This window comes from Miscanthus floridulus, chromosome 5 (genome assembly GCF_019320115.1).
Source record: "Miscanthus floridulus cultivar M001 chromosome 5, ASM1932011v1, whole genome shotgun sequence".
NCBI classification, from domain to species: Eukaryota; Viridiplantae; Streptophyta; class Magnoliopsida; order Poales; family Poaceae; genus Miscanthus; species Miscanthus floridulus.
The window spans coordinates 133,513,345-133,627,117 of NC_089584.1; the positions used below are offsets into that span (position 1 = coordinate 133,513,345).

The window sequence follows — 113,773 nt, forward strand, 5'->3', positions numbered from 1 at the left end:
CATCATTGGTGATGGTCCTTCGATTCACATCATGGGCCACGGCATGTGCGCTTCATCTATCTCCCGCTTTTGGGCTCTCAGCTGCTCCACCCCTATGTGAGGTGGGGCCATTGTCCCCCCTTCAGTCCTATCGTCGAGGTTGGCTATCGAGGTAGCCTCATCCGCGGAGACGCTTTTGATGTGTCCCTCGAGGGTACCCGCCATGAAACACTCCCGGGAGGGTGATGGCTCCCCCTATTGGAGTCAGAGCCAGAGTCTGACCCTGGCCCCTCCACGAGGAGGCCATGGAGGGATTCCGTGATGCTTTTGATCATCCCGACAAACTCGTTTTTCATGAGGGACGGGATCATGCGCTGTGCATCAAGTTAGCTTACGGTCGCCATGGCATTGCGGAGACCGAATAGAAGCGTCGTCGGGGCACCCCGTGTGGAGTGTTCTAGGGAGAGGGTGAGGTGGCGCGGGTCCTTCCTGGACGGCTAGGGTCCAAGTGAGATGCCAGGCTGGTGCTCAAGCCTCCCATAGTTGAAGTCGATGGAGGGGAGAGATTGGATGGCGACGTAGGCCAACGCCAACTCTCCTACCACTGTGACGATGAAGTCCAGGTCACCGAAACACACGTGTGCGCCTAGGACCCGGCTGATTGTGTGGCTAGCCATCCAAAGCCTGATTTGGAACGCACAAAGGCCCTACCTGGGGCGCCAACTATCGGTGTTTTGAACAAACACCGGCTAGTGAATTTATAATTGTTGCGTGTTAGGCTCGAATGGTGTACTAAAGGACACAAGGTTTATATTGGTTCGGGCAGAATGTCCCTACGTCTAGTTTGCTACTGCTCGTGTTATTAGTACCGAAAAAGGTTCATAGTAGGGGGTACAAACGGTCGAGAGAGGGACATGTCCCATGTCTCTGATGGAAAGGTTGAAAGGACACCAAGAGCTCGGTTGCCGCTTGGCTGTGTGTTGTGTGTCGAATTGATTCATCGTCTTGCGTATAAAAAACGATCGGTCCCTTTAGTGGGGTGCCCTACCCTCCCTTTTATAGACTAAGGGGTGAGCAGGGGTTACAGATGGGAGAAAGAGAAAAAAACAAAGGTAGAGAAGGTCCTTCGAGGGAGCCGGATCTTTCTTTTCCCCTATGCCTGCCCTGCTAACATGGCAGACCGTGTTAGGGATGGCATGTTCACTGATCCTTATAGGGTCGTGCCCTGGCCTCCTTCAGCAAGTGGGTACGTATCATCCTACACCGGCAGACGGTGCAGCATGCCAGAGAGCCGAGTTGTGACACTTCGAGGAGTAGACGGGGAAGTGACCATGCGTCCGTCACTGTAGATGATGTGAGTTCTGTCTTGGATCATAGTGGTTGTCGTATGCTTGTGTTAGTATCTGTGTCCGAGGGCTGATGGCGGCGCCTACAACACTGTGGGACAAAAGTCGGCGCCTACAACACTGTTCGGGCTCTATCAGGTTAGAAAGGGCCTAAAGCGCCTGTCCCGTTGTATCCTGACAGTACCTTCCTATAGGCATGCAGGGCATGGCCCTCGGTACTGTGGTTGACTCGAATGTCCTGTCGTACCCTGTGCTCGTCTTTATAAAGGAGCAGGGTGCAGTCATCGGGCGAGGCAGAGCCAGCCCTCAGCCATCGGGCGAGGCGGAGCCTACCCTCAAACGTCGGGCGAGGCGGAACCTGCCCTCAGACGTCGGGCGAGGCGGAGCCAGCCCTCAGACGTTGGGCGAGGCAGAGCCTGCCCTCAGACGTCGGGCGAGGCGGAGCCTACCCTCAGACGTCGGGCAAGGCGGAGCCTGCCCTCGGACAACGGGCAAGGCGGAGCTAGCCCTCAGCCGTCGAGCGATGCAGAGTCTTAGCCCTTGGGGGTCGAGCGAGGCGGAACCAATCTTCCATCATTCGGGCAAGAAGTGTAGTAGCGTTCTTGTCTGACCAGAAACGTCAACGTTCGATGGTTATTAATTCCACCTCATTGGGTACCCCGGTATTAGGTCCCCGACAAGGGGTAACGGCTATTTTAGCCCGTGGGGCTATAAATAGAAGTGATGGTCGGCCTTTGGCCGGTAGCTTAGAACACTAGAGCTTTGGTGGCTTATGTGGTGGTGCTTGGGAGCCCTCTAACTCACTCTAGCTTGATAGTGTTCATCCGATTGAGTGAGTGAGCGATTCTAGTGTGATTGCATCGTGAGGTTGCATCGAGTGGCACTAGGTGGTCGTGTTGCAAGCCAGTGATGCTTGTTACTCTTGGAGGTTGCCACCTCCTAGACGGCTTGGTGGTGGTCTCTGTCGAAGCCCGTAAGAAGCTTGTGCGGTGCTCCAGAGAAGAGATTTATGAGGGGCATTATGCTCGCCCCGCGGAAGCCGCGAAGAGCAACTCTAGTAAAGCATCTCAATGAGCTACCCTCACTTTTGGGGTAGATTCTTGCGGTGCCCGACGTACGGGCTTGGCAGGTGATGCCAATTAGCCGCCGACACAACGGGGACTAGCGTGTTGGCAAGCACGTGAACCTCGGGAGAAAAATCATCGTGCCAACTTTGTTCTTCCCGTTGGTTTGCATCATCATTACACAAGCTTGTAATTACTTTCATATATATTGTGCTTGTGTAGTTACTCTTATAATTAGTTTGCTTGTATAGCTCATTAGTTACCTTCTTGCTTGTGTAGCATTGAAGTAGCTCTCTTGCGTGACTAATTTAGTTTGTGTAACCTTGTTAGTCACATTGCTTAGTTTGTGTAGCTAAGTATTTGCGCTCTCTAATTTGGCATTGGTTGCCTTGTTATTGAGCATTGCTAGTGAGCTTAGTTGGCTTTGTGCTTTTGCTTACTAGCATGTGTAGGAGCTTCCCGTTGCTTAAAGTACTAGTGGTATAGGTTTGTGTGACATTGCTTCTAGAATTGGTTAGGTGAGCTCTAGCTAGCCCGGTACCTTAGTTGCTTAATTAGAATCTTTGTAAGGTGCTAGAGAACATAGATAGAGTGGTGTAATCTTGGTTAGACCGATTGATTTAATTTCATAGTTGTTTCGGTTAGCCGACGCGATTAAGTATTAGAAACGACTATTCACCGTCCCTCTAGTCGCCATCTCGACCTTACAGGCTACTGACGCATGCTATGACATCTTTTATTGTAAATCTATCCAAGCATGACCCACTTTATTTAGGCTCCGTTTGGTAGGGCTCCTCTCCAACTTCGGCTCCCGCTCCTCCAGAAGAGTCCTACCAAACGATTTTGTATGAGCCATTTCTCAGTGGTCAAAAACAGTTATGGCTCCTTTGGAAAAGCCCTAGGAAAGAAGACCTCCCAAAATAGGTCCTTTTCCTCTTCTATGATGATGCAGCTTGTAGATCAATTTGGAGTATTGCCACTGAGTCTTTGGATCGTAGTTTGATCCAAGCCATATAAGCCCCATAAAGGTTGAAAGAGTATCGTGACCTGTCAAAGCAACTACTCCTTCCAACTCAAAATAAACACACATAAATATTTTTATCTCTAAATAAATTTATTATAAAAGTACTCTACGGTTCATGTTATAATGTTTATTATACATCATAAATATTATACTTTTTATGTATATATTTGGGTAAACTTGAAACTTTTTTGACTTTTGGATAGACGAGTGCTTCTTCAACCGAGAAACAGGAACGGTCGTTGGTCCCAACCCGAGAAAACGACCACACTCCAAGTATTCGTGGTAACACGGGCCAATCCACCGGCCCGCGGGCTACGGGCACCAAGACAAAGCAAGCCGTTCCTCAGCTTCTGTGTCCCCTAGGACTCAATCCACCGGCCCACGGGCCAGATAGATTCAGACATCAGAGGCAGAGCGCGTTGCTCTATCGCATGGTACGCGCGATACATCGCCGGCTTTTCATCATAAAATTCACCAGAGAAAAAAAAACGTCGTGAGGCTTTCGCAGGCTGCCCCTGATCCTGATCGCACGCAAACAGGCCCACATTCTGGTCTCCGCATGGTTTTTTTAGCCACATTTGACGTTCACGAAGAGACCCTTTTTTTCCTTCTAAAAAAACAAAAACAAAAACAAAAACGAAGATACCTTTTTTTTTCTCTCTTTACCCTGTTTTATTTTTCATTCCTTTTTATATAGTTCCTTTGTTTTCCTTTCCTCCTTCTTTCATATGCTTTTAAATTTATTTTATTTTCCTTTTTCTCTTTATTACCACCAAATTTAAATATCCCATGGTCATGTTCCAATATTTTGCTGTTTTTCTAGTATTTTTGATTTGTCTCGCGCATCATTATTTTTATTAGTGCAAAACATTTTTGTCGTCAAGGTACAATGATTTGTTATTATAATTTAGAACATTTCCTCTTTTAAAGTTTTAATGCTGAGTAAAAAAATTATTCAAGCTTCATATTAAGAATGATCCAAGTTATTGCAAAACATGTATGTTCCATCTTCATAAGACACAATTTCTCGTGAAGTTGGAACATTTTTTCCTGAATTTAAAACATTGTTCCACTCATTAAAAAAATGTCCCAATTTCATGATAAGAATGTTCTAGGTTAAAAATCTTCTTCGAGAAAATTCATCAAATATAAACTCAAGGTCGCTCTTGGTTTAAAGGTTTTGTAAGGAACTCAATGGTGCAATTAGGAATTAGTTTGAATACTCATTCAAAAACTACGATATTTTTAATCCATATATGCAGAAGGAAGGTGAAGGTGGCAGAGGTGATTTCCTTCTCGGCTGATTGGTTGCGTTGACCCATCGCACACGATGCTACCGTTGCTCCTCCTATCGGTTGCCTACATCGGCTGAGAATTGCGTTTCCCTTCAATAGTCTTGAACATGTCACGGGACATTGTGCTTAGTGTATTTTCAATCATTTTTCGCGTCTTGTTTTATGGCGTCATGCTTTTTATCGTACTGATTGAGTTTGATGTTTTGCTTCCGTTGGAAGCAATAGTTGGAAATTAATTTAGATACTCGTTTGAAAACTACTATATTTTTTATCCAAATATGCAGAAGGAATGGGCAATCAAGGATTGCAATATAATAATCATCCTAATTCTGCGACTTGTAATTAATGGTAGTTACCTTGTTCATGCCGAGTATAAATAAAATTAACCACCCGTGTCGGTGTCGCAGACTCACGGTGCAACTTGATTACTTTTGCTGCTCTTGTTAGATTACACGCAGCAGCAAGTGTACGTGCTGATGCTGCTACGCATTATACTACGCCTACGCGATTTTTTACATCACGGGTCGCGCTCAGTACAAAACCACAAGATTTCTTCAGCGCAGCGACAGGTAAACGCGGCGCCGATCGCTCACAAAAAAGAATGACGCAGTGTTGCTTGCTGCGTGAAGGAGGAGGAGGAGCAGCAGCAGCAGCAGCAGCCCGTGCCATGTGTACATCTGTCGTGCAGGAAGGCAGCTACACGTAAGCGGCGAACGTGTCCGAGGTGGCGTGCCGAGAGGACGCCCATTCCGTTCGCGGCAGTTGAGGGGGCGCCGCCGCCGCGCGCGTGTGGGCGTGCGCCGCTGGTGGAGATGCGGCGGCTCGGCGTGGCGAGGGACGCCGGGCTCGTGGACCAGCCCAAGGCGGCGCTGCCGATGAGCCTGTGGTGGATGGTGCCGCAGTACGTGCTGTTCGGGCTCTCGGACGTGTTCGCCATGATCGGCTTGCAGGAGTTCTTCTACGACCAGGTCCCCGACGCGCTGCGCAGCCTCGGGTTGGCCTTCTTCCTCAGCATCTTCGGCGTAGGCCACCTGTTCAGCAGCTTCATCATCTCCGCCATCCACGGAGCCACCAAGAAGAGCGGGGCGAGCTGGTTCTCCAACAACCTCAACCACGCGCACCTCGACTACTTCTACTGGCTGCTCGCCGGGCTCTGCGCCGTGGAGTTGGCCGCGTTCGTCATCGTCTCGCGCGTTTACGTGTATAAGAAGAGGGTGTCTCACAACAATAATGATGCTGTCATGTAGATCAGTAGACGTACTCTATGCTTAGTGCTTACGGTGCTGTGAATGGTGATTGCTGATATATATGATTGAGGTCAAGGTCATGGGGTGTAAACAATGGGTACGCTAAACCTTGGTATGATATATATTTCCACAGTACTAAATAGCATCGGTAGCATCCGCAATAGCGTCTGCTACAGTGTACCGGCCCTCTACCGCTACCACCGCAAGGTAGCGGACCAATGATAGCATGTTGAAACTTAGCTGCCGCTATAGCACTTAGCATCCGCTATTAAAAGCCGCTATTACTGTTGTTAGGCCATTATTAACTATGTGCATGCTTCCATCAAGCATATCGCAGACCAGTGGATCGACGCCGGCGCGGCGAAGTTACGTCGTCTCTTGTGCGAGTAATCGGTTTGTATTTAAGTCTGCTAGGCGGGGAAAAGCTGCATGTATGATCATTTGCCCCACCTAGTGCGCCACATAGTGGCGCGTCGATGTAAAAAACTCAAATTTCTCGATCTTAATACAATGATGCACAAACCTTTTGTGTATTCACGAAAAAAACTATGTGCATGCTTCAAGTGATGATGTGGATGATTCCAACGATAATAGAAATGTTAAGATGGTGATTTGGACCATCATAAAGAATGATGGGATGATTAATAGTACCATTTTCAATTGCTATGAGAATTTAATGATAATTTATATCCACGCGTCTTCTTTATATCTTATTCACTTATACTTCTAATTCATTTATATCTCATATTTTATAATGACAGAGTGGGTAATTAGATATAAATTTAGGCAGTTAATTTAAAGTATTTTTAATGGTAGGATAGATAATTTAGATGTAAATTTAGGGTTATTTTTTAATGTATTTTTTATAATAATAGAGGTGAGTAATTTTTTATAAAGTAGAAACATCACGTGGCTATTATGAACTATATATGGTAATTAGAGTCTATCAAATTAAAGAATAAATGTTTCTGATTGTTGTGAGAGTTACTAAGATTCATCTTTTTTTTGAGGGGGTTCATCTTTTTTTCTTAGCACATTTTGGAAGAATCAACTTGAAAATTTCCTTATGATATCTAATTAGAAATAGCAAGATAAACTTAAAAGGACATGGAACCCACAACTGGAAACGAGACCATGGGCGGACTGAGATTGAGAGCCCATCTACCTTGATATGCATCAAGGGGATTATTGGGCTTTGGCTTAACAATTCGATCAACTAGGCCTGAAAGTTACTATTCTGTTCTATATACTGAAGTTAAAGCGTCTTGATCGCAAAAAACAAAAGAAAAAAAAAAGCGTCTCCGGTAGTCTTTCTTAAACCAACTCTCTCTAAATTCTTATTTAGAGAACTATTCTAATAAAAATCGCTCTCTATATCTTTTGATCTTTATAAATTTCTCTATATCTTGTTTATCATTCTGGAAAGCTAGCTCCACTATCTATCTTTGGGAATAGATCAGAATGTGATATTTGGAGAAATAGTTGAACAAGCTGTTGGAGGATTTTTTTTTTTTTTTACAGAAATCTTATCTCTATCAATAAGAAAGGCTATAAAGAAGCTTTTAGAGCTGCTCTTATGAATACAAGTGTCTTGCAGATACTGTAGATTTGTCCTTTTTGTCATGACATGGTGTGATTACGAAAGATAGTTGACGACATGCTAGGACTTGGGAGATAGGCATCATGCAAAGGATATAGGAACCTCTTTTGCTTTAGAATATTTGTGTTTTTTATGGGACTTTTACTCTAGCATGTCGATGAAGCCTAGAGTCGTATCCCGTAGGGCTGCTGGGAGGGCACTTGAGGATGCGTGGTTGACTAGATGCAAGTGATATCGGTCGGCTTATATTGATATAGCTTGTTGGAAACTGTTCGCTGATTTGTTGTGAGAGAAAAACATTATACCATGACTGATAAAAGTGAAGAGGGCCTTAAAAAATACAAAAATACCGATGAGTTTTTAAGGGAGCTAGATTCTTCACTCCACTTCCTGTCAACTGGCATCCAGTATTCGTACAGGTTCAGGAAGAGGTTAACCTTTCGCTCCTGCGGTGAGTTGCCGTGGAGAAATTAAAGTTGAGAAAGAAATAGTTGGTGTTTGATAAAATTGCATTGGTGGAGTAGTACTGGTCCATTGTCTGTGCATTTTCACTCTTGTGGACATCACGACAAAAGCTTGTAGGTAACACCTTAACAGGATGGGTTGTGAAACGTTCATATCAGACATTCAGACGACGGGTGCTGAAGCCTAACATTTCCAGCACGGCCGGTTTCGTGCACTGGTCGGCAACACTTGCCATCCGTTGTTTTTCTCAAAAAATCCTCCGAAGCAACCCGTTTGGCAAATCAAGGCAACCCAATAAAGATGCGTCTGGCGTATCCGAAATAAATTCTAGGCAGATCACAGCCAACGATCCGTGATCGGACGGCCTCGCTCGAGTGGTCACACCGAAACGCTCGGGTCCCGTGCCTCCTCATGCTCGCTGGCACGGACACGCGTGTGGGACACTCCGAACTCGTGCCGCTCGCACGCGCGGCGGCGCGGGCTCACCAGCGCGCATGGCGCCTGCGGGGGCGCACGAGCGGGCCTGCGGATGGCGCTTGCGGGCTGCGGTAACCACGTTTACGTGACAGTTTAACACGCACAGGCGTTTAGAGGGGAGCGATTCCGGAAAAGCAAAGAAAGCGCAGTCAGCCACCTCGATCGATCTGGCTGTCGATTCTGCCGGCGCCGCGCCTACCTATAAAGCCCTAACCTGCGACGACGACACCATGTGTCATCGGAGCGAGTTCCTCTCCCTCGTGCTGTACCAACCAGCCATGGTCGACACCGTCGCCGGCGCCACCGACTACCGCGGCCAGCCGGCCTCGCGTGCCGCCACCGGGGGCTGGAAACCGTCGGTTTTCGTCATGGGTACGTTCCCATCTCCAGATCTCCTTCGTCTTGCTACGGCGCGTGAGGCGTGACACAGTGGCATCGCTCATACCATCGACATGACCACGACAAGCCGTTTTCATCTTTGCTTGCATGCAGCGATGGAGATCGCGGAGCGGTTCGCGTACAAGGGCGTGGCCGCGAACCTGATCACCTACCTGACGGGGCCGCTGGGGCAGCCGATGGCGCGCGCCGCCGCATCCATCGATGCGTGGAAGGGCGTCTCCCAGATGCTGCCGCTGCCGCTCGCGTGCGTCGCCGACGCCTGGCTCGGCCGGTACCGGGCCATCGTCCTCGCCTCCCTCATCTTCGTCGTGGTCAGTCCCCTGTCTCCCGCACGTCTCCGACCGCTCGCTCTCCTAGCCCAGTCTTGTTCTTCAACCGTGGCCCTGTTTACGCTGCAGAGTATGGGTGCCCTGTCGCTGTCGTCGGCGTTGCCGGCCTTGCGCGGCTGCCACGTGGCCATCTTCTACGTGGCACTGTACCTGGTGGCCCTCGGCGAGGGCGCGCACAAGCCGTGCGCGCAGGCGTTCGCGGCGGACCAGTTCGACGAGAAGGACCCCGAGGAGAGCGTGGCGCGGAGCTCGTTCTTCAACTGGTGGTACTTCGGCATGTGCGCCGGCACCGCTGTCACCACCATGGTCTCCAGTTACGTGCAGGACAACGTCGGATGGGGACTCGGCTTCGGCATCCCCTGTATCGTCATCGTCGCCTCGCTGGTCCTGTTCCTGCTCGGGACAAGGTCGTACCGGTTCTACACCACCACGGAGGCCAGCCCCTTCTCTCGCGTCGGGAAGGCGTTGCTGGCTTTGATCCAGAGCTGGGCGCCCAAGCATCGCACCAGGTATCTCCACTGCTCCGATTGAATATTTGCTGCTGTGCATCTTGTGTGACATGACATGACAGTCCGTGCATTGCTGCAAGCAGAAAATTAAGCGACGGCGACGAGGACAACGCCGTCGCCGTCGAGGAAGTGAAGAGCGTGCTCCGCCTGCTGCCCATATGGGCGTCGTGCATAATCTATGCGATCATCTTCTCCCAGACATCGACGTTCTTCACGAAGCAGGCCGCGACGCTGGACCGCCGGATCGGCGCGAGGTTCAAGGTGCCGCCGGCGGCGCTGCAGACGTTCATCAGCGTCAGCATCGTCATCTTCATCCCGGTGTACGACCGGCTCTTCGTGCCCCTGGCGCGGCGCTACACGGGGCGGCCGACGGGGATCACCATGCTGCAGAGGGTCGGCGCCGGCCTGGCGCTGTCCCTCGTCGCCGTGGCCCTGTCCGCGCTCGTGGAGATGAAGCGGCTCCGAGTCGCGACGGAAGCCGGCCTGGTGAACACCCCGAAGGCGCAGCTCCCCATGACGCTCTGGTGGATGGTCCCGCAGTACGTCCTCATCGGCGTTGCCGACGTGTTCGCCATGATCGGGCTGCAGGAGTTCTTCTACGACCAGGTCCCCGACGCGGTGCGGAGCCTTGGGCTGGCCCTGTTCCTGAGCATCTTCGGGGTCGGCCACCTCCTCAGCAGCTTCCTCATCTCTGTCATTGACAAGACGACAGCGAGGAGCGGGACGAGCTGGTTCTCTAACAACCTCAACCGCGCCCACCTCGACTACTTCTACTGGCTGCTCACTGGGCTCTGCGCCGTGGAGCTCGTCGCCTTTGTGCTCTTCTCTCGAGTGTATGCTTACAAGAGAAAGAGTGGCAATGATGGTGGTGGCAATGGTGATCTCGTGTGATATATGCAGTTTGAGCTGTACTGATCACTTTGAGGGGGGTGCCTGTAGCTGTAGCTGTTTGTAGAGAACCAGCCCTGAAAAAAAAAAACCCGTACGGAGTACGGAGTGGCTACGGCATTCTGGTGTTAACACATACAGTAATTTTCCCCCCTTGGACTGGTTATCTGTTGGTTTAAGATTCCAAAATGGGCTAGTCGAGGCTATATATTCTCAAATGGGCCATTTTATGCGGAATTATTTAGATAAGCACCATAATATAACCTTCTAACCGGCAACTAAGGGGATCTTCAATTGCCAACTCTAAACTAGTTTTAGATGCCATGTGGAGTAGAGAGAGGTCAAAAATCTTTGAACCAGCCGGAAGAGAAGAGCTAATTTTTTTTAGAGAGAATATATAAATAAAAAACATATTTCATATAAAGCATACATTATGAGATGACAATATGACATCTATACTATTGGAGGTGTCCTTGTTGCACGAAATGTGTAGCCTCTGGATCTCTAGATATCATCTTTGGAAAATATCTTTTTAATAGGACCTCAAAAGGTTGTCGCAAGGAGAATATGTGCCAGGGCAGCTACAGTAGCCTCTTAAGAGCTAGCTTATAAGATATTTTATTCAATAAGGAGAGATAATAATAAGCTAGCTCTTAATGAAGAGCTAAGCTCATACACTATCAATGTTTACATATTTTTTTTATACTAGCATGTTAGATTACTCTATTTTTTTTTTATTTTTTTAAGTTCATATGAGCTAGTAAGTTGACTCTATCGTTGAGGATGCCCTTAGCAGGCATGCAACAAAAGAGATACCCTCATACTTTGCTGACCAGCGTAAGGATCAACTGCTTACCCACAGATTGTAAAGGACGATCTTGTGGGTGCAGCAGTGTCAAAGGAGACGCCGTGACAATACAGATCAAGGGATATGTGGCTGCAGCGAGGTCAAAGGAGATGCCGCAAGGCAATCAGATGGTAGCGGGATGCTGCATCAGCCACGCCTGGGACACTAGGCATGTTGACGATCCGAGACGTGAACCGATGGCAGCCTGCAGCTTGATGGGACACTAGCGTTTGTTGGCCAGGCGACGAATCAGGGCAGCCTCTTGATGTCTTGACATGTGAAGACCAAATGTGCAATTCCTTTGATTTTATAGTCAGCTTCAAGGATCAACTAGCAGTTCCCTTCTTCATGAAAGTTTTGATCTCAATGTCTTGGGCCATCTGGATAGTTCGTAATGACTGTATTTTTAAACAGAGATCAATGTCTCTCCAAAGATGCAAAGCAGTTTTCAGAGAAGAGTTTGTCAGAGTTATACCACGTGCAAAAGAACCGAATCGCAACCCCCCCCCCCCCCCCCCCCCCCCCACCACACACACACACACACACCCACATCGATTATGGCTAGAAGCTTTTGCGTAATCATTTTCATTGTTTCCATTTTGTTTCGTGAGATGGTACCTGTAACTTTTCACTTATGTTTAATAAATCCCGGTAGGGGGCTATCCCTCCTATTTTTTCTAAAAAAAAGATCAAGTGTGCATTAAATATACGAGAGACTGTGACTGCTCATTTGATAGAGGTATTTGCATGGCAGAATAAAAAGGGGGCTGCAAACACATCCAATATTTGCGGGGAGATGAAATGCTAAGTCCCACAACACAAAACATTAGTATATACAAATTAATTGGCTTAGTACTAAATCTTAATAGATGAAAAAATCGAAGTATTCAGTGAAGTATCTATAGTAAACCACTCTACATAAGTAGGACAACAACATATATATGGTTACTAGAAAACAACTTAAGTAGGACAACTACACCTTAAAAATAGACTAAAACTATTCCACGATATGGCTCCCTCTGTCAAGAGCGATGATAAACACTTGTGTGGATTTATTAATATCAATACACTTTGCAAAAGAAAATTATTGTCGTAGCAACCTATAACTTTGTGGTTACCAAACTTTATATTGATGGGTATATAATACTTTATATACATACAACGCAAAATTACTTTACAACTTTTCAGGAATACAATCCTGGACTATGTTTGCCAAAAGTTCTGGTCTTAAACTGGAAGGGTGATAACAACTTAATCATATTGTACTTAGTGGGGAAAGTTTTGACTTTTCAAATAGTTTTAAATGCTCCTCTTTTCTCGACCAATCTTGGTGAATCTTAATATTCGAATAAGCTTTAGAAACAACACCAAGATAAACTTTGACATAATGAAGATAAAGGAATGCTTCAGCTCTTATATGCAGTATCTATATTATTTTACTTATAGTTATGTTTAATTATGATAATGTGGACAATTTAACGAAGATTCGGGGATTTCTTTATATTATGTTTCACAATAACATCGGTGGGTAATTTTTAGAAAATAGAATAGATCCTAGTGATGATTAGAGTATAATAGAGTACACTGGTGGCAAGGTTCTCTTCTGAACTTCTTCTAAAGATTTTACAATTTATTTTTTATTTTTAATTTTTCTAGCACGTCTCATAATAATTAATAGGAAGATAATAGAACATGGATTCTAATCACTACAGAAAGTTCCAGGAAAACTGAGTGCAGAGGGAGCACAAACTCACATTGGAAATTATGTCAGGCCGAATGCTCCCACACAGCATTCGAAGAGTTACAGATAATCCAAGCGATTTGAGCAAGATGATAGACCGGCGAATGCTGACGTCTCATTGATTTGAGCAAGATGATAGACTTCCCCGCGACCAGCGAGCCGTGTGGGAGCAGTTCGTCGGCCATGGTTGGCAACAAGGCCAGATAATCTCTTAACTCTTGCAAAATCTTCCCTCCGTATGACTAGAGTAGTTGGGGATCAGGGGCGGATCTACCAATCTCTGTATTTGCAAGTACATGAACATACGAAGAAGACGAGGGCCGTGCGAGGTACCGATGCTGGGCTATTGGGCAGCATCTACGCTTTGCGAGATGAGAGAGGCAGCTAGTAGCTGATGTTTTAAGTTTTGATTTACACCATTTAAAAATGTTAGTTGTAGACTTGAAGAGATATTGTGTTTATAATCTTTCTGCAATAAACATCTTTTATGACTCATTGCTTTTTATTTGACATGATTTTTATAAACATCTTTGATTTACCAAAGAAAGCTTTCAAGATATTTTGCTAAAAAAAGCTTTCAAGATATTTCAGCATAAGCTATTTGCCTGTATAGGTTGTCAGTGTTGTGGCTCATGCATATATGATGCCATTGTCAGGGAAGTTCCTAGCGACGGAAGCTTCTAGAGCCTGGTGGTACTTTCTAGCTAGCAGTACCCTTCCCCCATGGCCAGCACCCAGCGTCTCAAGGATGTTCTGCACGTCTACCTTGACCCCATCGATCCCAGCAGATGCAAGATACGAGTGGAGTTCATTGTAGAAACTGAATACTTTCTCAGGGTTCACAAGGCCTAGTCCATTGGTCGTTATGCTGTCCAAAGCATCGCAGGGCTCGTTTTTCTGAACCCCTGGTGATGACACAGGCTGCTGCATCTTTGATTTGTAGTGCTCCATTCCAGCTACACCTGGCCTGACTCCACCCCAGTATCCAGTAATGGCATGCCATACATACACATACCTGAGTTGTTTGACACAACATGTCAGAGAGATGACTTTCGAATTTTTTTTGTCATCTGTAATAAATGAATAAGAACAACTTATCCAATATAATGGTGTCATACTTTAGCTCATGTTTCCCTTTGATTTCATTGACGATGTGTGCTAGGCCCTTTGCTAGATCATCTTCCCTGTGACCCTCTCTGCCATTTTTCTGAAACTTGTGGTTCTCCTTAATGTGAGTCAACCTGTTTGCAAAGCTAATATACATAATAGGGAAAGTTCAGAATTTGAACTGATTCTCTATATTTTGTACATAAATCAAGTAGTATGACCGGCAAAGTGTACTATGTTTAGACTGCTTGCTTTTTGTTTGACATGATTTTTACATTATTTACGTAAGTTAAAGTTGATCTAATGATTTCAAAATTATCTATTGTTCCCTCATTATAAAGATTTTTTATACATTTCCATTTTCTACTAACTTTCAAAATTTTCTATTGATCGGCCACTGTTGGGGATGGACCCATTTTTGCTGTGGGATTTCCCCTTTACATTTCCATTCTTCGTGCTAGGCCTGAGTTGTTCATGCTAGAGATTAAAGTTCAAGGCTTAAAGGGATTTCTGATTAAGTGGGAGGTGGACATAGGTGCTTTAACCATAGACTTGTTGATGAATGTTTTAGCCAAAGAGGTGCAATGGTCATCTCGCCAGTGTGGCAGATTGTGGTTCTTTGACAAGAATTTGGGAGAAGATGTCAGATTAGTGAATGACAGACAGTTGCTAGATATGTTTTCTATGTATAAGGCTGAGATGTGTTTGCCAGGTCTTCCTAGGTGTATTTGATAATTCAGTATCTACTGCTGATGACTATGCTGAGCTAGAACCTCTGTGTGTTATTCCTCCTGATGATGACCAACCTAGCCAAGTGAATCCACCACAAAAGCCAGAGGCCCCTGAACCCAAAAAACACAATATAGAGGCTCCTGAACCCACAAAAAACATGCCAGAACCTACTGAAGCTACACCAAAGGAGCTAGACTTTGAGCCTGCTAGGGAGCCAGACATGTTTGATAATGAAGAGGAGTACGTGGGCGTTGATGATGAACACATCTATATCTCAGTACCACCTGCACAGCCAACCACAAATGCCACTGCAACACAACCAGTTGATGACAATTCTGATTATATTCCTGCCGAAGGAGGTGTTCCTCTTGAGGCAGGAGTTAATGATGCAGATCCTCAGGAGATAAATGTCCTTCATGATCCAGAAAATCCCAACATTGTGAAAGGTGCCTTATTTCCTGATATCATAGCATTCAGGAAAGCTGTGAGGTACTATGCTGTGATCACTGGATTTGAATTTGCTAATGTGAAGACTGACAAGACCAGGTTCATTGCCAAGTGCAAAGCTGAGGGCTGCCCATGGAGAATACATGCGTCAAGGATTTATGATGGCAAAACAATAGAGGTACAACCTGTGTATTCTTATTTTTCTATTGTAAACTGTTTTTGGTACACTTTTGTAACATGTATTCAATTTTGTTGCAGATTGAAGTATTGCCTGCTGAGCATAACTGTCCTACTACAAAGCTGAGAGAAGGAAAAATGGCAACACAAGACTGGGCACAACTGGTTGTATCATCTGGCTTACGCCATTTTTGACTCAGAGACAGAGGACAATTGGAAATGGTTTATGGAGCAGTTGCATAAAGCTATAGGATCACCTGAAGGCCTAGTGATCTGTACAGATGCTTGTAAAGGTTTAGGAAGTGCAGTGGGAGCAGTGTTCCCGCAAGCTGAGTACAGAGAATGCATGAGGCACTTGTATTCAAATTTCATGAAGCACTATCAGGGAGATGTCTTCACTGATCATTTGTATCCAGCAGCAAGAAGCTACACAGAGGGGCTGTTCAAGTGGCACATGCAAAAGATATTTGATGTTGCACCAGATGCCATAGAATTCCTGGAGCAGCATCACAACAGACTGTGGTACAGATGTGGGTTTTCAGAGAAGAGTAAATGTGACTACTTGACCAACAATGTATCTGAGAGCTTTAATGCTCAGATCAGGCACATGAAAGGACTGCTGCTGCACGAATTGGTTGATGGCCTGAGAGAGCTCATCATGGAGAAGAGGTTTTTGAGGAGGAAGATTGCTAGGGAAATGCGTGATGGTGTACTACCTAATGTCATGAAGGAGTTGAATGCTATCAGCAATAATCTCAAAGTGGTTAAGGTATCAAGTAGCGATGAAGACGTGGCTGAAGTGACACTTCTGGACAACTGGAACAATCAGAGGAGACACACAGTTGATCTCCAACATCATTCATGTTCATGCAGAGAGTGGCAGCTCACAGGCAAGCCCTGCAAGCATGCATTAGCTTGGATACTGTGCAATAGGGGAATGAAAATAGAAGACTATGTACATGAATATTATTCTGTACCAAGATTTAGGGCTGCTTATGAAGGAAGAGTAGAGCCTTTTCCAGACAGAACACAGTGGCCTGTGGTGGATCTTGGGTTCACAATATTTCCACCCTTGCTAGGAAGACCATCAGGCAGACCAATAGTACAGAGAATTAGAGGCTGCCTTGAAGGGAAAGCGAACAAGAAAAAGGTGAAGTGCAAAAGGTGTGGTGACTTCGGTCACTTTGCCAAGACTTGCAAATTTGCTGAGGTTGACTCCGATGGAGAAATTGGGGGCAGATCACAGAACAAGAGGTTAGTGACTCATTCTCAAAGCATTTCTTGTGCATTCTGTACTGAACCTAGTGCTAACCACTATACTATGCAGGAAACGGCAACAAGATGATGACACTGCTGGGCCGTCAGAGGTGAAGAAGAAGACGGCACAAAAGAAGAAAAAGAGTCCCAAAAGGAAGAAGACGCCTAAGAAGAAGAAGACTCCAGTGAAAAAAAGCAACAGAAGGCTGCTGCCGCACCACAGCCTAGAGTTGTCACGAGCTTGTCACAGTTCCTTAATACCCAACTCACTCCTCAAGTCACTGATTCCTAAATCTTAATGTTGAGTGCTTTTGATGGTTGCTGTGTGTAATCAGGCTGTGATTGTGAACCTGTAATCAGGCCGTGCTTTTGAACTAGAAATCAGGCCGTGCTTTTGAATTTTATTAATCAGGCCGTGCTTTGTTCAGTTAAAGTCCTGTGAACTTGTATCCATTTAAAGTCATGTGAACTTTGTATTCAGTTAAAGTCCTGTGAACTTGTAGTCAGTTAAAGTCCAGGCACTAGTCTGTGAACTTGTTATCAACTTATCTGTGTCCTTTTATGGCATATGCTTTGTTCAGTGTGTTCAACTTGTTATCAAATTATCTGTAACCTTTTTATGGCATATGCTTTGTTCAGACGGGTCAGCTGGGCAATCCAATGCAACATACAGGTCAGCTGGACAGCTGGGCACGGTACCGCCCAAGGAGCGGGTGCTGCAGGCAATGCGACGTGCGGCGAAGGTGCTGCGGCGACTGGACAGGGGCAATACGGACCATACTAAACATGTTGCCGTATACGAACGCCTGAAAGCCTACTTAATGGCATGAATCACGTTTCACGGGAATTACAATGGCATATTTACAATATCACGAATTGCAATGGTATATTTCTAAACTCGAAGAGTTACAATGGCAGTGTTCGAATTAACCCTTAAAACAACTAGTTCCAAACTAGGGCACCTACATGTACGCATGGATACGTGGGCGTGTGTATGACACGATTGCGTTTAAGTCATTCTTGGTGGAAGTTTCATTTGAGTTTCATTTACATTTATGCCCCGTTTGGCAGGGCTTCACTTCACTAGTGAAGCCATTTTTTTGGCTTCAGCTCCACGAACAGTTCCACCGGTAGAGCTGAAGCGGTTTTGGTAAACCGTTTGGCAAAATGACTTCCCTGTGAGAGCATGTTTTTAGGGGCCTGGAGGAGGAGCCGGGAGAAGCCACTTTTTTTGGCTCCATCCCACCCCAAATCACTATGAGAGCATGTTTTTAGGGGCTTCACAAATGAAGCTATTTTACTTTACCTCGTTTGGTAGAAAACGGCTTCAAACGGCTCCTGAAGCCGGTGGAGAAGCCCTACCAAACGGGGTAAGCATTTTCAATGAAGTGATAATTTTTTAAGAAAAGAGAGAGGAAATAAGTTTCATCCTCTTGCTTGGTTACAAACTCAAGATGAATCACCGGATTAAATGTCTGAAACAAAATAATGAAACTATATGTTTTATTAGATTCTACGTTCTTAAAAAACGCTACGAGAGTCTTCGCTGAGAACGACTTTACGCGTCCTGACGACCTTGGTTTAATGGTTTGCATAGCTGTGGTCGTCCCCGTCAGTAATAGGTCCCGGACCACGCGTTCGCGAGCGGCAGCACCTGCACAGCTGCACGGTCCCGGTCTCCCGCACCACCAACCGGTGCTGCGACCATTAGTCACGCGACAAAGCCGCGCGCAACAGGCTTGATGTGCTCGGTGCTCCTATCCTGGGATCCTCCGGAGACCGGAGGGCTGATATGATGGAGTCCGGCGGTGGCGAGCTTCTTCCCGGACCAGCGTTGCCCGTCACCTCCAAACCCGGCGGTGGCCGTGGCGGTTGGCGTGCCGCCCTCTTCATCGTCGGTAATCATGCAGATTGCAAGTCGATCGTTCAAATTCCCTAGTTCGTCCGCAGGTTTGCATCACGTTTCACTGTTGCTATTGCTACTACCATGCAGCGGTGGGATTCTTTGAGCGTATTGGGTTCGTCGGCGTGTCGGCCAACTTGATCATGTACCTCACCGGCCCACTTGGCATGTCCACGGCTGCCGCGGCCGCCGGCGTGAACGCGTGGTCTGGGACCGTGAACGTGCTGCCGCTCGTCGGCGCGCTCGTTGCTGACTCGCGACTTGGCCGGTATCGAGCGGTCCTGGCCGCCTGTGTGCTCTATCTTCTGGTCAGTTTGCATTCCAAACTCCAACGTCTTCGCCTTTCTCTTCCTTGCTTCGTGAAGTTGCATTGGTGGACCTTGCAGTTGGGAGTTTTCTTAGATAAAAAGTTGCTTGAGTTGTGTCGGTGGCTGGTTTTAAAACTAATCCGATTACATTTGTTTTCTTTGAAATTAAAATTAGTCGATTCAAATGAAATTTAATTTTGGCTCGGTTTTAGCTTAATTAATTTGAAGTTGAGCCTACTAATAAATAAGAATATATTAATTTTGAAGAAAGTCTAAAAAAATTCAGTTAGCTCATTATCCATTCCTCCTAGCGTTTCACATTGTCATGTGTACTGTAGTGGTTATGAGGTGTATAGTAACAATATAGTAGTATGATCGAAATTTTAAACAGATTTTTATAGATAAATTTTGCAATGATTTTTTCGTGTATATTTGTTAGGAACTGATATTTAACCCAAGGGTAGTTTGAAATTGGCCCTTACAAGGTAATATCAACGTTCTATCTTCGCAGTTGGCAATTTTGGGCACAATAAAGAGGGTCTGCATTATTAAGACGTGAACATTATATATATTGTGGTCCCCTGAAAATAGCATAAACCGTCCTTAATTAATGTTATTTTACGAGGGCGTTGATCTCCTTAAGCCAGAAATCAATAGGAACCTTATAGAGCAACTCAAAGAGTCTTTTATATCCTTCCAAAGTGACAAAAATAGATATTTTGGTTAAAACAATATCATCCAACAACTTCTTTAATTAGACCTCTAATATTATCATCCTCTATTCTGGATTTTTAATTAGTTAAAGATGGAAAGCAAAGCTGTCTCTCTAGAGTGCTCACAGGATGTAAAAAAGCTATTGGAGAGTGAAAAAACATAGAGAGTTATTTTTATTCAAATGACTTTTAAAATGGTGATTCAGAAGATAAGTTTAAGAAAGACTTTTGGAGATGCTCTGAAAGAAACAAAGATCAGGTCCCGCAATCTATCCTCAAACTTTAGAGATCTACATGAAAATAAAAGTATTATTAAAAATGTCACATTTTGGAAATATTTCTTTTCAGTTTATTATACATTTGCTAATTGTTATCATCAAAGTTTAGTTTTTAAATCATACTACAAACATAAAGTCTCACATAAATGCAAAAAAAAAAGAAGAAAAATTCAAGCCCTCTAAAGTAAGGAGAGCTCTCAAATTAGAAGTAAGGATTCTACCAGAGTCTCTCTTATAGGACGAGTGGCCGATGTAGACTCTATCTTTTTTTAAGCAAAAATACTAGCAATTGTTGGAGAAAGGCAAAAATTTGTCGCCCTGCTCTTTTTCCCGACCTGGAATAATCCATGATTTGGTAAGTGGCTTTTAAGGAGCTCTTGGGATGGTCAAGCTCAACACCTCCCCCATTGTAAGGCACACTCGGGTTCCATTCTAGTCTGGGTCACCCGGGTGTCACCGGAGAAAATTCCTCAGTGGGGAGTGGGGACCAAGTGTGTGTGAGTGGTGTATGTAGCTCGGTAGGCACGTTTTCAGATTTCTCAAATAGCTTCACTTGCGTTTGAGAGCAAGGCTAATAATTTAGCGAGCTGTTGGCTCTAAGTCTATGCCATATTACTTAAAGTTAATATTAGCAAAAACACGTGCAGTAAACATGTTGTTGTGTTAGCTATATAGAATATAATAATATTTAATGCTTGTATGTGCATAATATCATCTAGGATCCATATATAGTAAGCTACGACTCTCTAGCCATTTCACCAAACATACAAATACAAACATGATTCCATGTCATCGATACATACCAAAACAAAGAAATATTCTAGAGATTATGTAATAGATTAACTTCAAGTAGTGTATAGATGTGTAGGCAAGAACACATACGTACCCCAAATTCTTATTTGGCGTGCATGTGTCGCTGCCCCAAGCGAGCACTCGCGATGACGTCGGTGAAATCCGAAAGGGGAGGGGGCGGACGTTGGGCGGAACGTGTGGCAGAACCGCTCGAAATAGCATGCTTCCGGAGATGCTCATCTCTCACCAGACACTAAGCACCCCGAAAGTAAACTACATCGGACGGTTCCATCGAGTACACCCTGAGGGAGAACTCGAACAATCCATGTTTTTCACCCATGATCCAATAATGAGAACGAGTTTACATCACTTAGTCCATTTCATACAACAATAGTTCTCGAAAATATATTATTACAATTCCAAGTTCAGAGTGCGGATTTTAAACAGCGAAATTAAAATAATCATCTAGCAATAAGATACAAGAATCCGTCTATGCTCACCAGAAGAATCCTCCACACAACAGTCATTCCTCAAGCTGCACCTGCAATAGGGGTAAATAAACCTTAAGTACACAATGTACTCGTAAGATTTACCCGACTATTGAGAATAATTTACCGACTCCAAAGGATATGATAAGCTTTATGGTTTGCTGGGTTTCCTTTTTATAAAAAAACATTACTAATAGTGAATCCTTATGTATATGTTTTATTAGCAGTCATGATTAGTTCATTAGCTAACCATTCTATGTAAGCACCTGTTCTATTTTCAAGCAAGAGTTGAGCAATCAGATCTATTTCACCACCTTTCATCTTCTAGTTCTTACTACGATGCTAGATCATAGATAAGTTCTACCGTATTACACGGCGATTCATGACCAATGTAGCCCAGCTGGGTACCCCAAAACACATGCCCCACTTGTATCCCAGGTACAAGCAGGACCAACCTGGACTCTCCTGTCAAGGGGTCTAGGTCCCGTTCAAACTTGGACTCCAAGCCCCCACACATGTCCCAGACTCAGTGTGGTGCTTAGACCTCCACCATCTCCGCCTCCAATAAGTCGGTCCAGAAAGAGCCAGAACCCACGATAAGAGAGCAACGAGCCTTTCCTGCTACCATAAACTAGTATGTGCTCAGGATAATAAGTCTATGACCTGACTAGAATCTAATGCAACAGCCGGTCCTTAACCGACATGGACAGGGAAAATAGTGTAACCAAGCTATGCCCCGTTGACAGTGGGACACAACCTCTTACACCACAAATACCCGTATCATATCTCTGCCCAGTCTCCATTTCCTTTCACCATTTTATCAAGAGAGTGATAATAATAATCACCTATTGCGAGTAACGACAGATTACTCATGCTACCGATAGCCTAAGCATAGCAGCTACTTGACCTATCCTAGTAGGACTCATAGGTAGGTTATCTATGCATGTAGTTTCAATATAAATCCTGTAATGTAAATACACATCATATATATATATATCTAGTGATCATTCAAAATAAGGGTTATGCACCGGGGCTTGCCTTGGGTAGGCGCGGTGTCAGCTCAGTCAATCAATGGCGGCTCCGGGACCTTCTCCTACACGAGGATCTCCTCCTCATACTCCTCGATCACCTCCTCGAACTCGTGGTCTCCGATGATCACGATCTCCGCTAACTCGTTCTCTACATACATGCGATGATGATGCAACACTTAGTATTTTAGCAACAACAGCTCCTAAATTAAGAATACACATGGTAAACTACTAAGCTAGCTCTAATGACTAAGATACTAAGCTAACTATCATCTTCATCAAGTAAAGTGTTGAGTTCAACTAACAAACACCTAACTTTATAAATGAAGGATATATCTTTATTTCTACTAATGATTTAATGTATATTTGAAACAAAGAGCGTTTAACTACCCTTATGTTAAGTCTATTCTAAAGCTATAAAAATTACAGTGAGCACATAATAATACCATGAAGCTACTATAAAATTTTCAAAGCTAAAGCTATCATCATTTTGCCACAAAAATTCCTATAATATTTAACCTAATAATATTAAGCACTCTCAAATGATTTAATAGCTCCTGGCATCGACAAGTATATATATGAAGTAAATACACTAACAGATAGAGCACAATTTTAAAAACTTAACAAAATTGGTTTTACAATTTTTGGATACCTACATGATTTTATATGATTTACCAAAGTTCAGCTCAGAAATACAAATAAAAAGCTATTTCTATTCTCCACGAAAAAGGTAAATTGCTTTCGGCTCAATGCGGCCCATAGGCGAGGCGCGGCCCACGCGCGGAGGCGGCCCACGGCGAGGAAGCCCACGCACGCCGGCACTCTTGCAAAAACGCCTCTGGACTATGAGCAAAACAACCAACAATCCACGTTACTATTTTTATAGACAGCGACTTTGCAACGGAACCCTTGGATCTTTCTCCTCTTTTCAACGGTAAGGTCCTTGGCCATCGCTGCGCGCTCCAGCATGGCGAGCGGTGGCACTGGCGCTTACGCCGGCCACATGGGACACCCGCTGACCTGTCTACGAGGTCGACACTCACCTAGGGTTCGACGCAAGACGATGGGCGGCGGTTGCACGAGCCGGGAAGCCATAGAAGGACCTCTCCACGGTGGCGGGCATCCTACGATAATGGTGGCAGCATTTAGGTGAGCCGCAGCAACAACAAGACGGTAGGAGTAGTGGGTGAGCAACGACAACTCACCAGTGACCTTACTGAGAAGCCGGCTCAGCCGGAGATGACCTGAGCGAGGCTGGCCATGTGCACTCTAGTGGTGCAGAGGGAGCCAAGGCTAGCTAGTGGTGTAGAGGAATTGGCGCAGGATGAAGTGGTGGAGGTTGGCCACGGCGCGGGCGGTGACGGGCTTAACAGCATGGCGGCGGGCAAAGCTCCAAAATTGGAGCTCGGCGTGACGCGAGTCAAGGCGGGGTGGGGTCGGCTAGAGAGGGGGCGTGAAGGCAGAGACGCGAGCATGAGGAATTGATGAGAGGTGCTCGCTCTCTGGCTTCACCAAGACACGGCGCGACGGTGGCAGAAAATAGAGGGAGAAAGAGGAAAAGAGAGAGACGGCACGGTAGGTGGGCTTGGCTCGTCCATGCCTTGGTGGGACACGAGCGGCGAGCACGGGAGGCCCATGCGCCGACGCTACGGACAACGTGTGCGCGCATCCAATCGGCATGGCCTGCGCGTCGTAGTGCCATAAATGGCATGGTGACGGCGGCTCGCCCACGTGCACGCGGCAGAGACGACGTGCACAGGGCCGGCAACAGCGCAGAGATGCATCGGACCAGCACGGACGCGATGACAATGCGACGACACATTGGTAGGGTAGCATGGGATGAGGCAGGTGGCAACAGCAGCGACTCCGCGCGGTGGGCCAGCGGCAGCTGAGCCATGGCCAAGCCAGAGGCAGCCACGGCCAGCCACACAGCAACACGCGCATGCACACGCGCACGTGTGACCAACACAACAATGCTGAGAGCCCGAGCATGGTGATCGTGGCCATGCGACCAACCAGCCTGAAACCGGTAACGCGCATGAATTTTGATGCGCTCAACACGACCAAACGGTTGCTCCTAAACCTAAACTGTCTTCACCATGCTCAAGATGGCACATGAGATTACCAAATCAAGCTATAACACTACATCACTCCTTAACCCAATCTCTCATCATAAATTGCTAAACATAGCAGTGTCTAACAGTTGGCAGACTTGAAAATTTCTAAGTTTTAGAGCTGAATTTGATTTCCATTTGTGATTTCTAAGCTAGTGGAAATATTAGCTAGTAATATCATTTTTCGACCACAAGTATTTCACTGTCATCTACAAAGTTTGTACTTCAAACTTTATTTACATATCACATACATGTTCTATAGCATTTTTGCTTAATAAAAATTGGTTTTAAACCCTAAGTGATATAACATGACTATCGAATCAACTTTCGTTTCACATTTCTGTTGATCGTTTTGAGTTACAGAAATTGATCTACACACTCTATTACATGCATTAACACATAACATGATGCTCATGATATGTTTTAGTAAATGATTTACGGTGTAACACCGAGGGTGTTACAGAACGGTGGCCGGGGCGGTGGATGAGGTGTCGACGATGGGTTAGAGTTTCAGTTTTTGCAGGCATCCATGGCTAGCGGCCTTAAAAGGAGGGACCTAGGTTAGCGGCTAGCCCGACGGTGGCATCGGGGCGCCACTGAGCGATGGCGGGAGACATCCGCTTGGCCAGAGTTGATAGACCAGGGTCCTAGGGGTTCCCCATGGGGGTACTACTTAGATGGGCCATGGGATGGCCCATGATCTATTGAAGAACACAAGACATGGTGGCGTGGACTTCAAGCTATTAAAGATCGACTTAGTCAGCTTACTATGAAAGCTATATTCTATAATAGGACTAGGACTCTTCTATTGTAACCGACTAGCACTAGATACATGCCCTTACCCTCTCCCCTATATAGAGGTACGGTGCACCCCCTTGTAACCCTAACAATCATACAATCAATTCAACACAAAAGGCTATACACTAACTGAACGTAAAGGCTATTACTCGACAAGAGGGCCCAGACCAGTATAAATCATTCATCTCTTTGCATTTACCGTCAAGTTCTGCATACGCTGAAGCCCTTCGTACACCATCCTGGGTACCCCTATGATGGGTTGCCGGTCATCAAACACCGACAGCTAGCGCATCAGGTAGGGGCTTTCGGTGACTTCGTGATCGAGAGCTTGGCGGACCTCGACGACATGATTTTCTCAGTGGGTATCACCTTCATCTTCGGCTCCTGGATCTACAAGACATATGACAATGACAAGCTCTAAAGTTGTCTCATGGAGATCTCGGTGCCTCAAGTTTCACCAAATGTCTTGATGACCACACTGGATCAACTCACCAAGAAGTTTTCGCACCTCTCAATCTCTGATCCAGCTCAAACTCAGGAGGTCACCATCAACCATGACTCCTGCTCAGACACATCACCCTTGTCTGGGCTATAAATCCCATCTGAAGTCCAACATGAAGACCCAGTTCATTTTTCACTTGGACTCAAGAACTCAGCTTCAATCTATCAAGATACAATCAGCTACCTCGTGCAGTCTGAGCAAGAGATCCCTCTTATGGGTGCCTAGAGAGGTTTGGTTCTATCCACCACACCCGAAGGAGGCATCGTCCATTGGCTGGGTGCTCGACCCGACACTTCTTTAACAGATCCATCTCGTCTAGTCGGCATGGTAGAACTCTTGCCTTATCAGAACAGCAAAACTCTTTCAGCGGACAACAATGATCATGATTCTACAGAGATCTTGGACATCACAATGACTGTAGAATCTGGATCTCACTCGGCCATGAGGTACTCTAGAGAAGTCTTTATGGCTGGCCAACAACCTCAGATCCCTATGCCTAACTCACCATATATCCAAGATGGAGAAGAAACCTTGTCCAACATCTCCCCGAACACTACGCCACCCAACGGAGAGATGGATGAGCAGAAGATGGCTATGGAAAAGAAGAACAGTGCTCGACAGGCCCAGTGCAATTGCACCTAACACCACAAGGAAGAGTGGCCGCGGTATTAGTCGGCTTGTCAAGACGTTGAATGATGGCGCTTGGCTGTAGAGGCAGCATATGAACATCGTCTACAGGATGAAAAAGCAGAACAATAGCTCCAAGACCGTGATGCCGTCAGAGCCTCTACATCATGTAACCTTGAGCCTGAGTTTATGGAAGTAGCTGGCCACTGGGTCTTCACTACACCCTATGCCAATGTCTACACCCTGGTAGAAGAGATGGCGGCCATAGAAAACACTACTCTAGATCCGCAAAGACTCAAAGTCATTCTAGAATCCATAGCCCTTCAGATGTAGGCTGCAAAAGTGACATCCCAAGCTAATCCTTTCCAAGGACCAGAGGCGTGGGCACCAGCCCACTCTCGTCTGGGACCACAGGGTAACCAAGGAGGAGAACAACGGGTACTAGCCCACTCCCATCTAGGGCCACAGGGTAACCAAAACAGGAATCATGGTGCCGCATAGTCATCCTATCAAGGGCACTAGTATAGTAACAGGGAAGGCAGAGGCGAGTCCAAGTATAGAGAGGCCATCATCTCACCGAACAGGTTCCCATGTTTCTCTAACAGACTACTCTCTGTTCGGCTTCCCTACAAATTCAAGCTATCCAACCATACCAAGTATGACAGGAAGGCAGAACCCAACTAATGGTTGCGCATCTACTCTCAGTCCATCGAGTTGGCAGGTGGCAATGATGTCATCAAAGTGTTACATTTTCCTATGGCACTTGACGTTGTGCCTCTCGCCTGGTTTGATAAGCTATGAGCCAACTCCATTGATACTTGGGGACAGCTTCAGCGCAAATTCTGTGAATTTTTTTGTGGCGTCCTCACCCACCCAAGTACTCAAGACGAGCTTAGAGCTTACAAGCAGAAACCAGATGAAACCTTCTAGCAATATTATTGCAGCTTTGTTGAGTTACAAGCCCAAGTCTATGATATCATAGATAGGGAGGTGATAGATCACTTTGCCAATGGGATCAAATACAAGTGGTAGTTTGAAAAATTCTGCGATGATAATCCAGAGACCGTCGAGGAATTTAAGCGTACATTATAGAAGATGATTGCATCTCAAGAGCGTACTCGTGAACGATTCCCATGCGGCCAACAAGACAGAGGTTATGACCCTAGAAGCAATCAGAGTGGTCAGCCCAGCGGAAAGAGAGGACCCAACAACACCCTTGCTTCCATGGATAGGTCCAAGAAGTCTAACAAAAATAACAAGAAGTTTGAATACCTCAAGAATTTACCCTGCCCTTTCCATAAGAACGCCAAGCACACGACGGCTGAGTGCAGACAACTCAAAAAACTGGGTTTCTACGCCAAAAGCAACAAGGGCAAGGGTAAAGCTGATAGCAACAAAGATAGAGACAACAACCCTGACCCTGGCTTTCAACAGTCTAAGGGCCAAATTGAAGTAATCTTTGTGGGGCTACCCACTTCATCAAACAAGCGCTCATTAAAGTTGGTCCTTCGAGACATCATGGCAGGAGAGCCCTCAACACCAAAGTACCTTAATTGGTTCGAGTACCCAATCCAATTTTCTAGAAAAGATCAATGGACTAGCATGACTAACGCTGGCCACTATCCACTTGTCTTGGGTCCAACAATAGTTGGCATGATAGTCCCGAAGGTCCTAATCTATGGCGGCGCAGGATTGAATATAATATTTGCAGATACGCTAAAGAAGATAGGCCTAGACTTTACCAGCCTACTCACCCTCACTTATGTTCCTTTCTATGGGATAGTACCCAGCAAGGCTACCATGCCACCCGGACAGATCACGCTCCCGATAACGTTTGGCAACCCAAATAATTTTTGAATGGAGTTCATCAAGTTCGAGGTGACTGACTTTGAATCATCATACCATGCTATCTTCGGTCGACCTGCCTTGGCCAAATTCATGGTTGCCCGTACCTCTTGCTTAAGATGCTGGGTCCCAATGGCGTACTCTCCTTCTGAGGTGACCTCAAGCGCTCATATGGCTGTGACACGGAAGCCATCTAGATTACAGCTAGAACACAGCAAGCCTATGAAGACTAAGCTAGAAGACATGGAGATTCCGACTAAGAAGGCAGGAATCATTGCACCACCCTCTAAGACAGATACCATCGAGATTGACCTAGGTACTGGTGATCCCTCTAAGATGACTATCATCAGCATCCACCTCTCCAAAGAATAGGAACTCACGCTCACCAACTTTCTCAGGGAAAACAAAGATGTCCACCTCTCCAAAGAATAGGAACTCACGCTCACCAACTTTCTCAGGGAAAACAAAGATATCTTCGCATGGAAGCCAACTGATATGCCAGGTGTTTCGAGAGAGTTGGCTGAGCACAAATTGGATTTAAACCCCAGCTCAAAGCCAGTCAAGCAACATCTATGATGGTTCTCACCAGATAAGAAAGCAGCAATCAAGAATAAAATCACCAAGCTATTGGTAGCCGGGTTCATTAGGGAAATAGTTCACCCTGACTCACTAGCCAATCCTGTATTCATCCAGAAGAACTCGAAAGAGTGGCGCATGTGCATCAACAAACACTACCCAAAAGATCCCTTTGGTTTACCTCGCACTGATCAGATCATAGACTCTACGGCCGGGTCAGCTCTTTTATCCTTTCTTGATGCTACTCGGGTTACCATCAGATTGCCCTCCGAAAAGAAGATCAGAGCAAGACATCCTTCATCACTTTGTTTGTTGCCTACTGTTACACGACCATGTCCTTCAGGTTAAAAAAACGCCGGTGCAACCAATCAATGGGCTATCCAGGCATGTCTAAGCGAACAAATCGGTCATAATGTAGAAGCCTATGTGGATGATGTTGTCGTTAAGACCAAGGACCCTTCTACTCTGATCGCAGTCTTGAAGCAAACCTTTGACAGTCTTCGTAAAATACAAGTGGAAGCTTAACCCAATAAAGTGTGTGTTTGGAGTTTCTTTTGAATTACTATTGGGTTTCCTCATGAGCCATCGGGGTATCGAAGCTAGCACAAAATAGATTCAAGCAATCACTCAGATGACTCAACCTCACTGCGTCAAAGATGTTCAGAAACTGACAGGGTGCATGGCTGCCCTCAATCGTTTCATCTCGTGACTCGGGGAGAAAGGTTTGCCCTTCTTCAAGTTGTTGAAAAAGTCGGGCAAGTTTGAGTGGACAGCTGAAGCTGACAAAGCCTTCTAGAAGCTCAAATAGTACTTGTCCACCTCTCCAATACTTACCCCACCTAGGAGACATGAACCACTCCTACTCTACATTGTAGCCACTACTATGGTAGTTAGCACGGTAATAGTCGTGGAGCGGGCTGAAGAAGGGCACGTATATAAGTTACAATGACCTGTCTATTATATTAGTGAGGTGCTATCAGAATCTAAGGCCAAGTACCCACATGTACAAAAGCTCCTCTATGCCCTCTTGATAACTTCACACAAGCTACGCCACTACTTTGATGAATACAAGGTAACAGTGGTATCCGACTTTCCACTTGGTGATGTCCTACATAATCAGGATGTAACAGGACGCATATCCAAGTGGTCAATCGAACTAGGAGCTCAAAACATCGAGTTTGTCTCCCGCAAGGCCATCAAATCTCAAGTCTTGGCTAATTTTATAGCCGAGTGGACTAAAGACCAGCAGACTACTCTGACAGTTATCCTCGATCATTGGAAGATGCATTTCGATGGTTCCCTCAAGCTAGGAGGCATAGGCGCTGGTGTTCTCTTCATATCTCTAGATGGAAAGCAGCTTAAATATGTCCTATAAATACTTTGGTCTGCTACCAACAATGAAGCCAAGTACGAGGCCCTCCTTCACGGCCTTCGAGTAGCAGTCTCACTTGGCATCAAGAGTTTGCTCATCTATGGCGACTCCTCGATGGTCATCAACCAGGTCATCAAGGATTGGGACTGCACCAAGGAGACCATGGACGCTTACTGCGCAGAAGTCCGTAAACTTGAGAAACACTTCCAAGGTCTAGAAATCCTCCATGTTATGCGAGATCTCAACGTTGCGGCTGATGTTTTGGCTAAATTGGGATCAGATAGAGCCTAGGTACCCCCTAATGTGTTTGTTCAGGAACTCCAAGTCCCTTCAATCAAACAAGAAACCTCCACATCCACCGATACTCTAACTCCTGATGTCTAGGTACTAGTGGTCAACCCGGTATAGACACAAGTATTTATTGATTACATCCGAGACCATAAGTTGCCTGACGATAAGGTAGAAGCAGAGCAGATCATGTGTAGAAGCAAGAATTACGTCTTAGTTAGAGACAGGCTCTACCAACGGGGCACATCATCTGGTATTCTCTTCAAATGCATTGCACCTGAAGAAGGACAGAAATTTTTGGAGGAAATTCACTTTGGGTGTTGTGGCAACCACTTAGCCTCCAGGACCTTAGTTGGCAAGGCTTTTAGATCTGAGTATTGTTGGCCTACAGCACTGAAAGATGCAGAAGAGTTAGTGCGACACTGCAAGGGCTGTCAATTCTTTGCCAAGCAAGCCCACGTCCCAGCTCACAACCTTATCTGCATCCCTCCATCATGGCCTTTTTTGTGCTGGGGGCTCAACATGGTTGGACCTCTCAAATGAGCACCGGGTGGTTTTGAGTACATCTACATGGCTATCGACAAGTTCACTAAGTGGATAGAGTACAAGCCACTCATCAAATTCAACGCTATAAAGGCAGTCAAGTTCATGCAGGATATTATGTACCAGTTTTGTATGCCCAATCGGATCATCACTGATCTCGGCTCACCTTTTACAGCTATCGAGTTCAGAAGTCGGGCTCAAAATTGCGGCATCAGCATCAACTATGCTTCCATAGCTCATTCTCAAGCGAACGGCCAAGTAGAGCGGGCTAACGGGCTACTTCTAGCTAGACTAAAACCCAGGCTATTCAACGAGCTTAAAGACTATGGTGGCAAGTGGATATACGAGTTACCCAAGGTAGTTTGGGGACTACGCACTCAACAAAGCAAAGCGACATGGTACTCTCCCTTTTTCCTGGTTTATGGCTCAGAAGCCATCTTGCCAGCAGATTTGATATGGAATTCTCCCGGGGGTTGAACAGTACAATAAAGGCAAAGCAGACGAAACTCGGTGGCTAGAAATTGATAGTGCCAAAGAAATCAAGCTTAACGCACTCTTCTAGTCTGCAAGGCCTACGACGTCACTATGACAAGAACGTGTGCCTCCATACCTTTCAAGTCGGAGATTTAGTCCTCAAGCATATCCAGAATACCTTGAGGTGACACAAGCTACTTAGCCCCTAGAAAGGCCCTTTTATCGTCTCCAAAGTTACTCAGCCAGGCTCCTTCGAGTTAATCACAGAGGATGGCGATCCTGTGCCTAACTCCTGAAACATCGATAAGCTACAGTGATTTTATGCTTAATATTATTAAGTATTTTTCATGTTTAAGTAAGTTCAATGTTCTAACTTCTGTACTTAAGATTCTTTGTTAAATATAGAGTAATGTTCTTCGCTGGATGAATTTGTCTATTTACTTTTGTGCAAGATACACAATTTTTCAGTTGTCTCTCTTTGTTGCAGCCTTTGTTACATCATATATGAGATATATAGCGGACTAATTACACAGCTACACATCTCTCAATATGATAAAATTATTTGACACACAATTCTTATTCTGTATACCGAGTATTAGGCTATATTCTATGAGATATGCCTCCTACTCGGATGGCTTACATCTCCTTGGCCAAGAGCCAATTATCGACATTTAGTTTAACTATTGCATGTCATCCTAGGTAGGGTGATTCCTAGAAGCAAGTAACCTAATTCATTGGCTACGGGATAGGATCCTAACATCAAACAATTGTTATAAGGGTTTCTTGAACAAATGACTTCGGGCACTTAACATCGACGAAAGGGTCTAACATGATTCTAATCATAGCGACTATGTTGATCACTTTTTACCTGGCTACTCAGTCTTATGCGCCTTTCTAAAGGACTCCACAAGACAAACTTACAGCCTAAGTAGACTATAATCTTACTCTAAAGATTACCAGGCCTAAAAGATGCTAACTTTGCAAGGACAAGTTAGCTGGAATAAACCGTCTTTAGCATTTAAGTACCACAACAAGATGCATTACTTACAGGCTAAGTTTTTTCATTCAACTAACAGCCTATGCAAGCAAAAGAACATTGTTTCTTATAATGTGCCTACCGGCACACATGCTTAATAAGTTTTTTCAAAACTTACATAGCCTATTCATCAGGCTTCTCCATCCTAAGGTCTAATTCATCTGTTATGGTGGTTGCGAGTCCGTTGAGTTCCTCCTCAGCTCTCCCCATAGTAGCAAGATGGCATTCATCATCATAGTCTGTGGTCACCTAATGGAGGTCCACAGCCGGGTATAGCACTTGGAGCATACCGAGTACATTCTGAACATAGACCTTGGCGGCTTCACGCACATAGCTCTCAAAGCAATCGGGGATTTCTTTCACTATATCCACCCACTGTTTTCATCGTCTTCTAGCCTATGGAAGAGTAGGGCGAGTGGCTTCATAGCTTCCTAGATTGTGTTCCGCTCCGACTATGCTCTCTCCAGCTGGGCCTTCATGTCGGTTACTGAGCCTGCATCAGATCATGATCATCTCCCCATTTATCAGCTTAGCTCGAGCGAGTTCTTCACTCAATCATTTAGTTACCTCTTTGGTTTGATTCTGCTTGGTTCTCAGGGCTTCATTTAGCTCCTTCACCTCGCCTTCCAACCGCCGGGTTCTGATCTGCTCTTCTGTAAAAAGGACCATACACGTTCATCATCATGATCATTGAGTACTACATTCAAGAGTTGCAGGGAAGTCATATAGTTCTCTTACCTTTCAGTTTGGTATCAAAGAGCTCGACCTTCTCTGTCATCTTCAACAAAGAATCAAAGGCGTCATTCTTCCTAGTCTCAGCGGCCGCCTTTTGGCGCTCAGCTTCACCAATTTGAGCCCGAAGGATGTAGAGAGTCTCTTTATGCTATTTTTGCATGGACATTCACCCGGTCACCTTCTTGGCCTACTCCTCCTTCAACCTGGTGAGCTCTGTCTAGGCTTCCTGGACCCTGACAGAGGCCATCAGCTCCATACCCTGAGCATACGACTATTTTTGGAATGAGAATTTGGATGATATTTACAGCAGGGAATGACAAAATGCATTTACTTACCCTCAATTGGCCGTCGAAGATAGAAGCTTAGTTCAGCAGCACGGACCACAACCTCATCAACCCAACGAACTCTGAACTATATGCCCAGAGCTAGGTACCCGGTCTGGTAACTAGGATGACGTCATCCTCCTCCGCTAGCTAAGCGCTTATTGTCGGCATATTTGGGGCCGAAGCACTCGGTGTAGCGGCGCTTGAGTCATCCCTCATGCTCCACACAGCTTCATTAGTAGTAGCCTCCATAGGCTCTGGCCCCGACGACTGGTGCGTTTCATCATGAACAGGCACAACTACCTGTTGCTACTGCACATCCACATCCTCTACAGTACGCAGGTTGCTCTGCTTCACCATCAATGGACGTCAGACCCTGCGCTTGTGGTGTCTTAGTGGCCCTGGGTGGAGACACAGGCCCGCTTGCCTAGCCTTTTTCCACCCAGTCACCATCAGTACATAGGTTCTCTTCAACCTAGGGCTCTTCACTCTGCGCCTAGGTACTCAGTGTCTTTTTTACCCTGGTATAAGTAGCAGTCAAGCGATGTCCTAGGAATGAAGTAACATACAGAGGAAACTTCGACACTTACTTGGCACTAGATCTCTTCTTTAGGGTGGGTTTCCCTAGTGATATACCACTAAACGATCCACCCAGCTCCAGGATTGATACAGTTGTTAACAGCACTGAGTCCTCCTGATGACTCGCAGTGCTAGCATCCAGTCCATGTGTGATCCCGTCACCCTAAGTTGGCACCCGGATGCTCAATAGGCATGGTGGTGGCATCCTGCCAAGAGCAAATAAACGTCACCAAGTATACCTATGTCAAAATTCAGTAACAGAATTTTACTCAGAAATAATACTTACTATCTGACAGAAAATGAGGTGTCTTCCTCCTCTTCCGGCTGCTCCTCCACAGCCTCATGTGCAGTAGCTGTTTACGAATTGGATTTAGCACAAGGTAAAATTTAGACTACATAGAGATAGTTCAGACATCTTTTACCTTGTCTCAGTGTGCAGGCTCGAATGGGCCTCTTCGGCACTGCCCCGTTCCCGACGGCAACTTCGGCCTCCAACGACCGTTTCCCACCAGCGGCTCCTTGCCTGGCACTTAGGTTTGCCTGGACTATGACGACATCTGGGCTCCCTTCAGATTTGCCCCTGACTTCCTAGTCCACAGGGATGGCGGAGGCGGTGCTCCCTTCGTTCGCTCCGCCGGATGCCGCTCCGCTTCCGCCAACTCCTCTAGAATCGGGACACGAAGGACGGGCAGGCAAATCATTGAAATTCCACTCGAACTCCTGCATCAACACACAGGAGTCAGTTTTTCATAATATTAAGATATTTATAGACTACAATGTCAATATACTTACAGTGGCTGGAGGATTATGATGATCACGATCTGGGTACTGGTGTGGTATCAACTGTAGCGACGCAAGCACGTTCTGAATTCTCTCTAGAACTTCATCTTCCGTCAGTTCATCAGTGGTTACTCGGGTAGGGTCCTCTGGCCTAGTGTACTCGAACCCATAGTGTATCCTCTCCTGCAGAGGCTATACTCGGCGCCTGATGAAGCTAGCAACCACTCTGACTCCACTAATGCCTTGGTCCTTCATGGCTCGGATTTGCTTGAGGAAAGGACGAATACCTTAAAGTTCCATCGCACTCAGCGTCTCTTTATCCCAGCGGTTGTTGGGTACCAGTGTGGTGTTGCTATGCACCTCTAGGGGGGCCACATGTTCCCCGCATAAAACCACTCGGCCCTCCAATTCTTTACAGAATCCACCAGGGTATAGTGGATATACTCGTTCTTGCTCCCCATGCGGAATTGAATACCAGCACCCCCAAAACACTTGCATTTGTGGCGTCCGGGTGTGGTTTCGGTTTGAAAAAGTAGCGGAAAAGAGTGATAGATGGGGGATGCCAAGGAAAGTTTCATAGAGATGAACAAAAATTGAAAGATGCAGGATGGAGTTAGGGTTAAGATAATTCAGGGTTATACCATAATAGTGCAAAAACCCTTGCAAAAAGGAGTTGCAGGAAACCCTAACCCATGCTAGATGAATGGCACAAAAAGAACAATCTCACCTGGCTCAAGATTAGGAATACGGTGCTCTCCAGGCGCCTTCCATTCCCTAAGTTTTTGCTCCGGTAGATAATCCTATTCATGGAGCTTCAAGAGATGCTTTGGCTTCGTGACCGGCTTTGGCTAGATCTGAGCAGCGGCGGTCATCTCCGGCACCTCCAACACCCTCTTCTCGGTGACTTTCTTGGCGGCGGTGCTCGAGTTCTTACCCTTACCCATCATGTAGAGCTTTTTACAGATCTAGGGTTTCAAGATGCTAGATTGGCAGCGCTCACAGTGGCTCGGGGGCTTAGGCAGAAATCAAATGGAGCAGAGGAAGATGATGCACATGAATGGTTCCCTTTTTATAGGGTTTTCACCGTGTTGTGGCCCGATAATCACACCAACGGGCGCAACATTTCGGTTTCCCTTCCATTTTAATGCGGCTACGCGGTTGATACGACGGTTGCACGTCTTTTCAGGATTTCCAATGCGTCACAATGTGTTTAGACTTATCCTTTAGATTCACTCCTTCCGAGTACCTACCACGCTACGATCGTTATCTACATGGCCACATCGTGAAGTACTCGGATGATTGATGCAGTACTCGGACAATCGCTTGACAGTATGCACTAAACATTGCAGTACTCAAATGAAGATTTTTTATTCAACAACAGTTCAATAGACACAAAGTTGCACACTTTACAAGATTCAAGACCACTCAGAATAATGAGCGACTATTTATTTAGAGAGGTACAAGTATCGGATACAAGATTTTTTCAGTCAATAAGAAAGACAACACCTACTCAGATAAAACAGAGTATTCATACTCTAAGTGCTTCTCAGTAGGTACTTTCAGACCCGATGCACCTAGATCCAAAAGGAGAAGAGTAATGCATCTAGGTAGATTACAAAAGTGCAGTGTGTCCGACTACAAACATTTGTTGGGCAACTACCCTTGGGAGCATAGTTACTGTAAGAGGAAGCCTACTGGCTGGTATGAAGGATGAGCTACTCGCACATCTTGCCACCCAGCCGACGCCATCTATACTTACAACTCTTCAAGGATAGACATCGATAGGCACCCTAGAAGAACTGATATGGGACTGCTGGATGTGCCACCCTACCAGCCATCACAAGACCTCTTATAGTTGCAGCTCCAAGCTACTCTACTATGCACAACTACGGATTTAGCCTACCTCTAAACCCTCTCACAAGAGTTCTTCTAGACACTACAGCTCTTGGTTATACCAACAGAGTACTCCCGGGGCCTGGTCAACTTCGCTCACCACCATATTTGCAAGCTTCAAACTCTGAGTCACTTTGCTTCTTCTATAACTGAGGTTCAAGTGCTCGCCAGGAGGGTTTTATAGGCGTCTTGGTGTGGTCTATGGACTGGATTCATGTAGAATACACGGACAAGCTACTGACTTCTACACAGGCTCTCGTGCTACTCTACAAGGGTACAATGCGTCCCACTACACCTTTTTCAGTGTACAGACGACCTTTTCTCAGCACATGTCAAGTCACAGTACACCCGATAGCACCTTTGATGGCATATTCCTCTGAATATTCTGAGCATCTTTGGACCAACTGTACTAAAGCTTTGTATGTGACTTTGACATGTCTTACATGCTTATGTACAAGCAGACAGGGCAATAATTTTTGTTGACACTCTCATCCTCGAGTATATTCTTTTCAGATCCTTGTCTCGAGTACAAGTACTCGGACACAGGCTCAGGGGCTGCAGGGTAAATATCCTCTACGGATGTTTTTAGACCCTCTAACTCTTTGTTTTGCAAACATCAAGAGGCTCGGGGGCTACACTCAGTGAGTGCACTTTTCTGAAAAGTGCACGTCACCTGGAGGCTTTACAGAGCACCTCATGGCTCCACTCACGAAAGCACTCGGACTACGCTTGTTTCTCCTCGGCAAGATCAGTAGGAACAAGAAGGCTTCTGAGTTAAACTATGACACGCTTGGGGGCTTGACGGACCAGGGTCCTAGGGGTTCCCCACGGGGGTACTACTTGGATAGGCCCTGGGAGGGTCCACAATTTGTTGAAGGACGCGAGACAAGGTGGCGTGGACTTCAAACTATTCTATTCTAGATAGACTTAGTCGGTTTACTATGAAAGCTAGATTCTGTAATAGAACTAAGACTTTTCTCTTGTAACCGACTAGGACTAGATACGTGTCCTTACCCTCTCCTCTATACAAAGAGAGGTATGGTGCACCCCCTTGTAACCCTAACAATCATACAATCAATCCAACGCAAAAGGCTACACGTCGACTGTACGTAAAGGCTATTACTCGATAAAAGGGCCCGAACCAGTATAAATCGTTCATCTCTTTATGTTTACCGTCAAGTTCTGCGTACGCCGAAGCCCTTCGAACACCGTCCCGGATACCCCCGTGATGGGTTGCCGGTCATCAAACACTGAGAGGAGTCGGAGGCAGGGGCGAGGAGTCACTGGTGAACTCTTCGATTAGGATTAGGGAAGGACGGGGACGGAACGGAGGGGTGGGCGTCAGGCGGTGAGGTCGCCTGTGGCTTGGGCATTGGGCTGGGGCGAGGCTGGTGAGGAAGAAGAAGACCCGAGAAAGAAGAACCAAGGAAGAAGAGGTTGCGTGCTCGTATCTGAAACGGCTCGCGTGCATTGGGTAAGAAGGCAGCATACCTACCACGTTTGGTTGGAGTCCTCAATGGTTGTTGCCTTCCGAGCTGGCGAGCTACCATGCTGCGGAGGACATTGGTGGTGGAAATTTGAAACAAGGCACCGGATCCATACGTGAAAGGGATTGCCGGCGTTGGGCATGGATTTGGGACTATATATTCATCCTTCGATTTGGTCTGGGTGACTTAGATTTAGAGCAGGGACTCAATTTGGACACGATATGTTAAGCGGCACGAGAAGATTTGGTGGACAGTTGCCCATCGCGGTGCAACCGGCGCACGGGATCAAGAGCGAGGTGGGCGGAGGATGAAGCACTAGTCCCGTGCCCGCATCATGCTAGATGAGCCCTTTTCCTCGTTTATTGTGTTTTAGCTCAGCAAAGAGTACGCGTCCGTCCAATTATCTCTGCTTTTCTCTTTCTGCCACATCGGATTTCTGTGGCGTGGACAGACTCTCAGCTAGCTGACTAGGCACTGTAATACTCACTCTGAGCACACGGTGAGTATAGGTGCATACATCTATCTTATGATGGACAACTGCTCCTAGAGTAAATTGCACACCCTCCATACCGCAATTTTTATGACTATCATTTTGGCCCAACAAGTTAAGAAATGTGATGGACATATGAACTTGGTGAATGCGGGCGTCTAGGTCACATACTCTCTCTGCTTGAAGTTGAAAGCTCACACATTCATTCAGCTTTAATACTTCCTCCGTTTCATAATATAGCTATTCTAGATTTGTTTCAATATCATCTAGATTTGTTGAATGTGCATAAACTTGTTGAATGCGTGCATCTAGGTCACATAGTCTCTCTACCAGAAGTTGAAATCTCACACATTCATTCAGCTTTAATACTTCCTCCTTTTCGTAAGATAGCTGTTCTAGATTTGTTTTTAAGTCAAATTATATTCATTTTGACCAAACTTATAGGAGAAAATACCATCTAGACACCACAAAGTATTATTAGATTAATGATCAAATAAATTTTGGCAGTGTACATATTTGGTGTAATAGATTTTAAATATTTTTCCTACAAATTTGATTAAACTAAAATAGTTTTATTTAAGACAAAACCAAAAGTAGACATATTAGGACTGGGGTAGTACCACGTTTCCAATTTGTTGTTTAAAAGATTATAGGTTTTCAATACTCTCAGAGGGAGATCAGAGATGTCAGTTATTGTCATGTCGGAATTTTTACTTGCACGTCCTGGAACACGGAAATTCCTACTCTGGGATCATAGTTGTCGGACGCTGCCGCGCGCGTAAGAGAAGGAGCTTGCAGCAACTGTTTTTAGCGGGCTCTACCACGTGGGCCCTCATGCTTATGCTCGGTTTTTTACGTGCCTATCTGCACCTGCTCGGCGACGCCCCAGCAGCGGGCCCACATCATTGGATGTCACCCAGCAGCTACAACAGGTGGCTGCGACAAGTGGACTCCATTGCAACATGTGCAACACTCAAATTAAACACTTGCAACTTACGTTCAAAAATAGCTGAAACACTTAAAACATATCTTTGAAACACTTGCAAAACACTTGAAAGCCATTGTAAACATATGCAACATTCAGATGAAAGACTTGCAAAACACCTAGAAAGCACTTGAAAGGCATTGCAAACATATGCAACATTCAGATGAAATACTTACAGCAGACGTATGAAACACCTGAAACACTTGAAGTATATGTGTGCAACATGCATGTATATGCAACGTCTAGATCAACTTTGAAACATACAGATGAAAACATTTGCAACATATATCTGATACAGATGAAACATTTAGAACATACACTTGAAACATACGTGTATAACCATTGTAATATGTGCAACATCCCGATCTACTTTTGTAATATCGTTATAAAACACTTGCAACATACTTCTGAAACACTTAAAACATACGTTTGCAACATGCACTTTTAGCACAAACATCACCTTGCTGTTTCGGCGAATGGAGGCTCGTCGGCACGTGGAGGTCATCGGTGTGCTCGCCGGTGGCGCAAAGCTCGCCGGCAACGTGGAGTTGGGCGGCGATGCACAAATAGTGGGTGTGGGGGTGGCATGGGCGGCAGTGGCGCAGAGGGCGGGTGGGTGGCGCGTGGAGGTCACCGGTGTGCTCGTCGGAGGCACGAAGCTCACAAGCAACGCGGAGCAGGACGGCGGGCACATAGCGCTATAGGTGGGGGCGGCACGGGCGTCGGTGGCGCAGAGGGCGGGTGGGCGCGGCGCGGGGGGCACAGAGAGTGAGTGGAGAGTCCGGCGAACGCTTAGGTTAGAGCGTTTCTGTAGTTGTAATCCTGAAATCAGCCATTATGTTTGACAATTGACCCTCTTCTACCATACTTCAATGATTACGTACAGAGCTTGGGAATGCTAACGGCCTCATCCATGATGCCAACCGCGAGCTCGCCGCCGTCCGCGTCTCCTGCACGGCTCACCGTCTTCTACGTCGCGCTGTACCTGCTGGCTCTGGCGCAAGGCTTCTACGGGCCATGCGGGGAAGCCTTTGGCGCGGACCAGTTCACGCCTAGCGACAGCGGCGAACCCAGCGCGCCCGCGTTCCGGAGCTCCTACTTCAACTGGTTCCACTTCTCCATGTCCTGGGGCTACGCCATTGCGACGGCCGGGCTGAGCTACGTCCAGGACAACGCCGGCTGGACCGTGGGTTTCGGCGCGTGCTGGACCGCGTTGGCAATATGCCTTGCCGTCTTCTTACTTGGCACGCGGACGTACCGTGCCAAGCAACGACCCGTTGATGGCAGCACGTTCGCTGTGACCGTGCAGGCGTTGGGCGCGAGGGTCTTCCGTCGAAAGGACACCATCACTCCAACTGATGAAAGGTGAACACGAGCAAACACGTTTCCGTTGTATTGCAGGTACGTGTAAGTCAACATCACAGACAGAGGCGTCTTGTCCTGACGGAGCTTCTTGACTTGTGCAGGCTGCTTCTACCTCCACAACCTGAGCAGGGCGGACTCATAGCTAAGCTGCTCCCGATATGGTTGACGAGCTTTGTCTTCACGGCCATCTACTCGCAAGTGTCGACTCTGTTCACCAAGCAAGCCAGCACATTGGACAGACACCTTGGCACGACGACGGGCCTCGTCGTGCCGCCCGCTGCGCTCCAGTGCTTGATCAATGTCACCTTCATCGTCATGCTCCCGTTATATGACCGCGTCATTGTGCCCCTCGCGAGGCGCCTGACCGGGCACGCCGCGGGCATCACGATGCTCCAGCGCATCGGCGCCAGCATGGCCACGTCCTGCGTCGCCATGGTCGTCGCGGCGCTCGTGGAAGTCAGGCGGCTCCGCGTGGCCAGAGACGCGGGCCTGGTCGACCGGCCGGACGTGGCTGTGCCGATGAGCCTGTGGTGGATGATTCCGCAGTACGTTCTCATGGGCCTCGCCGAAGTGCTGGGTAAGGTTGGTCTCGAGGAGTTCTTCTACGACCAGGTGCCCGACACTCTCCGCAGCGTCGGGCTCGCGCTGTGCCTGAGCATCTTTGGTGTGGGAAGCTACGCCAGCGGCATGCTTGTGTCCGTGGTCGACTGGGCCACGAGAAGCAAGGGTGAGAGCTGGTTCTCCGACAATCTCAACCGAGCGCACCTCGACTACTTCTACGGGCTCCTCGCAGGGCTCGCGGCTCTGGAGGTAGCCGCGTTCTTGCATATCGCAAATCAATACGTCTACACAAACAAAGCCGAGCTATGAATCTGTGAAATACATTGCGTATGTTAAAAGAATTAATTTGATTTATCTTTTTTTTTCTAGCGTGTTTCATAAGAATTAATAGCAAGATGATAGAACATGGATTCTATTCGCTATACAAAGTTTCAGGAGAAAAGTTCACTAAACAGAGTGCAGAGGAACAACAGGCTCACATTGCAAATTAGTATTCTTTTCAGTAAACAAAGATAAGTATCAATAAGGTTCTTTTCAGTTAAAAAAACATAATTTTATTACAATATATAGTCAGAATCAAGGACATAACGACAAAATGATGGCTTGGGACAGGACTCAGGAGATTTCAGCTAAGTTGGTGATGGTTCCTTGTTCTATCTTTTTAGTGCAAAGTCAATAATAGAGCCAATTGCTTGGCTAATAATTAAGTTATAAAAGACAAGTTATACAATAAGTGTCTTCTGTTTATCTTAAAAAAATTCTCTTTTCTAATCCTCCTCACAAAACTCGCTAGTTGGGCCCACTAATCCATATGCTTTCATGCCCAGCTTGCTGCTCGCATGAGAGCAAGTATAATAATGGCTTATAGCCAAACAAATACCGATGTGGAGGAGAGAAGAGAGGAGAGCTTGGCTCACATACAAATAACTAAGCTGGACACGGAAGCATAAACATTGATGGGCCCATACATTAAATGAATGCGAGAAGGATTACAAAAGAGAAGATGGAGCATGGGTGGAAATAACAATAAAAAAAGTTTCTTAGAGACAAATAGCATACCATTATTGCATAACTTGACTCTTACAACTTGGTTAATAGACAAACACTTGGCTCTATTATTGGACTTGCTCTGAGAGCCAAGCTCTCATCTCTCTCTTCTCTTCTCTCCTCCACATCAGCATTATCTTGGCTATAAGCCCATTATTGTACTTGCTCTTAAGCGTTGCTATGGTATCGAACTATCAACACTGCTAGCGCCCGGACGTCCGCGGCTAAAGTCTGTTGCGCCTCTGTTTTGCGCGTCCACACGAGAGCCCATGCCACTCGGAGGCGCCTACCGGCGCCTGCTTTCACGGCCACACGGGCCCGCGCCGCGTGAGCGCGTGGGGATCGCTCGCGCCCCCACCCGCTTCCCACGCGAATCCCATGTACAACACCCGATCTACTTTTGAAACATACAGATACAATACTTGCAATATACAAAAGAAGACATATGAAACACTTCAAACATGCGTCTGAAACACTTGCAAAAACACGTGGAAAATATTTGAAAACCATTGCAACACATACGCAACATGCAGATAAAACACCTGCAACTTATGTGTGAAACATATGTAATATCTAGATAAACACACTTGCAACATACGTCTGAAAAAATTGATGAAACATTAGGAACAGATGGTTGCAACATACGTGTATAAACCACTGCAACATATGCAACATCCCGATCTACTTTTGGAACATCCATATAAAACACTTACAACATACCTCTGAAACATCTAAAACATACATTTGCAACACGCGTTTTCGGCACAAAGGGAGGCGCGACGAACTGTCGCGGTGGAGGCAGCCACGACGTTAGATGGCAGCACCCGCTGCGGTGGAGGTGCCCTGCCGCGGTGGAGTCGGCCGCGGCATTCCTACCTTGGCGTTGCGGCTCAGGGACAGCACACGGTGAGAAAGGATATGTGGTCGGCGCTGCCGAAGAACTTGGCGACGAAGACAGTGGCGTGTCCCTATGCTTTGGCACCGTCAATCCACTACAGCGGGTGGGGCAAATCTGCGCGGGCGAGGGCTGGCAGCAGCAGTGTGTGGCCAGCAGTACCAGGCTACCGGCTAGGGCGGCTGCGTCCTGCCACTCCGAGCGCGGCAGGGAGAGGAGAGGAGAGGAGGGGCGTCGCGGTGGAGAGGAGCAGGGGCGTCAGTAGAGGGAGCTCCCTTATTGCCGACTGCCGAGGGAGAGAGTGACGGGAGAAGAGTCGCGTGACCGAGCGTCGACTTCTGGATGTGAGGGGGCGCCAGGAAGAAGACCGAGCGTTGGTTTCTAGATGTGGCATCGCTGGTTCGATGCGTCCGGATGGGAACGGGGTGTCCAAACGCCCTAAACAAAGCATTACCGATATGGCATTCATGCTGGTCAAACTTTTATGAGTTTAACTATGTTCATATAAATTATTGTTAACATTTGTATCTCCAAAGAAGTTTATTACGAAAATAAATTCAACAATTTATCTAATGTTCCTTATTGTATATTATAAATATAAATAATTTTTTTGTATATATTTAGTTATAGAGTTGAGTATGTTTGACGGAGAGTGAGAATGAAGTTTAGCGGCTGGTGTGCCATTCGGCCGGTCGTAGCATGTTTGACTGTCTGGTACTCCCCACGTGTTTGATTGTTTGGTATACTCCTACAAAAGACTTCAAGATGCCAGGATCAAAGCACAGCTGGTTGGGCGTGGATATGTGGGCGTGCGTATGACACGAGTGCGTTTATGCGTCCTGACTTAAAATAACAATTTTCCCTTGAGGGAACTTGGTTTGCATAGCTGAGCTAGTCCCCGTCATCCTCTGTTCCTCGAGAAACACTCACTGACGGCAGCAATTAATAGCTAATAGGGCGTCGGAATAAGTACTCCAGACGGTGCTGCGGCCATTAGTCACGAGACAGCCGCAAAAGGTTCGACGTGCACCTGTTCTCCGGATGGCTGGGATACCAATGGAGTCCGGCGGCGGCGAGATTATGCCCGGACCTGGGTTGCCAGTCACCTCCGAACCCGGTGGTGGCCGTGGCGGTTGGCGTGCCGCCCTCTTCATCATCGGTAATCATGCAGATTGCAAGTCTTCAAGTTGCCTAGTTCGTCCGCAGTTTGCATGCTTCACTGTCGCTGTTGCTGTTGCTACTACCATGCAGCGATGGCATTCTTTGAGCGTATTGGGTTCGTCGGCGTGTCGGCCAACTTAATCATGTACCTCACCGGGCCGCTCGGCATGTCCACCGCTGCCGCGGCCGCCGGCGTGAACGCGTGGTCCGGAACCGTGCAGGTGCTGCCGCTCGTCGGCGCGGTCGTCACTGATTCGCGGCTTGGCCGGTATCGAGCCATCCTGGCCGCCTGTGCACTCTATCTTCTGGTCAGTTTGTAAAAAAAAGTACTCATTCGTCCCAAATTATAAGTTTTTTTAAAAGTCAAAAAATCTCAGTTTTGATAAATTTATATAAAAAATAACATTCATGATAATGAGTATTATTAGATTTCTCGTTAATTATATTTTCATAGTGTACCTATTTGTATCATAAATCATTGTAATTCTATCTATAATTTTGACCAAACTTAAGATATTTTTTTTATTACCCAGTACAACACAAACATTCATAACGCGCATACACTCTTCCCTATGAATGCACGCACGCAAACCATACCCCTGTGAATATTTTCTAAGACTAGGCTGGCAAATCCTCGAGATTGACAAAGTCACCATGTGCGCCTCGCCGTTGACAGGAACATCGTATACCACTGAAAGCACAACGCCGTTAAATCCTGAAATATTTACTCCCACAGGAAGTTGAACCCAGGATCTAAAGTGCTAGTTTGTCTATAAAAAATGTTAAGAAAATTAGAATGACTTATAATTTGAAGTGGAGGGAGTACTATCAATTTGAAATTATAAACACATTTTGTTTTTTTAAAGTTTTTGTTATGTATTTAGATGTGCACTATATCTAGATATATAATAAAATCAACGTATTTAGAAAAATAAAACGTCTAATAATTTAAAATAGAGTCAAAAAATCAAAACATCTTGGTTCTTGCCTTCGTGGCCTTTCTTTTCCGATCGTCGCCTTCATGAAGTTGGTGGACCTTGTAGTTACGGATAAAAAGTTCGTTTGAGCAGGTTCGGTGGCTTGTTTAAAATTGATATGATTATATTAATTTTTTAAAAATAAAAATAGCTGATTTAGATAGAATTCAATTTTGGCTCTGCACGTAAAGTTTAGGCCTCCTAATAAAGAAGAATATATTATTTCAAAGCCTACAAAATATTCAGTTACTTTTTGATCCACCCCTCCCCTATCGTTCTACACTGTATCATGTAGTTTGTTGTTATGAGCGGTATGGTAATACTAATATCGTGTATAAGAGTACTCCTGGGTAAGCTAAATGTTATCCTAAGCAACTTGAGTTACCAGTACGGGGGGAGTATTTGTTAGGAACTGATATTTAATCAAGTTTTTCTTTTTTGAAAAAAAAACTGGCCCTTAATGAGGTAACATCAACGTTGCTGTCTTCGCAGTCGGTAATTTTGGGCAAAATAAAGAGGCTCTGCGTCATTAAAGCGTGAGCATTGTATATTTCGGAGGACCGCTGAAAAATATTTCTAGCACACTGCACACCATACTTTTAATGTTATTTTACGAGGAGTCGTCATGTCTCAAAGGACAAGCTAGAAATAAATATAGGCCTCCTGCAATGGTATAAGCTAGTAGTTATTATTTCTAATATAACTTCTTCAGTAGTGCTAACTTTTAGTATATACTCCCTTCGTATCTATGAAGGAAGTCGTTTTAGATATTGACAGGGTCTTAAAAAACAACTTTGACCCATACTTTTTGCTATAAGATATTTATAAACTATAGTCAATATCTACTTGATCAAATGATCTTGGAATGTTTGTATTAAACTAGCTTTAGCTTTTCTTTCTCTTTTATTAAAATATAAAAAAAAATACTTAGAGATAGCTTGCTTAAGTCACCCATTACGGGTGCCCTCATGCTAGTATGAGCGGTGAGTGTTATGACATTGTTACCAGCACCATCGTCAGTTTTTGTATTGGTAATTGAGATAACGAGTTCAATCCTCTATTTCTCTTCATATATAATTAACCAAGTCATTAAATATGCTGATATGTCATAGTATTAAATGCAAATGAAACCTAAATAGAGTATCCATTGAGATTGGCCTAAAAAACATGAAGACCCGTTCCACAATCCATCCTCAAACTTTGGATCTATATGAAAATAAACATATTATTAAAAAGTAACAGTTTCGAAGTGTTTCTTTTCGGTTTATACATTTGCTAATTGCTATCGTCAAATGTTAGATTTTTAATCACAGTTCAAAAGTAAAGGTTCGTATATACGTTGAATACTCACACCTACGAATGTAGGAGCCCAAAAGACAGAGTCGGTGAATCTTAGGATTTATACATTCACTGAAATTTTATCTATGCTGATTTGTTGTGAGAGAAAAATATTATTCCTTCACTGAAAAATAATGTTGAAGTAGGTCAAACGAACAGGTCCTACATCTTTTAGATTCTAAAATAAAATTTTAAAAAAATATAAATATTATGTCGAGTTAAAATTTTGAATTTAGATGAGCAGATTTCATGAAGAAAAAAAACTATCTATCTAAAATACGCTCATGTTCTTGGCACATATATATATATATATATATATATATATATATATATATGGAGAGGCTATTCAGCAGCCGGCTACAAAATAAGTTATTCTGTAGCCACCTCTATTTACCATAATTTTATATACTAATTTATCATAATGTCAATACATATTTACGATAGTTGGGTTACTATAACACATGGGAATATTTACCATAACGTTATAGTAAACCACTTAGTAAGGAGTTACTATAATCTTATAAATTAACATAGTAATTATCGTAACTCAAAGTGGCTACAGAATAAGTTATTCTGTTACTATATATATAGACGTTCTGTTCTGTAGCTGGCCGCAGAATAAGTTATTCTGTGGCCACTTTGAGTTACGATAATTACTATACTAATTTATGAGATTATGGTAACTCCTTCGTAAGTGATTTACTATGGCATTATGGTAAGTATCATCTTGAATTATAGTAACCCATGTATTATAAATATGTACTGTCATTATCGTAAATTGGTACAAATATTATCGTAAATCAAGGTGGCCATAGAATAAGTTATTCTATGGCCAGCTATAGAATAACTTATTCTATGGCCACTTTGAGTTACGATAGTTACTATGCTAATTTACGAGACTACAGTAACTTCTTACTAAGTGATTTACTATAACATTATGGTAAATATCACCGTGAGTTATAGTAACACGAGTATCGTAAATGCATATTCATGTTATCGTAAATTGGTACAAACATTATCGTAAATCAAGGTGCCTATAGAATAAGTTATTCTATGACCAGCTACAGAATAGCCTTATCATATATATATATATATATATATATATATATATATATATATATATATATATATATATATATATATATATATATATATATATATATATATATATATATATATTCTGTCTAGTTGTCTCACTTTGTATATATTATTATATTTTACCCCTCGCAGACCCTCCTTTTCCTTTTGGATTTCATGAATAAAGAAATAATAACAACTTTTGCAATGACAGAGAAGGCATCTCGTACCCAACTTCACACCATTCTTGGGCGTGTTTAGCAGGATCCAGATTCTAGTAGCAATGTTTTAGATCTAATTTTTTTTTCCAGAAACGCTGATGAATTAGAATCACTTTGTAGAAACGTTTAGTTGGCTTGCTGAATTTTTGAAACTAGAAGTTTTGGTTGTTTATCTGGACTAATATACAAAAAGATAGTAAAAAAAGACTAATATACAAAAACATGGGTGTTGAGTGATTCTCTTCGAAATATTTCTCTTTTTTTGGCGTTTGGCAGGAATTCTAATGATTCTATCGAGAACATGAAATGTTTGTCACTGCTAAACGCATAAGCTCTCGAACGTGGTGGGTACTGTGGAGATTCTTCCCAACGAAAATCAGCCCCCAACCGTTCATACGCAAAGATATAAATGCATGCTCCAGGATTTTTATGGAATCGCTTGGTGGATCTAAGGTCTAATTTGGTAGAGTTTCAGTTAGTTTTAGCTTTAAATTCTTTGTGCTTTGTAGCAAAGAGTTATTTTTTATCTCCGTTCTTAAAATGAATCACAAGTTAATGAAGCTACTATTTTTTTTTATTTACCACTACTGCTTCTGTATATTGTATATTGTTGCAAGAAGCTGAAACCATTTAAAGCCATAGCAAACATGATCTTATTCTATACCCAATAATAAAGAGGCAAAATTTCTCTACACCTACTTTTTGTTGGGTCATCCCTTCCCTAACTTTGTGAATGTGGAAAACCGCCGATAGCTTTTCTCTTTATATAACTAGGAATTCTAATCCAATTAGATCTCTCCAATTTCGGGTGAATAAGAATCTTAATCCAAATAAAAATAATAATAATATAGACAACTAAGAATCTTAATCCAATTAGATCTCTCCAACTCCGAGTAACCGGAATAGAAATCTTAATTGGCTTCGAGTATGCTCAGATTTTTTTTTCTCGTGGATGTTTTTACACTAGCTCGACTTTTTTTATTTTAATTTCATTGTTTTCTCCACCTGGTTTTTTCATGTTCTAATAAATATAATAAGAGTAAAAACAAACAATAAATAAGAGATCACAACCATTTTAATCTTTGACTCCTTAAGAAACAAATATTTTTACCACTAATTAATTTAATTTTGACTCGAACTCATGACCCGTGCTACAACTCACTACGTATTGGATCCTATTACAACGCACGGGCATGTTTGCTAGTATGTTAAAAACATCTTTCATAGTTTTTTTAGATTAACAATCTAAAATGTTTTTTGGTAATAGATGAAAACCCAGCCCTCCTACAGGTTCCATCCGAACTTCCTTAAGATTCCATATCTTATTTGATAAATCAGCGCTCCTAGCGTCTGGACGCCTAGATTCAGGGGCGAGTCCGGACGCACCTCGGGTCCATATGCATCATCTATGTCATCATGCCATTATCACTGAAACATGCATATGCAACATTCGCAATTCTGTTGTTTCATACTTAATTTGCTTGTGAATGGTAGTAGTGAAACATGTGAATGCAACATGAGTTTCTCATACCTTGAAACATGGCAACATAGTAGGAATGTGGCAAGTTAAGCTTGCAACAAAAGTAATGAAACATGTGAAACATGGAATTGCAACAATTGAGTGAATTGATTATTTTATGCTTCATCACATGTGATCATTAGAAATTGGTATAACAATTGTGTAAAGTGGTTGATCATGGTCTAATACACCTTAACTACACTTAGGGTAATTGTTTGGACATTGTTCATGTGGACCAAAATGACCAAATTGCCCTTTAGGAGAGGTTTGACTTGAATTGACCCTTAGAGTGCCACTTTTGACTGTTTCAAAAGACCAGCTTAGAGATCTTGTATGGCTGTGCACTCTTTACCAAAGTTGTATCTAATTTATCAAGGAACAAAAGTTGTTTTATGATCACCTCATGAAAATGGCTAGAACATGCTCAAACATGGCCCACAAGTCAGAATTCCATGCTGATTTCACACTTGGAAAAATTGCTAAGTCATAATCCATTTTTAGTTTGATTGAGCCACCTTTGGCTTGATACAACTCAGGATACAGGGTGAATTAGCTGTTGATGTCTAAATCAAAGTTATAGCCCTACCATAGCTCTACAACTATCATATACATTATTTTCAATAAATCGTCATGGTTTGAGAGATCCATCACGCTTAAGTTCGTCTGTCAGTCATCGTCTTTGAACACTGAAACGAAAAATTCAGAAAATGGGCAGAGTTCGCCGTGGCCGACCGGCGCAGGAGCTGCTCGCCGCGTGGCGCTCATGCTCTATCGACGCCACCACGTCGCGCGTTCGCGCTCCAGAAGAAGGCCAGCGCCTACCCGACGCACTCACCTGCTCTATTTGCCCCTCTCTCGCCTTCACCGCGTGCAGCGCCGAGCCACAGCCACCCTCCATTTCTGACCGAGCGTCGCCGTCGTCATGCACACTCGTCACTGCAAAAACGCGCCGGCCATCTTGCTCCTAGCCTCGCCGTGATCCCCTCTACCACCTCCACCGTTCAGTCGGTCCACTTGAGCCTTGGTAAGGGTGAATTCGTCCTTTCTTCCACCACCGCCATGGCTGACCTCGCCGGAGCTGGCGCTCCACGCGGCCAACTGCCACCGCAGCCTTGCCGTCTCTTCTACCCCTTGCGCTAGGTCCGATGAACGCTACCAAAGCTCGTAGAGTCACCCATTAGGGCAGTGGCGCCGTAGCCTCGCCAGAGCCGGCCGAGCCGTGGCCGAGTGCCGCCATGGCCGTCACCACCCCCTCTTACCGCGGTGATAGCCAAAATTGATGGCACCGCTAGATGCACATTGTTGAGGCGAGCACCGATGCACCGCTGGCCTCGTCTTCCTCCGTTCCCCTGCCTGTCTCACTGTCTCGCGGGTCCCGTATGTCAGTCGCTGCAGCGAGGGCGGGAGCCAGACCTAGGCTACGCTGAGCCTGGGCTGAGCCATGTCTGGGCCGCGCCAGCGCGCGCTTCGTGGGCCGCCGTGTCCGTCGGGCCGGCCCAGCAGTAGAGTTAGGATTCAAATTCATTTTTGGTTTTATTCTTTTCACAGATTTGTGTATAGATTCAAAAAATATGTATCTCCTAGTTGGTAGCTTCAAATGATGTGGTTCCAATTTTGTTGAGTTCATGATAATGTATAGTTTTTATTAAAAATATAAATTATGCTATGTTCTGTTATGAAACATGGAGTTCCTAATTATTTCTTTTAATCATGAAGGAAATAGGGATAATTATATCTTTTTCTATGTAGCTCCATATGGCATGAAATTTTTATGGTGTACTGCTCATATCATGAATAGCTTGTAGTTAAATTTTCATAAATTTTGGACACTGTTTGTAAGAGATAGAAAATTATCTTGTTTGCATGGGTGGATCTTGTGTGAATTTTCATAATTTTTCTATAGATCCAGTAAAGGTAAAAATTGGTGAGTGCTGTTCTTATGCTAGAATGAGGCTAGTAAAAATGAGAAATCTATTGCTCGACACTTTTCAATAGGGTTTTCTAATTATGCTAAAAATAGACATGTCATCTGTTATTTTGGATGCAGCAAGTTCTGCTTGTCCAATTGCTTTGAAATTTTTATGGTAGTCTATGTGAAGCATGAGATAGCTACTGTAATTTTTGTAGATTTTTCTGAATAGTTTTACTATATATTGCTTTAATCACCTAATTAACTAAATAAATTAGAAAAGGATATTAAATAAATTATATAGAAGTTGACACTATACTTTCTAGTGTTCCTCTAGTATGTGCAACAAGTTGGTAAACTTGGTTTGGTACAATTATACTTTTGCGTCATCATTAAATAATTAAGTTAGTAACCCTGTCATTCTGGAAAAGATTCTAGGTTTACTGGAATTCGATTTGGTTAACGTAAGAATCATGCTTTGATGTTACAAATGATTTGTAGAGAATTTTATAAGCTTTCCAGAATGTCCTCATGCAAGTCATTTGGATTTATAGAACTCTGGTTATGATTGAATTAAGGAACTACTCGTTGCATGTAAAACCTTAACTTTGATTTAAGTACGCCTTTAATATTTCCTAAATTTGTGGTAATGTTCTTAGGTGTTAGGCCTTTAACTGAAGATGAGCATCTTTACCTTAGGTTATGCAAGTTAGGTAAGTAGCTCTTGTTCTTCAAGTTAAGTAGATACATGTTTTAAAGTGATTTGAATAGAGCTATTTTACTCGGTAAACGAGTGTCCAGTGATGTTTTCGTTAAACATTTATTGTGATTCATTCATCATGAGCATCATGTCATTCCTTATGCATCCATGATATTTATCTTGTGCATCGGCATGCAATAGGTGTACCGGAGGGAGTAACACTGCTGGAATTTGAGAAACCGAGCGAGCAGCAGCAGCCGACACCGGAGGTACAGGAGGTGCAGCCTTTAGGAGAAGTGCCAGACAAGGTCGTTGTTGAGTGCTCGGATCACCGTCCATGCAACTTTGTGAAAGGCAAGCCCCGGAGCATATTAAGCCTCCTAATTTGCGAAATGCAGTTACAGTATTATTGTTACATATATATATTGTTGCATTAAGTTTAGGTGTTGGATGCAAATACTTGCTGCATTGGTTATCCAATCCTTGTCCAGATATTGATACCCTAAATCCTATGTAGCTCAGGCTCGTGTAGTGCTTAGCCCTGCTTTAACATGGTAGAAGTCAGGTGATTTCCTGTCACCTGCGAGATATAGGAAGATACATATGGCACGGTTGGCTATATTTGCTATCGTGGAAAAGAACCAGTCTTAATTTAAAATAAAGACCGGACGGAGGCTTGTCGGTTTGCAGTGACTCCGTCTGTATCGATTAAGGACTGAATCTTAGAGCCTTTCCTGTTCATATTGAACGCATGCCTCTCTCTTAGTTGGCCAGGTCTGGAGACCGACCACGAAGCCGAGTAGCTCACCTCAGGCCGGGAGTCGATAAGTATAAAGTATGCCTCGGAAGGGAGCCGTAGGCGTGAGTCCAAGGGCATGTGATTTAAAAGTCCTGATCGTCCTGGCAGAAGGGTAATCCCTGAGAGTGCTAGCGCTGATCGAACCCGCGAATTTGGTTCCTGAGTTGTCCCAAAGGTGACCCACGGCTACCCTTGCTAAGTATGCCAAGGTGAGAGTTAGGAATACCCCCTCAGCTAAGTTGTAATTCAATTCGAGTCGCCGTCTCTCCCGGTTAGTGAGAACTTGACGGGTGCTATGGTTCGGAAATGATGATATGATGATGATAGCCTTATTATACCTGCTATGGTTAATATTGTTTGCTCCTAATAAGTGAGTGCTCTAGTACAGGTGCTAATCTAGTGGACAGGTAAATGATGATAACTTGATGCTAAGATAAATTGGTTACTATATTCATAAGCTCTTTTATGCAATTGTGTCTAGCTAGCCCACCTCATAAGCCTTGCATGACCCTTGGTGTCTTTTATTTCTAGTTTTGATGGGTAAGTCTAGCTGAGTACCTTCTCGTACTTAGGGTTTATCTCCCCCTATTGTAGATGACCAGTTCTACTTTGGTTGCTGCAAGTACTACCTTCTCCCAGCTGGGGATGAAGACTAGACCGTTGGGCGTGGTCTCTACTAGTTTTCATATCTGTTGATGCTTTTGTGGGATATGACTCAGACTTGGCAATGTATTTGAAAATTATGAAGTTATGTACTAAACTATGTTGCTTCCGCACATTCGAACTTGGTTTGTAATATTTTATTTGAACTCTGATGGATGTAATCCGGATGCTACTTGTGAAATGTTGTAACGGATGATGTGTTGTGTTGAATCACTACGGTCTTGGTTTGTATGTCGAGAGTTGGTTGAAATCCTTCGTGATTTCCGGACTACCGGGATTATGGGAGCTTAAGTACAGGAATTTGATCGCTTCGGTGATTGTTTTTGTACTTACGTTCTTATGATTTGGTCGGTTCTGTTACAGCTGGCATCAGAGCAAGATTCGACACTAAACATGTCATTTGTGTATTTAAAACAAAAGTATTTGCGAAAATCCTAAATTAAATACTATGTATTGCCAGTGGTCATATCCCTTATGCCCAAATAAGGACTCTTAAGTGGCTTATTAAAGTACTAACTTGGGGGTTCCTGCTTGTTTCTGTTTCATCGTCTATACGGTGTGCTATTATATGGATGCCATCCACTTAGGTGATAATGTATGGATCAAAATACCTCTACGCTCTGGTAAGTGGGAGTTGTGAGAGCATGAACATCCAACCATCGGTCTAGGGGAGAGTAGTTGTGGTTGCTCGCATACTTACATGTTCAATCATGTATCTATGAGAGTACTTAAATGTGGGTATCTCTGACGGATAGCTGTGATACTAGAGTATATGCATCGGGGGATATATGTATGAAAGTATTTAGTTTACATGCCTTGTTGGGAAATTATTGGGCTGAAATGAAATTTTTCTGCAGGTACACTAACAACGTATCGTTGTAGATCGACTAGCTACCGTATACGAGAGAACGTATGTATGCCACCATATATTTCGCTAGCCTTTAAATTTTTCTAGGTTTGTGAGGACGTACGGATCGTGCATGCATCATGTTCAAGCATACATGGCATTTCTTGCATTACTCCCTCCTTTAAAATATGGTTGTCCCGACTAATTAAATTTCGTATCCCTTAAATGATTCTCCCCTTACGTTGCAACTTTTTGCTACAGATGGCGCGCATGAAACTCACTACTCGCAAGTCCGCTGGAGGCAGGGCGCCTCGTCACCGGTTAGCTCCTCGTGAGCCCCGTCCGGAGCCTACTGAGGCGGAAAGGCTGAGGACAGAGCTGGCCCGGGTGACTGCTGAGAGGAATGCGGCTCAGCACCGTTTGGAGCAAGTAACACAGGAACAGGACTAAGAGACTCTGTAGGTTTAGAGGTTGACAGTTGGTCACTGCAACTGTGAACGTATGTTGATTCACGTGATGAACCAACGGAATGAAGCCTAGCACAAAGAGAATGTGTTGAGAGCACGATAGGTGGAGCTAGAGCAACAGTTGGCAGTTGCCGAAGAGTACAATGACCATCTCTATGAGGAGGTTCACCTGTTACACAATCAGCTTCACCCTCTCCTGCCACCTTATGATGAGGATGAGATGAGCTCTGGTGTCATCATGGCTGAAGGTGATGATGGCATTGAGGTCAATGGACCTGAGGATGTTCCACCTGAAGAGGAGGAAGATGAGGAGTTAGAGCTTGCTAGTGATGAAGATGGAGGAGAGATCTTCGACACTGACTCCGAGGACGATGCGTAGTTTAGCTTACTACTTAGCTAATGTGCTAGAGCTAGTCTTTTGTTGATCCTCATGCATGAACGGGTAGCTTTGTAATAAGTTAATCGTTGGGATGTAATATCGGACCCTCTGTTATTTTGGATGAAAGTTTGGAACCACTATGGCTTGGATGTAACCTATCAAACGTGTTATGCTCCACGTATGTGAGCTTTTAATAAATTCCATCTTTGCGGTCTATAGATCTCGTTGTTGGTTAAGTTTATCGCATTTATGTGTCAATTGATGTGCTTGATGAGTTGTGTGATTGTGATGAATGATTGTGCCTCTGTTGATTATATGAATGCATTCTCTCTAATGGACTCAGTTTGGCATAATTATACAATTCATCTACAAAAATTTCCACATCGTCAGTGCTCATTGGCTATACATTTTGCAGATGGCTTATAACCTTCGTCGCGGTCGTAGCATGGGAGATGAGGAACAACCATCTCCTCCACCGCCCACACTAGTTGAGCTAATGCAGACAGTCGTGGAAAGTCAGCGCATGCTAGCTGAGGCTATGCGCCATATGGCTAACCGTGATGACCGACATGTCCGCCAGGGACCCGAGCTGAACCAGTACAGTAGCTTTAAGGACTTCATGGACATAAAGCCTCCTATCTTTTGTGAGGTAGAAGAACCATTACAAGCTGATGAATGGTTGAGCACGATAGAGCAAAGGTTTGGATTGTTCCGTTTGACAGAAGGCATGAAGGCTTCGTATGCAGGACACTAGCTCCAAGGCCCTGCAGGCATCTGGTGGACCCATCACAGGACCACCTTCCCTGCAAACGTCGAGATAGTTTGGGACTAGTTCTAGACAGCTTTCCAGGGACACTTTATCCCTCCTGGTCTCATGGCCATTAAGCATACCGAGTTTATGAAGCTAACCCAAGGCAACAAGAGTCTTAATGAATACCTCTAGGCATTCAACAACCTGGCGAGGTATGCTCTCGAGTTCATCGATACTGACGCTAAAAGAATAGCTAGTTTCAAGAGGGGACTTTCCCCAAAACTGATAAAGTCTATGGGCAACTGCAAGTGTGTCACCTTTAATGAGTTTATCAGTGACACCCTGACTCAGAAGAATAATGATAAGATATATGCTGCTTCCAAGACCCGTAAAAGAAACTTTGAGGCCGGTGCTTCTCAGTCTAAGGCACCAGTGGTATCCAAGACCCAGTATCGTCCACCCAATGCTAATGTCCGGTACCGCCCACCTCAGAAGAAGAACCAAGCTAAAACCGGTTTCCGCAAGGGGTACACAATTTCCTTGCCAAAGAATACCTCTGGGCAGGACAGCTCCAATGTCCCACCAGCTAACAGGCCGTGCTGGAACTGTAACCAGCCTGGTCATTGGGATAATAAGTGCCCCTATCCTTCCAAGCAGAATGATCAGGGAAATGTCCGTTAGGGGCGTGTTCACTACACTATTGTGGAGGAAATTCCTGCTGGTGAAGTGGTCACCGCTGGTAAGTTCCTTGTTAATGATCACCCTGTAGTTGTGCTCTTTGATTTGGGTGCTTCGCATTCCTTTGTGAGTTCTACTTTTGCATCTAGGCATAAGATGAATGTGATTACAATTGTCAAGGGTGGTTATTGTATTAGTGCTGCTGGAAATAATATCATGACTAACCAAGTAGTTAAAGATGTAAAGATTGAGATTGGGGATCGAGAGTTCCTTACGGATCTTGTAGTTCTACCGGGGGTAGGAATCGATGTAATCCTAGGAATGAAGTGGATGAGCGGGAATGGAGTGTTGATCGATACATCAACCTGTGTGGTAATGTTGAGAGATCCTGTGGTTAAGAAGGGTTTTCTAGTGCAGTTACCTCATGATATCGCTATCCACAATACAGCCAATGCTACCCTAGCCAAAGCCATTGAAGATATATCGATTGTCTGTGAGTTTCTAGATGTCTTCCCTGATGACTTGCCTAGATTGCCTCCGGACCATGATGTAGAATTTAAGATAGAACTCATTCCGGGTATGGCTCCTATTTCTCGAAGGCCCTATAGAATGCCGCCCAATGAGTTGGCTGAGCTGAAGAGTCAGTTAAATGAGCTATTAAAGAAAGGTTTGATTCAGCCTAGTTCTTCTCTTTGGGGTTGTCCAGCTATCTTTGTGAAGAAGAAGGACGAGTCTCTGCGCATGTGCGTGGATTATCGCCCCCTTAATGCTGTTACTATCAAGAACAAATACCCTCTTCCTCGCATCGATATTCTATTTGATCAGCTCTCCAAAGCTAAGGTATTCTCCAAGATTGATTTGAGGTCTGGCTATCATCAGATCAAAATTCGTCCTAAAGATATACCTAAGACAGCTTTCTCTACTCGTTATGGCTTGTTCGAATACCTTGTCATGTCATTTGGGTTGACAAATGCTCCGGCACACTTTATGTACCTGATGAATTCAGTATTCATGCCAGAATTGGACAAGTTCGTCGTCGTGTTCATTGATGATATCCTTATATATTCTCAGAATGAAGAAGAGCATGCTAAACATCTGAGAATTGTTTTAACTCAGTTACGTGACAACCAGCTTTATGCTAAGTTCAGCAAGTGCGAATTCTGGTTGAACAAGATACCTTTTCTGGGTCATGTGTTATCTGGTGATGGAATTTCGGTTGACCCTACTAAGGTGCAAGAAGTCCTAGAGTGGAAGGCACCTACTACGGTCATAGAAGTTCGAAGTTTCCTGGGTTTGGCTGGCTACTATCATCGCTTTATCCTGGATTTCTCAAAAATCGCCAAGCCCATGACTCGACTACTTCAAAAGGATGAGAAGTTTATGTGGACTCCGAAGTGTGAAGAGGCTTTCCACACTTTGTGGACCCTACTAACCTCTGCTCCTGTATTGGCACAACCTGACATCGAGAAGCCTTTTGATGTCTACTGTGATGCATGTGGCACTGGTTTGGGGTGTGTTCTTATGCAGGAGGGCCGAGTAATTGCTTATGCTTCGTGCCAGCTTCGAAAGCATGAAATCAATTATCCTACCCATGACTTAGAACTAGCCGCGGTTGTTCATGCCCTGAAGATTTGGAGACATTACTTGCTAGGTAATGTGTGCAACATCTATACTGACCATAAAAGCCTCAAGTACATCTTTACTCAACCCGAGTTGAACATGCGTCAACGATGATGGTTAGAATTAATCAAAGACTACAACCTTTAAGTGCACTACCATCCTAGTAAGGCAAATGTGGTTGTTGATGCCTTAAGCAGAAAGGTCCATTGCAATTCCTTAGTTAGTGAAGACTTTCATCTGGCACACCTCCTTCATCCTGTAGTACTCCACAATATCACTGTGGATTGCTCTCTTAGAAGTTGAATTATCGAACTCTAGAAGACTGATGTGGGTGTGTTTCACATCAAGCGGAAGATGAAAGATCAGGAGACCAAGCACTTTAGGGTCGATGACAAAAGAATTCTCTGGTTTAATGATAGGCTTGTGGTACCCAAAGACAAAGAACTTAGAAATCAAATTATGGCTGAAGCCCATTCTTCTAAATTGTCCATCCATCCTGGTAGCAGTAAAATGTATCAAGATCTCAAGCTGTATTATTGGTGGACCAAGATGAAGAAAGAAATCGCAGCTTACGTGGCAAGGTGCGATAACTGTTGCAGAGTCAAGGCTATTCACATAAGGCCTGGATTATTGCAGCCACTCTCTATTCCTGGCTGGAAGTGGGAAGAAATTAGCATGGATTTCATTGTTGGATTACCCACTACCAAAAAGGGTTGTGATTCCATCTGGGTTATTGTAGATCATCTAACTAAATCCGCTCACTTTATTCCGGTCAAGTCTACCTATCACCCTCACAATTATGCTGAAATTTACTTTCAACAAGTGGCACGTCTCCATGGTGTACCCAAATCCATTGTTTCAGATAGAGGACCACAATTCACGGCTCACTTTTGGGAATGCTTATATCAGAATCTTGGCACTCATTTAATCCGCAGTTCTGCCTATCATCCGCAAACATCAGGACAGACTGAGCGTGTTAATCAAATTCTTGAAGACATGCTTAGAGCTTGTCTTATCTCTTGCAAAGGCTCTTGGGAGGACTGGTTACCTCTCGCTGAATTCTCTTATAACAACAGTTATCAAGAGAGTATCAAAATGGCTCCTTTTGAAGCTCTTTATGGCTGCAAGTGTAGAACTCCTTTGAACTGGGTGGAACCCAGAGAAAGAAGATTCTATGGTATTGATTTTGTAAAAGAAGCCGAAGAGCAAGTCTGAACTATACAGAAGAATATGACTGCCACTCAGGCTAGACAAAAGAGCTATGCTGACAAGAGAAGAAAACCTATTGAGTTTGAAGTAGGTGACCATGTTTATCTGAAGGTATCTCCTATGAAAGGAGTAAAACATTTTGGAATCAAAAGAAAGCTTGAGCCTCGATATGTTGGACCTTACCGTATTATCGAGAAAAGTGGAAGAGTAGCATATAAGCTCGATCTACCGCGTGAGATGGGAGCTATATTCCCGGAATTCCATGTGTCCCAGCTGAAGAAGTGTCTCCGTATTCCCGAGGAAAGAATAGCGACAAGGAAAGTCAACTTGAAATCTGATCTTTCTTATGAGGAGAAGCCCGTACAAGTTCTAGATACTCAAGAAAGAGTGACTTGTACACGAGTAGTTAAGTTATACAAGGTAGTTTGGAGTAATCATAGTGAACGGGATGCAACCTGGGAGCGGGAAGATTATTTAAAGGAAAATCATCCAACTTTCTATACTAAATGGTACGCTTTCTAAATCTTGGGACGAGATTTTTCTAAGGGGGGAGGGCTGTAACACCCTAGGTGTTTGGCTTCCACAAAATTGCATTTCATTTTATAAACATATGCATCATCTATGTCATCATGCCATTATCACTGAAACATGCATATGCAACATTCGCAATTCTGTTGTTTCATACTTAATTTGCTTGTGAATGGTAGTAGTGAAACATGTGAATGCAACATGAGTTTCTTATACCTTGAAACATGGCAACATAGTAGGAATGTGGCAAGTTAAGCTTGCAGCAAAAGTAATGAAACATGTGAAACATGGAATTGCAACAATTGAGTGAATTGATTGTTTTATGCTTCATCACATGTGATCATTAGAAATTGGTATAATGATTGTGTAAAGTGGTTGATCATGGTCTAATACACCTTAACTACACTTAGGGTATTTGTTTGGACATTGTTCATGTGGACCAAAATGACCAAATTGCCCTTTAGGAGAGGTTTGACTTGAATTGACCCTTAGAGTGCCACTGTTTGACTGTTTCAAAAGACCAGCTTAGAGACCTTGCATGGCTGTGCACTCTTTACCAAAGTTGTAGCTAATTTATCAAGGAACAAAAGTTGTTTTATGATCACCTCATGAAAATGGATAGAACATGCTCAAACATGGCCCACAAGTCAGAATTCCATGCTGATTTCATACTTGGAAAAATTGCTAAGTCATAATCCATTTTCAGTTTGATTGAGCCACCTTTGGCTTGATACAACTCAGGATACAGAGTGAATTAGCTGTTGATGTCTAAATCAAAGTTGTAGCCCTACCATAGCTCTACAACTATCGTATACATTATTTCCACTAAATCGTCATGGTTTGAGAGATCCATCACGCTTAAGTTCGTCTATCAGTCATCGTCTTTGAACACTGAAATGAAAAATTCAGAAAACGGGCAGAGTTCGCCATGGCCGACCGGCGCAGGAGCTGCTCGCCGCGTGGCGCTCATGCTCTGCCACCGCCACCACGTCGCGCGTCCATGCTCCAGAAGAAGGCCAGCGCCTGCCCGACGTACTCGCCTGCTCCATTTGCCCCTCTCTCGCCTTCACCGCGCGCAGCGCCAAGCCGCAGCCGCCCTCCATTTCCGACCGAGCGTCGCCGTCGTCGTGCATGCTCGTCACTGCAAAAACGCGTCGGCCATCTTGCTCCTAGCCTCGCTGTGATCCCCTCTACCACCTCCACCGTTCAGTCGGTCCACTTGAGCCTTGGTAAGGGCGAATTCGTCATTTCTTCCACCGCCACCATGGCTGACCTCGCCGGAGCTGGCGCTCCACGCGGCCAACTACCACAGCAGCCTTGCCGTCTCTTCTACCCCTTGCGCTAGGTCCGGTGAACGCTACCGAAGCTCGTAGAGTCACCCGTTAGGGCAGTGGCGCCGTAGCCTCGCCGGAGCCAGCCAAGTCGTGGCCGAGCGCCGTCATGGTCGTCACCACCCCCTCTTGCTGTGGTGATAGCCAAAATTGATGGCACCGCCAGATGCGCATTGTTGAGGTGAGCACCGATGCACCACTGGCCTCGTCTTCCTCCGTTCCCCTGCCTGTCTCACTGTCTCGCGGGTCCCGTATGTCAGTCGCTGCAGCGAGGGCGGGAGCCAAACCTGGGCTGCGCTGAGCCTGGGCTGAGCCGTGTCTGGGCCGCACCAGCGCGCGCTTCGCGGGCCGCCGTGTCCTTCGGGCTGGCCCAGCAGTAGAGTTAGGATTCAAATTCATTTTTGGTTTTATTCTTTTCACAGATTTGTGTATAGATTCAAAAAATATGTATCTCCTAGTTGGTAGCTTCAAATGATGTGGTTCCAATTTTGTTGAGTTCATGATAATGTCTAGTTTTTATTAAAAATATAAATTATGCTATGTTCTGTTATGAAACATGGAGTTCCTAATTATTTCTTTTAATTATGAAGGAAATAGGGATAATTATATCTTTTTCTATGCAGCTCCATATGGCATGAAATTTTTATGGTGTACTGCTCATATCATGAATAGCTTGTAGTTAAATTTTCATAAATTTTGGACACTGTTTGTAGGAGATAGAAAATTATCTTGTTTGCATGGGTGGATCTTGTGTGAATTTTCATAATTTTTCTATAGATCCAGTAAAGGTAAAAATTGGTGAGTGCTGTTCTTATGCTAGAATGAGGCTCGTAAAAATGAGAAATCTGTTGCTTGACACTTTTCAATAGGGTTTCCTAATTATGCTAAAAATAGATATGTCATCTGTTATTTTGGATGCAGCAAGTTCTGCTTGTCCAATTGTTTTGAAATTTTTATGGTAGTCTATGTGAAACATGAGATAGCTACTGTAATTTTTGTAGATTTTTCTGAATAGTTTTACTATATATTGCTTTAATCACCTAATTAACTAAATAAATTAGAAAAGGATATTAAATAAATTATTTAGAAGTTGGCACTATACTTTCTAGTGTTCCTCTAGTATGTGCAACAAGTTGGTAAACTTGGTTTGGTAGAATTATGCTTTTGCATCATCATTAAATAATTAAGTTAGTAACCTTGTTATTCTGGACAGATTCTAGGTTTAGTGGAATTCGATTTGGTTAACGTAAGAATCATGCTTTGATGTTACAAATGATTTGTAGAGAATTTCATAAGCTTTCCAGAATGTCCTCATGCAAGTCATTTGGATTTATAGAACTCTGGTTATGATTGAATTAAGGAACTACTCGTTGCATGTAAAACCTTAACTTTGATTTAAGTATGCTTTTAATATTTCCTAAATTTGTGGTAATGTTCTTAGGTGTTAGGCCTTTAACTAAAGATGAGCATCTTTACCTTAGGTTATGCAAGTTAGGTAAGTAGCTCTTGTTCTTCAAGTTAAGTAGATACATGTTTTAAAGTGATTTGAATAGAGCTATTTTACTCGGTAAACGAGTATCCAGTGATGTTTTCGTTAAACATTTACTGTGATTCATTCATCATGAGCATCATGTCATTCCTTATGCATCCATGATATTTATCTTGTGCATTGGCATGCAATAAGTGTACCAGAAGGAGTAACACTGTTGGAATTCAAGAAACCGAGCGAGCAGCAGCAGCCGACACCGGAGGTACAGGAGGTGCAGCCTTCAAGAGAAGTGCCAGACGAGGTCGCCGTTGAGTGCTCGGATCACCGTCCATGCAACTTTGTGAAAGGCAAGCCCCGGAGCATATTAAGCCTCCTAATTTGCGAAATGCAGTTACAGTATTATTGTTACATATATATATTGTTGCATTAAGTTTAGGTGTTGGATGCAAATACTTGCTGTATTGGTTATCCAATCCTTATCCAGATATTGATACCCTAAATCCTATGTAGCTTAGGCTCGTGTAGTGCTTAGCTCTGCTTTAACACGGTAGAAGTCAAGTGATTTCCTGTCACCTGCGAGATATAGGAAGATACATATGGCACGGTTGGCTATATTTGCTATCGTGGAAAAGAACCAGTCTTAATTTGAAATAAAAACCGGACGGAGGCTTGCCGGTTTGCAATGACTCCGTCCTGTCGATTAAGGACTGAATCTTGGAGCCTTTCCTGTTCATGTTGAACGCATGCCTCTCTCTTAGTTGGCCGGGTCTGGAGATCGACCACGAAGCCGAGTAGCTCACCTCAGGCCGGGAATCGATAAGTATAAAGTACGTCTCAGAAGGGAGCCGTAGGCGTGAGTCCAAGGGCAGGTGATTTAAAAGTCCTGATCGTCCTGGCAGAAGGGTAATCCCTGAGAGTGCTAGCGCTGATCGAACCCGCGAATTTGATTCCTGAGTTGTCCCAAAGGTGACCCACAGCTACCATTGCTAAGTATGCCAGGGTGAGAGTTAGGAATACCCCCTCAGCTGAGTTGTAATTCAATTCGAGTCGCCGTCTCTCCCGGTTAGTGAGAACTTGACGGGCTAAATAACCTAATGGTTCGGAAATGATGATATGATGATGACAGCCTTATTATACCTGCTATGGTTAATATTGTTTGCTCCTAATAAGTGAGTGCTCTAGTACAGGTGCTAATCTAGTGGACAGGTAAATGATGATAACTTGATGCTAAGATAAATTGGTTACTATATTCATAAGCTCTTTTATGCAATTGTGTCCAGCTAGCCCACCTCATAAGCCTTGCATGACCCTTGGTGTCTTTTATTTCTGGTTTTGACGGATAAGTCTAGCTGAGTATCTTCTCGTACTCAGGGTTTATCTCCCCCCTGTTGCAGATGACCAGTTCTACTTTGGTTGCTGCAAGTACTGCCTTCTCCCAGCTGGGGATGAAGACTAGACCGTTGGGCACGGTCTCTACTAGTTTTCGTATCTGTTGATGCTTTTGTGGGACATGACTCAGACTTGGCAATGTATTTGAAAATTATGAAGTTATGTACTAAACTATGTTGCTTCCGCGCATTCGAACTTGGTTTGTAATATTTTATTTGAACTCTGATGGATGTAATCCGGATGCTACTTATGAAATGTTGTAACGGATGATGTGTTGTGTTGAATCACTACAGTCTTGGTTTGTATGTCGAGAGTTGGTTGAAATCCTTCGTGATTTCTGGACTACCGGGATTATGGGAGCTTAAGTACAGGAATTTGATCGCTTCGGTGATTGTTTTTGTACTTACGTTCTTATGATTTGGTCGGTTCTGTTACACCACCCCCCATGCACAAAACCACGCCCCCCTCCCCCCCCCCCCGCACGGAACGCCCCCTGCTCAGAACAGTAGACTCGTTTCGATCCTGACCAAAACAACGGAGCACCCTAGCGCCTCGGGTCCGTTCGACTCTGGCGTCACTCGCCAGTAGCGGCGGCTCGTCCCCCCGCCATTCCATCGCGCCGCCCATCCCCCGCCGCGCCCCGCTAGGTGCGTCGCGTCCTCACCACTCTCCCATCACAAGTGTTACTTATTTGCAACATCAAACAAAGCACAATGTGAGATGCAACATCACAATAAGTCTACTGCAACATCAGAACGAAGCGACTGCAACAACAGAACAAACTACTACAATGCGAGATGCAAGATCAGAAAAAAAAACTAATGGAACAAATAAATGTTACTTGTTGCAGTACCATGACAAGGCTACTGCAACAAAACAGAACAAAGCGCAATGCGAGAAAGCAACATCAGAAGCAAAAGACTAATACAACAAAGAAAAAATACTTGTTACAACAACAAAACAGGGCTACTGCAACAACAGAAACAAAAGTGTAATGCGAGATGCAACATAAAAAAAGAGATTAATGCAACAAAGAAATATTACTTGTTGCAACAGCAAAACAAGGCTACTGCAACAACAAACACAAAGCGCAATGCCAGATGCAACATCAGAAAAAAGAGACTAATGAAACAAAGAAATATTACTTGTTGCAACATCAAAACAAGGCTACTGCAACAGAGCTCGCTGGAACCCTAGCCATCGCCGCGTCCCTCAGATCTAGATCTAGATACAGAGGAGGAGGGGGAGGAGGAGGAGGAGGGCTCAGATCTAGAGGAGGAACGACCTACCTCGTCGGAGCCGCCGCCGCCGTCGTCCTCGTCTCCGGTGGGGGGGGAGCGGGAGTGAGGTCGCTAGGAGCGCGGGGTGGCATGGAGGTTGCGGGGGAGGGAGGGAGCCAGGTCACTGGGGGCGCGGGGTAGCAGGTCGCTGGAGGGGGAGAGAGAGGAGGGAGGGAGCGCCGGTGGACGGGCGGGGCGGCCGACGTGCGGTGTCCGTCACGGCGGGCGAGCGGGCGTGTCAGGAGAATGGGAGTGCGGCTCGAGGAAAGGATAAGGAAGAGCGAGGGAGGCTGCGGGAGTGCGACTCGAGGAAAGGATGTGGGTGAGTTGGTTCCGTGGGTGCGTCCGTCCCTTCCGGATGCCCGTCATATATCAATATTGTTGATAAATTGACTCCTCTCATATCGGCGCATTCCTGCACTCTCTATCCTCTCTCGGCGCTGATCATAAATAACTTATAAGTTGTACCAAATAGATTAAATTTATCCAAACTTATAAGAAAAAATATCATTTAGACACTAAATATTATCATTAGATTAACGATGACATTTATTTTGACAATGTACTTATTTAGTCGCATAGATGTTAATTATTGTTTCTATAGATTTGATAAAAAATAAAATAGTCTTATATCTAACACAAAACCAAAAGTAGGTATATTCTAGGACTGAGGCCGTACCAAATTTGTCAATTTGTTGTTTAAAACATTATAGGGTTTTCAATACTCTCGGAGTGAGATCAGAGATGTCACTTGTACTTGCATGCCCACGAACTAGGAAATTCCTACTCTGCGATCACAATGGTAATCCTGAATCGGGCACTCGTAGCCTCATAGGCAGCAACAGCAACCATGTTTGGCAATTAACACTTGACACTCTTGTACCATATACTTCAATCATTACAGAGCTTCTCAATGCTAACGGCCTCATCCATGCTGCCAACCGCGAGCTCGCCGCCGTCGGCGTCTCCTGCCCTGCTCACCCTCTTCTACGTCGGGCTCTACCTGCTAGCTCTGGCGCAAGGCTTCTTCGGGCCATGCGGGGAAGCCTTCGGCGCAGACCAGTTCACACCTAGCGACAGCGACCCCAGCGCGCCCACGTTCCGGAGCTCCTACTTCAACTGGTTCCACTTCTCCATGTCCTGGGGCTACGCCACCGCGACCGCGGGCCTGAGCTACGTCGAGGACAACGCCGGCTGGACCATCGGTTTCGGTGCGTGCTGGATCGCGATGGTGCTATGCCTTGCCGTCTTCTTACTTGGCACGCGGACGTACCGTGCCAACCAACCCGACGACGGCGGCACGATCACTGAGACCGTGCAGGCGTGGGCCGCGAGGTTCTTCCGTCGAAAGGACACCACTCCAACTGATGAAAGGTGAACACGAGCAAACATGTTTCCGTTGCATTGCAGGTTCGTGTACGTCAACGTCACTGACAGAGGGGTCTTGTCCTGACGATGCTTCTTGACTTGCGCAGGTTGCTTCTAGCTCCACAACCTGAGGGCGGACTCATAGCTAAGCTGCTCCCGATATGGCTGACGAGCTTTAGTCTTCGCGGTCATCTACTCGCAAACGTACACTCTGTTCACCAAGCAGGCCAGCACATTGGACAGCCACCTTGGCGCGGCGACGGGCCTCGTCGTGCCGCCCGCTGCGCTCCAGTGCTTGATCGACGTCACCTTCATCGTTATGATCCCCTTATACGACCGCGTCATCGTGCCCTTCGCGAGGCGCCTCACAGGGCACGCCTCGGGCATCACGATGCTCCAGCGCATCGGCGCCAGCATGGCCACGTCCTTCGTCGCCATGGCCGTCGCGGCGCTCGTGGAAGTCAGGCGGCTCCGTGTGGCCAGAGACGCGGGCCTGGTCGACCAGCCGGACGTGACTCTGCCGATGAGCCTGTGGTGGATGATTCCGCAGTACGTTCTCATGGGCCTCGCCGCAGTGCTGGGCATGGTTGGTCTGGAGGAGTTCTTCTACGACCAGGTGCCCGACACTCTCCGCAGCGTCGGGCTCGCGCTGTGCCTGAGCATCTTTGGCGTGGGAAGCTACGCCAGCAGCTTGCTTGTGTCCGTGATCGACTGGGCGACGAGAAGAAAAGGCGAGAGCTGGTTCTCCGACAATCTCAACCGAGGGCACCTCGACTACTTCTACGGGCTCCTTGCAGGGCTCGCGGCTCTAGAGGTAGCCGTGTTCTTGTATTTTGCAAATCGATACGTCTACACAAACAAAGCCGAGCTGTGAATCTGTAATTCTTGAAACTTTGCAAGTATAAAAATACTTTGCGTATGTTAAAACAACATGTAAATATTGGATTTTAATTGGGCCTGGCCCAATTTTATTCAACCAAGATCAAAATATGAAACTTCATATAGCTCCTAACATCCGCGCGACGAGAGGGCTTCAGCTACTGTGCTGAAACTTTATATAGCTCCTAGTATCCGCGCGACGAGAGCGCTTCAGCTACTGTGCAGTTATTGTTTACGAATCGGACGCCTCCACGTGCCTCGTGCGTGTCCGCGTCCTTTTGCTCTATCCCGTTCATTCAATGCCGCCGCCTAGGCCCTCTGGAAAAAAAAAAAAAAAAACCTCGCAGTGCCTCGACGCCTCCGCTTCGTCCTCTTCCCCTCCCCCAGCTCCCGTGGAAAGAAAAACGCCTCGCCGCCTCCGCCTCCATCTCCCCACCGGCCGCCACGCCCCCGGATGCCGCGCCTACCTGCCTCGCCGTTGGCTTCCTTCCTCAGATCCACTTCACCTCCTCCCGTTCCCCAGCTGGGTCCCGACCCCGACCCCTGCGCCTCGGCGACGCCGTCGTCCTCCCCAGGCGAGGTCGCCGCCTTCCTAGCGCCGTGGCCGCCTCTTACGCCCCGAGCCGGCACGTCGACCTGGGCGGCCCTCTCTCTCCTCTTCCCCCTCTCTCGCCGTTCCTCTCCTGACGTGGGCGGAGCGGCAGCGGCCTCGGAACGCGGCGCAGCCCCACGCGTGCGCCCCGCCGGTGGCTGTCCCCGGCCACGGATCAGAGTGGCTGGGCCTCGCCGGTGGCTTCCGCCGCGGCTTCCCCCGGCGCTGCCTCCTCCAGGCGTTTCGTTTGCCGTCCACGAAACCCTAGCCTCCTCGCTGCCGGCGGCGGCTGCTCAGCTCGGGGGCTGTATCTGGCGGTATGTGACCATCTCGTTTCCTACTTCCCCTCATGGCTCCTCCGGCAGATCCCCTCTCCCTTGCGGACACGCGCTGGCCGGCGTGTAGGTTGCGACATCCACCATATCTCCTCGGTCCTTGTGCTCCCGAATCCCGGTGAACGAATGGTTGGCTGTCGCGCGCTGCCGCGGTTGGCGAGATGCAGCGGGTACCCTGCGCTGCGCGCCTATGCCAGGCCGCTGGCCCCCGTCCGCTGGTGCGGCCTCTGCCTGCGGTCAACTGGCCTGTTGGCCTGCACCTGCCACATGCAATTCTTTGGTACTGGATAGTGTCTCCGCATTTGTTGGAGATAGTGACATAGTGCTACGTTTCCTATTGTGCAGGTCGGCTTCATGCTTCATTAAATTGACGGGCCCTTGCATGGTGCTTTGTGCATTGTTAAGCGAACCCTGCAACTGAATATGGTAATCCTATTGCTTCCATTCTTTTATGTGTCAGATTGGATACCTGCAGCTGAAAAAGTGAATGCTTATTGACATCTTTGTTTGTTCTTCTAGGCGCTCATCTTTTATGCTTTCTGCATTGTTAAGAGTAGCATATTTTCCCTGTTTCCATTCTATGTAATGATGTTTCATTTATTGTGACAATATTGCTTTGTTCCTGTGAGAAAAAAAAACCAAATCCAGAAACAATGGTTGCTGCCTTTTTTACTCCCATTTTGATGGGCGATTCCATCTCCTGTAAACTGTTCAGATTTAGTGCAGTTACCTCATTGCTTGGTGCTCCTACATCTTGAGATGAACAGGCCATTTATTGGGCATCCAAAGGTTCGTCTTCATATGCTTTAAAATTTGCACCCTTTTTTTGGTTATATTACTCTCATACTATGTTATACTTTATTGGTTGGATTCGTGCTTTGTTAGATGGTGACTACTGTCGCCAATTCTCCCTGTTGCACAGGTGCCTCCTATTGGAACATGTTGCCTCAGAGGCTGAGGCTGAGAGAAACCTAGCCAAGGGGGTTCCAGGCCTCAAAACATGAAACATTACTCAAAACATGAAACATTCGGCCTCCATTTCACATCCACGACCGTTTTAGTCATTAAGGAAAGGCTAATTGTTTATGTTAAAATAGAGGCTCCTAACTCACATTTTCAGATTTCCATCCATGACACAAAAAAGGTTGACATGTACTTTCAGAACTGATTTCTTTTTTCATCTTCGCTATGGCATTGTTTCTACATGATTTATTTCAGACTGTGCTATGCCGACATACCTCATATTTTGGTTAGATGTATACTCTTCAATTTAGAACTACCAAAATGGAAATTCGTCCTTTTGCATGTGATTTGACTGATCTGAGTACTGTGCAGAAATAATTCCATCTTTATTAGTTGGCATTCCTTTATTATATCGACATTAATCTCGCATCCCTTTTTTTTATTTTTGGTTTGCTATAGTAATCGACATCGACATCAAAACATGTATGATTTGCTGCAGCTTGATTCCAGATATAGTCACTGATGGCCATAGTGTTAACGGGTGTCCCAGGTATGCCCCCCCCCCCCCCCCCCCCCCCCCGGGCTTTTTTGGCATTGTCCCTTGACTGATCTTCATCTATGGTTTCTATAGTAATCGACAGCAAAAACATATATGCTTTGCTGCAGCTTGAATGTTCGATACCGAAGGGAACACATCATGTTCCCAATGAATAATAAAATTCAAAAGATTCACAAATCAGGCTAGAAGCGTACAAGGTACGCATGCAACAACAACAACAACAACAACAAAGCCTTTAAGTCCCAAACAAGTCGGGGTAGGCTAGAGTTGAAACCCATCAGAAGCAATCAAGGTTCAGGCACGTGAATAGCTGTCTTCCAAGCACTCCTATCTAAGGCTAAGTCTTTGGGTATATTCCATCCTTTCAAGTCTCCTTTTATTGCCTCTACCCAAGTCAACTTCGGTCTTCCTCTGCCTCTCTTCATGTTACTGTCCTGGCTTAGGATTCCGCTACGCACCGGTGCATCTGAAGGTCTCCGTTGCACATGTCCAAACCATCTCAACCGGTGTTGGACAAGCTTTTCTTCAATTGGCGCTACCCCTAATCTCTCACGTATATCATCATTCCGAACTCGATCCTTTCTTGTATGACCGCAAATCCAACGCAACATACGCATTTCCGCGACACTTAGCTGTTGAACATGTCGTCTTTTCGTAGGCCAACATTCTGCACCATACAACATAGCAGGTCTAATCGCCGTCCTATAAAACTTGCCTTTTAGCTTCTGTGGTACCCTTTTGTCGCATAGGACACCAGACGCTTGCCGCCACTTCATCCACCCTGCTTTGATTCTATGGCTAACATCTTCATCAATATCCCCGTCCCTCTGTAGCATTGATCCTAAATATCGAAAGGTATCCTTCCTAGGCACTACTTGACCTTCCAAACTAACATCTTCCTCCTCCCGAGTAGTAGTGCCGAAAGTACAAGGTACGCATGATTTTCTTTAATTCCTATATATACAACTGAGCACTGATATGATGTGTTGGTCTATCCTCTATGTTGCTCCAGTACTATGTATGAAAGCTATCATCTCCTAAATGGGTATATGAATCATGAAATATCATGTATGCTTTACTGCAGTTTAGTGAGCTATTAACAAAAACCACTAACACCTAATCACTAAAACAACTACAACTACACTACTTTAGCGTCCTAATACATCCAGATGTTTTTCTTAGCAAAGGTTGCTCATCATTGCTATTTTATATGCAACACATTACTATGCCTTGCTTCGTGCAACCAACTAATTTGTATTACTAATGCAGGATGCAACAGGTGTTATGTTACTGCATAATCACATAAATGGAAGATCAGGAGATTGGTTGTTAGGTTCTCTGGTCTACCAAAAATTCTCAGAGTTGACCTTATCCTTCTTCATGAGGAGGTAACTATTCTTTCCCGATCCTCTTTGGTTTAATGTAATTTCTGCTGTCTACATTATTTTTATTACAGGGAAACTCCATGCAAGGTCAGAGTTTAAAAAGAACTGGCTAATTATAAAAGTTGCTAACCTAATCCCACATCCAAACTTGGCCCCAAATAACCATCTGGCCTTGCTAAATAGCAAGGATGAGCGCTTGTGATAGGTATCTAGAATACTTACCTGAATTGATTTCGATCTAGGTTTCAGCTTAACAATAATCATCCAGTTCCTGAATGTCCATTTATCTATTGCAGGGGCAAACGAGGATTGATGCTGCCAAGTTAAGTTTCATAAAGGCGTTGTCATTGATTATTGCTGCCAAGTTAGGTTTCATAGGCATATCATCATCAAGTTTTAGCGATTTGCCTCCGTTTGTCCCAGGTAATACTCAGCCTTGCAGAGTTGCAGGCATTATCTGCGCCAAACAATGTGCTACTATATATGGTGAATGTACACTAATGTAGCAGTTACTATCACAGAATAGCATTACATGTTCAACAGAGATTCAACCAATAGCCGTCACATAAATATCATGTTTTTTACTCAGCTACTTATGGTGATTTTGATACCTGCAGCCTCTATATGGTTGTTTTCGATGAGCTTATGCCATCTTCGGTTTTTGTGATTATTTTTAGCCTATGTCGTTAGAGGCAGCAGCTTGGTTACATTGGAAGCCATTTGGTTGATCTAACAGAGAACAAATTGTATACTATAATGATCAGTGCAAACTAATTAACTAAAACATCGGCTCCTACAGACTGACAGAATACGGGCGCGGCGAAGCGCGCCTGTTGTCCTAGTAAATCCTAAGGCCTGAATAAATGCTGGTGCAATGAAGTGTTAGTCTCGCATCGAATTTTGGCTAAATGTTAACTCAACTTAGGGTTTGTTTGGGACTACTTCGCTTCACGTTTTTTTAGTTTTGCTCTATGTTTTTCAGCTCCGCTCCATGTTTTTTAGCGAAACAGGTGCAACTCCACAAACTCTACTCTAACAAAAAAAAAAAAGTGAAGTTGAGAGAGCACCTGAAGGAGTGCTTTAGAAACTATGAGTCTCTTTGGCTGGGCTCCTGCAGGGGCTTCAGCTCTGGCTCCTGCAGGAACTATGCTAAATGCCTGTTTTAGAAAGGGCTCCGCATGGGGAGCCGGTCAAGAGCCGGAGCCATTTTTTGTCTGCGCAGGAGAAGCCTAAAAAACGAGCTTCGTGTGGCTCCTTGCTGTGGGTTCACGTCGTCTAGTGCGAAGGAGCCGTTTTGCCAAACGTTTTCCAGAACGGCTTCAGCTTCTCTAGAGGAGCTGCTTCTTCAGAGGAGCCAGAGCCGGAGCCATTTTCAGAGGAGCCAGAGTCCTGCCAAATAGGCCCTATATTTTTCTTTTGTGGAGCAGCTCCATCGTGGAGGCTGTGGAGCAGGGTTGGTGGAGTAGTCGAAAGAGCCCTTAAATGGGTGGCTCATGCGTGCACCTGTTGTAAAGATGAGAGAGGTAAAAGGCAGCACACGCGCACGCTGCTGCCTAGCAGTGACCGAGCACAAGATCGGGCCAGGCCCGCCACAAAACATGATGGAGCAATTTTCGGAAAAATTAGTATGGCGTAGATTTCTCTCCGTCACGGGAGAAACGCCGTAATTATTATGCGGCTTCGCTTCCCGTTCCTTAGTGCCTAGTACACCCAAAGGGTCAGTTTCAATGCTTGTAAATCGTGTCCCATTGCCGTCAAATATAAATAGGCTATTGAATGAGCATAGCACAATCCACTGTATCGGACAGTGTGGTCTAACCATTCCAATAATAACATCCATACCATCTCAATCTTGTAATCACTTCTGAGCAGGTATAACATTTGTGTTGTTTGACCTACATGGGTTCAAAATTAGCAGCAAAATGAGACAAGAGTAGAAATCCTTGAATTTGTACGATTCCTCAAAAATCTAAAAACATAAACACTTGATACTATAGCACTGCGTATGAAAGGACCAAGATGTCGCCCACAGGCGGTGAATTGGCGTTCCTAAAAATATAAAATCGGCAATAGATAGCAGGCATGGAATTTCCAAATCTCCCAAGGTTGGAAATTCTGATTTGGGATCAGAAATTCTGACCTGGGTAATGTTAAATCTCAAATCAACTAGGATTACACCTATATAATTGAATCTACTTGTTACCCAAGGTTGCTAGACATGTTGTGAGTTGATTTCTGACAGCCGAAGTTCGGGCCTCCACACAAGCATACAAGTTCACCGGGGAGGCTTCACCTCCAAGAGGAACAAACGCTTCACTTAATGATGAACAAGTTCCACAAGTGCCCAAGGGTGGGATTGCTCTCTTGGATTAATCATGAATTCACTAGCATATCATAATATTAATATTTTTTGTATATATTTAATTAAGATTGAGTATATCTGACTTCTCGAAATCTGAGAATGACAGTTAAAAAGGGACAAAAGAAGTACCTATGAAAAGTTTAACAGCTGATCTGCCATTTGGCTGGTCGTAGCGTGTTTGGTACTCCTACAAAAGAGTTCAAGATGACAGGATCAAGACACAACTGGTTGCGAATTAGGGCACCCACATGTAGGAGTGGATATGTGGGCGTGCGTATGACACGAGTGTTTCGGTTCTGGCTCCAAGAGCACTGTAAAGTACTGTTTGACATGTAAATGAGTCTGGCTCCTTAAAAACAAACCGCAAAATGGAGAAGCAAGAGGAATTAGAGTTTTGGGGCTCTGACGACCAAAGCCGTCATAGCTGGAGCCCGTTGGAGCCCCTCCAAACGGGCACTACGTTTATGATGAGTACTTCCTTTTAGCAAACTTTAGCAGTTGCTCTGCCATTCAGCCTGTTCTAGCACGTTTGGTACAAAAGAGTTCCAAACCGAAGATGCTTGGATCATCAGTAACTTAAAACAACTATTTCCGAATTAGGGCACCGACATGCAGGCGTGGATATTTGGGCATGCATATGACACGAGTGTGTTTAGGTCATTCTCGGTGGAAGTTTCATTGAGTTTTGTTTGTATTTAATAAGTTATCATATAAGCGTTTTTGATAAAGTGATAATTTTTTAAGAAGAAAGAGAAGAAATGAGTTTCATCCTCTCACTTCTTTACCAACTCATGATGAATCACTAGATTAAATGTCTATGAAACAAAATAATGGAACTATATGTTTTATTACATTCTACGTTTTACCAACGCTACGAATGTCTTTGCTGAGAACGACTTTACGCGTCCTGACGACCTTGGTTTAATGGTTTGCATAGCGGAGCTAGTCCCCGTCAGTAATATTAATATATATAGTGCTGTTTTTTTTTCCCGGCGAGAAATACTCGCTAACGGTAGCAATAGGTCCCGGACCACGCGTTCGCGAGCGGCAGCACCTGCACGGCCCGGTCTCCCGGACCACCAACCGGTGCTGCGACCATTAGTCACGAGACAAAGCCGCAAGAGGGGCTCGACGTGCTCGGTGCTCCTATCCTCGGATAGTCGGATCCTCCGGAGGGCTGATATGATGGAGTCCGGCGGTGGCGAGCTTCTTCCCGGACCTGCGTTGCCCATCACCTCCAAACCCGGCGGTGGCCGTGGCGGCTGGCGTGCCGCCCTCTTCATCGTCGGTAATCATGCAGATTATTGCAAGTCGTTCAAATTCCCTAGTTCGTCCGCAGGTTTTTATGCTTAAGTGTCACTGTTGCTGTTGCTACTACCCATGCAGCGATGGGATTCTTTGAGCGTATTGGGTTCGTCGGCGTGTCGGCCAACTTGATCATGTACCTCACCGGCCCACTCGGCATGTCCACGGCCGCCGCGGCCGCCGGCGTGAACGCGTGGTCCGGAACCGTGCAGGTTGTGCCGCTCGTCGGCGCGCTCGTCGCTGACTCGCGGCTTGGACGGTATCGAGCGCTCCTGGCCGCCTGTGTGCTCTATCTTCTGGTCAGTTTGCATTCCAAAGAAAGTATTTGTTTTCTCATATCTTGGCCTTTCTCTTCCTCGGCTTCATGAAATTGCACTGGTGGATCTGAATATCTGATTATATTTGTTTTCTTTTAAAATTAAAATAGCTGATTTAAATAAAATTTTATTTTGACTCCGCTCGTAGCTTTTTTTTTATTAAAGTTTAAACCTCCTAATAATTAAGAATATATTAATTTCGAAGAAAGCCTAAAAAAAGTTTAGTTGGCTTGTTATCTACCCCTCCTAGCGTTCTAGCTGCACTCTGTTACGTGGTGATTATGAGGTGTATAGTAATACTAATAAATATAGTAGTATGATTGAGATTTTAAACGAGTTTTTGTAGATAAATTTTGCAATGATTTTTATCGTGTATATATTTGTTATAGGAGTTGATTTTTAGTCCAAGGGCTGTTTAAAATTAGCCCTTAATGAGGTAACGTCAACGTTACTATCTTCGCAGTTGGGAATGTTGGCACAATAGTCTTTGCGTTATTAAGGCGTGAACATTACATACATCATGGGCCCGCTGAAAATAGCTTATACACCGACCTTATTAATGTTGTTTTGTGAGGCGTCGATGTCTAAAAGGACAAGCCAGAAATCAATAGGACCCTTATGAAAGAACACCAAGAACAGTTCCCACAATTCATCCTCAAACTTTGGATCTACATGATAATGAAAATATTATTGAAAAAACTACAGTTTATACATTTGCTAATTGTTATCGGTAAATGTTAGTTTTTTTCGAATCATGACACAAACATAAAGGCTCATATATGTGTACAAACACTCACATTTACGAACACATGCACGTACACTCTAACCCATCGAGCCCAAAAGATTGAGTTAGTAAATATCGCGATTGACCAAGTAATGCACATATTAAGTCCTAAAATAAATCTAAGGGCAGTCCCAATGCATAGTTTCTAGAAGCAGTTTCCAAGACTAATAAATTCTAATTTAGACCTAAACTCTCTAATACATAGTTTCTATAGTAGTTTCTAAGTTCAGAAAAAAATTAATGATCTCAGGCATGCTTCACAAATAGAGCTTGATCTGTTGTAGCAAGGATATATGTAGCACTTACGTGGCCACAAATCAATCTCCTAAACAACAAAGCAGTTCGTAGTAGAAGTAAACAACGATGCCTCTTTTTAGCTTTCTCTCATCAACCTTACGTCAGGCCAAACACTGGCTCATGCCTCATATGCAGCATCTAAGCTTCACTCTAATGTTGCTAATTGCTTCGGCCAAACATTAAGCTTGTACAGTCACACAAGCTTAAAAGATAATGATTAAGGAGCAAACTGAAGGCAAGCTCACATGCTAATTACAAATCATGGTACAGTTCACATGTTCTAGTCAAAAGTAGATGCAAAACTCAACGGACAAGCTTTGTTGATGGAAACATCGACTGCAAAAGTATTCCATGAAATCAAATCGAATCAGCATGCTGTCTTCAGGAACAGAGACTTTGCAGGGACGACGTCAAGCATGTTGCATTCCGTTACGAGCAGAGTTGTGGGCGAGGTCAATGACGATATACGTGCAGACTGCAGACGGGCAGGCGGTGGCCTCTTTGCGGAGGTCAAGTCGGGCCGGCGTAGTCGAGCGGCCTTGGCTGCCAGAGAGGCAAGCACGGGCGGCGCCAGCAATGGCGGCGGCAGTCTTTCCGCGTCCGCTTGCTTTGGCCAAACGGGAGGAGGGCGGAGAAATTTGGTCGAGTGGATCCTGGACGCGGAGAGGAGAAGCGCGCGCAGGGCCGCGTGGGAGGAGAAGTGCGCAAGGTTTGGCGCGGCGGCGGCGGCGTACTGGATCCGGAGGAGGACGATGGAAAGGAGTCGTGTCTCCCCAACGCCGTTTTTGCGGCTTCTTCGTGTCTAGGTTCGCGAGAGCACGTCGTTCCTTCACATAGAAACGATTTCTTCGTTCTGTACTCTCTCTCTTCATTAATTTGCGTGTCACATCAGCAAATTGTTGAGTTATCATAGTAATTAAGATAGATAGAAACTATCATTAATACCCCACTGGAACTGCCCTAAGCCTACGTCAACCCGAATAAGAAGATTTTATCACAAGAGATCTAACCACCTGAGCTATAAGCTCATGTTGCACCTCGTGAATGAGAATAAAGCTACAATGAGACGGTGCCAATGTCTTTCCAATACAAAATGTTCTTGGCATTTATTCTGTCAAGTTGTTCCTTTTCCACCTTGGATTATTCTGCCGACCCACTTTTTCCTTTTGGATTTCATGAATAAAGAAACAAAAAACTTTTGCAATGACAAAGAAGGCAAGTCGTACGCACTTCACACCATTCTCATGTGCATTTGGTTCTCGTCGAAACGTCAGATTCAGATTTCCTTCAGAAACGTTTCTTTGATGAGTCAATCGTTTTGTTAAGCCGTTTGGCTAGCTTGTTGAATTCTTAATACTAGAACTAAAATCAGAAGAAACTAGGTTTTAGGTATTTCTCTAGACTAGCTAGTACAAAAATAAGAATCGGTTTCAAGTGATTTTCTCTAAAACATTTCTCTTTTTGTGGCATTTAGTAAGGATTATAGTGATTCTACTGAGAATCTAAAATGTTTCTCAGTTGCCAAATGCATAAGCCTTTTTTTCTTCAATTGGAAAGAGCACACATGCTCGCTGAATCATAAGAGATAAAATGAATTTTTGGTTGTTATTACCTAATTTGTTGAAATAATAAGAATCTATATTATGATACCAAAAAGATAAACAATGAAAATAGATTTTGTTATATATCTATTGAAGTTCATTTGAGATCATCAATATTCTTGTTTTTTTCAATAAATTTGATCAAACTTAGAATAGTTTAACTCATGGGAAGTGAAAATCTACTATATTTTATCACATAAGAGTATCCACGAGTGTGCTACTTATCACGCACTCCCACTACCTACAATAAAACGTTGAAAGAAATTTGTTTATGTGTAAATTGTGGACTATAATTTGCATGGGTCAATTTGTACAGTGGCACTCCACTACCGCATCAAAAGGCGGTTCCTTTGTCCTATATGTTTGCACATGTCCACATCCATCAGCTCTTTAAAGTCTGATTGAGAGAGCTTTGGCTTCAAGAATCAGATTCAAAACATCAGCTTCATCGTGGAACACTTTCACCGTGGAGCTAGACTTCCATAAAATTGTTGGAAACACTGTAGGTCTAAAATCACTCTGCTGAACCAGCCCAACAGCCAGGCAGCCGCAACGTATCAGTGGAAGCTCTTCCTCCCCTTTATCTTATTGCCGCCCTAGGCCCGCGCATCAGGCTCTAGCTGGTGGGTACTATGGAGATTCTTGCCAACGAAAATCAGCCCCCAACTATTCGTACGCAAAGATGTAGATTCATGCACTAGGATTTTGAGGGGTTCGGTAGTGGACATGTGGCCTTATTTGGTTGATGGTTTCGTTTGGTAGAGCTCTAGCAGATTCTAGCTTTGCTTCTTTGTGTACTGTAGTAATAAATTATTGTTATCTCTATTTCTAAAATGAATAAGGAGCCTATAAAGTTACTATATTTTTTTGTTTCACCATTTCTATCTCCTCCACCAAGTCAGAACTATTTAAAGACATACCAAACAGGGCCAAAGTTAAATACCAAACAGGACCAAAGTTAAAAAAAAAAACATCTCACATATTCGTGCATTCCTACACTCTCTACACTCTCTATCCGCTCTCGGTGTCATTTTTTATCCACCGCCCCACTGGTTTTTTGAGTTTTGGCAGATGCTGCCTGGACAACTTTGGACTTTTTGGCCGCGCCTAGTTAGCCGACTACATGTCTATTGTCTAGGGATAGCAACGGAAAAATCCCCATCGGAGATCACTTCACCTCCCTGTCCCGTGGGGAAAATAACTCTCCGACCCCATCCTCATGAATGTTCACAGGAGACGTTTTCTCCCGGTCCTCGCTCCCCGAGAATTTAGATCTGACAGGGTCCCTGTCCCGGTCCCCGTCCTGGCGTAAATCGCATCCTAAATTAAAACGCTGCAGTCATTAGAAAGGTAACAACACACGAGATACACTTGCGCACAAGTAGTCCAGCACATAGTGATAGCAACACAACATTGATTGAGGTATACAAGTCCATGGCACTTAGTACATAGGCTAAATTTGTAAAGAGGAAAAAGGAGTACAGAAGAGCTGTGGAGGAAATTAGGATACGCAGCATGCTTGAATCAAATCCCACGAGTGGTAACAGGAGATAGGGAGGCCAAATATTTTAATGGTTGGAGACCAGGAGACCAGGACACCAGTATCAAACCCCAGCGATCTAGAGCACGGCACCGGATCTGAAGATTTGCTGGTGCCTTACGCTGCTTCGTTGTTGCGCACGCTGTCGCTCGTTGTGCGCCTCACGTGTGTCGTGGGCTCGTGTGGCTCCCATTCGTCGTAAGCCAGAGATTTAGAAGGCCAATAATAAAGCCAAGTGTTTGCCTATATAAATTAAGCTGTAAAAGTCACGCAATTATTGCTACTTTTATCAAGGTTAGGTGAGAGACGCTCTACTCGACAGCTCAAGAGAGAATGAGGGAGGAGAGAGGAAGCTCGGGACCCACCTGTCGGCGCGGGGCATATCGCACGAGGGCAAGCCGAATCGGAGGCACACGGAAACTGGAGTGTTGATTATTCATGTTTGATCTTTTTAGAAGTAGAGATAATGGTAATCCTGAATCGCAAGCCCAATCATGTTTGACAATTGACACTCTTCTACCATTCTTTAATGATAACAGAGCTTGGGAATGCTGACGGCCTCATCCATGATGCCAACCGCGAGCTCGCCGCCATCGGCGTCTCCTGCCCGGCTCACCCTCTTCTACGTCGCGCTCTACCTGTTGGCTCTGGCGCAAGGCTTCTACGGGCCATGCGGGGAAGCCTTTGGCGCGGACCAGTTCACGCCCAGCGACAGCGACAACCCCAGCGCGCCCGCGTTCCGGAGTTCCTACTTCAACTGGTTCCACTTCTCCATATCCTGGGGCTATGCCATCGCGTCGGCCGGGCTGAGCTACGTCGAGGACAACGCCGGCTGGACCGTCGGGTTCGGCGCGTGCTGGACCGCGATGGTGCTATGCCTTGCCGTCTTCTTACTTGGCACGCGGACGTACCGTGCCAAGCAACCCGCTGACGGCGGCACGTTCGCTGAGACCGTGCGCGCGTGGGCCACGAAGGTCTTCCGTCGCAAGGACAACACTCCAACTGAAAGGTGAACACGAGCAAGAGCAAACACTTTTACGTTGTATATTGCAGACACGGGTGTGTCACAGAAGGGTCTTGTCCTGATGGAGCTTCTTGACTTCTGCAGGCTTCTAGCTTCACAACCTGAGAGCGGAGGTGGACTCGTAGCTAAGCTTCTCCCGATATGGTTGACGAGCTTAGTCTTCGCGGCCATCTTCTCGCAAGTGTCCACTCTGTTCACCAAGCAGGCCAGCACATTGGACAGGAACCTTGGCACGGCGACAGGCCTCGTTGTGCCGCCCGCTGCGCTCCAGTGCTTGACCAACATCACCTTCATCGTCATGCTCCCCTTATACGACCGCATCATCGTGCCCTTCGCGAGGCGCCTCACAGGGCACGCCTCGGGCATCACGATGCTCCAGCGCATCGGCGCCAGCATGGCCACGTCCTGCGTCGCCATGGTCGTCGCGGCGCTCGTGGAAGTCAGGCGGCTCCGCGTGGCCAGAGACGCGGGCTTGGTAGACCGGCCGAAGGTTGCTGTGCCGATGAGCTTGTGGTGGATGATTCCGCAATATGTTCTCATGGGCCTCGCCGGAGTGTTGGGTCAGGTTGGTCTCGAGGAGTTCTTCTACGACCAGGTGCCCGGCACTCTCCGCAGCGTCGGGCTCGCGCTGTGCCTGAGCATCTTTGGCGTTGGAAGCTACGCCAGCAGCATGCTTGTGTCCGTGATCGACTGGGCGACGAGAAGCAAGGGCGACAGCTGGTTCTCCGACAATCTCAACCGAGCGCACCTCGACTACTTCTACGGGCTCCTGGCAGGGCTCGCGGCTCTAGAGGTAGCCGCGTTCTTGCATTTTGCAAATCGATATGTCTACACAAACAAAGCCGAGCTGTGAATCTCTGATTCTTGAAACATTGCAAGTATAAAAATACTTTGCGCGTCACGGAACGTCACGGATGTGTCGGATATATTATGGGCTTGGCCCGTATAATATTTAATAAATCAAATAAAACCCTATGATACGTAACATTAAGCGTTGTATGCTTTAATACCGTATGGAATTTTGACTGAACGTTTACTCAGCTTGTTTGATTGGAAATTATCCATCTTAATTGAGAAGCTAAGAAAAGAACAAAGGAGTGCCACGTGCGCGCGCGCCGCCGCCGCCGCCGCCGCCGCCGGCCAGGCCGGGCCATGGGCGAGGAGGCCATGGGCGTGGCGTGGCGAGCGGGCGGGTGACGAGCGAGCGGACAGGCGGGCGTGGCCAGGTTTTGCCACTTAATCCACATAATCACGGTAGTTTCTCTCCTTTATGTGGAGGCGAACTGATGGCGTCAGTTACCGTCTCTTCGTGTCTCCGTCTCCTAGGATCCTCCGCCGCCTTTCTCCCTCCCCGTCGCAGCCATAAATCTGAAGTTCTTCGTCGGTCCAGATCCTCCGCTTCACTTCCGAGAGACCACATCTCAGCCGTCCTTTGGGTTTCCTCGTCCCGTACCTCTGCGCGTACGGAGTAGCGGGAGAGCAGGTGCCTCCGGAACCCTCGTCCGCCTGCGAACCTTGCATGGGGTGTGCGACGATTAGGTTTTTAGGGAGCGATTCCGCGACTACTCGTCCGACGTCTTCTTCCTGGTGATCGCTCGCGGAACCTGTCTTCTTTCTAGTGACCGATCGTGGAACTCGTCTTCTTTCTAGTGACTGTTCGTGGGACTGCACTGCGAACACCTTCCTGCATCGACTGTGGTCCACGACTTCGAGCAACGCACTATGTTGACTAGTGCGAATGGAGCCTCCGATGCCCTCGGCATGAGATCCTCCACTGGGTACAATCTTTACTCTGTGATTACCGCACTTTGCGTTCTTACTGTATCGATTTATATGTCATATTTGCATGCTGTAGTGTTTGTTAGAGATATACACATGCACATACATATCGTCACGAACCTACTGATGTTTTATTTCTGGATTAAATTGACTATGAAAATGCCTAATTATCTAATAGGATGCACTTCGTAGAGCAGTATTTCAGAGGGCATGTTTCATGTAGCTCCAACTTCAGTTAAAACAGCTCCAGCGATATCTTCTCTGATGAAACAATTGATTCTAGCTCCAGTTTCACTAGTAAGAAAATATTTGATAAAACAGTTCCTCGAGTTGTTGAAAAAGATGAAATGTCAATAATACTCTTACTCTAATCTTTTCTTCTCTTTATCTCCACTTTATCCTCTCCCATGCCACTAGCCCACCACCGCACAACAAGTCTCCATTCAACGACGATGTCCTTGTGGCCTTCGACAACAAAGATGACGACATCCTCATTGCCAACCAATGCCACGAGCAGGCGTGAACCCGAGTGGCGCCCGAAGCTCCCTCTTCTCAGTTGTCGAGGCAAATCCGACATCGCCCTGCGTCAGACCCATGGGAATCGAGAGGGTGTCAGCCAAAGCTACTAATTTTCGACTCCTCGACGTGATTCACCGAGCTTCTTCAATGATGCAGAGCGAAAGGGAATATGGGGGGGGGGGGGGTTGACGCTCATTCGGAGCTGCTCACGGATCGCTACCAAACGAAGTTAGAATTTGTGACTTCTCTCACGAAGTTTTTGTTTTTTAGGGGAACTTCTCTCACAAAGTTGTTTCTTGAGTTAGTGTGTTTGGCAGGGCTTCACCTAAGAAGCTAGAGAGCCGGTGTCCTCCCTAATGGCATCCCCGACACCCTCTAGCCCCACTATTGGCGTAGTATGTTCCCCTCCTGAATTTTTTTACAATTTGGCCCTTTTTTGAAAGTTTCTCACAAATAGACCCCTGGCGGAAAGAATTCAGGAAATGGACCCTTAGCTCGGCGCCATTGATGTCGGTGCCAGAGTCTCTGGCGCCGAGCTCCTGGGCACGGTCGATGACCTGCCAGGGGGCTCGGTGCCAGAGTTACTGGCGCCGTAGATCTTGGCGCTGAGCTCGGCGCCGTAGTGACTGGCGCCGAGCTCCCTGCATTTAACCCCAGCCCAACCTTCTTGCACGAGCGTTCTTCCTCTTCTTTCTCCTTCCTCTCGGGTTTTTCTCTCCCCACTTCACCCTACCTCACGAATCGACATATTGGACCTTGAAAACCTTGATTTGATCCATAGATCTTCGAGAGCAAGGTATCCTCGCTCCCCTCCTTGTTTTTTCGCATCGATTAGGTATATATTAGTTGGATTTTTGGACTTAAGAATCGTCATCACTTAGGGTTTTATTGTATCCCTCAATATATGTATTATACAACCGTAGGTTGATTCCAAGGCATGGAAAAAGCTAGCAAACCTAGGCGCATGTAGTTATGTTATGGGTTCATTGTTGTGGATCAAATGAGAAACCCTAGGTTTAGGGTTTAATGTTAACTGCTTTCGGTTCTTAGAACGAAATTGGTTGTATTGTAGTTATGGTTCTCATTGATATTTATTTGTGATGTTTTGATTTATGTTTGTTAAATTACATCCATTTTGTTAGATGCAAAAAATGTTTTGGGAGGAGTTTTGGCGAAAACGGGGTCGTCCTCGAGAATTATACCCCGACGCATCTAGCAAAGATGCCCCTGTCCCTCCTGACCTCCCTGTCCCTAACTGTGACTGTGGTTTTCTGACCCATGTTTTTCAATCGAAACATCCGAGCACAACGGCACATTGCTTCTACACATGTAGTCGGTTTAATGTAAGAAATTGTTTGCATTATCCTTTTTCTTTATTTGTGTAAGTATGCTACTAATATTTTGTTGGAATCTCATTGTGTAGGACCATGAGAGGTGCCTTTTCTTTTAGTGGATCGATGGTGGAGACAAGTTTGATCCTAGGTACCTCTTGTTTGATGATTGGTTTAGAGGGAGACATCCAAGTGAGCACTTCAAGCGGTGGGTTCCACCCCCCCTAACCCTCTGACAATGACGGCTAAGGAGAAGCACCTAGCCACAGTTAGACGACTCGAGGAACCTCCTCTGTACGATTGTGGAGATCGAGCTGTGATAAACCTTGAGAATACATTGGAGTTTGTGTGTCCAAACAAGCATGAAGTAAGTGCAAAGTGTATGTGTTGAAATCTTGAGCTATATGTGTTCATGAACTAATGTCTCATTGTTTAGGTGTTTTCAATGGCGAAGTGTCGTTTCAAGGAGTGGTTGTATGGTCCTAAGAACCAATGGCCGGAAGAACCGCGGAGGGTTAAGGAAAAGAAGAAAGAAAGGGTAATCTACAAAACACCTCCTGTCATGTGCGAATGTGGTGTAAAATCCAACTATGGCCTAGTCCCTTCGGAGCTTAGAATAGGCCATTATTGCGGCCATATGATTGAGTATGATGAGGTTCGTTATTTTTCTGGTAAACATGAAATCATATTTTGTTTGTTTTGCTAAGACATATATGATATAATATTTCTTTTGAACAGAGCACTAGGAAATGCAGTTGGGAATGTTATGATGGTCAAGTTAAGTTCTTGGATGAACTAAAGAAGCGGCAACTAATTGCACGGAAGAGGGGATATGGACCTGACTACGTCAACCTATTCATTAAACATCACAAAGAAAAGATACGTGAGTTTACTAGACAATGCGGTATTTGTAACCCGATCGATGTTGGGCTTAACAAATAGGGATTGGAGAGGCGGATGCCGTTAGAGGAGGAGAGGGCAAGGAATGAGGCAAGGGAGAAGACAAGAGTACAAATGTAGGTCTTGAACGAGCATGTTGCTACATTATGTGCCAGTGAGTGCTTGAAAACCTTTTTTTCATTGCCTAGTTTTAAATGTAATATAATCACGTTGCTAACTGATTGCATTTTATACATGAAGGGATTGGTTGCAGCGGAGAACATGCCACAGAGGTGGCTCGTGCAAGGTATGAGGAGAAGAAGTTAGATGACCATAGATCACGAGCTGGTCGCACCATTCAATCACCGATTGTGTTGTCTAATGAGGGAGACGAGGATACGGATGACACTGCCAGACTGAGTGAGCTCATTGCTCTAGCAGACGCGGGCATGTAGGCGCAGGAGGCTGAGGACGACACTGGCAGACTTAGCGAGCTCATCGCTCTAGCAGAGGCAGGCATTCAGGAGCAGGAGGCTGAGGACGACACTGGCAGACTGAGCGAGCTCATCGCTGTAGCATAGGTGGGCTTACAGGCAAAGGAGGATGACGACGCGTTCTTCACTCAGGCCGCAGCGGCAGCAGATGAAACGAAGGCTGCTTACTACAAGCGACAGGCAGGTCAGAGCAATGCAGTTGAGCCTAGCCACAACAACAGGATTGTAGTAGAGGACTGGTACTCGGATGATGAGTTGCTTACTCAGTACGTTTTAGACTAAGGATTTGAAAGTGCATTTGCCCCTATGTCTACTGTCGGCACGTGGTTGTAGTATTAATATGTTGTGTAATATGGCATAGTATTGAACTTTTCATTATGTGGTTGTTTTCATTATCTATGGTCTTAATATTTAGCTTAATGATATAGACGTATTGAAATATGAACACGTGTTGCAAAAAAAAACTAACGACGTACGGCATTATATAAATCAACACACGAAACACATTAAATGGCATGTGACTACATGTACCGAACCTGGGTATAGAGTTTTCTTCGACTAAACCTAACATGCCTTAGATAATTAAACCTAACATGCCTTAGGTAATTAAACCTGGGTACATATGAAAAAGATAAAGGCATCCTAGTAGTGTGGCCACATAGCAAATTGTGTTGCACCTTCTCCATAGTAGCCTCTCGTTGTTGTTGTTGTTGTTGGTGGCGGGGGTGACGGAGGAGGCCCCTTCTTCTTGTGGTTAGGGCAGGTGCAATATGGATCATTGTAGAGTGCCTCCTGTGAATCGGCACCATTGTTATTATCGTCCTGTTCGGTGTCCTTGTAACCGCTGCTAACTTCCCTTTCTAGATCGAAGATATGGTCCTGTAGGTAGTAGATGTACTCCGCATGCGGATAAATAGGTCAAGGATCGACCCATCTACTGAACCCACAGTTTTCTTCGGCCAAGGAAGACTACAATAAGTATGTCGTGTAAGTGATATACAAGACAAACATATTGAAGAAATAAATAGTAATAGCAATTACCCATACTCGTGGGCATTTGAAGAAACAATGACCTCCATCTATTCCCTCGGTGAACATCTGCACTAGGCAGTCCTCACCATGCATGCATTTTGGCCACTCTTCTTTCCTTTCATCGTATCCTTTTAGTGGTGTCTCTTTGGTGAAATCACTTTTGCTCTCAACTGGGAACCTCTCATAAAGAGCTTCCTCAAAGAAATCGGGACCAAGAGGACCCTCCCACCCCCAGGTAGTTTCCTTCCCCTTTCCTCTCTCTGGACGACCCTCCAGACATTGATACTGCAACAAAAGCAAATGCTGAGGAGTGTTCTTCTTCCTTATTGTGTGTGTGAATGAAAGGGAGTGAGTGGTTATTTATAGGTTGAGAGGAGGAATGGAGGCCTCTCAATGTGCCATGTCAGCGATCTGTGTGCCTCTTCACCTCAGCCCTTGGATCAAACAGTCATAAGATGGATGGTGGAGATAGAGTGGAGTTGTGCTTCCTTGCATGCCAGTACTATATCAGTGATGTGATAATTTGATGATGTCTGTGTATCTGAAAAGTCTATGTTTATTGTCTGAAAAGCATAGATTTGTTCACTGTTGCTTGGTAATCCTAGATTCATCTACAAAACGTATGTACAATACGTTTGGATTATACACGTTCTAATAAATTTATAGTTAATCTGTGTACTATATTTGTGCCTTTGTGGAAGTGTAGTATGATTAAAGGTTCACAGGAAAAATTTGCAAGATACGGTCTTGTTTTAGGAGCATCCACAGTTATAAACAGAAACATCAATATATATTCCAAACATTTAATCATCCAAGGAGCATAATGCAACCACAACGAACATCACAACCAACATAATATGTCATGCAAAGTCCAAATAGTCCACAATGTTCATATAGTCCTAAATAGTTACAGAAAAGTAAATACAAAATCCATAATAGTTTATACTAACAGCTACCACATCTCTCACTACCTCCTACTCTTGTCCTTACCCTTGTGACCCAGAGCGCTGGTGCCTGGAGTGTAAGGGTCACGCGGACGGCGTCACCTAGTGCCTAGAGGCAGTGTAGGATGAGTCGAGGGAGCGTCATGGAGCTGAGAGGGGTCAAGCTCATTGTGCCTCTTGTCCACGTCATCGTCGTCGTCGTCGTCGTTGTCCTCATCCTCATCCCTGTCCCCTATAGCTACTTGACTAGAGGAACCCAAGCCTCCTCTTCCTACGGAAGGAACGTACACGTCTTGCGTTGTGTCTATCCTGCAACCACAACGACCAGCCGCATGGCGTAGATGATGTGACAGCCTCTGTTGTACAAAACTATGTTAACTGAAAGAATATAACATATTAATGATATGCTTGAAAGAATATTTTTAATCTTATGTCCAGGAAGCCAAGTATGTAGTCGGCATTGACTCTCGGCCGAACGCGCTCGATCTCTTCAACTGAGTATTTCAGTGTATTGCCCTACAACAAAGTTCTCAATAATAATACTTCTCAACAGATAGCATTAGGTTTTGTTTTCTTTTGTACAAGAATCTAACGTATTATAAGGGTTATACGGCTCGAAGGTTGCACTAACTACAATAGATAACTCCTAATGTCGGTCCAAGAATGCCTAATGTATTGTTATGCAACTTAACGTACAAAAATAAGACAATTGGCTTACCACTCTGTCCAAGATTGGTCCTGCCTCCACCTGCCTTCCTACATGAGTCGACTGGTCGTACGCCGTGTCTTCATCGTCGGAGGACTCGATGTCGGCGTAGTCAGCTTTGGTCCACTATAGCCTTAGCCTGCACCGTGTCGCACGCTGGTACCAAGCTTGGTACCGCCTGAACTCACGGTTCATGTGCGGCTCGTTGTTGTCGTCCATGTTGTCGTGCATCTCCTCCCATTCCTTAATGAAGGACTAGTGGTGCCTCTCCCAGTCAAAAATCTTCTTGTTCCTCTGACGATCCAACCTGCACGTATGTCATCGTTACATGAATCCATGTACGTGTCACCATATTAATAGAAATGGACCATCATCATAAGACATTTGAAATATCAAAACACTTACTTGTGTAAGTCAACGCCAGTCGAGAATAGAGCCATAGGCCAAAGCTGTCTCACTCCAAATTGGCGTGCAACCCTATCTGGCAGGTGGAACTCGACAGCATAGAAGCAGATTAGAGGGCACCTCATCCTATAGAAGTCATCCGGCCCCACAAATGTTGCTCAGCTGAAAAGGAAGTGTGTCCTCTCCACCATACGGCTCCCACTCCACTCCACCTACAACATGTCCAAATAAGATGTTAGATGGTATACTAATCCTTTTCAAAGCAGCATGGAAAATAAAATTACTTGCACTAGACGCCGTCAGCGTATGAGCTCGTTCGTGTACTCAATGTACACCCGGTCTATCCTCATGTGCGAAACCCTAACCTGGGTCCCAAAGGTACGCCCACGTCGGCTGGCGACTTGGAGGCTGACCTTGGAACCACATCACGATGATCTAGAACCTCTGGACGGCCAACTAGAAGACGAGCCCACATCCATAGCTGTAACAGGTACAACCGCATCCACCAAATGACAGGTTGGACGAAGACCGACGACACCCCTCGCATAGCTGTCGTGTATAGAAAACACAGGACTGTAGAGCCCCAGCTGTACTGACCCACCTGGTCCCAGTCACTGAGGCAGTGGATCCACGTCTAGGACGCACTGTCACCCTGGCGTTGGGAAAAGAGAACTCAGGCAAAAAGGTGTAGGATCCACGTCCGGCAGTAGTACCCAACCGTCTCCTTATCTGCCTCCTCGGGCACTATACGAACTCTGCACGTAGCCAGGAGATGGGAACTCCAGAAGTGCGAGCCCCTTGCTCGCCAAGCTCATGCCCAAGGAAGGCCTCCACTCGTGCTCTCCAGCCCACTGACCTGCACTGCCCCGGTGACTGGAGTTGCCATGAATCCTAGGCCTAGCATCTTCCTGATAGTCCTAGAGCGAGACTGTCATCTCCCTGAAAGGTAGGTGGAAGCCTGTGAGTCTCCAGCCGCCACCTATATTTAAGACAAAGCAAGATTACTTGTCCAAAAAGTCAATCACGATGAACAAATGCCCATGGATGAGGCAATGATTCACTTTAATACCTGTCTAACCAACGCAGTTTATCGCCGCTTGAGTTGAACTTGGGCAACCCACGACGAACCTAAAAGAGATGACATCCAGGCCAGCTCTTTATAGGAAAGGAGTGTACCTGTCGTCGTACCCGAATGTCCAAGACCCACTGTGGGTCCTAGGACAAAAGTGCGGAAGGTCCTGCATCGAATAAAACATAGTCTCCTATTACTTCACGAACACATGTACGAATAAAACTTATAGATTATTACCTGCCCTAGTGCAACGAGACGTTCTCGGTGGGTCGCCTCGTACGTCGGGTCGAGCAGGTGGAATTGCTCCATCCTACAAAAAAGTGAATGAATTAGAATTTCAATATACAATGAAACATGAACTTAGAAATGTAAGTAATTGACACAAATACAAGCATAAATTGAGACTTGCATAATTAAATATATGAATACGACAAATATAAAATAATAATATAAACCAATAGTCCTACCTCACTAATCTGTCAATGGCAACTTCATGAGTTATGGCCAAGTCCTACCGCACTTTTCGTACTCGTACTGGTCGGGATCAGTAACAAATGGAGTTCCTCTCCCACGCCTAATTCTTCCGGGTATCTGATCCATAACCATCCTATGCCTCGTCCTCTACCTTGATCCACGCTTGTTCCAATGGTAAGCTAGATCCGCAATGTACTTCGGCCCATCATATGGAGGCCACTCTCTAGGGTCCTAGAAAGGCACGAAGCGGGGGCTCCATGTGTTCATAAGCGTGTCGATACTGAACTTCGTGAGGTATCCTCCTCTTGATATTATAGTTACTGATGCCTAGCTGCTGCCACCAAATGAGAACATACAAAGTCTTCCTACAAACATCATTACAGAAATGAGGAAAGAATGAAAGAAATATATGTAAGGAATAGGGTAAGCTCCCAAAAATCATGCGGTTAAGACACTTACTCGGATGATTCTATGTCAAAGGGATCTCATAAGGAGGATCTGCCATGGAAAAAATGAGTCTGACAACCATCTCCAAATACCGCATTGGGGGTAGATTGAGCATCGGGAACCGTAGATGCAATCTGCATAGGCAGGTAACGTTCCGGAACAGGAGGGTCGATGTATGCCTGATGATCCATTGCTGGGGTAAACCCATGAGGGATGAGATCAACTAACACCCAACGCACAACCACGTCCAAACATTGCAGCTGACTCTTCATAGCCGATCTTACATAGTTCTCCCACTGATCTGCACAACCAATTGAGATCATTCGCCTGAAGATGTTCGGAGGACAACCTAGGTGCAGTACAACCATCAACTACAATGCCATCATCTCCAAGGCAATGTAGCTCCTCCCGAGCCCTTGCAACCCATGTCACTAAATGAAGGCCTATCATTGAATAGCACAGGCACGCTTTGCATGTCAAGAAACTCAATATATCCATAGCGATCGCTTCAACGGTGCCTCTATAATATATGGTCACTAGGTTGTCCATCTAATTCAAACAAGTAACGAAACACATGTCCTTTAGCCTAAATTAAACGATAGATAGTACCTAACAAGTACTTTCTAACTACAACTAAGTAATCAAGATAATAACTACGTATATATTTACAGTGTACTCACTAAATAGCTAGATTATATGTAGATAACTAAAAATGTAACTACATATTTAAGTAGCTATCTAACTATATCTATGTGCCTATGTGTTTATGTTTCTATCTATCTACATATATATCTCACTAGATCACTAACTAAATCAACTACATGAGTTATCACATTACTAATAAATAACAAATATCAACTAAGTAGGTACATTGCATATTCATAATTTTTACCTTTTCCGAGCCGGCGGACGATGGGCGTGGGTCAGGCCGAAGATCCGGGCTGGCGGTGGCGCGCGGCGAGCACGGTATGCCCGGGGCTACGCGCGGTGAGTTCGGCTTCGACGGGCACCGGCCTCGGGCCGACGATGGAGGGCAAGGCCGGCGAACGGCAGTGGAGGGCGGCGGAGGCGTCGTGGCGCGGCGCGGCGGCCAACCACGGGCGACAGCGCGGCGTGGCGAGGGGCGCGACGCGGGCGGGGGGCGGCCTCAGCGCGGCATGGGCGGGGGGGGGGGGGCGCGGCACGGCCTCCTCGCGGGCGCGTGCGCGGATCAGGCTCGGCCTCTCACGCGAGGGCGCGGCGTGGGGGGGGGGGGCGGCCTCTGCGCTGTCGCCTCTCGGGCTCGCGCTGCTCGCACGGCTCGCACGAGCGGCGACACGGCGCGGCGCGGGGGTGCGCGCGGGAGCGCGGTGCGGGCGAGGGCGCGGTGGCGAGGGCAGGGCGACGGCGTCGGCGGGGCTATGGGCGCGAGAGGAAGAAGAGAGGAAAGGCACGGCCCGGTAGATATTTCCGAGCTCGGCGCGGCGCAGTCACTCTGGCGCTGAGCCCCCTGGCAGTCATCGACCGTGCCCAGGAGCTCAGCGCCAGAGACTCTGGCACCGAGCTCGACGCCAGCATCAATGGCGCCTAGCTAAGGGTCCATTTCCTGAATTCTTTCCACCAGGGATCTATTTGTGAGAAACTTTTTAAAAAAAGGGCCAAATTGTAAAAAATTCCCCTCCCCCCGCTTGCATGCGCGGCTAGCCAGGCAGCCGGTGGAATCTTGTTTTTTTCAGCGCAATTTTGTATGACTTCGCGTACTGGGTGAAGTTGCTGTTGCTTTCCGTTTGGTTGCTGAGATGCTGGAGTGAGCGGCTCCTGGAAACGGGTGGAGTCTGGAGACGCTCCACCAAACGCCCCCGCTTGCATGCGCGGCTAGCCAGGCAGCCGGTGGAATCTTGTTTTTTCAGCGCATTTTGTATGACTTTCGCGTACTGGGTGAAGTTGCTGTTGCTTCCGTTTGGTTGCTGAGATGCTGGAGTGAAGCGGCTCCTGGAACGGGTGGAGTCTGGAGACGCTCCACCAAACGCATTCAAAATAGTTAGTACTCGTATACAACTATGCAAAATATAAATAAACTAATAAATAAACTAAAATATACGAGGGATCAGGGATCCCAATAAACAGCTCAATTTGGAAACCATCAATCAATTGATTAATATATCGCCCACGCCTACGCACGTGATATGTTTCGGGGGTCAATAGAGCCGCCCGAGCCATTTTACACGCCAGCCGGAGGCAGCGCTCCCGGCGGTCCGGCCATGGAGTCCGGCGGGTTCCTTTCCCGAACCGTTCCGTCCGTCGGCTCCGAAGCTGCCGACAGCCGCGGCGGCTGGCGCGCAGCGCGCTTCCTCCTAGGTAATCTTCAAGATCTTGATCACTTTAGAAGCTACTCCTACTAATCAGCTAACTCGGCATACCTTTGCGCAGCTGTCGGGTTCTTGGAGCGAATCGGATTCTACGGCGTGCAGGCGAACCTGATCATGTACCTGAACGGCCCTCTGGGCATGTCCACGGCGGCCGCTGCTGCCAGCGTGAACGCGTGGGCCGGGACGGTGCAGGTGCTGCCGCTTGTCGGCGCGCTCGCCGCGGACTCACGGCTGGGGCGGTACAGAGCGGTCCTAGCCGCTGGCGTGCTCTATCTGCTGGTCAGTCTTCCAAACACATTATTTGATTTTCTTTCTGGTCATTTGTACTGTAGAATCTTGCAGTATAGTACTATATTTCTACAAAAAAAAACGATGATTTTGACTGTGTACTGTATAGTATAACAGTTGTTTTGGGCCATTTGGATACTGGAGTGATGGTAACACAAGCCACAAGGCTTGCCTAAACTTTCGCCCTTAAGTACCATCGATCTTACCTTAGATTGATTCAATTTGGCCCTTAAGTAAGAGCAACTCCAACAGTTTTCCATCCCTCCTTCCCATACTTCATTTTTTGGCAAATTGAGAAAAAACAACCTCCAACAGTTTCCCATCCCTCCTCCCCATCTTTGGCAAGTTCGGAAAAACGCCTCCCCAGCGCGCATATATGCGCGCGGGATACGACTTCGCATTCGGGGCTCTTCGTTTGCTTAGCGGGGCTCTTCGTTCGCTTAGCGGGGCTCTTCGTTTTGTTAACGGGTTTTTTTATTTTACCAAGTCAAAAATGCCAAACTCTTGGAGATGGATTATTTTTTTACTTGGCATATAATTTTGGGAGTTGGCAAATCACAAGATTTGCCAAGTAAAATTTGACAAACTCTTGGAGATGCTCTAACATCCATTTGTTTTCGTACCTTAGGAAGCCAACTCTACTATGCAATCTGCGTTGTGCCCTGCCAAAACAGATCCCACATTCCCACACCCCTCGACGGTCGACGTTATAGCTAGTGCTGTCTATACTCTAGACTGACTGGCAACTGTTCATGCCGAGCTCTGCAAAAAAGTATGTCACGCTGATGCCGTGCTGTCCGCATATCCTTTTACGAGCAAAAGGTTTTTAGTCGGAAATCTCCAGTCCCTGTTTCTGAAACCTCTCCTACTGAAGATGTCACTCGCAGAACTCTGTTGGGCAGACGCCCTCCTACATGATGACATGACATCGGTTACTAAACTCAAACTGCAACGATGATCGACAGAGCTTGGGAATGCTGACGGTCTCATCCACGCTGCAAACACCGCAGCCTCACGCCGGGAGCTCCCCCTCCCCTTCATCTGCCCGGCTCGTCTTGTTCTACATCGCGCTCTACCTGCTGGCGCTGGCGCAGGGCTTCCACCGTCCGTGCGCGGAGGCGCTCGGCGCGGACCAGTTCGCTACGACGAGCGAGGCCGAGGGCGACCGGAGTGCGCCGGCCGCGTCCCGGAGCTCCTACTTCAACTGGTTCCATTTCTCCATATCATGGGGCTACGCCATCGCCACCGCGGCCCTGAGCTACGTTGAGGACAACCTCGGCTGGGCCATCGGGTTCGCCGCGTGCTGGGCCACGATGGTGTTATATCTTGCATTCTTCTTGCTTGGCACACGAACTTATCGTGCCGAAAAACCCGTCAGCGGCAGATCGTTCACTGAAATCGCGTGGGATTGGGCGGCCAGGGTCCTCCATCGCAAAGATGCCACCGACGATACCACCGCCGAACGGTGAGCATGAACGTTTGCTTACGTTCTCTTGCAATTAATGTGACATAAAGGTCTCATCATAATGTACATTCTTGACTTATGTAGGCTTGTAGCTCCAGAACGTGAGGATGAAAGTAAAGGGCTCGTCGCCAAGCTGCTCCCGATATGGGTGACGAGCCTAGTCTTCGCGGCCATCTACTCGCAACTCTACACCCTGTTCACCAAGCAGAGCAGCACGCTGGACCGGCGCCTCGGCGGTGCCACGGGCCCCGTCGTGCCGCCCGCGGCTCTCCAGGTCTTCGTCAGCGTCACCATGATCGCCGTGCTCCCAGTCTACGACCGCGTGCTGGTGCCGCTCGTGAGGCGCTTCACGAGGCACCACGCGGGCATCACGCCGCTCCAGCGCATCGGCGCCGGCATGGCCATGTCCGGCGTCACCATGGTCGTCGCGGCGGTGGTCGAGGGCAGGCGGCTCCGCGTGGCCAGGGACGCGGGCCTGGTGGACCGGCCGGACGTGGCGCTGCCGATGAGCCTGTGGTGGGTGGTGCCTCAGTACGTCATGATCGGTGTCTCGACCGTGCTCGCTGAGATCGGGCTCGAGGAGTTCTTCTACGACCAAGTACCCGACGCGATGCGAAGCGTCGGGCTCGCGCTGTCCCTCAGCGCCATGGGCGTCGGGAGCTATGCAGCAGCTTGCTTGTTTCGGTGATCGATTGGGCAACGAGGAACTGGGGCGCCGAGAGCTGGTTCTCCGATAACCTCAATCGAGCACACCTCGACTACTTCTACTGGCTCCTGGCAGGGCTCGCCGCTTTCGAGGTGGCCGCGTTCTTGCATTTTGCAAGCAGATACGTCTACAGAAAAGTCTAGCTATGAAGCTACAATTCAGATCTTTGAGCAAGCACACTGAACCAGAAAGATTTATAGGCACCGAATAGAGACCTACATGAACGAATTCTTGTACAAATGTATTCTGAGTAGAACGTATGTAATCAAGCAGTTCTAGGGCTTGTTCGGCTGGTATTAAAGCCGTCTGATAAGCTGGTTGAAGCTGTTTTGCTGTGAGAGAAAAATATTATAGATTATAGCTGATAAGCCAAGCGAACAGGCCCCTAGTATCTAATAAAGAGTATGACAAAAGACTAACTTGCTCCTAACTAATTAATTAATTTGGTTGTCAATTTGTTCAATTTTCTAGTAATTCATAGTTTATAAAGTCATGCAGGTATGTTAATGATTTTGGCTACCAATTATACGAGTCATTTTGCATAATATGGTGTTTAAAAGGTATGCATAAATAGGATTTAAAAGGTATACATACATAAATATGGCCCCAAAGGGAGTCCATAAGGGGTTGGTGTAATATGTTTCAAATGTAACTCGCTTCCTTCTGCTGCTCCTCATTTTGTAGTGCAGGACTCAGTCCTCGAGCTAAAAGTCTTCCACTACGAACTAGCTTCGGCATCTATGGTTAATATATCAGGCGGGGACTTTAGCCTCCATCGCTTCTTCCAAAAAAAAAGTGTGACAGCTTAGTGTCAGTTTCTTAGTGCCGGTAACAGTAGATAGAGGGGCAAAGCTACATGTGTAGTGATGTTTGCACATGCACGTCCTGTAAAATGCAAGATTAATATAAATGGTCTAAAATTTTACCATATTTGCATAGTAGCTGTCCATGGGCTCATAAAGTATTTTCTGCTTGATGCACGTGTCGATTAGCATACAACAACACCAGCGCCAAACAATCAGCCAAATGTGCTTAGCAGGTTAGATATACTAACAAAATTACGTGATACCCGTGTGAAGGCACAATAATTTCATACCTGCAAGTAAACTCTCTCGCAAGCACATCAAACAGAGAGAAATAAAAAGAAAGATGCTGACAAAATTCCGTATATATTATTATATTTGCCATATGATATCTGGATTTTGAATGGGACATTGCATTTGAAAGCTAAGATCGTGTTTGGTAGGGAACTATATTATTAGATAAATAAACGTTTCAGATTTAAATTTGGATTCTTTCTCAAAGCAGACTGAATTCATATCCTGCAATGAACAGAATAGACCAATATGCCGTTATTGATATCTTAAAGCTGATAGCAATTCTTCTTCATTCCACTATGTTCTTTTGAGCTGGTTCGTATTTGAACAACATTTCATGTTTTGTCACCTCGTTCGTTGAGAACTTGAGATCGCCAATTCGCCATGGCTTGGGAAGCAGCAGCTAGCTAACTGAATTATTGCGATTCCGTCGAGGAACGGATGCGTTTCACCAATCTAAACGCACACTGAATAATAAAAAAAAAACAGAGAGCGAACGAGTGACGACTGATCGGATCCAGACAGATCAACCACGCCGCAGCACGAGGGACGCTGACAGCGATATGACATTAGACGCGCGTCCTTTTTGTTCCTCGGATCAGGGGAAGACGCCTCCACCTCCACCTCCGGAGGCGCAGCAATGGAGTCCGGTGAGCTCCTGCACCGACCCGGGCCGTCCGTCGGCTCCAAACCCGACGGCCGAGGGGGCTGGCGCGCGGCGTCCTATCTCATCGGTAAATCCCGCAGACCTTGATTCGCTTTTGTATATCACTGTCACGCGAAACTAACTTGCTCTGCCTTAACCGTGGCTCTGCAGTGGTCGGGCTCTTGGAGCGTATCGGGTTCTACGGCGTGCAGGGCAACCTTATTATGTTCCTGACCGGCCCGCTCGGCATGCCCACGGCGTCAGCGGCCGCCGGCGTCAACGCATGGGCTGGGACCGTACAGGTGCTGCCTCTCGTCGGCGCGCTCGCCGCCGACTCGCGGCTCGGACCGTACCGAGCGATCCTAGCCGCCAGCGTGCTCTATCTGCTGGTTAGTGCTTTTGGATGACTGCACTAGTTCGCTCTTTTTTTCGTGCTGATCTCAATCCATGTACGAGGTGTCACTGACGACTGACGTTCTGGCTGGAGTAGCATAGTGACTAGTGAGACCCAACTTTTCAAATCTTGAAAAATATAAATTTTGCAATGTCTGACACTGTTTCCGAGCTGCAACGACGACAGAGCTTGGGAATGCTGACGGCCTCATCCGTGCTGCAAACAGCGCGGCCTCACCCAGCGAGATCTGCTTCTGGGCCGTCGACGTCAACTGCCCACCTCGCCTTCATCTACGTCTCACTCTACCTGCTGGCACTGGCATAGGGCTTTCCACAGGCCGTGCGCGGAGGCCCTCGCCGCGGACCAGTTCACGCCGAGCGACGGCAACCCCAGCCCGCGCGTGTCCCGGAGCTCCTTCTTCAACTGGTTCCACTTCTTCATTTCTTGGGGCTACGCGACGTCCACGACGGTGCTGAACTACCTCGAGGACAACGCCGGCTGGGCCATCGGCTTCGGCACGTGCTGGGCCACGATGGTGCTGTGCCTCGCCGTCTTCTTGCTCGGCGCGCGGACGTATCGCAGTACCGAGCAACCCGTCGACGACGGCAGCCCGCTCATCGCGACCATGAGCGCATGGGCCGCGAGGTTCTTCAGATGCAAGGACGCCACTAGCACGGAGCGGTGATTCGCGTCGGAAATGAGAGATATTTTTGTTTCTCCATACAGAATTAGTTTCTTCGCAGGCCCGGTCCTGGCGGGGGTCGAGCAGTGCCCCCGCACTGGGCCCTCGGATCCTTGGGGCCCTCCCAGGAATCTAAAGGCAGCGTTGGTTTGGCTGTCAGGCACGTTGCCAGTTTAATTTGCGACACGTTCAACCTTGTGGCATCGTTTCACTTAATGCTCGAGTTGTAGCCTATACTTGTATAATCTCAGCTTCTATACATGTGCTTGTGCAACGTGACGTGATCCACGTGACTTTGTCAATAGACTATTAATTCCTACTTCCTCTGTCCCACATTATAAGACGTTTTGTCAATTCTATATTCATACCTTTTACTATGTATCTAGACATAATATATCTAGATGCATAGTAAAAGTTATGAATCTAAAAAAGCTAAAATGTCTTATAATTTAAACGAAGTACCTTTTATCGTTTACTCAGTCTCACTATTTGTTACTTCGTCCATCCTAAAATAAGTATATACCCTATTAATCAAGGAGTCAAATATTTTTAAGTTTGATCAAATATATATACACAATAATACTAATATTTATTATGTGCAATAAGCATTATTACATTAGTTGTGCATTATATATTTATAATAAACTATTTTAAGATACAAATATTGATATTATTTTATAGTTAAATTTAAAAGTTTGACTCTCTGAGAAGCGCGATGTGTGTTTATTTTAAGACAGAATGAGAATATGTTAAATACCAAACTAAAACACCGTGATCGATCCCCTGCACGTACGGATTGGCGCACAAAATTACATAATCATTTTTTACCTATAAATATTAAATTGCTTGATAATTTTATATGTGTTTATTGGTAACATTTCATATGCATATTTTCCCTTTATTTCAATTTTTAAGGGGCCTTCGTCTATGATTTCGCTCTAGGCCCTTAAACCCTCAGGACCGGCCCTGGCGGTGAGCATCCGTGAACTTCTGCAATCTCATGTGCCCACCTCAGCGCCTTAGTGCAGGGTGCCCTCCATTTGTGCAGGCTTCTGAACAGAGAGCCTGACGAAGGCAAAGGGCTCTGGGCTAAGCTGCTCCCAGTATGGCTGAGTGGCATGGTCTACGCATCCCTCACCTCGCAAGTTTACACGCTGTTCACCAAACAAGGCAGCACACTGGACCGGCGCGTCGGCTCGGGAGGCCTGACCGTGTCAGCCGCCGCGCTCCAGTGCCTAGTCAGCTTCACATTCGTCACCATGCTCCCGATCTACGACCGCGCCTTCGTGCCCGTGGCAAGGCGCGTCACGGGGCACCACGCGGGCGTCACCACTCTCCAGCGCATCGGCCCCGGCATCGCCATGTCCTGCGTCGCCATGGTCGTCGCGGCGCTCGTGGAAGGCAGGCGGCTCCGCGTGGCCAGGGACGCGGGCGTGGTGGGCTCCGCCGGACGTGGCGTGCCGATGAGCCTGTGGTGGGTGGTGCCTCAGTACGTCCTGATGGGCTTGGCGGAGGTGCTGGCCGATATCGGGCTGGAGGAGTTCTTCTACGACCAGGTGCCCGACGCTGAGCGCGTCTGGCTCGCGCTGAGCCTGAGCGCTCTGGGCGCGGGGAGCTACGCCAGTGGCATGCTCGTGTCGGCGGTCGACTGGGCGACCAGGGGCGGCAGCGGGGAGAGCTGGATCTCTGACAACCTCAACCGGGCGCACCGCGGCTACTTCTACTGGCTCCTGGCGGGGCTCGCCGCTCTAGATGTAGCCGTGTTCTTGTACTTTTCGAAGCGATTTGTGTACAGGAGCAAGGGCGAGCTGTGATTAATTCATATACTTGCATTTTGTGAGAAGAAAAAAACAGAAACGATTTGGTTTTATAGATTGCACATCATAATGCATAAGCGATGAAAGGAATATAAATGACTGTGATTTCAGTTTCTCGATGTCCGTTTTGTAATTCAAACTGACAATCATGAAGACTTGTTCGGTTAATCCCCAATCTCCCTCATCTCTGAAAGTGTCAATCCGCTCAGCCTATACCGTAATGTCCTCGGAAAGCTTCCCGTCCGAACGGCCGGACGGAAGCCGTGCGCCGAACGGAGCGCGCAAATCATCCCGCGCTCTTTCCCACGGGTGCTGAAGGCCCACGCGCGGCCCACTCAAAAGTGAAGCCTGGATGTGGGATTTCCGACTACAGAGCAGCGTGCAGCGTAGGTAAGTGCGTATGTTTTCGTTTTCTTTTTATTTTCTTTTTTCTTTTTTCTTTTTCTTTTCTTTTTTCTTTTCATGCTTCATTTTTATTTTTATTTTTTGTTTTATTTATTATGTGATTTTTTATTGTTCTTCTCATCTTCATTTTTATGTTTCTTTTTTTACTTTTTCTTTTTTCTTTTTTCTTTTCTTTTCTTTCCTTTTCTTATTATTTTCTATTTTCTTTCTTCAATTTTTTATTATTTTTTTTATTCATGTGATTTTCATTATTCTGTAGTTAATAAATCGTTAGCACCATAAAAAAACATTCCCCTTAGAGTAGCTGTTAATACGAATAACAGAAACTCTGTTATAGCCATTTCTATAATTATTATAATTATTATAATTAATTAATTTGTTTATTTTTATTTTATATTTATACTGTATTATTTTTTGTATTTTTTTTCCTTTTTCTCTTTTGTCTTTATGTTTTCTATAGATTTTTTATTTTCCATTTTTCTATTTAACTTTACTTAATTATTTTTTATGTTTTTATTTTTCTATATTCCATTAGATGCTATGTTTATATAGAATAGATGTGATGTTCTGTAATGTTTTTTGCGATGTTCACATGGTATATAATGTCATGTTCTGTGATGTTTTTTTTAATGTTTATATAGTATACATCTAATGTTCTATTATTTTTTGTGATGGTCACGTGTTATATATGTGATGTTTTATGATGTTTTTAATGTTCACGTGGTATACATGTGATGTTTTATGATGTTTTTTTATGTTCACGTTGTATACATGTAATGTTCATGTAATATATAATGATGTTCACGTAGTATACATGTGATATTCTTTGATGTTTTTTATAATGTTCACTAAGTATACATGTGATGTTCTATGATTTATTTAGTGATATTCACTTAGTATACAAGCGATGCTCTATGGTATATTTTTAGGATGTTGAAAAGTATCCATGTGGTGTTCTTTTAAACTTTTCTCTATTACGTGTTTTTATTTTTTTTCTTATTCTTTGCTCTAGATTTTATCATTTTTATTTATGTTATAGATTTATTTACTGTTTTCTATATACTTCACCATTTCTGTTATTTTTATTTTTATTGTTTTTGCATATTATAATACCAATTACACCAACCTATAACTAGAATACTGCTCTTCTATTTCTTTCTACTTTACTCTAATTAATTATTTTCTTTATTTTTGTTCTTCTATTTCTATTTCTTTTTTCTTTTCTTTTCTTTTTCCTTTCTTCCATTTCTTTATTTAATTTACTTTATGAACTTCTTTTTTGTTTCAAGATTTTTTATATGTTATATGAGATATAAGTTAAGTTCGATAGTACACATGTGATTTTAATTTTATTTTTTTCTTCTTATTCAAATTATTTATTAATTTTATTTTTGTATAGTTTATCATTTGTTGTTTACTATGTATGTGCATTTTTATTTTTTGTTAATTTACTTTAATTAATTAATTTAATAATTTTGTTTTTTTTACTTTTACTTACTATATTATATGAGATACATGTGATATTCTATGATGTATTATGTGATGTTTTTATGATGTATTGTATGTTCACGTAGTATATATATGATGTTTTATTATGTATTCTGTAATGTTCAGCTCATATACATATGGTGTTATATGATATATTTTGTTATGTTCTATGATATATTTTGTTATATTCATGTAGTATACATGTGATGTTCTATCATTGTTGTGTGATGTTCACGTGGTATACATGTGATGTTCTGTGATATATTTTTGTGATATTCACGTAATATACATGTAGTGTTCACGTAGTATACATACCATGTTCTATGGTATATTTAGTGATGTTCACATACTATACATGCGATATTCTATGATGTATTTTACGATGTTTACGTAGTATGCATGTGATGTTCATATAAATGTTCTATATATTTTTGTGACGTTCATGTACTATACATGTGATGTTTCGTGTATTTTAGGATGTTCATATATTATAAATGCATGTTCCACGATTATCTTTGAGTTTCCATGAGATGTTCTGCGGTATATTTTAGATTGTTTAAATAATGTCCATGTGATGATCTTTTTAATTTACCATTTTAAGTGGATTTTTTTAATTGTGATTTGCTCTATGCTTTAGTTATGTTTTTCTATGTGATGCTTTTGTCCGGGTTACATCATGTACCAAAATATTTCTTTTCCTTCTCTCGGTACGCTCACTACTTTTTTGTGCACGAGCTAAGAGGTGTGTGGTGCGTTTCGCGCTCAAGTACGTGGGGTGGGTGTTCGGTGGCAGTGAGAGTGATGCAGGGTGGGCCTAATGTGACCAAGCGCAATAGTGGACGCATTGCCAAGCGGGAAAATTATCAACACGAGGCTATCATCAAGTCGCCCGGACCTTAGCAGCTCCCTCCATGGGACAGAAATGATCTTTTTTAATTCACATCATATAAAAATACGATGTTTTTTTGCTTATGTTTATGTATTTGTGATGTGTCTTCTGTATTTGTTATGTCATTTTAGTATTTATTTATTTCTATATGTTTCATACTTTTGTTAGTCATTTTTATATTTTTATTTTATTTTTTTATAGATATTTAATGCAAAATGCATGAATCTATAATTTCTTTTCTTAGATATGGAATACCGTTTTCTAAAATGAGAACGTTTTTCTTGTGGAGACGAAACATTATTTTATAAACCTAGAACATTGCATTTGCTCAATAAAAAGAAATGTTCAATCTTTATATAAAAAATGTTCGCAAATAAAATTTTATCTAAACATACCTAAGTGAGATCTTGTTTTAAAGATTTTATTATAAGAAACGTAATGATACAATCAAAATTTAATTTGGAATCTTGGTTTGGTTATAATTTGGAATCTCGGTTTATGCCTTGTTTAGTTTGCAAAATTTTTGGTGAAATGATACTGTAGCACTTTCGTTGTTATTTGGCAATTAGTGTCCAATCATAATCTAATTAGGCTTAAAAGATTCGTCTCGTGAATTTCGTTTAAACTGTGTAATTAGTTTTATTTTTTATTTATATTTAATGCTTCGTGCATGCATCCAAAGATTCAATGTGACGGAGAATCTTGAAATTTTTGCAAAATAGAAGGGAACTAAACAGTACCTTGGTTATATTTTTAAACTTTGGATTTTTGCATGACTGCATGCATGGTGGCCTAGTGGATGCTTTTTTAATCAATTTTGTGCATAAACGTACGCTATGAAATCAATCCGCCAGTGATGTGACGTCAGCCCACCAACGCTATGGGGTTTTTAGGCCCTGTCTGTCTGGTTGTACTCCCTTTTAAAATTTCAGTCACATCAAATATTTAGACACATGCATGAAGTATTAAATATAGATTAATTAAGAAACTAATTACATAACTTACGATTAATTTATGAAACGAATTTTTTAAGCCTAATTAATCTACGATTTGACAACGTGGTGCGACAATAAATATATGCTAATGATAAATTAATTAGATTTAAATAAATCGTCTTACAAATTAGCATCTATCTATAGAATTAATTTTATAATTAATCTATATTTAATACTTCTTATTAATATCTAAACATTTAATATGACATAAATTTTAGAAGCCGCTGCAAAACCAAACACCCCCGGATCAATCTGCGGGCGCACTAAAGAAGCCGTCCGCTGAGGAAACAGTCTGCCCACGCGCGCGCAAATTATTTGCCGGCCGGCGGGAGCATACCATCCGAACGGCCGGACCCTAGGAGCGCCCTAATGTCCTTCGGTCCTGGAAATTGCTCGGTGCTCGGTGCTCGGCGCTGCAGGCGGCAATGGCTCTATAGACTGAACGGAAGGAAGATCATTTTCCCCTGAGTTGCAGTCCTGCAGTTGCATGCCTTCCGGATAACAGAGGTAATGCAGAGAATCGGGGGTCGTTGATTTGCAGGCTTGTGCCGGTGTTCATCAGGTCGTCACCATAGCTCGTGGCAAGGGGCAGGGCTAGTGGTGCACCAGCGAAGTTGCCGTCGGTAGGCTGGACTCCACCGTTGCACATGCATTGGAAACCATACTCATGCTGCGCCGTGCTTTGCCGACAGACGTCACACGCGAGTTGCTGGTTGATAGTGTCGATTCTGTCGTAGTCGTCGCCGTACATGTCCAATTGTCCATCGCCTCCGTATGCTGCTGGTAGCCGTCCATGCCTGACGCGTCAGGATGCATACTGATGGTGTTGCACGGCTGCACGAATCCATCGTCCTGCAGGATACGATCTCTGCCATTGACCGGCACGCGCACGTTGCTGTTAACACCCATGACGAAGTTGTTTCCGACGCAAGGAGCGCCGCCGTCGTCGTGCCCCAGCGGCGTGACTGCACTGGACCCGACCGGCAACGCGGTTCCATCGACCACGTCGTCGCCGCCGTTGTCATCATGGACGGGCAGACCCAGCGTCTCCCTCCTCTTGTTCACAGGCTGCGAAACCTTGTCCACGAACCGGCGCAGCCGGTACGCCTCCTCCAGCGTGAAGATCTCCAGCGCCACGTCCCACCGATTCAGCTCCCTGGGGCCCTCCTGCCGCACCTCGTCGAGCTTGGCCACCTCCTCTGCGTACCTGCGGGGCATGTGCAGCGCGGGGTACTGGGCAAGGGCGCCGCCGTCCGGCGCTTCCTTCGACCTCCACACATTCGCCGGGGCCGCAGCATGGTCGCCGCCGTCGTCGGCGCAGACGAGCGCAGCCGCCGGTCGGAGTGTGGCGAGCCCGCGTGCCTTCTTCTTCGGCCTATCCTTCCGCTTCGCGTGGTTCGCGGCGAGATCCATTCGGTTGCGGATTAGCCCAATCGTTCGATTTGCCTTTGATCGATGAACTAAAGGCGATAGATGGAGAAATCGAGGGAGAAGTAGGGGCGGGCGATGCGTGGTCTCATCGTTCGGTGGGATGAGCCGAACCTTTCTGCGCGGCATTGTTTCTGATCGATGCGTCAATTGCTGATGGATGGAGGAGTAGAGATGGACGATGAATCTGATTCCAAACCAATATACGGAGTCCGACTCTGTTTCTCATTCACCAATATATGGAGTCCGACTAGGAGTCTTTCTCCTTCGCATACCCTCCACGCGGTCCGCTGGAAACCTCCTAGAGGTAGTCCTACTACACCTCTGGCTTTAGCTATTAAACTTTTACGGTCTTGCGCACTTCTTAATTAATTTTTAATATATAATTACTAGTAAATATGGATATATATATATCCATGCGTTACAATGGAATGTACATATTACATCGTCTATCTACCGTTCTCTTTATTTGTGTATATCAAATCTTGCACTCCAGCCAGCCACGTCACCATGCCTTCCTTGCCGTTGATTTAGTCTGTCCACAACGCCATCACCATTCGTCTCAAATCTTGCACTCCAGCCAGCCACGCCACCTGCCTTCCTTGCCATTGATTTGGTCTGCCCAGAAGGCCAGCACCGTTCGTTTCCCTGCCTCCACAAAAGCCCACATGTGCCTCCTCCAAATTTCCTTCTCAATCTTCTCTGCCTCCACCGATCCACGCTGAAAGGTCCCTAAATGATTAAAGGGGGTGAATAGCCTATAAAAGTTTTCAACAAACACACTAGAGCAAGTGGTTAGTAACCTAAATAGCGAAATGCAACTTTACTCTAGCTCTACAAGTGTTGTAAGTCACCTATCCAACAATTCTAGTTGATATGATCACTAAGCACAAACAATGGCTATATCATAACTCACTAGCTCGCAACAAGTCTACACTAAAGAGCTCTACTAGGTGATACTAAACTAGCAAGCAAGAGTGGTACCATACAAACATCAAATTCATTTAATTTGCATGAATGAGCATAAGACATGATAGGAATTACTAGATGCACTAAACAAGTCCTTAGTAATGAATGAATCACATGTCAATCAACTTTACATTTCTTTACTCGAATGAGAGATATGTCGTATAATGAGGGTGCATCAACATAAATTTAAGAAGTCAAGTATGTTCAATTCATTCCTTAGTTTACAAAACTTTTTCTCATCAAGTGGTTTGGTGAATATATCAGCAACTTGATCATCGGTGCCCACACTCTCAATACAAATGTCCTTTTTTATTGATGATCTCTTATGAAATGGTGACGGACATCTATATGCTTTGTTCTTGCATGTTTAACTGGATTGTTGGTGAGCTTGATGCAACTCTCATTGTCACATAGCACGGTACGTTCTTGAAGCTTGATTCTAAAGTCATTCAAAGTGGACTTTATCTAAAGTAATTGAGCACAACAATACCAGCTAAAATATACTCCGCTTCGGCGGTTGAAAGTGCTACACTATTTTACTTCTTTGATGATCAAAACACAAGTGATCTTCCCAATAGTTGATATGTGCCCGATATGTTCTTCTCTCAACTTTACATCCGTATAATTAGAGTCCGAATATCCAATAAGCTCAAACCTTGCACCTTTGGGATACCACAATCCAGCATTTTGTATATGCTTCAAGTACCTCAATATTCTCTTTATTACTTTCAAATGACTTTCCCTTGGTGAGGCTTGAAATCTTGTATACATGCATACACTAAACATTACACCCGGCCTTGATACGGTTACATAGAGTAGGCTTCTAATCATAGACCGATACATCTTTTGATCCACCATATTTCCACTTGTATCACTATTCAACTTTCCATTTGTCCTCATTGGTGTACTAATTGACTTTGCATCATCTATTCAAAATTTCTTGAGCATGTCCTTGATGTACTTGCCTTGACTCACAAATATACCATTCTTCAATTTCTTAATTTAAAGACCAAGGAAATAATTAAGCTCTCTAATCATGGACATCTCAAACTCATTAGCCATCATCTTTCTAAACTCTTCACAAAAAACTTGATTGGTTGATCCAAATATGATATCATCAATATAGATTTACAACACAAACAAGTCATTGCCTATCTTCTTGGTGAAGAGAGTGGTGTCAACCTTACCCATCTTGAACCCTTTAGAGAGCAAGAAATCCCTTAATCTCTCATACCATGCTCTAGGTGCTTGCTTCAATCCATACAAAGTCTTTCTCAACTTGTAGACATGGTTGGGTTTCTTCTCATCTTCAAAACTGGAAGGTTGCTCAACATACACAAGCTCATTAATGTACCCATTTAGAAATGCACTTTTCACATCCATTTGGTACAACTTGATGTTGTGGGCACAAGCATTGGCTAACAAGATCCTAATTGCTTCTAATCTTGCAACCGGGGCATATATTTCTCCAAAGTCAAGTGACCTTCAATTTGAGTGTAACCTTCAATTTGAGTGTAACCTTGAGCCACTAATCTTGCTTTGTTCCTTACTACTATCCCATCTTAATCTTACTTGTTGCGAAAGACACATTTAGTTCCAATCATATTATGAACCTTAGACCTCTCAACTAACTTCCATACTTGATTTCTTGTAAAGTAATTTAGCTCTTCATATATAGCATTCACCTAATCAACATCCAACAAAGCTTCATCTATCCTCTTAGGTTTAATGGATGACACAAATAAGAAGTGTTCACAAAATGATACCAACCATGATCTTATTTGCACACCTCTTGAGATACCACCAATGATAGAATCTAATGGATGATCTCTTGCAACATTGGTTGATTGAAGCACTTGCACTTGATTACTTGCATTTGAATGATCACTTGGTTGAGATGATGAACTAGTCACTTATTGTTGATCTTGCACTTTATCATCATTAGCACTTGCTTGAACTTGATCATGAGAATCACTAGCTTGCACATTTGAGTTAGAGAGCACTTGATTCTTGTCATCTTCAACATCAATCACCTCTCTAGGCCTTATGTCACCAATGTCTATGTTCTTTATTGCATTGTCCAATTGAGTGCCTCTTACATCATCTAGATTCTCATCTTCCTCTTAGGAGCCATTTGTTTCATTAAATTCCACATCATGAACCTCCTCAAGAGTACCACTAGCCAAATTTCAAACTCTATAAGCCTTGCTAGTAGTTGAGTAATGATGAGGACATGGCACCTTCGGATACGAACAATGATTATAAGGTGCGCTCATTCCTACATTTGCATAGTGGCTTTGGTTATAATTCACTTGGTTCCACATGTACATATCACTATTTGATTGTAGGTTCAAATGTGTTTCATAATGGAAGTTCATCAAAGTTGAACTTTTGGTTCGTCGGTAGCCCGACAGTGCCTTATTGGGAAGGCCATAACTCATCCATCTGGAGTGCGATCGAGGTTAATGAGCACTTGATGGAAAGCTTGTTTGATAAGCTTTCAAATAGATCTGGTCCCGTCTCAATATCACGTCGTCAAGGCCTCCAAATCACCAATATATTCTGTCGCTATTTCTGGCGGGAGCTACACTGTCGTCATGGGCTTGTTAGACATCCTTGGGACCTAGGCCCAAGTTGGAGCACGCCCCAAGAAGATGGAGAACGCCTAAGAGATAGCCTTGGACGTCCTCCTCCTTGGCCACCACCTTAGGAGGCCAGCAAGGACGTCCAAGCCAAGCCAGAGGCCCAGTCCAATCCGAGTTTGAGTCTGCCTCGGCCATCAGGACCAGTCTGTAATAAAGTGGACGCCTTGGACGCATCCGAACTCCGTTTTCGATGATCTACATATGGATGAAAAGATAATTTGATAAGAAAGCCAATCCAAGTGGTTTCACATCAAAAGCTCTTCGGAATCAACGGGAATCGTCGAAATAAGTCAGCGTTCAGAATCTATCAGGGTGCTGCGACACCTTCTTTTGGGCCGTTGGGCCTTGTAACGTGTTGGGACACCTTTAGGACGTGAAGAGGGATCCTTGAACGTCCCTTAGGCTATATAATCAGTAGCCACCACCTACTTTAGGGTTTGGGTTTTGTTTTAGATCAATCTGTCATTGAACAGTCGTCGTTATCGGTTTGGAAGACCCCAACTTCGAGTGCTTAATCATTCATCTGCAATTGTCACTTTAATTGAGTTGCTTTTTATCTTGTTCTTGCTTATGTTCTTCGATTCGCAGCAGGGATTAGCCTTCTTGGCGAGGTCAACCGGATTGTGACACGGTTGATAACCAGAGGAGACGTGGTGCTAAGGTTGTAGGGTTTGGGTCTTTGTGATCTGAAGCTGGATCGGTGTGTCGCTCTTCGAACAAATCGTTGTTTATCTTGAACCTGACGGAAGATCGGGACCTCCATCTCCATTAAGTGGTAATCAGAGCTAAGGTATACCGTCAGGTTCACTTTTATTCCCTAGTTTAAGAGTTTCGCATTCGTCCTATAGTCCAGTGCCATACTTTTATTTCCTATCCTAGAACCTTTCGCGCCATAGCCTTTGCATATTTTAGTTTCAGATTTCGTTGTTGAGTTTGTGTCCTAGGTCAAAGTCTTGTTGCTGGTTTAGATTGTGTTCTTTTCTAGTTTGTGTTGATCCCTCCACCCGCCGTTATTCCGTATCACCATCGGTTTGCATCTTGTGTCCACTAAAACCCTTATTCGAGCAGCTTCCTTAAAACAGTCATAACTTTTGCATCCGAACTCGAAACGGGGAAAATTTTATATCTAAGGAGAACGCCAGAAAATTTTAGATCTATTTCATCCCAGCATAGCTGGGTTCGCAAAAATTAGATTTGCGAAATTCGATTAGGAAAATTGAGTTTCTGAGCCCACAAGTTTTGGTATGCTTTTTAGAGCACAGTCCTAATTTTCTATAGGCCACATCTTTTATTCAATTGAGCTCAAATTTTTTGTGGTTTATTCTTGTGTGCTCCTTGCTGAGAAAAAAATATCAAAAGAGCAAAAGAAAGAAAAAAAAGATTGGACAAAAAAAATAGTAAAAGAGAATAGTAAAAGAGAATAGAAGATATCGAAAAGGAGCACATAAGGAACACTCAATAGCTCTATTGTTTGTGGTACCTTTTGCCTTGTTCACATCCATTGCTACCTTTGATACTTGTTTCCTTTTATCCTTGTTTCCTCTCTTGTTTATCACAACTGGTGATAGGAACATGTATAGGCCAGCAACTAGGACAAGTGCTCTAGACATTTATTCAATATTGCTGTCTGTCACTGACTTGTGTGCCACATATACATATTTGTTCTTTTATGTGCCTCCTAAGCTCCACATATACTTCAGATCGGTACAGAAAAAGACCCTTGCAATCTTAGTGTCACACCCTCATAGGTATCACGTACCAGACACCGGTTGTACCGTCCACTGCTTTGCATTGGTAAGAACCTTGTAAGAGCTTGATAAGGTGTTTCCTTTTGCTGTGATCTTGAGAGGCAGCACCACTCCACCTGCGTAGTACGATTATTAGGGATAACCTTCACTGTTTGTTCCTTGTTTTTGTGTTTACAATGACAGGTTGTTCGTATCCACCGACTTATGATGATATAGGTGCTGATGAGTACATGGAGTGGGAAATTGCCATCGATAATATATTTGCTACTCGCTTTATGTGTCCAAGGAGGAAGGTAAAAAATGCAGCTAGTGTTTTATGACATTCTGCTTTATCTTGGTGGGAGTCTTTAGATCCTTCTGATAAGCCTCAAACTTGGAATGATATGAAACTTCTTATGCGAGAAACCTTTGTTAATCCACCTCCTGTTTTGACTTCATATGATGAGGTGCACCATTTAGAGAAAGAGTCGGTTGTTATTCCTCCTGCTATGCCTAACCTTTTGTAGGACAATGTAGAAAAAAGCAAGGATGACGTGACAGAAAATGAGAAGCTCATAGCCTCATGTGAAAATTCAGAACCATCAACTATTACCCCTGCTGAACATGAGAGCAAAGGTAATGCCCATGATGCTAAACTCACAGAATGTGAGAGTTCTCTTGATGTGCTGAATTTTTCCACCAATCATGCTATGATAGAGCAAATTTTAGTGGAGCATTCGCTTGATTTACCTTTGTCACAAGATGATTTGCTTGATGTTTCTTGTGACGAAGATGACTTGCATGATGATATTTATGTTATACCCATGCAATCATTGAAGAATGATCACGCTATATGTGTGCTGAAAATGAGCACTTGTGCTAAAAATAGACTTGTTATTCATAATGCTAGTGAAGTTGATGAGCTGAAATTATTGTCTTCTTTAAATACTTTGGGTTACATTGAATTTGATGTTCTGTGTAATCTTAGTTCTTTAGAGGAGAAACTTTATGCATATGTTGACTTGCCATGGTTCTCTAGACATACATATCATTTTATTGGAAAATATAATTGTAAAGGAGAGTATATGGTGCATCGTGTCTATATTTGTTCAAATCTGAAATCTCCTTATATTGTGCAAAAGTATGATCAACCAAAGGATTGCAATTGCTATAATCTTGTCATGTTGAGTTCCCCTAGTTTTGTTATAAAGAAACATGTTAAATTTCAAGAAGGGGAGCAATGTTGGCTACTACCAACAATGTTTTCTTCATCTAATCCCAAATCGAGGACGGTTTGTTGTCAAGAAGGGGAGGATGATGAGGACATGGCACCTTCGGATATGAACAATGATTATAAGGTGCGCTCATTCCTACATTTGCATAGTGGCTTTGGTTATAATTCACTTGGTTCCACATGTACATGTCACTATTTGATTGTAGGTTCAAATGTGTTTCATAACGAAAGTTCATCAAAGTTGAACTTTCGGTTCGTCGGTAGCCCGATAGTGCCTCATTGGGAAGGCCATAACTCATTCATCTGGAGTGCGATCGAGGTCAATGAGCACTTGATGGAAAGCTTGTTTGATAAGCTTTCAAATAGATCTGGTCCTATCTCAATATCACATCGGCAAGGCCTCCAAATCACTAATATATTATGTCGCTATTTCTGGCGGGAGCTACACTGTCGTCATAGGCTTGTTAGACATCCTTGGGACCCAGGCCCAAGTTGGAGCACGCCCCAAGAAGATGGAGAATGCCTAAGAGATAGCCTTAGACGTCCTCCTCCTTGGCCACCACCTTAGGAGGCCAGCAAGGACGTCCAAGCCAAGCTAGAGGCCCAGTCCAATCCGAGTTCGAGTCTGCCTCGGCCATCAGGACCAGTCTGCAATAAAACGGACGCCCTAGACGCATCCGAACTCCGTTTTCGATGATCCACATATGGATGGAAAGATAATTTGATAAGGAAGCCAATCCAAGTGGTTTCACATCAAAAGCTCTTCGGAATCAACGGAAATCGTCGAAACAAGTCAGCGTCCAGAATCTGTCAGGGTGCTGCGACACCTTCTTTTGGGCCGTTGGGCCTTGTAACGTGTTGGGACACCTTTAGGACGTGAAGATGGATCCTTGGACATCCCTTAGGCTATATAATCAGTAGCCACCACCTACTTTAGGGTTTGGGTTTTGTTTTAGATCAATCTGTCATTGAACAGTCACCGTTATCGGTTTGCAAGACCCCAACTTCGAGTGCTTAATCATTCATCTGCAATTGTCATTTTAATTGAGTTACTTTTTATCTTATTCTTG

At 45.0% G+C, this 113,773-nt stretch overlaps 3 protein-coding genes and 2 pseudogenes across 3 annotated transcripts; all 5 read left to right on the forward strand.

The window, feature by feature from the left end:
* Positions 1 to 8,559: 8,559 nt before the first annotated feature.
* LOC136450850 (protein NRT1/ PTR FAMILY 5.10-like) lies at positions 8,560 to 10,830 on the forward strand. Its single transcript, XM_066451492.1, has 4 exons — positions 8,560 to 8,869; positions 8,990 to 9,207; positions 9,295 to 9,734; positions 9,818 to 10,830. Exons 1-4 carry the CDS (start codon positions 8,728 to 8,730, stop codon positions 10,623 to 10,625), a joined length of 1,608 nt encoding a protein of 535 aa, XP_066307589.1. The 5' UTR covers positions 8,560 to 8,727; the 3' UTR covers positions 10,626 to 10,830.
* Positions 10,831 to 14,901: 4,071 nt separating this feature from the next.
* On the forward strand, positions 14,902 to 17,286 carry LOC136455386 (uncharacterized). The gene is made up of 6 exons (XM_066455431.1): positions 14,902 to 14,931; positions 15,030 to 15,674; positions 15,755 to 15,838; positions 15,909 to 16,927; positions 17,001 to 17,115; positions 17,266 to 17,286. The coding sequence occupies exons 1-6, from the start codon at positions 14,902 to 14,904 to the stop codon at positions 17,284 to 17,286; spliced, it is 1,914 nt and encodes a 637-aa protein (XP_066311528.1).
* A 1,252-nt stretch (positions 17,287 to 18,538) lies between these two features.
* LOC136450851 (protein NRT1/ PTR FAMILY 5.10-like) lies at positions 18,539 to 42,265 on the forward strand. Its single transcript, XM_066451493.1, has 4 exons — positions 18,539 to 18,828; positions 18,924 to 19,141; positions 40,774 to 41,252; positions 41,354 to 42,265. Exons 1-4 carry the CDS (start codon positions 18,723 to 18,725, stop codon positions 42,120 to 42,122), a joined length of 1,572 nt encoding a protein of 523 aa, XP_066307590.1. The 5' UTR covers positions 18,539 to 18,722; the 3' UTR covers positions 42,123 to 42,265.
* A 2,504-nt stretch (positions 42,266 to 44,769) lies between these two features.
* LOC136455387 (uncharacterized) lies at positions 44,770 to 82,383 on the forward strand (annotated as a pseudogene).
* Positions 82,384 to 93,555: 11,172 nt separating this feature from the next.
* Positions 93,556 to 100,920, forward strand: LOC136455388 (uncharacterized; annotated as a pseudogene).
* The last annotated feature ends 12,853 nt before the right edge of the window (positions 100,921 to 113,773 follow it).

What these genes read in the sequence shown, in the direction of transcription:
- LOC136450850 (XM_066451492.1), top strand. Translation starts at nt 8,728, where the DNA reads ATGTGTCATCGGAGCGAGTTCCTCTCCCTCGTGCTGTACCAACCAGCC. An exon ending in ACCGTCGGTTTTCGTCATGG is followed by an intron (nt 8,870 to 8,989) that starts GTACGTTCCCAT and finishes GCTTGCATGCAG; the next exon opens with CGATGGAGATCGCGGAGCGG. An exon ending in CCTCCCTCATCTTCGTCGTG is followed by an intron (nt 9,208 to 9,294) that starts GTCAGTCCCCTG and finishes TTTACGCTGCAG; the next exon opens with AGTATGGGTGCCCTGTCGCT.
- LOC136455386 (XM_066455431.1), top strand. Translation starts at nt 14,902, where the DNA reads ATGGTCATCTCGCCAGTGTGGCAGATTGTG. An exon ending in ATGATGGCAAAACAATAGAG is followed by an intron (nt 15,675 to 15,754) that starts GTACAACCTGTG and finishes ATTTTGTTGCAG; the next exon opens with ATTGAAGTATTGCCTGCTGA. An exon ending in GGCAGATCACAGAACAAGAG is followed by an intron (nt 16,928 to 17,000) that starts GTTAGTGACTCA and finishes TATACTATGCAG; the next exon opens with GAAACGGCAACAAGATGATG.
- LOC136450851 (XM_066451493.1), top strand. Translation starts at nt 18,723, where the DNA reads ATGATGGAGTCCGGCGGTGGCGAGCTTCTTCCCGGACCAGCGTTGCCC. An exon ending in CCTGTGTGCTCTATCTTCTG is followed by an intron (nt 19,142 to 40,773) that starts GTCAGTTTGCAT and finishes GATTACGTACAG; the next exon opens with AGCTTGGGAATGCTAACGGC. An exon ending in ATCACTCCAACTGATGAAAG is followed by an intron (nt 41,253 to 41,353) that starts GTGAACACGAGC and finishes TGACTTGTGCAG; the next exon opens with GCTGCTTCTACCTCCACAAC.